The 144,179-nt window shown below is 42.8% G+C and overlaps 3 protein-coding genes across 3 annotated transcripts; all 3 read left to right on the top strand.

The window, feature by feature from the left end:
- The first annotated feature begins 59,540 nt into the window (after window positions 1–59,540).
- LOC148020409 (PQ-loop repeat family protein / transmembrane family protein) lies at window positions 59,541–109,438 on the top strand. Its single transcript, XM_087700711.1, has 8 exons — window positions 59,541–59,874; window positions 70,669–70,801; window positions 70,883–70,972; window positions 76,625–76,749; window positions 76,924–76,966; window positions 77,866–77,983; window positions 108,811–108,860; window positions 108,934–109,438. Exons 1-8 carry the CDS (start codon window positions 59,558–59,560, stop codon window positions 109,078–109,080), a joined length of 1,023 nt encoding a protein of 340 aa, XP_087556837.1. The 5' UTR covers window positions 59,541–59,557; the 3' UTR covers window positions 109,081–109,438.
- Window positions 59,883–70,656, top strand: LOC148020410 (uncharacterized). The gene has a single exon (XM_087700710.1). It carries the CDS (start codon window positions 67,754–67,756, stop codon window positions 69,104–69,106), a length of 1,353 nt encoding a protein of 450 aa, XP_087556836.1. The 5' UTR covers window positions 59,883–67,753; the 3' UTR covers window positions 69,107–70,656.
- Window positions 91,640–97,952, top strand: LOC148020411 (uncharacterized). Its single transcript, XM_087700709.1, has 2 exons — window positions 91,640–95,714; window positions 95,817–97,952. The coding sequence occupies exon 2, from the start codon at window positions 96,815–96,817 to the stop codon at window positions 97,511–97,513; it is 699 nt and encodes a 232-aa protein (XP_087556835.1). The 5' UTR covers window positions 91,640–95,714; window positions 95,817–96,814; the 3' UTR covers window positions 97,514–97,952.
- Window positions 109,439–144,179: the final 34,741 nt, after the last annotated feature.

Raw genomic sequence — 144,179 nt, forward strand, 5'->3', positions numbered from 1 at the left:
ATTGCTGTTGTTTTCGTTGTTTTCTCCTCTTTTTCTTGGTCAGCGCAGGTGCATCTAACGTCTCAGGACCCTAGGCTATATTGACCGTTGATGTGCTTGGTCAGGCCTCAGCATTTCCCTTCTCTAGAGGGTCCTCATGGGACCTAATCATGGCCTGCGAAATAGCCTTGCCAGGTTGCATGGATACAATTGTCTCCCTTTTGGGGGAGTCTAGCTCTTTAGCCGTTTCCCACGTGTTTAACTCTTCCAGTCCAGGCTTTAGGCTCTTTGGAAGTGCCGGAGTTATTAATGAAGTTGGTTGGGACACCTCCTTCACAGATAAACTACTAAGGACACGTTCCGCAAGGGGCATTGTCACGGCCAAGGGTTGTGACCGCTGTGTTCCCTGATTGGAAGTAGTGGTGGCTAGTTCAATGGACTGGCTATACCATTGGTGGGTTGCGGTGTCAAGTCCTTAGATAGATCAAAAGTGGTCGTGCCTTTTGTTGCCCTTTGCATATTCACTTGTGCAGATTGAGTAGCGGTTGAGCTAGCCACAGTGGATTGCACAGGCACATCCTTAAGTTGAGAGCTAAGGGTAGTGTCGTGTCCTGCCTCTTGGACATTTGAAAGCTCTGATGTAGGTAGAGATTGGGATTGAGTAGCCTCACTTGACGAGTGTTGTGCTTCATGTGTCCGTTTAGGGGAAGAGGGTGTAGGAGGCTTGGAACTCCTAAGTGGCTTTGACACTGGCTGGGAGATTTGCTCGTAGCTGTTAGATGATTTTGCTATTTGCTTTGTTGAGCATTCAGCCTTATCATGAGCAATGTTGTGCCTGTGGTGCTCATTATCCTTTTGAGAAATCAAAGGCTCCTTGAGCACTAGTGGTCCTTGTACATGCTCGACAGTTACCTCTTATATCTGCTTGCTAAGCATGCTAGGCTGAGGATCTAATTTTTGATAGGTCATGTTTGGTTTCTTGATTCCAATCGTGAGGGGCTCAATCACTCCAATATTTTTGGTTCGAGACTTGGATTTTCGTTTAGGTTTCCTCCTATGCCTCTTTTCTTTTGACATAATTTGGGCTACTATCAGAGGTGGTTTAGCAGGGGGTTTTGGTACCCAAATCCATCGGTTGCCTGCATAATACCCTTGAGCCTGAAGCAATGCCTTGCATATCCATCGTGGCGTCGTGTTGGCTCTCCATCGACGCCTCTGTCTATGAAGCTTGGACTTCTTTCGTGGTCTTCTACGATATCTATAAGTCTCAACTCCATCCTTGGCCTTGTCTCCTGACCTTTTTGTTTTAAGCATGGCCTCACTCACTGGTTCTTGTTGTTCGACCTGTGCTTGTATCAACTCTTCCAACAAGTCCTTGCCCTCATTTTTAGGCTTGACTGTTATGTCATCACCTTCCTTGCCTTTCCCTTGAGGTTCAATGAGGTCACCCTTGCTAAAGGTGGTGACTATCCTCACACCTGGTAGTGTCAAGTGTATCCTTTGTGGTACATAGTCAGCCTCACACTTGGTCGCCCTTTTGAAGGGTCTTTCTAGGAGGGTTTCTTTCCTGCAGCTAGCACTTTTTGGAGGAACATGAAATAGGATAGGCAAGCTTTCCGTTTCAATTGTTGCAAGGATTTTGCACTTCCCTATAAGTGCTTGTGGGTGTCCCCCATAAGGGCTAAGAGTTGCATTAGTCGGTGTGAGCTCTGGTTGGCCTAGCAGGGTCCATGATTCATAGGTCAAGATGTTAAAATCTGCTCCTTCATCAATTAGAGCATCGATAGTATGCTCTCTTTTCGCGGTGAGTTTGACCCTAAGATAGGCAGGTGGTACTATGTCTTCATCTTCCGGGTCTTGGCTTGTAAATTTAAGCCTTCTGACAGATGCCCTTGAGTCACCACTTGCATGACCAGACGTGGATTCTCCACCAATGTCTTGGGTTGTCTGTGCAGTGTTGCTCAAGGTACATCTCTCATCAAGAGTGTCATGTCTAGTCATCTTGCCATTTGTAGCTTGCTGATGTTGGATTTCACTCTAACTAGACATGGTATGAACACAATGTCTTTGTGTTCTCGTGGTGTGGCCTTTTTGCCCTTGATGGCTAGATTGGTCCATTGATGTTCTAAGGTCTCTATTTCTCTCTGTTCGGGTATGGACTTTTGGTTGCTCTATTGCAAGTGAGACTCCATGCTTGTGTAGAGCCATTGCTACACTAGGGTCCAATTTGGAGGACCTGTCACAGCGCGCGTTTTCTCTCCAACCTACTCAGGGGAGGTGTGGAGGGGGCAGAGCCCCCCCTGCAAGGGTCCGGGGGGGCAGTCCCCCCCGGTCCGTAGGGCCGTTACGGTAAAAGCCATGCACAATTTGAAGGACCGTTTATAGCCAAATTTTGAACTACGTGCTCTAAATTTTAGCTCGGTGATGGATCTATGATGTGTCTTTAGCTCTACGTAGCCTTTGGGGTCAATCTTGGGGTTTAGATGTGTCAAAATTTGTGTTCTAGATACTTGTCCGATTTTGACAGTTTTTTGTCCGATTCTCAGATGTCCGATTTTCAGGAGTCCGATTATCAGAATCGGACGTCTGATTCTGGGTGGTCCGATCGGCCCAGTGGTCCGATTTTGGTCACGTCCAATTTTGGGAGTCGGATCGAAAAAGTGGTCCGATTTTTGGAGTGGTCCGATTCTGGGAATCGGATCAGATAGAGTGGTCCGATTCTACTATTCCGATTCTGGACTGGCCCGATTCCGATTCGGATAGGGGTGGGTCCGATTTCCTCGATCGGACAAGGTGTCCGATCGGACAGGTTGGTCCGAGTCCGAGTGGTCCGAGTAGTTTGATTTCCAAAATCGGACGGGTTGGTCCGAGTGGTCCGATCAGACAGGATGGTCTGATTCTGGTGGTCCGATTTTGGGCTGGTCCAATTCTGGGCTGGTCCGATTCTGGTGGTCCAATCCTAGTGGTCCGAGTGGTCCGAGTCCGAGTGTCTGAGTGTGGACTGGTCCGATTCTGGGACTCGGATGGCCTAGTCCGACTACGCGGCTGACGGCCCGTGAGTTGCATGCGATGCCTCTAGACTGATGTCTACTACACCGAATCGTCCAGCGCCTTCCAGATAGGTGCAAGACACTACAAGGGAATGCCAGACATACCTGGAACCACTGTGGTGCTCGAATCAAACGGCACTCCAAGGATCTGTGCCCCTATTTCCTTGTTTTAGCCTGTTATACAGCAACAGAAAACCCTACTGTTTGTTTCTTTTTCTTTGTTTTTTCCTATCCTAAACTTATACAAATCAGAAAGCGATCACCTACACTACTCCAACATGCTTTTTCAAATCCAAAAAACCAAAAACCTACTTGCTAAGGAGATCAAATACCTCTTCAAACCCCCTCACTTCCTACCTATCTCAAGCACACCGGTTCGGGAAAAACCCTACTCCAATGCTCGATTCGAAGCGCGCAAGCGCTCAAGGCTTGAATCCGTTGGTCCCGACAACAGAACCAAAATGTGGGAGCTTTCACTCAACTGCCAAGACCCACGGACCGCTTATTGTTTCAAGTGTTCCAAGCTGAGCACTAATGGCTACCTCTCACATAACCGCCGTGCCATCCATATCTACGAGTGTAGTGAGCTTACCTCCATGCCGTTCGAGTTACCTCCTCTCCCACGCACTCCGGTAGCTCCACGATCCAAGTGCAAGCTTCAAGCAAGCTCCATCCTCAAGCTCCACGCTCCAAGCTCCATTGCCGCGAGCAAGACAAGAGAAGAGAAGAGAAGAGAAGAAGAGAGGAGAAGATGGAGAGCTTCTCCTCCTCGGTCCCTCACCCTCACACACTCACTCCCTCACACTCTCACGCTCCCTCCCTCAAGCACAAGCTCAAGCAAGCAAGAACAAGAAGAAGAAGAAGAAGAAGAGAGCTACTTTTGGCCACACACAAGAATGAGCTTCTCATTCACTTTTCAACTTTATATACAAAACCCTAAATCCCTTTTGGGTGGTCATCCCCTTTTTACATGGCCGGCCGTAGCCTAGGCCCCTTTTTCCCATTGCCCTTCTATCTTCCTAGCTTCCTTTCCACTGCCCGTCTACATTTACAAATTGCACGGGTGAGAGCCTGGCGCTCCTTGAATTAAACCATGATGCGCTTGCGCTCTTTTACAAAAGTTTTGACTTGCGCTTTTCCTTGTGTGCCTTCCTCCCTTATTTAGGACTCTTCTCCTTGTGCATCTTTGTCTTCCATTTCTCTTTGCCTTGGCCTTTGTCTTTGTCTTCTACTTTAGCTTTTCCAGATTTTCCACCTTCATTCATTTGAGGGTTAACAGCTTAATTAATGAAGCTGATTTTAAGTGTCACACATAAATGTGGTAGGACCTAATTAGAAAACTAAAGCTATTAAGGGAAGTGGGTGGGCGAAACCCCCGATAGGTCCGCCCTACAGCAGGGTGGTCCCAGAGAGCTGGGAGGCTTCTCATAAGTTTTTATCGTCATTCGACCTTTAGGTATTGTTAGGTTAGAACCCGATTCATGCCGTTTTAGGGGACCGGAATGGGACTATGCCCTATGGGCAGAGAGGTTGAGCAGCGCATCCCTCTCGTTTCCCATTCTCTTTGAACCAAGTGCGGCATGGGTCTACTTCGGATTGGGTATCTCTGCGTAAAGTAGGATGTCCAAAATCCAATGCTAGAATGCTAATAGGAGACCTTGACAACTAGGAACCCAAATTTTAGGTTGATCCTAGTGGGTTCGGTCGTAAACGTTCCGTTGCGAGGCGGATTCGAGAAACCCTAGGCGACAAAACTCGAAACATTCCCTGGGAGTGCCGGGCAGTGATGCTTAGATTTGTTTCTTGATAGACCGCTAAAAGAGTGCCTGGAACGCCGATGGGCGGGCACCTCACAAGAAGCAACCCCCAAACTCTCAAGAACTTCCCATGTGAGTGTGCCTACTATCCTTCCTCCTCTTCCTGACATAAACAACCTTCTCCAACTCATGCTTTAATCTATGATGCTTGAGGAAACACTTGGGAATACTCCGAGGGATTGAGGGCTTGCATTTGGGCACACATTGAGGTCAAATACCTTCAACCATTGATTATGATTCATGATAGACCTCATGTAATACCTTGTGGGCAGCATGTATTTGGATGCCTATGGTGCTTATGTGATATGATTTTGATGCAGGATGTAGGTTTGATACTTGGGAAACCTTCTTGGATTGATTAGAGCTCAAATACTACTACACTTGAAGGGTTCTTTACTATAGTAAGATTTTGACAATAACCATTCATAGTGAATGTCTATGTATTGAATGCCTACATGCTATTCTACTATGCTATATGGTTATGTTGATACTTGACATTGATGTTTATGCCTGGATACGCTTATGTTGAGCTCTAGATCTTGGATTTGAGTTGGGTTGGTTGCATTTGGGTAGTGGCTATTTGCTTTAGTGATTTTTACTTGCAAGAGTGAAGACTTATTGTATGTATATACTTCTAGATAAATACATGATGCATTTTCAACACTCGAATGTTATGAGCTTTATACATTGAGCTTTGTTTTTCTCTTGGATACCCTGAATTTTCTTCTAGTGGGAATACTTGATATTTTCTTCATAGAGCTTGATTCATTTGAGTGAGTGGGAGACTCTCTTATAGTTTCTTGGTTTATGCATATACTATCATTGTAGAGGTTTATGACTATGGGTTGATTTTCCTTTTATTTTGATACCTTGTACCTCTTATTTGTAAGTGGGTTGTCAATTATGGATACATGCTTGGCATGCATATTGGTATGCATCTATGCACTTGACACCTTGAATGTTTTGACAGTCTTTGGTACTCCATGGTTTATGCTCTTAACTTTATAATGCTAGTTGCATTGTACATATTGGGTACTAGTTGGATTCTCTTGACAATGGGAGCTTATTCTTTTGCATGTTTGCATGTAGTTACATGTTGACCTTCTATAGTTTTATGGATAGCCAAGCTAAAAATCAAGTTTGAGTAGTTTTTTTGAGAGGATACTTGTATTCAACACTCTAGTGCTTTGTGCTTGTGGATAGTGGTGTATTAGCTCTTCTTCTTGCTACATGCTTTTTAGTTTGGTTTTAGGACTGATTTACTATTATTACAACATCCTGTATTCTCTTTGTTTTGCTTCAAATGATAATGCTATCTTCAACATAGAGAAGTTGGATGGTACTAACGTCTAGTATTGGAAGACTCAAATTTAGTAGGTATTAGTGCAAAAGAAGCAAGTCAAGCCATTAAAACTACAGGGTGTAAAACCAAAACTTTATGATGTAGAGGATTGGGAAGAGCTTGATGAGCTATGTAAGTCTACCATTATTTTGTCATTGTCAACACAAGTATACTTTAATTTCATTGAGATAGAGGGTGCTATTTATGCATTATGATAAAAGATTCGTGATCTCATGCACTTACAATAAGAGGTAGACATGGTGGTAATGGGAATAATAACTATGGTAGAGACCCACATCCCAACAAGGGCAAGAATAAGTCTTGTGCACAATCACATAGTAAATCTAATGGTCCTAAGACCTCTCTTACTTTACATTATTGTGGGCAGTAGGGTCACATAAGGGCATAGTGCCATAAGATGCACAATGATAGGTGCAAAAGAGACAAAGGGAAAGTGCAAGATAATGCCGAATCTTTTGATGATCAAATTATTGTTACTAAGTCCAATGTTAAGCTAGGAGATATAAAGGCCTTGGAGTATAGCTCAAATGATTACATACTTATTGTTGTTACTCGGTTACTTGATATTTGATTTGCTTATTATAAGTGTTGGCTTCTTGATTTGGGGGCGTCTTTCCATGTCATCCCTCATTGTCATTGGTTTGATATATATCATGCTATTATAGGTTGAGTCTGACTTGGTGATGATCATGCATGTGACATTATTGGCTTAGGTGATGTGAGATTGCAGTTTGATACTGGTGCTTCATTTATGCTTCATGATGTACATCATGTCCTAGCTTTGACTAAAAGCCTTATCTCCACTAGACAGTTAAATGATGATATGTACCATGTCTCTTTTGGTGATTCTATATGGAAGATTACAAATGGCAACCTCATTTTTGCTAGAGGTATCAAGGTTGGCATCATGTATCCCTTGCTTGTATCTAGATTTATTGATCATGTTTTGATCATGACTGATCTTCCACATGTATCTCTTTGGCATTATCATCTTGGGGATATGTTCCTTAAAGGAATGAAAGTACTCACTCATTTGTAGTATTTGCCACATCTTGATTACTCATGTTTTGACTCATGTGATTATTCTTTATATAGCAGGCAGACTTGTAATTCGTATAAAAAGTGTAGTTCTATGCACATGGGTGAGCCCTTGGCTCTTGTGCACTCCGATGTTTGTGGTCACGTACCTTGTCAGTCACGAGGTGGTGCTAAGTATTTTATCATGTTTATTAATGATTATTTGCATAAATTTGGGACTATCCTATTAAGTAACAGTCAAGGGTGTTAGCTACATTTCAATGCTTTCTTGCTATGATTGAGAGCCAGTCTAGGTCTTAGGTAAATACCTAAGGTCTGACAATGGATGTGAATATGTGAGACTTTCTACCATATTCCCAAAGATAAACACAATACGTTAGATTCAAAGTCTCTAAAATGCATCTTTCTTAGATATGGTGATGCAGGTGAGATGGGCTATCACCTTTGGGATCCATAGGCTTAAAACATTATCCGCAACCATAGTGTTGTGTTTCATGAGGATAATATATATAAGCAACCGGAGCATGTGGTTGAGATACGCAGGGTGATATCCAGGAGGAGCCTCCTATTATAGTACATCCAATCCTAGTTAGACAACTTGCTGTAGTTGATGATGATATAGTGGCCTAGGATCCACCTATTGTGTAAGATCATTATGTTAGATAGAGAGTACAAGCTGTATAGGACTCACAACTAGTTTTGAGATGCTCTATTAGAACCTCACATCCTCCTAATCATTTTGAACTCTTTATGCATTATATCACGGTGACAGATTATAGTGAGCCCCTTATGAGGAGGCTATGCGTAGAGGTGATAGTCACCATTGGGAGAGGGCCATGCAGTCTAAGTATGATTCATTGTAGAGAAACCATACATATACATATGATTTGGTTCCTTTGGCTAATGGGAAATAAACATTGCCATGCTAGTGGGTGTACAAGTTGAAGAGTACCTCTAGTTTCCCTAAGCCAATATAAAAAGCCAATTTAGCTGCTAAGGGTTTTAAGCAAGAGAAGGGAGTTGATTTTGATGAGATATTCTCACATGCGATCAAGATGAGTACCATGCTTGGTACCGCCCTTAGTTGTGTAGATGGATTTGGGCTTGTACTAGATGGATGTGAAAACAAATTTTTTCATGGAGGCTTGCATGAATACATTTATATATAACATTCTAAGGTATTTGAGAAAAAGGGTAGGGAATACCTAGTGTGCAAGTTGAGGAAGAGTCTCTATGGACTTCGGCAGGCATATGAAGAAGGCCCGTGATGGTAGCCTTATTATTTTGGTGCTATATGTTGATGACATGTTGATTGTTGGGAGTGCTCATGATGAGCTGGATGCTTTGAAGACTTAGCTCAAGAAGAGCTTTGAGATGAAAGACATGGGATATGCCTCTTAGATGCTTGGTATGCGCATTATGCACAATCGCTCCAAGGACTCCTCTACTTATCACAAAAGGAGTACATCCATTAGTCCTTGAGCGATTCCATATGTAGGGTGGTAAGTCTATTGGTTGGCCATTACCTTCTCATGTGAAGGTGAGTCAAGCAAATTGTCCCCAATCAGTAGGTGATGAGAGGGATGAGATGGCCAAGATTCTATATACATTTGGGGTGGGCAACTCAATATATGACATGATAGCCACTAAACTTGACACATCATTTATAGTGGGAGTTGTGGCTCATTATATGGTGACACCTACTAGGTGACATTGGGATGCTATGAAGGGTATTATGAGATATCTTAAGAATATTGTAGATATGTGTATTTGTTATGGTGGCTAGGATACTTGAGTTGTGGGGTTGCACAAACTTTGATTATGCATGATATGTAGATAGTAGTAAGTCCACCTCTAGCTATGTCTTTACTTTTGTTGGAGGTGATAATCTTGGATATCTAGGGTGCAGAAATGCACGACCTTGTCTATTACTAAGGTTGAGTAGCCAATGTAGCCACTGAGACTTGCAAGGAGGTCCTATGGTTAGGGTGTTTGGTAGTAAACCTTGGTAAGACTGTGACTCCTATATTGCATTCGGACTCTATGAGTGCCATTTAGTTGGCATGTAATCCGGTCTTTCATGTGAAGACTAAGCACATTAAGGTCCATTATCACTTCATTAGAGAGATGGTTGAGAAAAGTAGATAGAGCTTGTTATGATCTTGATTGACGAGAATATTGCATATCTGCTCACTAAAAGTCTCCCAGTGGAAGATTATGTCTTCCTTAGGAAGATGATGGTTGGGGGTAGGATGGAATGACATCTATTCCTCATCTTGTTGTACTTATATGTATACATTATACTTTATTCCTTTTTTTTCTTTTTTTCTCCATACTCAAGTACATCCGCCTTTTTAAGTGGGAGTTTCTTGGGGATTAGAGGCCACCTCTGCCGGCTAGTTGTCGATGTTTAGTTGTTTTTATTACCCGCACATATGTAATGCAGGTGGCACTTGCCCATACCTCCATAGTTCTTGCTTCTCTTTTGCTTTTTCTCGTACTTCCACTCTTGCTCCACTTTTCAATAATGAGGGCTTGAGTGCTACTCATGTGTTCAGAGAGGAAAAAATAATATTGATCTTTGGGTAGATGGTTCCTTGTATCCTAAACGACCTTAGTACTAGGCTAAATCCATCTTTTAATTCGACCCCTTTTTGCTCACTTTTGTTGGGGATGGTGAATAAGGTCTACTAGATAATTGCAAATGTTTGGATGGTAATCTTCAATTACATTAATATCATAAATCAATGCTATATAATACTCACCAATCTTTGTTACAATCCCAAGGTTCTCTAAATGTGTTGCAAAAAGTCCTTCGAGATTAGAAAAAGAAAGTGTAGAAACTTGAAGAAAAATTGAAGCAAGTCAAAGACAAGGAATAAGAGATGGCAGAGAATATGCAACAAACTTTGACCTTGGAGGAGGAGAATGCTTCATTGAAATTGTGTTTGGAGCAAATGAAGAAGGATAAGAATATTGCAAAATCAAAGTTGCAATGGTACAAGTAAACTTCCATGGGTTATAAGGAAACAAAACGTTGACTACTACTACTATCAATGTTGTCACTATCTGTTAACAATGGAGCATGAAAAAGATGTGTACAAGCATTATTAAGGTTTATGATCTTCTATTAACTAAAATTCAATGTAGAAATAACTATATTCCTTAACAATGTGTGCCTTTTTTAAAGGAATTTTTTCGATGATATAGCGAAGGCCAACAATTGGAGCTTCTAAAGGTGTTGTTAAAATGTAAGCATCTAATTGCAATCTTGAGATATCCTCAACACATTGAGCCCTCCACCTTGCAACTTTGAATGAGGTTCTTAAGGATGTTCTTAATAGCTTATTAGTGGAAGAAGTTCAAATTGCATGTGATACACAAAGGTTAGCTAACAAGGTTACGAGGCCATATACAACATGATAGAGAATGCAGTAGCTCACAATAGGATTAAAAAACTATGGTCTTACCTCATCCATTTTGACTTAAATCCATGTGACAAAAATGAAATACATTGATTGGAGAGTCAATCAAACAATACTTTTGTATGTTAGATGAGGTCTATGTGAGTTGGATCGCAAAAAAGGTGACCTTTGTGGATCTAGCCTATAGATTAGATAGAGTAGTTATGTTGATGATAACTTGAGCCACAATGCATCGAGTTGCAGGGTGTGGGAGTCCTCAAGGACCCCTATTTTAGGATTTAGGGTCCACAGAAGCAGTTGTTGGGCTAGGGGGGTCTCAATAGGGCTAGTGGCCCCCCTGATGCAGATCTAAGGGCAACAACCCTACTCAACAGTAGAGGGAATATTCCCTAGTTGACTAAGAAAAGTTCATAATATGGTGGGATATGCCAACTAGACTATCTTCCTGAGCTATAAAATGAAGACCCCTCCAAATCCATCATCAATCTATCTTTTATCAAGTTAGAGTTCTTCCATCTATTCTTAAGCTCGTCACCTATCATCTGTTTAGATCGCCATCTAAGCTTCACAATGGAAGGGTACAGGTGGATAGAGCCATCTTTGTATGAGTCTATTTGTGATTAAAGCGGTCTCTATTCTTCTCATATTTGTCGTGTATTCTCTATTCCTTACTCAAATTCTATCCACTGTACCATGTAATTTTCACATGGTATCAGAGCATAGGGACTCTAAGGAGTAAAGAGTATGTGGGAGGAAATGGCTTCAACAACGAAGAGGAGAAGTGTCATCTGCTACATCAGGTAGCCATGCTATCACTGGGAGGTATTGATGTTGTTTCAATAATTTAAATACTAAGGATTCATCCGTGAACCCTCAATGAAGGTAAGTTGGATGATACAAACTGCACTTTGTGGAAGTTTAAAATTACAACTCTCCTTGATTCTTATGAGCTTTTGGAGATGGTGTTGGGGACTTACCCAAAACTACAACCCACCCCCAATCCATCAAATTTGAGCATTATGATTCCTCCAAATATAGATCTTTTGCAATCTTGGAAACTAAGAAATGTAAATGCATTATGTGCCTTAGTTACAAGCTATTTTGATAATGTTTTGACCTTCATTCTTAGCATAGAATCAAAGCATCAGAGAGTTGGAACATATTGAGGAATGAGTAAAAAAAAAAATTTCAAACAATGATTTAGAACTTGGATAATCAACTAGCAATAGTGAACTTTTCTAAAGGAGACACAACACAAATGAAAGCCCAAAGAAGCTGGTACAACTTGAAAATGTTCCACATAGAGTCACATCCAAACAGAATGTGGTGGTTCTCCATTTTCTACGAGTTGTCGTATTGGACCCACTTACAAATCAACCACTTGTTGAATCCCATGCATATTTTCAAGAATGTGGGTAGCTTATTATGGGACTACATCACAGGAAAGAGAGACATTGCAGGGGCATCAATGGATTTGAAGGAGGTAGGCAAGATGGAGGCGCTTTGGCCACAGTCGAGTATTGATAGTCAATTGCAACTACCTCACACTCATTGGGTTTTGTCCATTAAAGAAGAGCGCATTGTGAAGTATTTTATTAGGTGTATCTACACCCCGATGGGTATGGTGTGTTCCCTCAAATCCGCTTTTTCTAAAGACGACCAACTATTAGGGGCTAAAATCCCATGGTTGGCATAAGATATGTCAGGTTTGTACTGGCCTCGATTGTAAGTGGCCTGTGTATTTTGCTATTTAGTGTCTATTTCGTGCTTGTAATGCTTCTTCATTTGTGACAGTTTGTACTACCGATTGTGGTCGCAAGTTGCCTTATCTCAAATCGGGAATTTGCATGACCAAATGATTGGCACACGGGGATACAAAAGACTAGTAAGGAGCTAGCTCCGAGGTGTCTTTGGATTTGTCCACCAAAGTTTGATGGATTGGTAACTATCCCAAACACTTAGGTGAGATCCCAAGCTTTGATGTTTGAGGAATTTTGTGCACTACTAATGGAGGAGTTGCAGCTTAAAGCTCGAGAATGTAGCAATACTGTATTCTTTAACAATGCGAAAGGCAAAGGTGGTTCCTCTACCAATGGTGACAAGAAGAAGAAGGGTGGTAAGAAAAAGTTTCAAGGAGAGTACTACTCCAAGAATAAAGAACATGCAATTACATATTATCGTGTCAAGAAGGAAGATGAAAAGAATGGCACCATGAAGATTAAAGGAAAGGAGACAGCCAATACGATTGAAGGAGAGTTGGAGTTATTCATGGTGATCATTGAGGAAGTGTGTTCCTCGGTGCAAGAAATATCTACCATTGACTCATGGGTATTGGATAGTGGTGCCTCCCACTAACAAGAAAGATCTATATAGTTCTATGAAACCTCTTTAAGAATCCATCATTGTGACAGTTGATGCAAAATGTCCTACTCAAGGCACATGTACTATTTTTTTTATTGCTATAAATAGTGAACTCAAAAATTTGTCAAATGTGTTGTATATTCCAGAGATAAAGGGAAATCTACTATCAATTGTTCTATAACATATCTTGGCCATGAGATGAGGTTCACTACGATAAGTATAGAAACTATTGATAGTGCTGGCAAAGTTAGTGACAAAGAAGAAAGAAGGAATAAATTGTATGAGCATAGCCAGATCCTTGATCTTGGCTAGAATACCTAGAGGCAAAGCACGGTCTAGAGAGCATGGATAAGCAAATGAAAGTTCAAATGGCCTCTTCTGGAACTCCTGTTGACGTCATATGACCAATTCCTGAGGTCAATGAATAGGATGGGGATCCCCCCGTAGTGGCACTGGCTCTTCAGGGAATTGTCTTTGTAGTGATCATGCTCTGCTTTGGGCTTCCTCTGCTAGTTCTTGTCTTCTTCTTCTGTGGCTGCCACAATGTGCTCGGGCATATGGGCATCTTCGGGTTCTTCAGGCGAGAGGTCTGGTAGAGGTGGACTGGGAATTCTTTGTTGCTCTTCTTCAGCATCCTGCTCAAAGTCCGGACCCTCTTCGACATTCTGCTCGACAATTGATGGAACCGCTTGTGGTGGTGGTGGTGGTGGCTGCTCATGCTCTTCAAACCCAAGTTCCTTAAGCTCAATAGTGGAGAGGTCGGCACAGCATAGGTAGTGAAATTGCTGCTCTTTTGTGATTCATGTGCCTATTGGAAGCTCCCATTCTTGAAGGCCATACTTTAGTGCTTGTGTGGTCAGTTCTAGCTTCCTTCTTACCTTCTCCACTAAATCATTGCCCTCCACCTGGGTGACATGTAGTACTGTGTTGAGGAAGGCTTGCCTTTGTGTGTTGGCACATACATCAACAGCTTTTTCCCTGGACCCCGCAAGCACTCTCTCGCACCGCTAGTGTGGGCATGAGTAAACTTTGGCATGAAAGATTTAGTTACATTGGTTTTGCAATGTTAAAGGATATTCATAAGCAAGGTATGGTTACTTGCCTACCTGCAATAAACTGAAATGAAGAAACCATGTAAAGCTTGTATAATGGGTAAGCAATAGAGAAAGACATTTCCACAAGAAAGCAAGAATAGAGAGAAGGCTCCTCTAGAGTTGATACATGTTGACTTGTGTGGAAAATGCCTACACAAGCCTTGGAAGAATCTTCTTATTTTATGTTGATCTTTAATGACTATAGTAGGAAGATGTGGGTGTACTTCCTTTGTGATAAGGCTCAAGCTTTTGGTAAGTTTAAAGAATGGCTAGAACTTATTGAGAATGAAATAGGAAAATGTGTGAAGAAGTTTTGAATAGATGGTGGTGGTGAGTTCAACTCAAAGGAGTTTGAAGACTCTTGCAAGAGCAAAGGGATTAAGTGTCAATTGGCAAAGCCTCATACACCTTACCAGAATGGCATTGTTGAACACTAAAATCGTACTATTGTAGAAATGCCAAGATGCATGCTTAAGGGTAAGGGATTGCCTAACCAGTTTTAGGAAAAAGCTATTAATAATACATTCTACATTCTCAATTGGATTTATACAAAGGCTCTTAAGGGCAAAACTTCTCACGTGGCCTATTTTGGTAAGAAACCATCTATCTCAAATTTTAGAACTTTTGGATGTGAATGTTATGTATATATTTCAAAGGATAAGAGAAACAAGTTAAATCCAAAAAGCACAAAATGTATCTTCTTGGGTTATAGTGATAAGCAAAAGGCTTATAAAGTATATGATCAAGAGGCAAAGAAAATCATAGCGAGCCATGATGTGGTGTTCAAAGAGTAGCCACATACAATAGAGGAGGAGAATATTAGTTCTTCCACTTTATCATCGAATAAAGGAGGAGGAACCATTATCTTTGGATGATGAGAAAAATTTTCACCAACCTGCTATCACCCCACTAGAAAAGGCATTGCTTACCCAACTCTATGATCATAGTAATCCTATGTCTACCACAATTGAGAAAAAGGTAGATAGACTAAGGAGGTCTCTAAGAACAGAGGAGCAAAGAGAGGCTTCTACTCACATAGTCAATATAGCCTTGATGACTGAGATTATAAGAGAAGTAAAGAAGTGAGTAGACTTGAAAGAAGCATCAACATGGAGAGCAGCTATGCAAGCAAAGTATGATAGCATAATGAAGAATGATACTTAGGAGCTAGTGGATTGACCGGAAAAGAGGAAGATTATTGGCACCAAGTGGGTCTAAAAGGTAAAGTACAAGGTTGATGGAAGCTTAGAAAAAAGCAAAGCTAGATTAGTTCCATAAGGATTTTCATAGGTTGAAGGATTTGATTTTCAAGAATCGTTTTGTCCTACTACTAGAATGACCACTATTCACATAGTACTTGTAGTGACCGCTCATAAGAAGCGGTAGATTTACCAAATGGATGTTAAATCGACATTCTTGAATGAAGACTTGAAGGAGGAGGTATACATGGCTTATGCACTAGGGTTTGAGGTCCCCTAATTCTGAGAATGAAGTTTATAAGATGAAGAAAGCATTATATGGGCTGAAACAAACCCTTACAGCATGGTACTAGTGGATATATAATTTTTTTATGGATTGAATTTCAAACGATGTGTCTCAAACACTAACTTATATATTTATAAGGATGGTAAAAGGTTTGTAGTGATTGTCTTATATGTGGACAACTATCTTATTATAGGTGACTATGAAGATATGATATATCAAACTCAAAAGGCTTTGAGCTCTGAGTTTGAAATGACACACTTGGGCTTATTGCACTATTTTTGTGGATTGAAGTTTGCAAAATCTTAATCTCTCAGAAGAAGTATGCATGGAAGATCTAAAAAATATTTGGCATGACTAAGTGTAAGGAGATAGCAACACCTATGGAGGTTAATGAGAAGTTATCCATTGAGAATACATTAGCACTAGTAGCAAACATTGGGAGGTATAAGAGGTTGGTTCGCAGTGTCATCTACTTATGTAGCACTAGGCCAGATATCAATTTTACTATTGGTGTTTTGAGCAGATTCTCAAACAAACCATAACAAAGTCATTGGAAATCTAGGATATGGGTGCTCAGATACTTGAAGAAAACTCTTAACTATGGTATCACATACAATTTTGAGAGTGCTCTTATTATGGAGAACTATGACTCAAACTGAGCAAGTGACAATGATTCCAGGAAATCAATTTCCATATATTATTTCTCTTTAGGTTCAAGAATCTTCTCTTGGATCAATAAGAAGCAACCAACTATGGCATTGTCTTCTACACTAAAGCAAAGAACAAGGCAGCTTGCTTTGCTAGATGTGAAGCAGTATGGTTAAGGAGGATCCTATGGCATATGGGAGTACACGGTGAAGATCCAACAGTGCTAAGATGTGACAATCAAATTTGCATCACCATTGCTAAAAATCCAATTTTTCATGTATGCACCAAACACATTGAGATCTAGTATTACTATGTGCTTGACTTGATCGAGGATGGGATAGTAGAGTTGGTGTGGTCAAATGTCCAACGGTGGAGAATGGAGTATATATTTTCACCAAAGCTCTTACAAAAAATCTCCTTTGAATTCATCTTCAAAGATTTGGCATTGGGCCGAGGATATAGTTTACCTGTGGGTGGACATTTGGGGGGGGGGGGGGGGGGGGGGGGGGGGTGTTAGATATGCTCATTGCCCCACCCTCATAAGGTGCCAAAGCGAGAATCCTGTTAGAAGTGGTGCAGTAATGGAAGCGTAAATATAAGCTGTAATAAACTACTGAAACACAAGACAAAAGAGAAAGGTAAAGAAAGAACACAATATTGATGAGAACTCAGATGTATGCTTGAGAAATGGAATCCATCTATCAGACACGAGATTGTCGCATACAACAGTGAGTCACTGCTGATCAACTAAGGAGGAAGAGCCCAGAATAAATAGGCACAAATAATGCCATAAAATATGTCAAGTCAGTCAGCGTTTAATTCTAGTCAGCCAGTAATAAATGCCCAATATGACCATAAAATGATACAATAAAAAATGCCTATATAACCTAAATAATGTGCCCAAGCCTCTACAGCTCAGACTCACACATGAGCTGACATATCTACTAACACCCTCTCTCAGATCATGGGTGATATGATACAATACAATGGAGCAATGAGAATGAATCATAAACCATACAACATAAAACCACCAAGTAGAACCACATAGATACCCAAGCAATGGGTGATCAAGCCACCCTTAAGACGCCTTAGAGATAACCTGATGCTGATGTCGATCGTACCAACTTAAAAAAATAGAGAACATCATAGTAGCTCTCAATGTCTGTCAACAATGTCGTTGATGTAGCACACATGACCATCTTGTCACCAATGTCGCAGCACATAAATGACCATGGATCCCTCCTTTGGCCAAACTGCCAAAGTGTCCCCTCATGTGAGCTCCAGACAAAAGCCACATCTCTCTATCAAAGAACCAGTCCATCATGAACCTGGATGTCAAAGCATTCGCCACTCCATCAAACTCCCAAGGAAGCTTGTAGAGCATTGTACCAATAAGATGTGCCTCTGATATGGTAGACTGCATAGTGTGAAGTTGGTCTTGGAGTTGGGTAACTCAAAGTAGGAATGATTGGATTGTATATTTGGTTTCAAACTTCAATTGTTGCTGGAGCTGGCCATAGAGAGTAACAGCCCTCATGGTGGAAGGAGCCTCGTACATCAATTGCAACTTCAACCATATGTCTGAAGCTATCCTGCAGGAGGTGACCACCAGTAGGACTTCTTTGGAGATACACCAAAGTAAGGCCAAATAAGCACGAGCATCATCCGAATCCCATGTAAGCACTACTTCCTCATGGTTGTCTTCATCAAAATCAGCTGGAACACAAGAAGGATGTTGAGGGTGTGTAAGAGCTCCGCCAACCACGTACCATAACCGCTTTTGGATAAACCAAGCTTTCATCACCGCACTCCATGTGTAATAATCAGGTCCATGGAGCTTGGCATCAGTGGATGTGCATGGAGGAGCCATCTGTAGAGGATTTAGAAGAGAAGTAGAGAAGAGAAGGTATTTGGAGAGGGAACACAACCAAAACAAGAGCAAAAATTGCAAAAAAGAAGAGTTCACATACAACATAACCCAAAACCTGACCAAAAGAAGACAAAGGCTACTGCAAAAAATCAACAAATCACTAAAAAATTGCCAAAAATAGCAAAAAGGACCTGAAAGTACGATTGCCCAGCCAAGAAACAGTCAAGAACACCAAAAGCAAAAAACTATCGCAGCAACCTAAAAATTGAAAATACAAGCAGAGGGTCTGCAGATAGCAAGCGATGGTAAATCTACAGAAAACGCAGTTTAAACAGGTCGCCTGTATGGAGCAGCAATCACCTAATCAGCAAGGGTGAAAATAGTCCTGAAATCAACAAGAAAACACAGCGGGAGCACAAATCCTCAAATCTGATACCATGTTAGAAGTGGTGTGGCAATGGAATCGTAAGCATAAGCTTTAATAAGCTATTGAAACACACGACAAAAGAGAAAGGGAAAGAAAGAACACAATATAGATGAGAACTTAGATGTATGCTCGGGAAATGGAATCCATATATCAGACATGAGACTATCGCATACAATAGTAGGTCACTCGCTATGTGGGCACCGTCTCCTCTCTCCACAAGAACTCCAGGTGGTGAACTGACCAACTGAGGAGGAGGAGCCCAGAATAAATAGACACAAATAATGCCATAAAATATGTTAGGTTGGCCAGCATTTAATGTTGGTCAACGAGCAATAAATGCCCAATATGACCATAAAATGACACAACTAAAAATACCTAAATAACCTAATGTGCCCAAGTCTATGTAGCTCTCAGACTCACACATGAGCTAACATATCTGCTACAAATCCATGGTGCTCTAAGTTGTAAGGCCCCCGTTATGAGAAGAAGCCATGCATGAGCAAGACATTGGTTAGGTCCTTGACTTATATGTCAGATGAGATCTATGTGATCTAGACAGTAAAAAAGTTGCAGAGTATGGGAGTTATCAGGGGCTCCTATTTTGGGTTTTGAGGGCCACGGAAGTGGCCCCTTATTTGCGGGGGAGGGGGGGGTCTCAAGGGGGCCAACAACCCCCCTGATGGGGTCTGGGGGTGGAGTCCTTGGCTTGATGATAAAGGGAATATTTCCTTGAATATTCCTTGGTTGACTAGGAAAGGTTCATAATATGGTCGAATAAGCTGACTAGACTACCTTCCCATGCTATAAAATTAAGACCCCTCCAAAGACATCGTCAATCTATCTTTCACCAAGTCAAAGTTCTCTAGCTAGCCTTAAGCTCTTCACCTACTATCATCTTTGTGGATTGCCATCTAAGCTTCACATTGGAAGTGTATGGGTGGACAGAGCTATCTTTGTATCAATTCATTTGAAATCAAAGTATTTGCTCTTCTCATATTTGTAGTGTGTTCTCTACTCCGTGCTTAGATTCTATCTAATGTGCCGTGTAATTTCTATGTTCCTATCTTCCTATGTGGCTAAGGTTTCAATGAAGTAGATAATATTAGATAGGGTGGTAGGTGTTCTTGAGAAAGATACCTCTCACTCCTAGAAGTCCATTGTGTGCTTACTTGGGATTGAGATGGCTATCACCTAATTAGTCCTCATTAATTGGTAAGTCACTTTAATAATTAGGATCTATGTCACTTGTTTCCCTCCAATGTTTCTAATATTTGGCTTTGCCTTTCTATGTATTATCTTTCTCTCACTACATGGTATTTGTTGGGTTAGTTTTCTAGCTCTGAGGTTTCAATGTTTCCTTGCTTGGCCCCTCTCGATTGGGTCCAAATTCCAATTTTTATCTCTTCATGGGATAGTTAGCATGTTTGTGTTTCATATTTTCTTTTTCTTTTTTTTGCGATAAACAATATTCTCTACTTTTATGCAATGAATATGCATTATACACCCCTAGGCTTTTAGTTTTCCATAAATAATGTGATTGGATTCTATGCAATCGCTTTTGTGACAATGGTGCTCAAGCAAACCTTTTTACTTAAATTTTAGAACAATGCATGAAGAAACATTAAGCACAACACATTCCTTAAATACTTGACTTCAATTTTAGTTTTTAAAACAATTGATTTGGTTTCATGATTTATTTATTTTTGCTCTCTCTTGGATTTAGGTAGTTAGATTTGCATGTTGAGTAGTTTTTGCTTACTTCGTAGTGGATGCCTTCACAATTTCCAATGTTCTAATCTCCACCCAAATATTTCTTGAAATTGGGTCTAGTGATGCAAAAAAAGCCCTTTTGTTATTCCTTGATTCTCACAATGAGCCTCAACCTCCTAGAAGATCTTTCTTGTGATCTATTAGATATGCTCAATGCCCTGCGCTTGTAAGGTGCCACCAATCATCCATGGTGCTCTAAGTTAAAAGACCCCCGTTACAAGGAGAAGACATGTGTGAGCTCAGATGTCCTCACTTATATATCAAATGAGGTCATTGTGACTAGATGGAAAAAAGTGACATTTGTGGAACTAGCATTTTGGTTAGATAGAGTAGTAATACTAGTAGCAACTTCAGGCACAATGCATTGAGTTGTGGGGTATGAAAGTTATTAGAGATCCTTATTTTGAGGTCCGAGGGCTACAGAGGCAGCCCTTGGCTAGGGTTTCAAAGGGGCTAGAACTTGACGGGGGTCCGAGGGTAGCGTACCCCCACCCAATGGTAAAGGGAATATTTCCTAGAATGTTCCCTAACTAACTAGGCAAGGTTCATAATGTGATTAGATAAGGCAACTTGACTACCTTCTTGGGCTATAAAAGGAAGATCCCTCCAAAGACATCATCAATCTATCCTTCACCCAATCAAAGTTCTTCCAACTATCCTTAAGCTCTTCATCTATCATCTATCTAGATTGCCATCTAAGCTTCACAAGGTAAGCACATGGGTAGACAGAGACATCTTTGTATCAATTCATCTAAAATTAAAGCAATTTCAGCTCCTCTCATATTTATTGTGTATTCTCTACTCCTTGCTTAGATTTTTTTCATTGCACCATGTAATTTCTACATGGTATTTGAGCCTAGGGGGCTGTGAGAGTGAAGAGTACACAAGAGGCAAGGGCTTCAACAGCGAGGAGGAGAAATGTCATTTGTTGCATCAGGTAGTGGTGGTGGCACATGAGGTGTGGTGCTATACCAACAATTCAAACACTAGGGACTTGTCTACTAACCTTTAGTGAAGGCAAGTTGGATGGTACAAACTACACTTTGTGGAAGTTTAAAATTACAATTATCCTTGATTCTTATAAGCTTCTAGAGACAATGCTCTGACCCAGAACCACAATCAACTCCCAACCCATCAAATTTGAGTGTTATGATTCCTCCAAATGTAGATCTTCCACAAGATTGGAAATGAAGGAACATATATGCATTTTGTACCTTAGTTACAAGCTATTCTAATAGTATTTTGACCTTGATTTGTCATATAACCAAGGGATTAGAGTCTTGGACTGTACTGAGGAGTTAGTATGAAACATGAAATCAAACAAGGATTCAAAAACTTAGAGAATCAACTAGTAGTAGAGAAGTTTGCCAAAAGAAAGATAGCTCAAGCATTCATAACTTAGATTAAGAATTTGCATGACCTGATGGTTGGTATTGGGATACAAAAGACTAATGAGAAGCTAGCTCAGAGGTGTTTTCAGATTTATCCACCAAAGTCTGATGGACTAGTAACTTTGCTAACTACTCATGTGAGACCCCAAGCTTTGATGGTTGATACATTTTGTGCACTACTAATGGAGGAGGAGTTGTAGCTTAAAGCCCAATAAGGTAGTAGGAGTGGAGATGCTGCATTCTCTACCAATGTGAAAGGCAAAGATGGTTTCTCTACCAACATTGACAAAAAGAAGAGCGGTGGTAAGAAAAAATTTCAAGGAGAGTGCTTCTAGTGCAAGAAGAAAGGATATGCAAATATATATTGTCGTATCAATAAGGTAGATGAAATAAAGACTAAAGGGAAGGAGACAGCCGATATGACTGAAGCAGTGCTAGAATTATTGACGACCATGGAGGAAGTGTGTTCCTTGGTGCAAGAAATATCTATCACTGACTCATGGGTATTGGATAATGGTGCCTATATAGTTCTATGAAGCCTGTATAAGAATCCATCACTGTGACAGTTGGAAATGATACAAAATGCCATGGTAAGTGCACAAGTAGTATTTTCTTTGTTGTTGCAAATGGTAAACTAAAAAATCTTTCAAATGTGTTGTATATTCCAGAGATTAAGAGAAATTTACTATCAATTTCTTCTATAACTGATCTTGGCCTTGAGGTGAGGTTCACTAAGATAGGTGCAAAAATTATCAACATGGGCAAAGGAGAAAGAATGAACAACTTGTATGAGCTAAGTGCTCTTACAGACACCACTAGTGTTTGGCATGAAAGATTTAGTCACATTGGCTTTGTAGTGTTGAAGGAGATGCAATAGAAAAAGGCATTTCCACAAGAAATCAAGAATAGAGCGAAGGCTCCTTTAGAATTAGTGCATGTTGACTTGTGCGGTAAAAGGACTACACAAGCCTTGGGAGGATCTTCTTATTTTATGTTGATCATTGACGACTACAGTAGGAAGATATGGGTATACTTTCTTTGTAAAGAGGCTCAAGCTTTTGGTAGTTTTAAAGAATGGTGAAAACTTGTTGAGAATGAAACAAGATAAAGATGACAATGGTAAATCATAGGTGGGAATCCTACTTGACCAAAGGTGTTTAATAAAGCCTCAAGACTACTAGACAAAAAGGAGAAGAGACCAAGGAGGGAAGCAAAAAGGAAAAAAGTTACAAACAAGGCCACAGTAATAGGGTTTGGGGATGTACTGATGGCAAGCTTACAAGAAGCCATCAAAGGCTCATAAACAAGAGAGATTCGCATCCCAAAAACCTCCAAGTGTGTTAATACAAGAAGTGACCTCCACATATACTTTATATCAAAGCTAGAGCCCTCAGGATAACTAGGGGAAGAGAAGGTAAGGAGGTAGAAGCAAAGGAGACTGTAAGAAGAGTTGTAGCAACACTATAAAAGCTCAAGATATAACAATAACCTAGTAAGACATCAAGACAAAAATCCCTAGAAGACCAAGGAAGAGAAAGTGATTTAGCTAGGTACACATCACCAATCCTTCAATCTTAGGCACACTGAAGTGACCACCAAAATTGAGAAGCAAAAAGGTTCCACAATCCACAATGGGCAAGCCTAGAAACCAAGCAATGATAACAAGAAGCACAATCAAAATAACTAGAATTAGCCATCTCTGATAAGGAAGGAAGAAAAAAGCTTATCATTAAACTACCTACTAAAGGAGAAAATACTCCATCCAAACATGACAAGGATTTCAAAAGAATTGAGAAGGAATCAAGAAAGGAAGAAGAGGAACATAGGCAAAAATAGAATGAAGAGAAGGAGCAACTAAAGAAATGAGAAGAGGAGGACTTAGCCTAGCCATCAGACAATCAATCAAACAACCTTCAAGGGAAGAAGAATTAGCATTGATTGACCTCAACTTAGAAACTTTATCAAAAGTGGCCAATAGTGCGGCAGGACCTTCAACAAGGCTACCAATGATAGGCAAGAAAAGCTCCATTAGAAGCCCCTCTACCACCAATTACAACAACCGCACCTTCCATCTCAATGCATATAGTAGAAAATATTGTTAGGAGAAAGTTGGAGAACATGGTCTACAAATTATTGACACAAGTTGCACTCTCTCTGGAAAGATTCAAAGAGGCCATAGCCATATGTACAAAGATATCGGCAATTGTAGATGCTAAATTTGGGCAAAAAGCATAGAAAATACCCACAGTTGAAGAATCACACAATCTCTATCTTTGCTCACACTAAACCTAGTGCAAGGTTTTGAAGAGCTGTCAAAGGAGCTAAAATATGAAAGAGACTAGATGAAGAAAGAAAGGTAGAGTTAGCAATGCTAGAAAAAGAGAAAGAAGCTCATGCAACATATTGGCAGTAAAAGACCAGGGAAATCTTTATTTTGAAGAAGGGATTGGCAACATTAAAGGAGGACAATAGCAAAAGAAAGGGGTATGAGGAGCTGTGGAAGCAATGTGAAGTCAAGAGAGAGAATCAAGTACAACTTAATGTCAATATGCATAAGCCATTAAGGAGAAAACCAAGGTAGAAGGAGAGCTAGATGTGATAAAATAGTTGCAAGAGCAACTAGTGACACATTTGTAGGAGGCAATACAAACAAAGGAAGAGACACAAAATAGGAACAAAAAGCTCATGGAGCTAGAAAATGAAATAGAAAAGGCCTCACATAACAACACACAACTCTGGAATCAATTAGAATATGAAAGGAAAACCTAATGTTGAAACTTGGAGGGAGCATCAAACTACATTAGAAGCTCTCACAAAATGGCAAAACAAGGGGCTAGATCAAGCAAAGGTGAAGGTGAGCCGATGGGAGAAGAGAAATGCTGACACCATGTGTGACTTGGCTACTTGCCTAGCTCAAGCTAGATGTGAGAAGAATTTGGCGATTGAAGGGCCAAGGCAATCAAAGAGATGATGCCAACACAGCAATAAACTTTTCCCACATATTTCTTGAAGTGTCAAAGCCATGTGAGAACAACTATCTTGAAATCTTAAACAAAAATTGTAACTCACTAAAAGGGCACATAAGCACAGCTTGGAGTCAAAAATACTTTAGCATGATACAAGATGAGAAGCAAAGATCAAGTGTTCTGCTTGAGGATAGTTGGACTCTCAATAGAAGGTGTAAGAATAATTGTGGTTGTGACTAGTAAAGAACCTAGTCTAGCTGTGAGAGAGAGAAGAAAATTTCTTGTGTGTCTTACTCACCTCCCAACCAAATATACCCTCTTCCCACCTTCTAATCGGGTCTATAGGGCTTGTTTTCATGGTGTACCTGACCAGTGTTCCCAAATAGACAAGTCCTGCCCTATTTAGCAAGAAATCTAAGGGTATTCCCTAAGCTTCAGACCTTAGCACTTCTTGCCCTTATCTAGGACACACTAATTAATGGCTGTCTTGGGGTACTTGCCTGGCCAAAGGTTATTATGTCTGACATTCTCTCCCCCTTTCAAAAAATCATTGTCCTCAATGATTAGTGATGGGAAGTGTCATCGAATCGGAGCTTCTGATTCCCATGTAGCATCAGTAATAACTAGTAGACCCTTCCAAGCAACTACATACTCGTGGAGAGTACTATTACGCAACCATTTCTCTCTCCTATCTACTATCTTGTCTGGTCCATGGTCAACAATTGAATTCTGTTCTTGCAAAGGTACCATACTATCAATTATATTATCATCATGTGAGATATACTTTCTTAATTGGCTAACATGAAACACTTGATGAACACGGCATCCAAGAGGAAGTTCCAATCGGTAAGCTACATCACTTAACTTCTGAATAATTTTCCACTGTCCATAATAGCTTGGAGATAACTTTGGACATTTGCCAATCGATAAACTAGACGACTTGGCTAGTACTTGGAGAAAAACTTTTTCTCCCAATTCAAAGATCCTACTTGACCTTTTCTTATCTGCAAAATGCTTAGCCCTATCAACAGCTTGCTATAACTTGGCTTCAACAATTTTAATATTAGCCTATATATCAATAAGAAATTCTACCGCCGCAGCTGGGCATTTCTCATCTGGCCTTACTATACTAGGAAAACTTGGATTCATTCCATAATTTATTTCAAAAGGAGACAAACCTATTGCCTTATGAGGTCTGTTGTTATTCGCAAATTCTAACAAAGACAAATGCGTATCCCAATCTGTTTGTTTATCAGATACATATGCTCTCAACATGTCTTCTAGTGTTGATTGACTCTTTTTGTTTGACCATCAATTTCTGGGTGATCACCACTTGACATGTTTAAAGACACATTTAAACGACCAAAGACATGATGCCAAAAATGACCAGTAAACCTAACATCCCTATCAAACACAATGGACATAGGTAGACCATGCAACCTAAACACATGATCAATAAACAAATCTGCAACTTGTGGAGCTTCCACACTTTCGTGAGTGGCTATAAAATGATCCATTTTACTAAAGCGATCCACTATCATTAGGATAGTGTCTTTTTGTCTCGAGGTTCTAGGTAAGCCAACAATAAAATCCATGGAAATACTTTTCCAATTAGATTCTCGAATTTGTAATGGCATTAGCAAACCTAGTGGCTTCACCCTTTCTACTTTATTAACTTGACATTGAAAGCATTGTTGGATATATTGGCAAACATCCTTTGCCAACTTTGGCCACCAAAATGTCCTTCTAACAAGGTGTATGGTCTTATCAATACCAGGATGTCATGTACAAGGCAAATCATGGTTATCAAACAAAACTTTCTTTCGTAGTTCTTGTGCACTAGGAACACAGATCTTGCATTTTCATTTAAGAAACCCATTCTCAATTGAAGGTTCTTAAATGAACTTGCCTTATCACAAATAACAATAGGTAATGAAACAGAAGTATTCGATCCATCCCTAATCAAAGAGTCTCGTTCTATGGGGCCTGATAAATTTTTGCCATATAAGAGTCCTCCAACTATGCTTCCTTTATTTCTTGAAGCAATGAGCTTTCTAAAATTGTAAAGCTCATTTGATACATTATATGAGATAATGCATAAGCATCAACATTATCCTTACCCTTCTTGTATAGAATTTCCATATGAAATTCTTGCATCATTTTAGCCCATCGAGCTTAGCCCCCTCAAAGATCTGGTTGACTACAAAAATACTTAAGGGTATGGTGATCTGTATAAACTTTAAAATCTGCACCATATAAATAGTGCTACCAAACTTTAAGGCAATGAACAATAGCATTAACCTCTTGTTCATGAACTGGCCAATTATGTTGGCTTGGGGAAAGCTTCTTGCTTTCAAAAGCTATAGGCTTGCCTTCTTGGCTAAGGACTGCACCTACTACTTGCATCTGTTTCTAAAACAAATGGTTTCTCAAGATCAACTATCTTGAGAACAGGGGCAGTAAACACTGCTTGTTTCATAGCCTCAAAACTTTCTTGTTGCATTGATGTCCACACATAGGGCACCATAGCTTGCAACAAATCTATCATGGAGCAGCTATATACGAGTATGTGTATATAAATCTCCTATAGAATCCTGACAATCCCAAAAAGAAACGAAGAGTTGTTTCATTTTGGGGTGTCGGCTAGCTAAGTATCACAGCAATCTACTTGGGGTCCATCTTGATTCCATCGGCTAAGAGAATGTCAGACATAATAACCTTCGGCCAGGCAAGTAGCCCAAGATGGCCATTAATTAGTGTCCCGGACAAGGGCAAGAAGTGCCAAGGTCCGAAGCTCGGGGGATACCCTCAGATTAGAATGTCAGACATAACAACCTTCTTGGTGTCCATCTTGATCCCATTGGCAGATACAATATGACCTGAATACTCTATCTCTGCTAAACATAGAATCGTCTTGTTTGGGTTAGCACAGAGTTTTGCTTCCCACAAAGTTTCAAAGACTGTCACCAAATGTGACTCATGTTCATGGATACTCTTACTATACATAAGCACATCGTCAATAAAATCTACAACGAACTTGCCCATGTATGGTCTTAGTAAATCAGTCATTAACATCATAAAAGTAGTAGGAGCATTTGTTCAACCGAAAGGCATTAACATCATAAAAGTAACATGAGCATTTGTTCAACCGAAAGTCATTAACATCATAAAAGTAGCAGGAGCATTTGTTCAACCGAAAGGCATAATCAAATACTCATATTAACCAAATCTTGTTCTAAAAGCAGTTTTTAAAATATCTTCATCTCTTACTCTAATCTGGTGATAACCACTTTTTAAATCAATCTTACTAAAGATAGAAGCACCACCTAGAGCATCCAAGAGAGCATCAATATGAGGCATAAGATATCTATGCTTGATAGTTATTTTATTTATAGCCATGTAGTCTACACACATTCGAAAAGAACCATCTTTCTTTTTTACAAGTAAAACAAGGGCTGCAAAGGGTGAAAAGCTAGGTCTAATCAATCCTTTTCTTAAGTACTCATCCACCACCTTACGGACTTCATTCTCCTCTTGTAGACTCATCCTGAACAAGGGTCTAGCAACCGGATTAACTCTTGGGATGAGCTCAATCCTATGCTCCACGTTCCTATCAAGAGGTAAACCAAGAGGTAGTTCAAATTTAAATACATCAGAAAATTGGGCTCTTATTTTACTTGATAAGGTCGAAGGGATACTTGTGGAACTTCCACCTTTATCCATGTCATCCTTTGACACACATTTAGAAATATTTAAAATATAACAAAAGCAAAGAGACTTACAATCAATCTTGAGCACCTTGGTCATCGAGAGAATCTTCGCTTCTTGGAGATCTGGTTCCCTGCGAATCAACAATCGTCGGTCCTTGTGCTCAAATTGATAAATATGAGAAGAGAAGTCAATGATAGGTCTCTTCTTTGTGTGCCACTGCTTGCTCAACACTAGGTCGAATCTTGCAAGTCGTGTAATTTCAAAATCCAATTTGTCCTCATATGACTGGATCTATACAGGGAGGTCAACTCGCTAATCACATGTCTCTATACCCATCCCGTCAGCTAGCTCTACCGAATAGCTATATTCTAAAGGGGTAGTCTTGAGCTTCGGCTTCTTGACGAGATTAGAGCTAATAGCATTATGTGAAGAGCGTGTATCGAATAAAATATGCACAGGGCATCCTGCCACTATGCCTTTCATTACAATGAGCTCAATGTCAATAAACCGGTACCCCTTTTGTGCCTCAGGCAATAACACTATATTTGGCATAATTGGTACTTTATTTGTTACTATGATGGCTAGGATGCATTCATGATATCCATAGTCATGTGGAGGTGACTCATCTAGGTCATCTCTTGCCTTATCTACATCCTGCATTGGATTAAGCACCCTTTGAGCACTGACTCTTGCCTTCTTGGAACATGCCTTAAATTTATGCTGCCCCAAGTATCCGTACAGAGTCCTCTCATTGCTTTCTCCCTTTATTGTTGAGTTTGCATGGATTTATTGTAGCCTCTCTCAGTCATAGCAGATACCTTCCTCTTGGTACCTGACACAGTCTTGATGATATGCACCTCTCTACTGTCCTTCGCACGATGAGCACTGGATGCAACTGCAAGAGTAAAGACAAGGTGTGCACCTCTAGTCCAAGGAAATATCTGGGCCTTCCCATCTGTCAAGATTGTGGGAGAGAAGGAAGGAGTCTCGCTTGAAGCTTTCTTGCTTGCACAATGGGGGAAGACACACAAGGGTGGAGGTTGAAAACAGTTTTCCTCTTCTTAGTTGTGTAAGCCAAAAAGAACTCAAGTACAAAGAAATAGAAGAACCCTATATATGGGTCTCAAACCAAACTCAACTAACTAAGGTGGCATACTAACTGAACCACGAACTAGAGTAGATAAGGATAGCTATCATGTAGCTATTATTCATGGGCGGTGTACCAACCGCGTCTGCAAACTGACAAGTCGGTGACATAAATACACAACGGTCACCCTGGCGTATCACGAGTGGAGCTCGATATCTCAACACTCCCCCTCGAGCTCAATCCCAATTCCTGCACACCAAGCAGGTCTCTGAACTTGCGCAGCTTCTCTGTACCCAATGCCTTCGTGAATATGTCAGCTACCTGATCCTCTGTGCTGACATAAACTAGATCAATAAGACCTAGTAAATCCCTCTCTCTCACATAATGATAATGCACCTCAATGTGCTTTGTTCTAGCATGATAGACTGGGTTATTTGCCAAGTGTATACTACTCATGTTGTCACAATAAATGACAACTGGTCCATCTGTAGACTGATGCATATCATAAAGTAGCTTATGCAACCAAGCTACCTCACATGCAGCCATTGCTGCACCCCTGTACTCAGCCTCTGTGCTCGACAAGGCAACTGTAGGCTGTTTCTTGCTGCTCCAAGTGACTGCAGCACTCCCAAAAGAGAACACATATCCACTGGTAGATCGTCTATCAGAAATACTACCAGCCCAATCAGCATCAGTGTATCCATGCAACTGTATCTGAACCCCAGTCTCATAAAATAGTCCATACTGCAATGTGGACTTCACATACCTGAGTATGCGTCTAGCCGCATCCAAATGTGGTTTCCTTGGAGCCTGCATAAACTGACTTACCAATCCAACAGCATAGCTCAAATCTGGCCTGGTAATAGTCATATAAATCAAACTTTCTACTATGCGCCTGTACATAGTAGGGTCTTTTAGAAGCTCACCTGCATCTGTGCTTAGCTTCACATTCTGCTCCAAAGGAACTGAAATAGGCTTACAGCCTGTCATCCCATATTTGGATAGCATGTCCAATCCATACTGCCTCTGCAAGAGCTGCATCCCACTTGGTGATCTAATCACCTCAATGCCCAAGAAATAACGCAGCTCTCCCAAATCCTTCATCTCAAACTTCTGCTTCAATAGCATTTTCACATGAAGGATATCTTCATCACTGTCACCTGTCATAATCAAATCATCAACATAAATGACAAGTAGCATAATACCTTTCTCTGTTTTTCTCACATAAAGTGAGAAATCTGCCTTGGAAATCTGAAAGCCAATAGTGACAAGATACTGTCCTATCTTATCAGACCATGCTCTAGGTGCTTGCTTCAAGCCATACAAGGCTTTCTTCAACCTGCAAATAAACTCAGGATGAACAACATGCACATAACCTGGTGGCTGCTCCATATAGACCTCTTCTTGCAGATCACCATGCAAGAAGGCATTCTTTACATCCATCTGATGTAAAGACCATCCCTTTGATGCAGCCATAGCAATGACTGCTCTTACGGTTGCCATCCTTGCAACCGGACTGAATGTTTCTTCATACTCAATGCCATATGTTTGTGCATACCCCTTGACTACTAATCTTGTCTTGTATCTGTTCACAGAACCATCTGCATTGTGCTTCACCTTATAAACCCACTTACAGCCAATTGCATTCTTACCTTTAGGCAAAGGTACCAATTCCCATGTAGCATTTGCTTCCAAGGCATCCATTTCTTCATCCATGGCTTTCTCCCATTTTTCTTTTCCCATGGCTTGCTCAAAAGAAGTGGGTTATGGTTCCTATATCACTTTAACCATATATGCATAGTGAATGGCTATAAATCCATCATATTTCAGCCTATCCATAGGATACCTAGCTCTCGTAGACCTACTCAAAGTAGGTTCACTCCCAGGTGCTCTCAAAACATCCCTGGTCTTCCTTACTCCAGGTGTAACAATAGAAGGTATACCCAACTCATCATCAATGCTCTGTTCTGAGCCACTGGATTCACCATCCACATAAGAGTGACCTGCATTCACATCAAACATGGGCTGATCAACCTTCTCTTTTCCTTTTCGTGATACCCGCATACCACTATCTGCATTGCTTTGAGAAGATTCTCCTAATCTCAATCTGCCTGTCCATGGCGAAGAATGTGAAGCACTGCTAGAGGACGCTCCAGGTCCACTAATATTTTGTGACTGCTGCTGTGAATTCTGTGCAGCATTACCATTTTGTGCATCTACATCATCAATCACATTTACTGGTTTATACCAGCTACTCATCTCATCAAAAACAACATCTCTGCTCACTGTAAACTTACGAGTAGAAGGGTTATAGCATCTATACCCTTTTTGCTGCAGAGAGTAACCAATAAAGATGCACTTCTCAGCTTTTGGATCCAACTTGGATCTCAACTCATCTGGCACATGTACATAGGCAATGCAACCAAAAATTTTCAAATGAGAAATATCTGGTTTCCTACCAGTATACCTCTCCTCTGGAGTCATTCCATGTATTGCTGCAGTGGGAGTCCTGTTCATTATGTAGACTGCTGTAGCAACTGCTTCAGCCCAATAAAAATCTGGCAAGTCTTTTTCATTGAGCATGGCACGAGATACCTCTCCAATATGCCTGTTTTTCCTTTCTGCAATTCCATTTTGTTGTGGGGTATAACTGCATGAATATTGCTGCTTTATGCCATGCTCCTGCAAGAACTTTGCAAACTCATTTGAGAGGTACTCTCCCCCTCCATCTGACCTTAGGCATTTTATTTGCAGACCTATTTCTTTTTCAGCCATAGCTTTAAGGGTTTTGAAATGCCCAAAAACTTCACTTTTTTTTTTCATAAAATACACCCAAACTTTTCTGCTATAGTCATCAATAAAAGTGAAAAAATAATGACAGCCTCCAAGAGATGTAGCTTTAGTAGTCCACACATCAGAGTGGATTAATTCCAATGGCTTCTCACTCTCTTGAACATGTCTAGGAAATGGTTTCCTTGCCTGTTTTCCAAACTGACAGGCTTCACATACCTTATGCATTTCTGCAACCTTGAATTTTGGCAATCCTGCAACAATATTTTGGGCCTGCATTGATTTAAGTCGCTGTACATTAACATGACCAATGTGTTTATGCCAGATATCAATATCTGCAACTACACCGGTCCCATGTGCAAACATTGCTGCACTCAATTCAGACATGTCTGCATCCAACGTAAACATTCTGCCCTTCTTCTTTCCTTTTGCTATCAAGCGACCTTTATTTTTCATATCCTCTACAAAGCATCCATGAGGATTAAATCTAACCTGCAAGCCCTGCTCAACCATTTGACCGACAGAAACCAGATTCTTGGTGATATTCGGGACATGAAATACATCAGACAGGTATTTCTTTTTCCCATCCTGCATAGACAAGGGAATTTTTCCAATCTGCACAATAGGATGTGCAGTATCATCACCAGTCTCCACAAATCCTGGTTTTTTCATTTTCCTTGCATCCTCCATCCATTCTGCATGACATGTCATGTGGTTTGATGCACCTGAGTCAACATACCATACATCATTGCTTTCTTCTGCACTTGTCACAGAATTGTTCATGTGCTGCACCATGAACAAATGCTCATTTCTGTCATCACCCTGTCTGCTAGAAGATGCATAATTCCCTTGTTGCAGTTTTCCATTCATGATGTCATTCTGCTTTTTATAGCAGTCTTTAGCCATATGACCCATTTTACCACAGTAATAGCATTCAACATTACTGTTTGCATTTTGGCCTCTTTGCCATCCACCACGACCTCTTTGGCTCCCCCTGCCTCTAGAGTTACCACGTCCTCCTCCATAGGACTAGTTTTCTTGAGTTTGCTGCATATTCTGATTTCTACCACGGCCTCCAAATCGGCCTCCTCTACCTCTACCTCTACCTCTTCCAGCATTTGAGTAGAAGACAGTTTCTTTTGAAGTTCCTTCTGAAGAAGATGCACCACCATTTCTCTACTCCTCAGAAATTAGAAGAGCAATCAACTCCTCAAAATCAGAAAATCTTTCACGAACTGAAATGGATGTCCGAAACTGTGCATAATCCTTTCCTAGACCATTCAAGGTCACAGAAACTAAATCATCATCTTCCACCGGCGACCCAATGGAAGCAAGTGCATCTGCAATCTTCTTCACCTTCAAGTGGTAGTCATTGATGCTCATATTTTCTCTTTGCACATTGTGCAACTCTTGCTTGAGCTGCATTTTCTTGGCTTACGTATTTGTGCTATACATCTTTGACAGAGTATCCCATGCCTCCTTTGGCGTACTTGCATCCTGAATATGCACAATCATAGAGTCTGAAATGCTGATAGACAACCAGTACATAACTTTCCTGGCTCTCTCATGCCATGCTTTGAATGCCTGCATTTGCTGTTGATTGGGAACATCAGGAAGAACTGGTTCTTCTTCATTTCCTGCAACAAATTCCCAATATCCTTTTCCCATAAGGAAATTCGTCATTCTAAACTTCCATGCTTGGAAGTTGTTCTTGTCAAGCTTTTCAGTGACAATCTGTGAGAGAGAATCAGACGCCATTACAGAACACTGCGAAAAATTCTGTCACTGCAAAAACTCAGCTTCACCCTCACAAGGGCAAATCTGCAAAACTAGCGAAAGTGGTATTTGACCACACAGTCACTTCCTAGTGACGATTTTGCATCAACAGGCAACAGGGATGATTCTGTAACTCCCAATGTCTATGCGCACAAGCATACGATGCGATTTCTACAGTAACTTTTCACTGACCTGTAGAACAGTGGTTGCACAGCATAAAACATGGCTTTTTCCTAAGTGCGTGCAGAAAACTTCCGCCTCCAAAACAGGCCCCGAAATGGCCTCAAATCAAAAAAACAGGGTCGCCAAGAGCTAAAGCTCTTGCTCGCAGCATATACTGCCCTCTTGCTTCACCGCGAAGGGCATCTCAACCTGAGACAATGCACTCTTGCAATTTCCGGCTATGCTACCTGCAGAGATCTGCTCCCAAAACAGAAAATGAAAGCAACACTGCTCCTCTTACCAGAACACCGCGAGCTTGGCTTGCTTTCTTGAGCTCCTTACCACGAACAAGGCTCTGATACCATGTCAAGATTGTGGGAGAGAAGGAAGGAGTCTCGCTTGAAGCTTTCTTGCTTGCACAATGGGGGAAGACACACAAGGGTGGAGGCTGAAAACAGTTTTCCTCTTCTTAGTTGTGTAAGCCAAAAAGAACTCAAGTACAAAGAAATAGAAGAACCCTATATATGGGTCTCAAACCAAACTCAACTAACTAAGGTGGCATACTAACTGAACCACGAACTAGAGTAGATAAGGATAGCTATCATGTAGCTATTATTCATGGGCGGTGTACCAACCGCGTCTGCAACTGACAAGTCGGTGACATAAATACACAACGATCACCCTGGCGTATCACGAGTGGAGCTCGATATCTCAACACCATCTTCAAGAACCATGGAAAATTTATACACTTGCAGAAAGTCAAGAATATGTTCAGGGTGTCAAGAATCGCGTGGTGGGAGACTTTGCTTGAGCTGCTGCACCAAACACACACTATATACACAAGAGGAAGCTCACTCAAGAACACAAGAAGAGATATGGAGGCCAAAACATATTCTTCCTGATTTTTTCTTCTTCTTCTACTCACTATACAATGTACACAAAGTATAGATAAGATACAACATAAAGGAAAGTGGCCTTCTAAGTCAAACAGTGCATAACCGACTACACTAATCGGCTGGTACTATATCTTTGCTAGCTGTAGGTAGGTGTAACAACCTAAATATAATAAGTGATAAGTCAGTGGCCATGTGAGTGTCATAATGACCACCAACATGCTAAGTGTAGACGTGCAGACCCATCTAGCCAAGCAATCCATCATCAATGTCCGCACGTGTTGAGCTTGACATCTCAATACTCCCCCTCAAGCTCAACTCTATCTCTGCAACTCCAAGTAAGTTTCAGAACTTTCGAAGCTTCTTTGCACCCAATGCCTTTGTGAAAATGTCAGCTATATGATCCTGTGTGCTGACATATACCAAGTCAATCTCTCTTGTAAGTACCTTCTCTCTCACAAAGTGGTAGTGTACCTCAATGTGTTTTATCCTAGCATGGATCACTAGATTCCTAGCTAATTGTATGCTGCTCATGTTATCACAATGAATGATAGCCGGACCATCTCCCTGCATGTCCAAATCACCTAATAACTTTTGCAGCCATACCACCTCACATGCTGCCATAGCAGCACCTCTATACTCAGCCTCTATACTCGATAAAGCAACTATAGGTTGCTTTTTGCTGCTCCATGTAACTGCTACACTACCAAGGGAAAACATGAATCCACTTGTAAATCTTCTATCTGACATGCTACCAGCCCAATCTGCATCAGTGTATCCAAAGACATGTACGTCCTTACCTACCTCATAAAAAAGTCCATAATGTAAAGTGGACTTCACATACCTCAATATACATCTAACTGCATCCAAATGAGGCTTTCTAGGCATCTGCATAAACTAGCTGACAAGGCCAACAGTATAGCTCAAGTCTAGCCTTGTGATAGTCATGGAAATCAAACTCCCTACTATCCTCATGAACATAGTACGGTCTTCTATCTCATCCCCAACGTCAACACTCAACTTCACATTTTGCTCCAATGGTACTGAAAGAGGCTTACATGCTGTCATATCATACTTGGATAACATATCCAAGCCATATTGCCTTTGGGATAGCCATATACCATCGTCACATCTAATCACCTCAATACCAAGAAAGTATCTCAGCTCACCCAAATCTTTCATCTCAAACTTCTTCTTCAAGAAGTCCTTAACTTCAGCAATCCCATTGTCACTGTCACATGTAATAATCAAGTCATCCACATAGATGACTATGATGACCAAACCTACATCTCTCTTTCTCACATAAAGTGAGTGATCAGCATCAGAAATACAAAATCCAATATTGACAAGATACTCTCTAATCTTGTCAGACCATGCTTTAGGTGCTTGCTTCAGCCCATAGAGCGCCTTCTTTAACCTGCACACATATGTGGGATGCTCATTCTTAACATCCATTTGCTACAAACTCCAACCTTTGGCTACTGCCAAGGCAATCGCATATCTAACGGTTGCCATCCTAGCAACTGGACCGAATGTCTCTTCATAATCTATGCCATATGTTTGAGCATAGCCTTTTGCAACCAGCCTAGCTTTATACCTGTTAACTGAACCATCTACATTATGCTTGACTATGTAAACCCACTTACAGCCAATAGTTTTCTTACCCTTAGGTAAGGTACCAAATCCCAAGTCTTATTGGCTTCTAATGCAACCATCTTCTCATCCATTGTGGCATCCCAATGAGCATGACCAACAGCATCCTCAAAACAAGTGGGCTCAACATCCTCAACTAGTTTCACCATATAAGCATAATGGTGAGCTGCATAACCTTCAAAACCAAATCTTTTAACAAGGTATTTGACCTTGCTAGATCTGCGTACCACCGGATCAACCAATGGAGCCTTTACATTACTAAGAGCTCTCTGTACACCTAGTGTCCTGATTGAAGAAATACCAAGCTCATCATCCAAACTCTCTAAACCACTAGAATCTCCATCAAATCCCAAATGACTGGTAGATGCATCATTACCGTTCAGCACTTTCTTCTTTTCTTTGTCCTTCCCTATAACACTTATAGATCCACATGAAGATGTGGAGCTACTCCTTAGTCTCCCAGACCAAGGGCTCACTGTAGATATAGTACTAGATGATGTTTTTGGTCCACTAAGACTCTGTGATTCTTGTTTTTCTTTCTGCACATAGCTGTCTTGATCATTATCATCATTTAATACATCACCATCAGGTGCATACCAGCTGCCCATCTCATCAAAGATAGCATCCCTGCTCACTCTAAACTCACTTGTGACAGGGTTATAACAGCGATACCCTTTCTGCTCTAAAGAGTATCCAATAAAAATACATTTTTCTACATTTGGATCAAGCTTCTTCCATAGCTCATCTGGCACATCAACATATGCAACAAATCCAAATACCTTCAAGTGCAATACATCGGACTTCTTGCCAGTAAAGCATTCTTCAGGAGTCATTCTATGAATTGCAGATGTGGGGGTTCTGTTTATAAGTATAGACAGCCTCATACCAAAAATGTTTGGGCATATTTTTTTCAGCCATTAATGCCCGTGCGACTTCTACAATATGCCTATTTTTTCTTTCTGCAATCCCATTTTGTTGTGGGGTATACCTGCAAGTAAATTGCCTCTTTATCCCATGAGTCCTCAAGAAGCCACTAAACTCATTAGAGAGGTACTCTCCCCCTCCATCTGATCTCAAGCACTTCACTTTTAAGCCAGTTTCTGTTTCAATACCTGTCTTAAAAGATTTGAAGTGCTCAAACACATCGCTCTTTTCCTTCATGAAGTATACCCATAACTTCCTTGAACAGCCATTAATAAATGTGACAAAGTATTTGCTGCCACCAAGAGATACATTTTGTGTAGGCCCCCAAACATCTGTATGCACTACATCAAGTATTTTTCTACTCACTTCTCTGTCATGCGAGAAGGGTTGCCTTGCCTGCTTACCAAATTGGCATGCTTCACAGACTTTATGCAATTCTGCAACTCTAAATGAAGGCAACCCTGTAACCAATCCTCTGGACTGCATTAATTTTAGCCTTTGGACATTTGCATGTCCAATATGTTTATGCCATATTTCAATATTTGCAACTACTCCTTTTCTTTTAGCATACATAGCAGCATCCATTACAGGAATTCTACCATCTAAAGTGAACATGCGGCCAACTCTACTTCCTTTTGTGACCAACCTGCACTTATCATTAAAGTCTTCTACAAAACAACCTTTTGCATTGAATCGTACCTACAACCCTTGCTCTACCATTTGGCCAATAGACACTAGATTCTTGGTGATTGATGGCACATGTAATACATCTGTCAGACTCTTTGTCTGGCCATCATACAAGGACTAACTTATCACTTATTTTATAATTAGTTTGTTGCACCTACCTATAGGTGGTATAGTTCTAGTGCCAATCAATTAATATAGTTAGTTACGTATTGTTTGACTTAGTAGGCCACTTTTCTTTATGTTGTATCTTACCTATACTTTGTGTGCATTGTATTATGTATAGAAGAAGAATAAGAAATAACCTACAAGAAAAGATTTTGGCCTCCATCTCTCTTCATGTGTTCTTGAGTAAGCTTCCTCTGTGCATATCATGTGTGTTCACGCAACAAGTCAAGCAAGTCCCCCCACCATGCGATTCGTAACAATAATATTATTCTCTCCTAGGACGATGCAAGATTCTTCAAACTATAGAGACTAAGAGCTTGCCCATTGTTCTCTATGTGCTTCCAAACTGAGAAGATATGGACAAGGAAGTCCTACTTGGAAGACCTTTCAAGCGTGGAACCAAGTGCAATGTGGACTATGTGGCATACTGCATACAATTGAGCTTATCGAATGTCCAAATTGTCACTACTTTCAATAAAGGGAACCTTGTCTCTTCTTTAGAGAAGGCAAACAACCTATCTTAGAGTCAAACCACACACCTAGGGAAAAAGGCCAAAGAGTTCTAAAGGAACTCCTCAAGGCACAAGTGGACAAGAGAAAACCACTTAGTGTGAATTCTCTTGGCACCAAAGTAAATCCCAAGGTGGCTAGGACCATTGCAATAGCTTCTCAAGCTATTCAAAAGAGAAATTTATCTAGAAGGAATAGGAGATCTAGGGCATATAATTAGAAGCATTGTTGGAGAGCTAGCACAAAGCCACGATGGGTTCCCAAAGTGTTGCTACGTGCTCAGGGGTTTTATGTGGAAAAGTGTTAGATTTGGTTGCCAAAACCACCCATAAAGCCACCTCCATTTATCACTTACCAAGGTCCATCAAAATCCAAGAGAAATAGAAAGAGACCTAAGTGTAGCTCTAGGTCAAGGACCAAGATACTTGCAAAGATACAAATTGACAAGCTAGTGACCAAGCAACTAGTTCTTGAGATGCCCCTATCCACAATTCTGCAAGTGCAACAATCTGAGTCAGTTGCTAATCCATAAGAGAAACTAGCAATGAGTGAGCAATCACTCAATAAAAAGAGGACACAAAGTAGTCACTACCTAATGATGCTACTCATGTTGAAATAGAATGTCCAATTAAGGCGAATATAGATTCCTCTTGCATTGACAAGCACCAATCCATGGAAGTTACTAGTCCTTCAAAATAGCTAATGTCACCCACCAAGCAAGAACCTTTGTAATGCAAGCCAAAACATAACATCTAGCAACAATAGCCTAGTGTAGGTACTCACTTCACTAAAATAAATCCACAAGGGATAGCTAAGAAAACATTAAGATGGATGACCTCCCTTCAAGAATGTTGTTAAGAACAAATCTAGAAATTTGAAGACCAAGATTACCTCTCACAAGTTCGAGGATTCTAGTGTTTCGTCATCTTTGACTGACACAATTGACCAATCCATTGCCTCAAAACTTACTTCTTCCAATTCCGAGGAGGAACCCACATAGTCCCAATCATTGGCTACAACCAAACCTATCATTTTAGCTTAGGAACAAGCCTCTAGTACTTTAGTCTCACAACAAAATACTAACTCTAGCCCAAAGAGCACAATGAATTCAATGACTCAGAAGTGTTATTTTTCTCGACTAGAAGCCCTAGTGTATTTAAAACCAATTAAGAGACCTCTTGTGGAGGCTTAAGTAAATATGGGGTAACAAAAGGATCAATCCAAGTTTAGAGCTCTAGGGAACTAGATGAAATGCTATTGACTTCACTCACTCACACAATATTCATGCCGATATTGGAATTTAGAGTGTTGAGGATAAGACGCTCTTAGAAAGCCTCTAACATGGTTGCTATGACAAAATCCTTTCAAAGGAAGAGTTGCACATAGCTGATACAAAGATAGCTTTGTCCACTTATGCACTTCCAATGTGAGGCTTAGATGGCAATCTAGACAAAAGATAGGTGAAGAGCTTAAGGCTAGATGAAATAACTCTGATTGGGTAAAAGGATGGATCGTGAAAGCTGTGAAGGGGTCTACCTTTTATAGCCTATGAAGGGGGTCATGATGGATGACCTTCCATATGCACTTGTGTTTGTTGACCTTCCACATGCACATGTGTTCGTTGACCTTCCATGTGCACATGTGTTTGTTGACATTCCATATGCATATGTGTCTATTGACCTTCTACGTGCACATGTGTCTGTTGACCTTCCATGTGCACCTCCACTAGTTTGCCAGAGAATATTCAGTGGAATATTTTCTACCCCTAGCCAAGGGCTACTTCCGTAGTCCTTGGATTAAAATAGGGATCCTTGATAACTTCCTTACCCCAAAACTTGATGCAGTGTACCTCGATTGCTACCAAATTTAACTACTTTGTCTGATCCAAAGGCTAGAACTACAATGGTTACCTTTTGGCCATCTAGTCACATAGACCTCATTGACATACAAGTCAGAATTCACCAATGTCCAAGTTCACACATGGTTTCTCCTCATAATGGGGGCCTTACAACTTTGAGCACCATGGATCATTGCTGGTATCTTATGAGGGTAGGACATTGAGCATATCTAACACCCCCCCAATGTCCACCTGCAACAAGTGAACTAACTCCTTGGCCCAAGGCCAAGTCTCTAAAGATGAACTTGAAGGAGATTCTTTGAGAGTGCTTTGGTGAAGACGTCTGCTCCATTCTTTTTTGTTTGACAGTAGACCACATCCACTATCCCATCCTTGATCAAATCATGAACATAGTGATACTGGATCTCTATATGTTTTATGTATGCATGAAACATTGGATTCTTGGCAATGGTGATGCAACTGTTATTATAACACCTTAGCACAGTTGGGTCTTCATCTTGCACTCCCATATGCCATAAGATCCTCCTTAACCATGCAGCTTCATATGTAGCAAAATAGGCTACCTTGAACTCTACTTTGATAGAAGAAAATGCCATTGTTGGTTGCTTCTTACTGATCCAAGGGAAAATTCCTGAGTTGAAAGAAAAACAATAACCAAAAACTGACTTTTTGGAATCACTATCTCCTACCCAATTTGAGTCACAATATCCCACAAGAGAAGTATCACAATTGTATGTGATACCGTTGTCAAGAGTTCTCTTCAAGTATCTGAGCACTCGCATCCTAGCCTTCCAATGACTCTCACACGGTTTGTTTGAAAACCTACTCAAAACTCCAATAGTGAAACTAATATCTGGCCTAGTGTTACACAATTAGATCAAGCTACCGACCAACCTCTTGTACCTCCCAATGTCTACTAGTGTTGATGTATCCTCAACGGATAACTTTGTGCTGACCTCCATAGGTGTAGGTATCTCCTTGTACTCAGTCATACCAAATGGTTTCAAGATCTCCCATGCATAGTTCTTCTGAGAGATAAAGATATTTCCTAGCTCTTGCCAGACTTCAACCCCCAAACAATAGTGCAACAAGCCAAGTCTATCATTTCAAACTCGAAGCTCAAAGCCTTTCGAGTTTGGTTAATCATATATTCATAGTCACTTGTAATAAGAAGGTCATCCACATATAGGACAATAACTACAGACTTTTCACCATCCCTGTAGACATACAAGCTAGCATTTGAGGCATACCTTTTGAAGTTTAAGCTTAAAAAGAACTTATCTATTCACTAGTACCATGCTCTAGGGGCTTGTTTCAGTCACCCATACAATACCTTCTTCAGCTTACACACTTTGTTCTCAGAATGGGGGGCCTCAAACCTTGGTGGCTAAACTAATACACCTCCTTCTTGAGGTCACCATTCAAGAACGTTGATTTAACATCCATTTGATAAACTGGCCACTTATTGTGAGTGGCCATCGTAAGTACTGTGCGGATAGTGGTTATTCTAGCAATTGAGCAAATGGAACTTGAAAATTATGTTGGGGTAAAAGGCCTCTGGGCCTATCCGTGTACACTGTGACTGCCCATTCTTTATTCATATATAATATGATAGTGCAATAGGGATGTCACTTCACTTGGACAGCACCTACATTGTGTGTGCTCTTCTCTCCCGGATCTTCCTCTTCTCCTTCTCCACTGCCATTACATCCTCTTCAACTCGTATCAGAGTTTTGGATTAGAGCTTGATTGTGGAGCTTGGCTCGGCATTTCTTCAGCCTGGATTGAATACCTAGAGCTTGGAGCTTCAATGCTAGCCATGGCTTCTTCCCCCTGAGGTAAGATTTCATCTCCTGCCTCTCCCCGGCCCTCATAGGCTCTTTGCTGGTGTTTCTTGGCTTCATTGGGCACCTTGTATGCCCCCATTTGTCCCCTTATTCTTAGCATAACCAGCAGGCCCCACAGTAGTAGCTCACCTTTTTTTTTGCGCATGTTTTAAAATATGGCTTAAAAATCCCATTTTTTCTAATATCTCGAGCATCTGAAACCCATTTTAGGCAAGGTAAGAGTCTAACTTGGGGTTTTGGCACGTTCCGAACGCAATGGTGATATCAAATCTTCCAAATTCTGATCATAGAATTTTTTGTAATAGATTTGAGTTAATTTACAGGAAGAAAATGCCATGCTCTTAGCTTATATGATGCTTCCGAGGCTTGGTATTTGATGCCCAGATGCTTTGGGGATGTTTGCCCAATATTTTGAGATGCTTTGGGACTTGGTTTGTGCTTCCATAGCTCAATTTATGCAAGGATTTACAACTGTACATTGTTTAGGCAGTAAGGTTTTATCAAGGACAGCTTATGCCTAATGCTCTTTGTTGACATTCAGGTGTCCTGTTGGATGTATTGATGCTTGGTCATCATGTGTTTACCGCAGCACAGAGGAACAGAAAATGGAGCAAAAGTGCGGGAAATCTGGAAGAAGGAGACAATCAAGAAGGCAAAGGACAAAGGAAGGAAAAGGTGTCCTGGATGGACCTTGAAAATTTGAATGATTCAAATGACGATGTCGCCTCGAGGAAAGAAAAGAGTAAAAGCACGCCATTAAATATGAAGGCACTCCTGAATCCTTGTAAAAAGAGCACCGGGCTCACTCCTGTGCAAATTGTATGCATTAGTGGGAACGGGATAAGTTAGAACGGTGGGGAATAGGACAAAAGGTGTTGAGATATCGAGCTCCACTCGTGATATGCCAGGGTGACAGTTGTGCATTATGTCACTGACTTGTCAGTTGCAGATGCGGTTGGTACACCGCCCATGAATAATAGCTACATGACAACTATCCTTATCTACTCTAGTTCGTGGCTCAGTTAGTATGCCACCTTAGTTAGTTGAGTTTGGTTTGAGACCCATATATAGGGTTCTTCTATTTCTTTGTACTTGACTTCTTTTTGGCTTACACAACTAAGAAGAGAAAAATTGTTTTCAGCCTCCACCTTTGTGTGTATTCCCCCATTGTGCAAGCAAGAAAGCTACAAGTGAGACTCCTTCCTTCTCTCCCACAATCTTGACATGGTATCAGAGCCTTGTTCGTGGTAAGGAGCTCAAGAAAGCAAGCCAAGCTCGCGGTGTTCTGGTAAGAGGAGCACTGTTGCTTTCATTTTCTGTTTTGGGAGCAGATCTCTGCAAGTAGCACAGCCAGAAATTGCAAGAGTGCATTGTTTCAGATTGAGACGCCCTTCGCGGTGAAGCAAGAGGGCAGTATATGCTGCGGGAAATGGCTTTAGCCCTCGGAAACCCTGTTTTTTTTATTTGAGGCCATTTCGGGGCCTGTTTTGGAGGCGGAAGTTTTCTGCACGCACTCAGGAAAAGACCCAGTTTTATGCAGTGCGACCACTATTCTACAGGTTGGTGAAAAGTAACTGTAGAAATTGCATTTGTTGAGGCAAACACACCAATAGTCGGGACTTTGGATGGACTTCTATTCTTTCAAAAGCTGCAACTCACGTTGGCGACAATCTCTCACCTTGTCTCTCACGCTCCGCTCTAACTAACCAAGCATTCTCCTCTCCAACCCAAGGAAGCAAGAACACAAGACTAGCTCGAGTTGTAGTGAACTCACCTAACTTACCTTTCAAAGGCTCGAAGATAGTTCCACGACCACGATCAACACGATCCGATGCCGTCGCTCCTTCGCATCCACCACCAAGCACACCAACGAGTCGAAGAGCTAGTAGAGACGACGAGAAAAGCAAGAAGACGACGAAGAGCTTCACCTTCCCTCAATCCCTCACTCAACACACCTCTCACTCTCTCCCTCTCAGTCACTCTCAACACAATGGAAGCAAGATGATAGAATAGAAAGATTGAATGGTTGCACTAACAGAGCTTCCGCAGCATGAATGTGCCAAAGGGGGTGAATACAACTGAGACCTCCCACCCTTATATAGACATAGAATTGGGGTTAGGGTTTGCGCCCCTTTTGCGTTTAGGGTTAGGATTAGGGTTAGGGTTAGGGTTTGCATCCCTTTTGCGTTTAGGGTTAGGGTTTGCGCCCCTTTTGCGTTTAGGGTTTCCACAACTGTGAATTAGGGTTTGCACCCTCTTTGGGCATCCTACCCACATAGTGGGCTTTAGGCTGGTCAATCCTTGAAACATGCTTGAACCTTAGCCTAAATAGACCAAGCCTACACTATTCTAATCACAATTACATGTGCGCAACCCACGCAACACATGCGGGTGCAACAAATACAACTACGGGTGATAAATACAATGTGCACGGGAGTGAGCCTGCTCTCACAAAATAATACAACCATGATAGTCTGATGATGTCCATGAGTAAAAAGTAATACACAAGTGCCCAAAGTAATACAATGAATCTCCACAAAATAGAAATCCACCAAAAAATAGTATCCAGCACTTGTGCTTTCTGCAGCCTTCTCAAAATACTGTTAACATTATATCCCGTTAACATTATTTCCCCCTAAACGAGTGCCAGTCCCAGGGCACTCACGTCGTAGGTAGCATGATGTAGCTTGCACCGAAGACGCGGAATGCTGGGAATAGTCCTGATCAAGTAGTAGTTCTGATGGAGAAGAAATGGATGTGGCTGATGAAGAACGGTGGTTGTTGAAGATGAGGATGTTGCCTGCTGCGGGTGGTACAAATGATGTTGCTCAAATTGTGGTAGATGGTGAGACTGATGGTGTTGCTGGTGACAAATCCTGTAAAAGTTGGCTATACTGAAGATACACTTGACTGTTGATCCTTCTGATGAATAGAACTTGAATGGTCATTGGAAAATGGAATAGAGGTCGTAGAAGATGGGAGATGCAATGTTGATGTAGAAGTGATGCGCATGATTCTCCACAACTCGAATACCTGCAAAGTAAAACCTCACGTGCAGTCACTCCCTAGGGGAAAAGTGCTAGTCTTCTGATCGTGCACAGGACATATGATGATGTTGGTTTGGGAGATGGGTCGAACTCCAGGCAAGCCTGAAGTGTTGTCCCACACTTGAGGACCCAAAACCGTGAATAGGTTATGGTGCAATACTATAGTGAGTGCACGTGCATGTGAGTGCATATATATATATATATATATATACCTTTTTCTTTTTTCTTTTTTATATCTACCAAGTGACTTTGAATGAGCCAATAGAGGCTCAAGAGAGAATAAGGGATGCGGATGTAATCAAGCTCGACCTTGGTATGATGAATGATTCATAGCCAATCACATTAGGAACCATGCTCAGTTCGGAAGAAAGAAATGACTATGTGTCATTGATGCAAGAATTCTGTGATATTTTCACTTGGAGTTGACGAGCTGAAAGGCATTCCTCCTAGCCTAGTTGTTCATACCATTCCTCTAAAGGAAGGTAGCTATCCTGTGCGTTAGAAAGTAAGGTGTATGCCTTTCGAACTAAGGGACGGATTATTCGAGGAGTTATAGAAATTGTGAAAAGCTAGTTTAATCTTCCCTATTCAGCACACTGAATGGTGTTCACTTATTATTGTTATCAAGAAGAAGAAAATTAATCAAATTCTGGATTTTGGATCAGTTATTAGCAGGTAGGGAAATCTATTCGTTTATCGATTGCTTTGCTGGATATAACCATATGGCCATTGCGAAGGAAGACAAATTGAAAACGACATTTATTACTGTCTTTGGTACTTTTGTGTATCATGTGATGGCCTTTGGTCTATGCAATGCGCCTGGTCTTGGCAATGAACAATCGATAAGACCTTTGGTGATATTTCCCCAAAGGAGTTAAAAGTCTTTATTGATTATCTAGGGGAAGCCACCACAAGGGAGAAACAATTGATTATTCTTAGGAAGTGTTTTGAGCATTGTAGACAATTTTGCATTGCTCTTAATCTTAGAAAGTGCATATTTGGAGTGCCCTATGGGTTGCTACTCGGTCACGTGGTTAGTTCAGCCGGTATTTCCACTGACCCTAAAAAGATAAAGATCATAGCCCTATGAGCCCACCACGTACTCCAAAAGAGGTGCACATCTTTCTGTCATTATCAAAGATTTATCAATGCACTAGCAGAAAGAGCATTGCCACTGACGAACCTTCTATCTTTTAACTATCTGTTTGAGTGGAATGAAGCTTGTCAAGTATCCTTTGAGGATGTGAAGCAAGAATTAGCAAAAGCTCCAATCTTAAAAAGCACCCAGAAGAGATGAAGTTTTCTACATATTTTCAACAGCCACAATGCATAGTATCAGAGCTATTTAGCTCAAATTTGGGAGGAAAAATGATATCATCCAATTGCATTCGCTAGTAGGAAATCAGTGATATTTGAAGTTAACTACATGTACATGGAGAAATTGTGCCTTGAAATGGAAAAATTGTGCATTATATTCTCTATGAGAAGGTAGTATTTTTTACGAAGGCGGAAGGACTCTGATTTTTGCTCAATAAGTTGCAGCCGCCTGACGGTTTAGCAAAGTGGTCAATCACTTTGCAAGACTTTGATTATGAGATTAGGAGCAAGCCACCAAAACTATAGGGTATTGTAGAATGCCTTGTGGATTTCTAGGAGCCAAAAGAAATCCTAGCTAAGGAAAGTGATATTTAGGGTTTGTTTAGAATCAATACAGCTTCCATCCCTTCATGGCATGCATCGATAACACATTATCTGTCCACAGGAGGATTTGGGGCTGCGTTATCGAAGTCTGAAAAGAGAAAAATCAAGCAATAAGCATTACACTTTTCAATTATAGCAGGTGTCTTGTATCGGAGAGGAGTAGATGATATCTGTCATCATTGTGTAGTATCCGATGAGGTACCATTTATTCTTGAGGAGTGCCATGATTCAGCATGTGGGGGACATTTTGCTAGCCGGCTTACCCCCCAAAAAGCTCTCCATGTTGGATATTGGTGGTCATCAATTTTCCAAGATGCTTTCAGTTATGTTAAGCATTGTGATGTCTATCAAAAACACGATGTGAGAGAAAATCGTAAGCGACCTCTAAATCCCATTTTGATTACATTACCCTTTGAAAAATGGGGTATTGATTTTGTGGGACCAATACACCCTTCATCAACTACGCAAAAGCGGTATATTATTGTAGCAACGAACTACTTTACAAAGTGGTCTGAAGCTCGGCAATGGTGAAGCACAATGCTAAGGAGACGACCAGTTTCATTATGGAGCAAATTGTTTGCTGTTTCGGCCCACCGAAGGACATTGTATCTGATCAAGGGACACACTTCTTGAGCAAGGTTAAAGTGGCCCTAACTAAAGCTTTGAAGATTAAGCACAACAAGACTTCCTCATATAATCCTCAAATGAACGATCAGGTTGAGAGTACGAATAAACAACTAGTAGGAATATTATCTAAAATTGTATCAGAAAGCAAGTACGATTTGGGATAAGAAATTATATGTGGCAGTGTGGGCTTACAACACGACGTTCAAGAGAGCCACATGCCACACCCCATTCAAGCTAGTGTATGGGGAGGAGTGTGTTTTGCTATTAGAAATAGAGCTCCCCACAATGTGTTTTTCCCTCAATCATTCATTGGGAGAGGAAGAAGCATTACAGGAATGGTATACTTCCCTGGCACATCTTGATGAGATTCAATTGTAGGCTTTATTACATCAAGAAGTAGGAAAGAGGCAAATGAAAGCCCTTCATGATCTTTGGGCTAAGACGTACAAATTTGTGAAAGGTCAGTTAGTGTTGTATTATGATGCTCAAAGGGAGCTCTTTCCAAGAAAATTAGAACCCAAATGGGATGGACCATACAAGATTGTGCGTTTAGGAAAGAATGGCTCTATGGCCCTTCTAGCAAATTTGTAGGGGGTAGAGTTTAAGACTAAAGTTAACTTTAATAAGCGGAAGCCTTACTATGCGTAAGGGCTGACATTGGGCACGTCCTTCAGGATTCAACTTTCACGACAACATTACTGCTGGTTACATCCAACACTATATGGATGGCTCAGGACCAAACCAACGACTTTAGATGGCACATACTATACCTACTTACGCCCAAGGCTGCTATATGAAGAGACTCCTATTTACTTACAGAACTAAAAAATGATTCAATAGGTACCAACATGAGCGGATGGGATGCATCATTCCTTATTTGGAGCATCCGTACATTGAGCAACGTTACCACCAAGGTCGAGTGATCTGGTGGAGCAGCAAAGGGTATCAGGTTACCAAGTGGCAAGATGGATCCTTTATGTGGGAAATTAAGGTACAATTCTTATTGAGTTCACTGATCGAGGAAGGAAGAATTGTGCCTGTTATACACCCTCTCTCTCGGCTTGATTTTGATAAGTACAAGTGAGCTGATTATTATGGCGTGGCCTATCAATGAAGCCTGGGTTTATACTCTGTACTTTGATGGGGCTTCCAAAGAGCCCACTAAACATGCGAGTGTTGGTATGGTCATTAAAGATCCTTGACGTAGGGTTGTTATGAAGATGGGACTTTATTTGGGACCCTATTTTACTAATATATGGCAGAATACAAGGCCTTGATCATGGGGCTGAACATAGCTTGATGTGGTGGTATTTGCCAATTATTGGTTAAGGGAGACTCGATGTTAGTAATCAATAAGCTAAATGGGATCTATAGTGTGCGAGATCCCATCTTACAAATGTTCCATCGTGCAGCCTTGGATATGTTTCATACCTTTGAGATGGTGGCTTGTCAGTTAGTTTCTCGACAATGGAATCACATTGCGGATTCCTTGGCTAACTATGCTTTCGTGGAAGATGACTTTTTCAATTGTGGTCCAAGGAAACTTTTACAATTACATCCTAAGATAAGCCCTGAACTACTTTGGGGTCTTCTTGCTGACACCTCATATTTCGGACGCCGATGGTTAGGTTGGGTTATGAGTCAGGTAGCAAGTGAGAACCTTCCTACTCTGTCATGGAATCATAGGATTGTGTATTGTCATATTCGTCAGACACCCCTTGCTACTTATGCAGGGGGGTTAGCTAAGAACCTGATGCACTTAGTGTAGGGCCCACAAGGCCTTATCCTTGGTCGGTGGTTTTGTGCTTTAGTAGAGTAACGTTAGGACCAAGGGATTGCTTTAACAGTGCATTGTTGTTGGATGGTAGTAAAATTATATATTTCATAAGGCCAAGAGGGCCGGTTTTGTCGAGTTCTAATGTTTTATTTCTTTAGGCCAAGAGGGCCGGTTCTTTTGGTTGTGCAATGTTATATCTATTTAGGCCAAGAGGGCCATATGTCTATTTGGTGCAGGTACGTTTAATGGTTTTGTGTTTTAGTGATTACATCACACAAGTTGACGAAGTCATTAGAGGGAGCCTTTACTGTAGAGGAGCTTCTTGTGGGCATTCTAGGTGGTATCGTCCCCTTTTTGAGTTTTTTCCCTTAAGTAGATCATGTTCTATGTGTATGTAGGGGTTAATTTCTTCTCGTTTGTTGGAGATTGGCAATCAAGGCATGAAGTCCTAGGGTTGGGTTAGGTATATCTGGGGGAGATTTGAGTAGTTGTCTACCTCCTGTTAGGACATTGTCAAGCGATAAAGACCTGTGATAGAGGTAGTCCTTGTGGCCCTGTCCTTCCTACTTGCTAGGCAGCTGCCCTAGGAGTCCCTACTTGTGTGAAGGAGGCGGTTAGAGAAGCCTGCCAAAATATTAAAAAAGAGCAAGTTTTGAATCTATTTGGAAATAAAAATTATAGAGGTGTCTAAAAAGGGGTTCTAACCCCTCAATAAGCAAAGGCAAAGAAAAAACAAAGTTCCTATAAGCAGTTGATTATCGCCTTGCGAAGGATTGGTAGGTTCCTGGGGACGAGTACCCACAGGACCGATTCCTTGTCTTCCTTGGGGTAGAGCCAGCAGAAAAGAAAAGAAAGGAAGGTTGGAATGAAAATAAAACTGAGCGAAAGAAAAGGATTAAGTGTCACCATGCAAGTGCTTGGTAGGTTCTTGGGTACCAAAAGTCAGGACAACCTAAGACCGATGCCCTATTCTCCTTGGGTCACTCTATGCTCAGCTCCCTCATTTTTACATGCCCGAGGATGAAAACTTGAATGGAAAATGTGTTCCAAGACAATATGATGCCCAAGCTATAGGAGTCCTCGCCTAGTAGGAGGTCCTGGTCCATAGTTGTCCTAATTTAGGTAGGTAGTTCAGACCACCACTAGGATGACCTCTTTGATAGGGTTTTTAGCTAGTCTGTGTTAGAGCAGTTGGTTAGAGGCTCGCTCTGGATTTCTGTTAGATTGTGATGGGTCTATCCCTTTTGGATTTTCATGCCTTGATTTTGTCAAGGGGTAGAGTGAGAGATGTGGAGTGTTTGGTTGTGTATTTGTCGTTTCAGCTTGATACTCTGTATAGTTATGTTTATGTAGATCTGTTCGTGGGATTCGAGGGGCTGAGTCTCCCTATCCATGGTCGCCAATGAGAGTGGAATTTAAATCCCATTAAAGTGCAAGAAAGAAGCGGAGATGTGCAAATTCAAGGCGGGAAGTGAACCTCATTGGAAGCAGCAGCAACAGATTTGGCAATTTTTACAAGCTGCCACGAAAGACGGGATTTGAAAGCGGTTTCGAAGAGCAATTGTAGATTTTTCATAATTTTTCTAGACGCTGGATTGAGCTAGAGCAAGTGACTGGTAGTTCGGGACCTCAAGATGAAGTGACAAAAATTTTCGGCACTCGAAATGGAGGCGGAGGTCGAGCAAGATTCGTGAGTTGGGCAGTGTGAAAAGAAAAAGGGCCAAAGTTAAAAAACTTTGGGTATGACTTTTGGGGGGGGGCCCTTAGGTCCCCCTAAAAAATTTTTGATTTGTTGGGGCGTGTTTTTCAAAATGGTGTGACGTGTAGATGCCGCCCCCCAAATGCACAACGATTTTTTGAGGAAGGCCATTGTGGGCCTGAGAGCAACCCCCCAAATGAGCTCAGTAATGGATTTCTCCAATTCTTTACTCCGATCACCAGTCTTCACTCCCACAATAGTTGCTTGGATGAAGAGATCAGAATTCAGTATTTCTCTATCCTCCTCCTCTCTCCTCTAAGGGGCTCATCACACACAAAATCAAGAAGGAAGGTGGATGAAGGACACTTGTCCGGCGTGGACAGGATTGCTCCAAGATCGAAAGGAGGATGAGAGGCAATGCCCATCGTTGTTGGGGAATTAAGGATACATCCGTTGGCTACCCGAAACCATTTTTAAAAACCACGCAACACACAAATAAACGGTATGCTCATTTTTTACAAAGAAAATCTCATTATTTTTGAAGTATGTTTGAGGGCTGTACATAATAAAATGTAAAATTAGTAGTCGTACATAGTCGTAATTAATAATTTAAAATCTAAAATGTGTCTTAAATGAGAAAAAATGAGGGTTTTTTCGTTTCGGGTTGGGGAATGAAGTTCATATGGGATAAAAAATTGATAAAAACTAGTATTCAATCAATATGATCAGTTAAGACATATAAATAAAAAAATACTACATTTTTTTGGACAAATAAATATGAAAAATAAGGAAAAAATAGTTTTTACAACTAAAAGATTTAGAAAAATATATATTTTATGTTCGTGAACGTATAACAAGGTTGGAGTATGAGGCCTCAGTCAAGCCTTGTTTCTATGTTAGAGTATGTTTTTATCACTTTTTACATGAAAAACTACACAAAAATGAACGTTACACCTATCCAACGAATGCAAAACCTAAACGGTAGGAGGAAAGAGGGATTATGAAAGTGAGTGGTCACTGAAAATGTTTTAAATTCTAATTTATTTGATTATGCATAGCATATAGGCCGATCACCATTTAAATTTAAGAGAGACTAGTAGCACGAGGAAACTCAATGCTAGTCTCTAGCAATGCCACAATTACGAGTAGCTTGGAAATCATTAAAGGATTGGTTTTGCACGTCACACCATAAAATGTTTGAGCACGAGGTGTGCCATCCACAATTGCATTATGCATATCACATGGTAACTCCTGGATGCATAGCAATTGATTGCCAATTACATGACCTATGCTAAGTTGTGAGGAAACCCAAGCTGTAGGCTAGACGATCAAATCTTTGGGAAATTGTCAAGTGAGGACATTTATATCCTGGAATGCTTGAAATATATAAGAGTGGAGTGTGTTCGTATGTGTTGTATGTTAGAGCAGCGCATCTTGGGGCTAATACCTAAGGTGTAGGAGAGCTACAATGGGGCCATGGCATTGAGCCAGAGGGGTGCTCCTTTATGATTGTATTACATTGGTGTACTACTTCAAGATGTGTGGGATCTCCCTCTAAGGAGTAAGAAAGGGCAATCGTTGGAATACGTTCCACTACAAATGCAATATCTACAGTTGCAATCAGGGCACTATGTCCCTTGGACGCTCTTGTCCATGAGGTCATGTGGGGTTGTCTTTGTGAGTATTACAGGCCCGGCAAGTGCCTATAGCCAATGTCAGACCCATTTTAGGTCTCGACATTAGTTACTGTAGTCCAAAAAATGAGCCACCAATTTTGATACTATTGAAGTAATTAGCATGACCATATTTGTAACTTAATGCCACATACATGTCTATCTTCAACAACACATACATCAATCTCGCTATGGAAACCTATGCCATGTGTACGGCCTAACATTTCTATCTGGATTCCATTTGTTACCACTTGTCCTTCACAACTTGCTCAATGAGCTCCATAATGGAGGGTGTTGTGGCAATGAAAATTAATAGCCGATTATCTTTGAGCAAGCAATTAGTGAGATATATCACATTGACTAGACTTTGCCTTAGTGCGGGGTTCCATGATGGAATTCAATTCCCCAATATATGCATGACACTATCATTAGGGCAACAAATTACCAAGATGTTACATGTGCTATTTGTGCTTTCTTTATCAACCTCGACCATTTTATATTGGTTGACCTCCTTCAATGCATCTAGCAATCAAGAGAATGCCTCACTTGGTTGATTACTTCTTATAGCATTTCTTGTTTCAAATGGGTCATAGAGAGTGGTGCGCCATTCCACCTTTGCCATCATTGAACGATAGGGAACAAATGTCTTGTGAGGATGCTTCCACTTGAACACTAGTATAGCCCTTTGCAAATAGATCTAAATATTAGCTATATATTTTCCTTTATGTATATTGCTACATATAAAAACCATGAGTCATGTCTATGTACTTGTATGTGCAAGTACTACATCCTCTAGCATTGATGGTTCACATCTTGAATTATTTTCTCTTGCACACATGTCAAAACATTGCTATTGATTTTATCATAAAGAAATAGATTTAAAAGTTCACACATCATGTGCTTACAACACATTGATCCTTACTAACTGCGTGCTCTAGATTTTACATTTGAGTTGGATGTAATCTTGTGTCCTTAGCACTCCCCTCAGTACTACCCATTATTGTTGCACCTCTTGATACAATAGTATGGAAGGTAAGCCTCTCCAATGCAACATTTGGCAGAGCTTCCTCTATCATTCTTTCCTTACCAAGGATATGCACAATATTGCTTGTTGTTTCCACTTCCAATAAAAAACGATTTAAAACAAGTATTACTATGGAAGATCTAGAACTTTCAACTTTATAAGGAAGAGTGTGTGAAAGATGGAAAATTTTCATTGTATAGTTTCTATACATCTGCTACTCTCTTGCCATGTTTGTTGCACTAGTGGAATTATGATGTGGTCTTTAATGCTCTTAGTCATTCAATGATCCTTCTCACCCACTCCATCCAGTAGTTTTTTGACACATTTATATATTTAACTTTTGGATTTTGTAGGGCCTACAGAATTGCAGTCACAAGTTATGGTTGGCAGCATATTTCCATTGCAGTAGTGGATGAGAATCGATGGCTACCAACTGTAGTATACCAAATCTCTAGGTATTAGCAAAACCAAATTGATTGGCAACAAGGGTTGATCTCCACTCGGCGTCGCTTGGTCAATACTAGGCGAATGCTTGTTTTTTTATTTCCCTTTTGTAAAAATCTCACTAGTAATATTACTATTTTGTCAAGATGTCATAGTAGTGGCTACATCAAAGGATTGGATCACGCATCAAATGGATGTTAAAAATGCCTTATTGCATGGAGAGTTGCAAGAAGAATTTTATGTTGAGCAACCACTTGGTTACGTGGATGATAGTTATCTTGATTATATATGCATGTTTTGTAAGGTATTATAATGGAATGAAGCAAGCACCCTAGGTATGTCATGATACGATTGTAGAATATATTATTAGAATTGGATTCTGTAGAGTCCAATCTAATAACTCACTTTATGTATAGGAGGGTGATGTGGATATTATGGTCATCGCTTTATATGTAGATGATGTGATTATTATGAGTGACAATGAGATAGAGATTGACCTCTTGGAAAGTCTTCTCAAGGCTGAGTTTAAAATGAAGGATTTGGAAGAGTCACATTATTTTCTTGGTATAGAGATCATTAGGACTTCAAAAGGTATGTGATTGTCTGAAAGATAGTATGCTTTGGATATGTTGAAAAAGTATGGTATGGTTGATTGTAAGCCAAGCTCAATAACATTTGGATGTCAATGCTAAGCTTAGTGCACATGAGGGCGATGTGATTGAGGATGTCACTATGTATACAAAGATTCCAATGTTATTTATTTGATGATCACTAGGCAAGATCTAAACTAAGTTGGTTTAGAGAGTTAGTTCATGTAGCTTCCACAGAAGCCATACTTAGATGTAGTGTGACATACATTTGGAAACAATGTAGTGCACATTGTGCTATATCAAGTCTACACTTGATTATGCCTTGTTCTATGCAGCAAGTGTACGCTTGGACTTGCATGGTTATACAAATGCAGATTGGGCTGGTAGTGAATCAGATAGGAGATATACTTATGGATTGATATAGACTTTAGGCAAGTGGTGTTGTTACTTGGAATAATAAGACACAACCTATAGTTGCACTATCTAGTACTAAGGAAGAGTATAGGGGTGCTACGATTACAACATGAGGGAGCTTGGTTACATAAGCTACTTGGTGATTTGGGATTGTAGGTGGATAAGAAGGTTATGACTTGCAGTGATTTAGTTGGTTAAGAACCCAATGCATCATGCACATACCAAACACATAGAGATCCGTTACCATTTCATTCGATATTGAATGCTAGTAGGTGATATTGACTTGGTTTATATCAATACATATGATCACATTGCATATATTTTCACCAAAGCCTTGGAAGTTGAGAAGCTCTCCTATTTCAAGACTATGCTTGGAGTACATGAGCTCATGCTGAGCTTGAGGGAAAGTATTGAGATATCAAGCTCTACATAAGCTAGTATCGACTATATCCCTTGGTGATATGGCAAGGCATTGTTCACTGGCATGTTAGGTGGCTGACATGGAGGATATGCCAATGATTCTACAACTAGACTATACCCACGTAGTCCACTCTTAGTTATGGCACATTCATTATGCCATTTCATCTATCCTTAGCAAGTTCACACTTAGTGATCACATGTACATATGTTTTAGTACTTTCATATTAGTCCTTTACCATGTTGTAAATTAAGTTCTTTTGTATGCAAGAAGAAGAAAACATTTTAGTCCTACTTCTATGTGTGTCAAGTCTCCATTGTTCTATTTGCTCTTGGTTGCTTCATCTATCTCTTCTCTTGTCTTTTTATATCAAGTACATCACCTTTGATCTTTTCCCAATGATAGCTTTTCCAAATTGTATTGAGTGTCTTAGCATAGCCAGGATATCTTGAGAATGGAGAGTCATGTACTTCACAAAATATCTTCTTTGTTAGTTCATGGCTAGAAGGATTACATAATCTTTTCTTAAAGTTTACAAGCTCTTCCTCAATGGAGAAGTCTTGGTAGTTAAGTTGTAACTTAAGATCTTGATCCTTAAAATGAAAAGTGAAAGGACCAAGCAAGAATGAGAGCATAAGAAAAAGAAAAAAGTAAGAGCATAAGAATAAGAAAAAGCAAGAGCTATGGAGGTTGGAGCAAGAAGAGAAACCAAGATCGCATGTGGAAATTCCAATAGTCATAACGTGTGATATGCCTTCCCTTATTCTATTGTTATAGAAATAAAATAATAAAGTCACATTAATGGATGGTTGCCACTTATAGAGTACAAGGGTGTGGGCACTAAGTATAGAGTAAATATGGGCGACTACGCATATGTGGCCTTTAACCCCCAACAACCTCCCACTTAAAGGAAATGTGCTTGAGTGTGGAGAAGATAAGAAAAAAAGAAAAATATTAAGGAAAATATAAACTCAAAAAGGGTCTCGTAATAAGAAATTGATTAAGAATCCTTAATCTTGAATTAGTCTCTTTTCCATAGTCATCATTACATGCTTTTTTGTCCCTTGCCCCCCCCAACATTCCTAGGCTTCATCCTACTTTTTGTTGTAGGCTCCACCTAGAAAGAAGGAGATCATATTTTCTTTTGACCCTAGTAACTAGCCTTTTTAATCCTCCAAACCACTCTTTCAAAAGTGCCATATTAGCAACTTGGATTTATTTTTGCCCAAAAAACGACATTTTTAAAATTCTCATAGAAAATATTTTTTTCTCAAAAGGTGTCCAATCGTATTGCAAGTTGAAATACTCATTTTTAATATATCTTTATACATTTAATAGCCTCTAAATCAATTTATATTTTTTAATACCCTCATAAGTGGTTCTTGGGCCTTGCAAGAGGTAGTCACATATCCTCTTTATATCCCATTACTTCTCATAAGTGCCACATTAACATGGTGGATTAATGATGACCCAAAATAGTGACTTTTTTCTTCCCTTCTCAAAATTTAGTATTTTCCACCTCCAATGGTACATGATCATATTATATACACATCTAAGTATTTTTAATGCATTTTTTGACTCTATAATCCTTCTAAATCACTATTATTATGACAAAGTTACTCTACTCCATTTTCTCATCTATCTTGCATTTCCTAATGAAACCACTTAGGGACATAAGTAATTGTAAGAGGAAAGTGGATTTGCATGTTTGAGTGGATGAAGAGTATGCTCTTACAAAGACCCCTTATAATAAGTGTGGCCTAGATGTAACAATTGCTTTCCAATATCGTACAAAAAAATGATGAGACGACCAACAGCCCTCACATCCAATGTGTATTGTGGCAGAAACCACCTACAAGGCAAGTGTAAGGACCCGAGATCCCAAACTTGTGCCAATTGTGGTAGGCTCGGTCACGATGTCATGCACTGCAGACTACCGAGGAGACTCCCATACTCACAACCATATAGACAGCCTTACCTAGCAAATAGGTCGCAAAACTTTTTTGGGAGGGGAGCCCTATTGGCTCTCCCAGTACCTAATGACACCAAACCAACCATTCTTAGGATGGAGATAATTCCCACAGGCATACCTAGAGGATGCAGTATGGCATCAACGTAGAAAACCATGCTTATAATCAGCTATAGTTCTGCAGTATCCACAACCTCAAGGAGGTGGTAGCCAAGGAGGAGGCTGCAAAAGGAGAGTGGTGGAACAATGTAACCTCTCGAAGTACCTAGAGAAGTTTGCACAGGAGCCTTACCACACAAAGTGTGTGGAATTTTCGAGAACGTACAACCCCGATCATGTATTTTGGCAAGGGGGGCATGTTCCATAAGCTGTGAATGGATCATATCAATCTCATAAGAGCCTTCGCCATAATTAGGGGAGCCCCCAATTCAACTCTAATAATCTCATGCGAGATTAAAGCCTTACATTTGATCATCTTGGAGATCATAGATACTAATGGCCTCTCCATTGGCCTTCATCCATCATATGTGCTACTTGATCTACTATGGTAGGCAAGGCTAGGTCTCCATATTTGTACTTCATAGAGTTGTGTGGATGTGACTAAAGTATCAAATAGCCATAACTTAGTGCAAGACTCATGGAACTATATATGTAAGCACATTCTCCCCAACCCTACCAATGCTATTTACCCCTATGTCAATCTAGTCTCCACTACCTGTCTCATAGAGGAAGTGGACCCTATGAATAAGATACACAAATATGTATAAGAATCCCTATACTCCACTACTAACTCCTATAGATGAAGCTTAGTGCTCATCTCCTAACCCACAGTGGTGTGGTGTTAAACACCATGACTTTGGATTTCCCAAGGTTAATAGAGAGTTCACACTCTTGTAAACAAGAGTGTAGTCCATCCAAAGGTCTCCGTAACCCCTATGAGGAATTGGCTATTAACATAATATCATTTGTGTATAGCAAGAGAGGTATCCAAGTACCCGCTAGAGGGGCTCCTTTGTTGGATGTAGTTTGAGATCTTATCAACGTATAGTCTAAAAAATGTCGATGAGTGAGGATATCCTTTCTTCACTAAAATGCTCAAGTGAACATGGGGAGTTGCAATGAGTTGCTTATAGAATGCCAGAATACCCTAGGTGAGTTCTCTAGGTACTCCCATGCTATATAACCCGTGCATCCATGTGACCCTTGACACTAGTTCAAAAGCGTCGCGGAAAGGGCTTTGCCCTCGTTAGTGCTTGATAGTCGAGTGTGCACAAACTTTTTTTGATGGGCATGTGAATGGAGCCTTATGTAGTAGATGGTACACTGCACGTGGACGCAAAATGGAACGAAATGTGTATTTTTTTTGTCGGATAAATTTCTGTAGCAATAATAATGAAAAAAAGAAGACACAAGCATGGATGACGTAAATGCGATTCGTTCTCGAAGGCGAATACAAAGCTGTCAACTGGAAGGGAAATTCAATACGAACTTGTGCCGAAGCCTCCAATCCCTGCAACGGCACCATTAAGGCTTCGTTTGCATCGTCATCAGCATCATTCGAATTTCATACAGAGGGCAGTGATTTGTCGTCTGTTAGAGAGCAGATAAAATCGATGGAAGACGCAGAAGCAGGTTGGCATTCTCTGTATCTGCAGGTGCTGTACCAAGTCCTTGGCTGGTTTGCTTTTGCAGCCTGGTCTTGCAGCTTCTACCCTCAGGTCATCCTCAATTACCGCAGGAAAAGGTCTGAACTTGAATTTTTGCGTCCTTTAACCATCGTACATTTATTTGGATCAAAGGTTGGTTCCGGGAATCTGCAAATCTTCATGCAATTATTTTTCAGCCAATTCAGGGAGATGGTGTGTGCGTCCAAACTGTTAGACCAGTTTTATGCTTTTGCATATACCCTGATTAGAACACTGTTTTCTTGTGTCCTAATTAGTTCCCAGCTTCAATGGCCTCATAAACATAGACCGCATCTGTCAGTATTGCAGCGAGTGTTGGAAAGTCGATACTTTTCTCAGTCCTTAAGGTCTGTAGAAGTCTTGAAGAGTCGGTCAAGGGATCGATTTCTAAGAGTGCTGCATATATCGCTGCCCCTTGGACTCCATGATTACAGGATTCTCTTGTAATGAGGCGTTAAAGAAGCCTTTGGATGGAGCAAAAGTTTAAAGATGTAGTGGGACGTAGACTTGGTATAGCCATGGACATCAATTGACAAAGAGAGTGTGCAAAATAGAACTGATTTGGTGAAATGTGTATTAAGTTTGTGTGGTCTTCGGTCCAAGCCCTAGGGTTAGCTCAAGACTGTCTATCCATGTGAGGTAGTGCATGGTACCCTAATCATAAACATTAAATGGTGAGTCCATCTATCTATGTTGTGTCGACATCTGGTTGAAGTTCCTTTTTTTATGAACACCTACATTATAGTTTGGTGCATCAGACCAGCAAAATATTTTACACTTAAAGTTGAGCACCAATAGGAACGCTCTCTTATGCTTTTTGGTGGCCTAAGCTGTTGTTGAAGGCCTCTTAATAACCATTCCTACACTACTTGAAAATGGCACAACATTAGTGCACACTCATGTGGCGTACACACGTATGCACTCTTGTGTACAAGCAAGTGTGCACTTACCCCATCCCAACAAACCCCCATCCCCCTCTCCCGGCACACAAAAAAAGAAAAAAAAGGCCCCCCATCCAAACACACACACACACACACAAAAAGAAAAAAAAGAGATGTGTAGGGAGACTTTCTTACACAACAATAGATTGAAATGCACCAAATTTTCATCAAGAATGAGCTACAATTGTATCATTTCAGAGCAAAATATAGTTTGATTATTAGCATACAATATGATTTTTGCTGGATTGTATGAAATAGAGAACTATGCTACTAGTGTGCTTGAGTTTTAGGAGTTAATGAAGGTCTTTGGTGCGACACAACTTAAGGGATACCAACTTGAGGAGTGCTCCTTGGCTTTAGGTACTTTTGGCCTTTGCTTGACTTTGTTAGATTTAATCTAAAAGTTGTCACCATTGCAAAACTCATAGAACAACCTACTAGCAAAACAACCTACTAGTCAACGTCTGAAGTTTATGCAACATTTTGTCTCTAGAGAAAAATGAGGCGAAGCACAAAATTAGTCTTGTAAAAGAAAGTGCCAAAATCCTAGGAGTGGGAAAGGGACCCCATCAGGGTAAAATAAAGTCATGGTATAGATGCATGATCATAACAGGATATATGCATACTCTATGCATAGGTGCACTTAGGATGGATATGTCAGAAGTGGAGCAGCGGTGGAAGCATAAACATGTGCTGAAATAAACTGCTGAAACACAAGACAAAAAGAGAAAAGAAAGAACATGATACAGATGAGAACTCAGATGTATGCACGGGAAATGGAATCTATATATCTGAACACGAGACAGTCGCATACAACAGTGAGTCACTGGCTGCGTGGGCACTGGCACTGGCACTGGCTCCTCTCTCCACAGAGTCTGTAGATGGTGAAGTGAAGTGACTGACTGAGGAGGAGCCACTCAGTATAAATAGGCTGAAAAAGTGGGGAGCAATAATGCTGGTCGGACAGCATTAAAGCTGGCCGACTGGTGCATAAAATGCTCCACTGGCATAAAATGCCACACCAGAAAAATACCTAAAATACCTAATAAAAATGCCCAGCCCAGATCAAGCTCAGACTCACACATGAGCTGACAAATACTCTGCTAACACCCTCACTCAGATCATGAGTCATCTGATACAATACAATAGTACAATGAAAAGGGATCAGAAACTATACAACATAGAACCACCAAGTAGAACCATGGATACCCAAGCAGTGGGTGATTAAGCCACCACCAAGGTGCCTCGGAGAGAACCTGATGTCGATGTCGATTGTACCAAACACCTGAAAATGGAGAAGATCATAGCATGTCTCTGTGTCCATCATCAATGTCTCGCAGGAGCATACAAGACCATCCTGTCAAAAATGCCCCTGAACATAGGTGACCATGGATTCCCCGCCTTTGGCCAGACCGCCAAAGTGTCCCCTCATGTGAGCTCCAGACGAAAGCCTCCCGCTCTCTGTCAGATAACCAGCTCAGCATGAACCTGGATGTCAATCCCAGCTCCAGGATTTGATTCCGCCAGACTGAAGTCGATGCGTCAGGGACGTCCCTCTCTGGAACCTGTGCACCTGTATAAAAATATAGATGAGGCGCGGCTGCCCCATCTGAACACCCGCTCACACTCCCTCTCTGGCACAAGAGAGTCGTGAGGGATGACCTCATCACCACCACTAGAAAGCAGTCGAGGAAGGGGCCACCAAGCCCTTCCCGCGATCCAAAGAAGAGGATCCCTTCCGCGCCTTGGACTTCACCTTGGGCGAAGGATTGGAGTCGGAGTCTGATGAAGGAGAGGACTCATCGGTAGAGTCAGCATCCCGCTTCGTCTTCTGCTCCTTCTTCCTGGAAGCTGCTAACCTCTTGCAGTCCTTCCGCAAATGTCTCTTCTTGCCACAGTGGTAACACTGGGCCTTCAACTTCTTCTTCTCGTCACCCCTCTCTGAAGCTACATAAGTCTCACCTCCATAATGTGCCGGAAGCCGCCCCTGTAATCTCAAGGATGCCTCATGCTCAAGAAGCATCGAGGTCATATGTGTAAAACTGACAGGAGTCGATGATGTCTGCGCCCGCAAAGCATTGGCCACTCCATCAAACTCTGGGGGGAGCTTGTAGAGGACCGTCCCGACAAGATGCACCTCGGGAAGAGCAGATTGCATGTGCCGAAGCTGGTCCTGTACCTGCGTAACACGAAGAAGAAAAGACTGAATAGTATCTTTCGGCTCAAACTTCATCTGCTGGAGCTGGCCATAAAGTGTGACGGCCCGCATGGTGGAAGGTGCCTCGTACATCTGCTGCAACTTCTGCCATACTTCAGGAGATGTCCTACAGGAGGTAACCGCCGGTAAGACCGCTTTAGAAATACACCGAAGCAACGCCGAGTAAGCACGGGTATCGTCCGAGTCCCATGTGAGCACCGCTTCCTCATGGTTGTCCTCATCAAAGTCTTCAGGAAGAGGAAAAGGACGGAGAGGTCGAGCAATAGCTCCACAAACGATGTACCATAACCGCTTCTGCACAAACCAAGCTTTCATGATAGCACTCCATGTGAGATAATCAGGTCCATGTAACTTATCATCAGTGGAAGTGCACGTAGGAGCCATATGGAGAGGATAAGAAGAGAAGTAGAGAAGAGATGGAATTTAGAGAGGAAACACAGCCAAAACACAAGCACAGACTACAGAAAAAGAGAGTTCACATGCAATATAACCCAAAAGCTGATCAATAGAAGACAAAATCTGCTGCAGAAAGTCAAAAAATCAGTCAAAAACTGCCAAAAACAGAGAAAACGGCCTGAAGTAACAGTCACCCAGCCACGAGAGATGCTGAATCAGCAAAACGCAGGCTGTAAACTGGAGAAAAACAGGTAGAAAACTGTTTCCAGCAGCTGCAGATGAAAAACGCAGGCAGCAGAGGGTGCGGAGGCAGCAGGCGATGGCAAAACTGCAAAAAACGCAGGCTGAAAACAGCCCCAAAACAGGTCGCCTGGCTACGACAGCAATCGTCAGATCAGCAGGGGTACTAAACAGTCCTGAAATCAGCAAGAAAACACAGCAGAAACACAAATCCTGAAAACTGATACCATGTCAGAAGTGGAGCAGCGGTGGAAGCATAAACATGTGCTGAAATAAACTGCTGAAACACAAGACAAAAAGAGAAAAGAAAGAACACGATACAGATGAGAACTCAGATGTATGCACGGGAAATGGAATCCATATATCTGAACACGAGACAGTCGCATACAACAGTGAGTCACTGGCTGCGTGGGCACTGGCACTGGCTCCTCTCTCCATAGAGTCTGCAGATGGTGAAGTGAAGTGACTGACTGAGGAGGAGCCACTCAGTATAAATAGGCTGAAAAAGTGGGGAGCAATAATGCTGGTCGGACAACATTAAAGCTGGCCGACTGGTGCATAAAATGCTCCACTGGCATAAAATGCCACACCAGAAAAATACCTAAAATACCTAATAAAAATGCCCAGCCCAGATCAAGCTCAGACTCACACATGAGTTGACAAATACTCTGCTAACAGGATACACTCACAATGCATTTCAAGGGCATACATTTCAAATTTCATCCAACCCTTGGGTTAGTTAAAGTTGCCATGAGCCACCTATACATAGGTGCAGATAGAACTAAGCACTTTACACTCAGCCTTTGACCCACATTGTAGGAACTAAATTATGTTTAGCTATCATTCTTATGAGCTACACATCCTATTCATAGTTTAAGTGGACCAAATGCTAGTCACCTATTTGTAATCCGTGGGTAGCAAGTTGAAAGACCCGAAATTTGTGAAAATGAGATTGAGGGAGAGTGGTGGGCTGCATGCCTATTTATAGAAAGTTTGGGGCACCCAAATTAGGGTTTTGCATGTGGGACACAGTAACTCTGTAAGATTGCGTTTCTTTTTTAAATAAAAGGTTTTCTTCATTAATTAAGCATGTTTTGGGGTTGTTGAAGTCAAGCTAATGCACTTTTAGCTCAACACATCGATCTCACATTCAATTGCAGGTTGATGCCCTAATACAAATGAATGTCTCCCTAGGATCGAACTTACACATGAGACACGATGTAGCCATACTCTCAAAGAAAGGGATTGGACATTAGACTCACCTCCTCGCCAGAGAGCCAAATGGGCTTAGCCTCGAGCTAGGAGCTAGCAGCACTTCGGGCCATGACTACAACCCAAGGTTTGTCATCCCATACCACCAGCCCACACCATCCTAGTGTACGGATGTGTTGGTCAACGGGCCAAGAGTCCAAGAGTGGTGATCACACAATGATGTGCATAATAGGGCCTTGAGTTCTATACATAGGACTCGACTATCGTAACCTTGAAGTGCCCTTAGTGCATTTGCACTAAGTCACTTTATGACCACTATGACCAATGCTACTAGCACCCATCACGATGTCCAGGGCCGGAACAAGTTTCATCTTCACTTTCATCATACGTTAGCTCTTCCTCCTCTAGCTCGCTTTCCTTGCCGTCCACATCATGCTCTCGTACTAGGGAGACGAAGAGGTCATTAAGGTAATCAAACAAGACTTAGTGGAGGTTCGTCCATTGCCAATTGGCCCCATCGAGCAAGTCGTCGAAGATAGAGATGTTTGCTTCAGTTTTACCATGGAACATGGCCACCATTGACTCGATATTTTCTGTAGCTCAATCATGTTTGTTGGAATGGGATAGCCTTTGGTATAGTTTTGTGGCACTAAGTTAGGGGTCAAACAAAAAGAGACTTGTTCCACAATAGGCTAGTGTTTCATCCAAATTAGAACGAAGTGAACCCATGGATACGAGAGACTCAGAAATAAATAACTACATTGAATGCTTTATGATGGAATAAAGTGGGGCAGTAGTAATGGTTTGTCAATCCAAATGGATTCAAATAGATTTTGTCAAAGGTTCTCGGACATCCAATAATTTATATTGGTCTTGCATCCTTGTTTATGGCTTGCTGGGCTTCTCATTGGTTGGCATTTCCAAATATATTGGAAAGGATTTGGTTTCCTTGCTTTCATCCGAACAAATTGTTTTCATTCCACAAGCTATTGTGATATTCTTTTGTGATACCATGGGTCTTTTTCTCAGTTTTACTTGTGCTGTGCTGTGCTGTGTTATGGGATGCTGGTAGTGGATGTAATTCTTTCGACCAGTAAGGACTTTTGTTAGTTTTTCGATGGGATTTCCCTACATCCAACTTTTATTAAGCAGTATTCAACCAATTGAATTAAAAACTAGTGAAGGTCCTTACCTCTGTCTGATTGTGTACCCAAAAGTGAGTGGCTGGTAAAATATTCCCTCTTTCTTGGATTGTTGAGAATGCATACTTTGATGAAATGGAAGAAAAAACTGCTGAACCTTCCTATTTCATGGCTATCAATTGAAAGCATTTAGAAATTTTAACCAAAGGTTCGGATGTATACAAGTGTAAACACAGATCTGTATACCTGTACCGTCTTACCACTTTAGAACCAATGCCCTTTCCGTGAGATGCACATATATGTCTTCTATGTCTACCCAACCATATCACATCACCTATCTATCTATTATACATAGATAGATGTATGCTATAAGCGCTTTGATACTTGATTCAAACTCTCTTACAATTTAGTTATACAAATTTGCTCAGCTAGTTATAGATACACCGAATATGGTGAACACCTACTGGCATTAGGGGGGGCACACGGACTAGCCATCCTCGACGGTCTCGACAGATGGCCCGGGTCGGATGCCCTCACATGCTTCCCACACAAGCACGTGGCCAATTGCATCGGATGGGGGGCACATGGAGCACCCACACAGAAACTGGGAGCAAGCACAGTGGACTATATCCTCGGCCCTCTATCACTTATCCCCGACATCTAGTCCTTTAAAATATCACCTCGCCCACTCGCAGTGGCTGCCGACCATGCCTACTTGCAATTTGACATAACCTGCAGGTATGACCTAACCCCCCTAGCAAGCAACCCCCCAAGATTCCCCAGGTACCACTTTACCAGGCTAACTGTGAGCGCATGCTCCGACCATCTCTACTGGAGCTTGCAGGAAATGGACCCCCACGCACCCCTGGAGGAGGTCATAGCACAGGTGGCGGGCACAATACACACCTCGGCTGCCGAATACTTCCCCCACACATCCCCCCACTCCACCCCTCCGAACAAGAGTGTCCCACAGAATAGTTGGTACGACAAAGAGTGCAGGGAAACCCGGCTCCGTCTTCAACAGGACGAAGCACGGGGAGTACACACGCATAAACAGGCACGCTTGATCTTCCGTCGTCTAGTGTGACGGAAGAAACGAGCCTACCTCTCCAAAGTGAAACACGAATTCTACCAGCTATTCTTAGGACAGGACAGCAAAGAGGCATGGAAGGCGTTTCAGGAACCCCGAGCCCAGACGCCCATCACCTCCCCGGACACTTCGCACGCATATGCAACCTCACTATACCAAGTACCCAAGCAGCCCCAGCTACCCCGGCCCCTAGGGAGCAGACCCGGATCATCCACATTCTTCAGTACGGAGCGTGTTCGGGACGCCATTGATAGACTCCAAAATGGCCGTGCCCAAGACCACGAAGGCTTGGTAGCAGAGCATTTGACCCATGCCAGAGACATACTGGCACCTCTCCTAGCACACATGTTCAACAGAGCCCCATGCGAAGGCTTCCCTACCAGCTGGTTAGCCAACACCATAATACCTATCTTGAAGACCGGAGACCCCATGGTTCCCATGAACTACCGAACAGTCATGGTTGGCCATGTACTAGCCAAGCTCTATGGATCCATACTGGACCACGAGCTGAGCAAGTGGGCAGAGCAACACCAACATTGGGCGGCAGGACAAGCAGGGTTTAGGAGGGGGTTCAGCACCCTTGACCATATCCTCACACTGAGAGCCATCATAGAGGAGGGCAGAGCACATGGAAGACGGGTGTACTGCTGCTTCGTGGATTTCTGCAAGGCCTTTGACACAGTCCCATGAGCGAGGCTCATGCAGAGACTACAGGAACTGGAGGTCCCAACCGAAATGCGATGGGGGATACTGGCACTATACGAATCGGTAATGGGCCGAGTTCGGGCACCAGGAGGGCTGTCAAAGGAGATAACCAGCACCATCGGAGTCAAGCAGGGATGCCCACTCTCACCCACTCTATTTGGCCTCTACATTGATGAGATCTCAGAGTACATAGATAGATTGGGCGAGGAGGGATCGAGCCTGGGAGGGACACTGATACCCATCTTACTATATGCGGACGACATAGTCCTCATCTCCAGCACACCCGAAGGGCTACAACGCCAATTGGACGCACTACAGGCCTTTTGCCAAGACAAAGACCTAACTGTGAACCTGGGGAAAACCAAGGTCATGGTGTTCAACATGTCAACCCAATGGCTCCGACGGTCGGTATCCCCCTTCACATACGGCGGAGAGACCGTGGACGTGGTCCAAAGATACGTCTATGTGGGGATTACATTCTCTGGACCGAGATTTACCCCGAGAAAAGCAGCAGAAGATAGACTAACCCGAGGCTATGCAGCCCTCGGGTCAATGGAGAACCAATGTGCCCGCATACAGTTCCAGGAACCCCGGACAAAGCTCTGGCTTTTTGATGTCTTGGTCACACCAGCCCTCCTGTACGGGGCTCCCATATGGGGGTCCAGTCTCTACCACACGCGGAGGGCCCCACAGGATCAGCCACTGCCTAAGGAGGAGGCCACCTATGAGGGATGGGAGCAGATGGAGAGATGCTTAATACTTATGATCTCACGGATGATCCGAAGCAAGCCCTCCGTACCACACGAGATCATCCGCGCAGAGCTGGGGGTACCGCCCCTCGTGGCTGAGGCCCTCTTCCAGACCGTGACCTTCTTGCACCGAATATGGGACCTGCCCCGGCACCGGTACCCCAGACTCGCCCTAGAGTCATCCAAACAGCTAGCAACACAAGGGGACACTGAGTGCTGGTATGCCCGAACAGAGATCTGGCTACGGCTCCATGGCCTGCACATGGACCACCTCCCCCCACTACAATACAGCCTAGACTGCCCACACCTGGAGCTCAGCCGAGAGGAGGTGAATCGCATCATTAGAATGGATATCATCCAGACAGACATAGCCAGGACATGGGGGACCCCCACGTCGGAACTAGGAACCAAGAAGGCTTTCTACCGAGAGCACTTCCTGCACATCTCCCCGGATGGCTTCATCACCCGCCCAAGTTACATGGACACACACCTGTCTCACGGGGTCAGAAGTGCCATCGGACAGATCCGCACATCCTCACACCAACTACGGGTTGAAACGGGCAGATACGGGGCCAACCCCCTCCCCCTAGAAGACTGAATCTGTCAGCTCTGCCATGTCGAGCCAGAGACAGAGGAACACTATATTTGTAGATGCCCAGTGTACTACGAAATCCGGGGACGCTTCCACTGCCTATTCAGCGAAGGATTCGGACCACTCTCCAAGGTGATGGAATTCAAAGACCAGAGATGCCTGGGGCTCTTTCTACTGGAAATACGACGCCATAGAGACCACCTCCTACGAACCACGGAGCAAAGACAAGGAGCCACCAACCAACGCACACTCAACGAATTCTACCAAATACCAGCTACCCTCCCCACCACCAAGCCCCCACCAGCCCAAACGGCCTCCCGACCCCGGGGGACCACCTTAGAAATAGCCACAGTGAGAGGCAAAGCCCGGCGCCCACGCCCCGCTGTCCCCCGTCCCCGCAGAAGACACATGTCAAAGATACAAGGGATACTACGCCGCCATCGGAGGGCCCTACCCCGCCGCTTTAGTCTCTCCATGTTAGACCGACCCATGCGGGACATCCTAGGATGAACACTCCAGGAGCAGTTCCACACCGCATTGGGAGTACCTCTAGATTGTATCTAGTCTAGATATCATTTTGTACCTACTCAATTTAGTTCAACATAGCATAAATGTTAGCTTCACTGGGACTTTTGAAATCTCCCAGACATTTTGTATGCAACATTTTGGTCTCATAGGCCAACTTGGCCTGTTGTAGACGTTAATATAACTTTCTTTCTTTCTTTCTTTCTTTCTCAGCAAGTGAGCAAAATATAGAAATGTATTGTCAGAAACTGATTCATGGTTCTATAAAGTCCTGAATCATTCCTTGGGTCAAGCTTATGAGACTAGCAAGCAAATGAAATATTTGTAGAAAAGAGATTTATTCCACTGACAATTAGAATCATCTACCAATTATCATATATGGGTGCGATCTGCAGAGGCTCAGAAAAGCATAGTAATACAGAAATTGTATCTGCCTCATATATCAGAGTGCCAAATAAATTTGACAAGGTACACAATGGATAAATTGTGCTTATCATTTTGGTTTCATAGGCCATTTTGTCCTCTAGCAGGCATTAATATGATCAGCTTTCTTTATGCATGCCATGTAGTTTTCTAATAACTTGTATTGTGTAAAATGTGAATGGCACAGTTTCCTCTGTTGATTTGTTAATTTTGTGAACACACTGATAACCTACTGCATGGAACTTCCTGTTGAGGGTATTGGATACCTTTCTCTTACGATTGTTATATCAGTTCAAAGACTTGCATCTGCACTAGATGTATAGAAAAGCCATCATCTAAATAGAGATCTTGTTGTTTTGTAGTGTTGGGGCTGAATTTCCATTGTGTTTTGTAAACATTGTTCAACACATCAGAAGTATAGTGTTTGGCTTATATGATGGACATAGTTTGCCTTCTTTAATGGGCTCATTTTGTGAGCACTGATAGCCTACTGCATAGACGTCACTGTTCGGGCATTGGATATCGTTCTTCTTACTTTTGGTGTATCTTTCCAAAGGCTTGTATCTGGATTAAATTTATTGAGAAGACATCATCTAAATAGAGATCTTGTTGTTTTGCAGTGTTGTGGGGCTGAATTTCGATTTTGTTTTTCTGAATTTGACAAAACACACCTCGTACTTGATCTATAATGCATGCCTTTATTTCATTCCAGTTGTGCAACAACAGTATCGTGAAAAGTATGGTTCTTCAGAGGTGTGTTCTAGTTATACAGTCGTTGGCATTGTTTGTTCAAAGCTGGTATCTGTTTTTATTGATTTTCTTTGGGTTGAACAGCTAATACCTGTGGCAGCGAGTGACGTGGCATTCTCCAGCCATGCTGTTCTACTCACTGCATTTACAGCCTATCAGACTTTAACTTATGAGGTATAAATGCACACATTTTCATGTCAAAGTTTTGACATTGAATCATGCATTTGACACAACACTAAAGTCATCAGCTCTGCGTTTTTATGTTATCTGGATACTCATTAAAAGAGAAAAGCCTTCAGCAACAGACCATTTCAGAACTGTATTTGTTTGACTTTTTGGAAGTTTTTATGCTAGGAATAGAAGATAAAGGCTGATTCCCCTGGATCTTTTTTGCATCGAATGGGACTTCTAACATGTAGCTCTCTTGTAATGTTGTAATATGCATCAATTTTTAGAATTAATTAACTCTGAAAATTAATTAAACGGCTGGAAAATGAGATTAGAAGGCTGCCATTTGGAAAAAATGCCCATGCAATGGGGGACAAGGTTGTTTGGGGCTGGTGGAGGCTCATTTAGTTCATTTAGCTTGAGAGAGAGAGAGAGAGGGAGGAAGCTGTCGATCAGTTTTCAGACCTGAATCAGCCATTCGAAGTAGAGGACAGCAGCGTGGAGGCTAGAGGAAGCAGATGACAGCATTAATGAGGTCATCAGCAGCTGGCGACAGCATTTAGAGATAAGTGACAACATTTTTGGTTTCCTAGATAGGAGGCGACAAATTTTGGGCTGATTTGGGTAGGGCAACAACCATTTTTGGGGCCTCCACGAAGAAATTATGGAATCTCTCTCTACAGCTCTCTCACACCCTCTCTTAGCAAATCTCAACATTTCTTAGCTATTCAGAGAAGCACTCAGCCAAATTTGGTGGATAGCAAATGAATTTTTGCTGTAGACCCTAATTTACAGTAGCAATTAGGGTTTGGTAGCCACCTTGGGACTTGTGCCATCCATTAGAGGCATTGTACACTAAAATCACCTAAAATTCAAGTAACTGTCGGGGATTTCAGATGCTAGCTCATCCCTTGTAAATTGGGGCAGTATCTGGCCAGTTTGTGACCCATTTGTACAAGTCCTAAGTGAAAATCAAGGGGCAATTGGCCAGAATTGCTGGTTGATTGGTTGTACAACAAAGGGCTTTTGGATCAGTGTAGGTGATGCTACCTGGAGAAGGAGGAGCTTCTAGAATGCCCCCTCTGATACTGGTTGAAAGGTGAAGTAGGAGTGGAAGCACGAGCGGAAGCAAGAGAGAGCAAGAGCTATGGAGGCTGAAGCAAGAGAGAGTAAGAGCTATGGAGGCTCAAGCAAGAGAGAGCAAGACAGTGTATGGGAAGTCCAATAGTCAGAATATGTGACCTGCTTTTCCTTATTCTATTGTCGTGTAAAGAATAAAGAATAAAGTGATAGTGATAGGCGGCTGTCACTTGCAGTGTACATGTGTGTGGGTAATTAGTATAAGTGAATGTAGGTAGCTAGGCATAGGCAGCCTTTAATCCATGACACCTTGAAGAATTAGCTTTTTGGTCAACTAGCTCCTCACCCATTGCTCTCTTTGCATCCATTCCTAGGTCATTCTTTGCACCTCTATCTAGGACCACTTCTCCACCTCATCTGGCGTTTCATTTGACCTACTGGTGGTCGTATGTGATGGTAGCCATATCCTTAGTGTTTCCTTCTTTAATGTTCTGCTACATTCACTCATCCGGACACACTCATTGCACATTTTTCATTTATCCTTACTTTTTGTTTTATTTTACTTTGGAGCATATCAGTACTGATCTTTGTTTTGCAGATGCTAATCTCTTTTGCAGGATTTTGTATTTCAATGTAGGGCTAATATGTAGGTTTGCACCGGTCCTTCTTGGGTTGCAGACATGGGATGTGCACTATTCCTTTCATGGTTTTATCTTCCTAGGAGATTTGCTCTTCTATCAACATGGAGGCTTCCCCTCCTGAGGTGGATCATGCAACATCTCCCTTGATGCTATCATGGGGGTGACTTCTACCTTGCTCTTCTAGTTGGGGTGCTTTATCCTCATCTTCATCTATCACCATGATTCTCCACTACTTGAAGACTGACACCAGGCTTCTTTTCCTCCTTCGGCGTTGATATCCAAGGTTGAGAGGGGATTCCTACTATTCTTGGTATTCTATAGGATTGGGTAGTTGTATTCAACATCGGCCTCCCTTCCTTGTTGTACATCTCCTTTGCATTGCATGATTTCATCATTCTTGTAAAGGGCGCTTGGGAAAGTGAACAATTTTCCCATGAGAGACATTGTCCAAGTGGCACTTGTTGCATCCGTATTCTCATCATGTAGCATACTACTTTGCATCTCATTGTGCAGAGGATGCTTGGATGGATCCTGAGCTATCTCCATTGGCGGTTCTTTACCGCCACACCACCATCCTTCTTTATCGTGCATCCATGTATCTCAAATAGACAACAAAGACATTGGGGGATATGTGCAAAAGATGTTTTTGGTAGAAAGCCATATTTGTTCCTAGATCCTCACTAGGTGTCACTCATGTCCTAGCTCTATGTAGTTGAATAATTTCCATCCTAATGATGCGGTTCAACTCCTCTCACATGAGGGCAATCCAAGCTATACTGTACTGGTGGGAGGTGATCCATGTGTAATCCATGTAGCCATAACTATGCCTCTGTTATCCGAGCATACTAGCACTCAGTATCCCCTCTAATGCTAGGTATCTAGATGACTCTAGTGCGAGCCGGGAGTATCTCTATCTTCGCAAGTGTAAAGAAATACTATGACACAGAAACACAAATAACAATTGTACGACAAAGCACAAACTGATAAAAGAACCGAGTTAGGTTTAGGGTAACTCAGAGACAATGAACACAGAAAATAACTAAAGTGATATAATTGCTGAATATACAATGCTCATACAGCAAACACACTATGCTGTGAATGAATACTGAACCTCAAACTCTTGTATCTCAAGGATCAGTGTAGGGGTAATGAGCTGGAGAGTGTGTCGTACTCTGAACGGATCCCGAATTGCAGCAAGGCAACCTTTGGATGTCGAACACCAGCAACCGCACCAGAGAGAAAGACTAAAAACGCAGGCTGTGGGAGAGAGAGGGACTAAAAACGCAGGCAGGATAGTCTGCAGGAGAGAGAAAACTGCCAAACGCAGGCTGGATTGCCTGCTGGGCGACAGCTGGAGGAGAGAGAAAATTGCCAACAAAGGCTGGACTGCCTGCTGGGCGACAGCTGGAGGAGAGAGAAAACTACCAACATAGGCTGCAAATGACGTGGCAAGCAATACAGCCTCTTCCATTATGGTTTTGGACCTCTTCATCGAGTCATGGAGTATGAGGACCAAAGATACCTAGGTCTTTTCCTCCTGGAGCTCCAAAGGCGCTGCACAACACTATTGCAAGATAGGAGACCAGCTCACCTTGAGGGACCTACACAAAAAGTAGTGGCAGATTTTTTCATAGATTCGACCCTAATGACACTATTAGCCTTGTAGAGACAGAGATACCTTGCTAGAAACCTCCCATTCCATGCCGTGGAGTCACATTGGATAGAGCCATTTCACTTCGTTGAGCATGAAGACCCCATCTACCAAGACCGCGTCCGAGGAGGCCGCACCACAGTTGGATTAGAGCCATTATCACGAGACACCAAAGACTCACTACGAAGCATATTAGTGGAGCAATTAGGGATCACATCATAGGCGGGATCATGTGTAGACCTTGAGATTAGCTATAGTCTACAATCCCCACCACATATTTCTGTACATAGTAATGTCAGATTTGGGTTTCCTTTTCTTTCTACTGATGGGACAACACGAGACATGGTTTTACTCTAGCATTGTTCCAATGTAAAGTTATTTCTTAGCATTGTTTCGTGGGCTACTTATTTAATGTTATCTTCACCTTACTGATGAGATGACATTAGACATGGATGTACTTTGGATTTTGTCTCATAGGCCACATTGGCCTTACATAGATGTTAATGTCTTTCTTTCTCTCATCCAAGAACTGTTGTCTATGGATATAAAGATAATTCATATAAAGGAATGTTGTCTTCTTCTTCTTCTTCACCATCCGCGCCCACCCCCTATTTAGATTTTTATCAAGATTAGTACTATGCTCATGCTTAGTTTCCCTCTTATTTATTTATTTTAGCAAGATTAGCATATGACCTTACTCTAGGATTAAGTACTATACTATTTTCTTGGCATTAATGTGATAGTGGAGTGGATCATGGGTTTGATCAATCGTACAATGATGAAGCTCGAAGACCTTTTAGCAGTCCCAATCCTGAGGAGCTTTGGGTGCTCTGAAATGGTGTGTGATTTCAGAACTCCTAGAGCTCCTCGCGGATTGCAATTCTATCAACCTATAGAAGCCAAAATGAGTGTTTGTTGCAAATGCGGCACACACTTGGATAGTCAGCAGGAGGCACATGCGAACTTGAATTGACTGGAACAACCACAGGAAATGGCTTCAGCTTCACAGATGATTGCACCTCCAAATTGAGCTTGTTGGTAAACTTGGAAATATTTGTGTATCATTACCACGTTGATGAGACCTTGCATGCATTTGTAGTTGAATAGAGAGCACAAAAAATGCGGAGTTGAGTTTTGCATTTTGCATTTAGGGTTTATAGTAGTAGCTCTGCTCTAACAGATCAAGATCCTCCTTTGAAGAAACTGCAAGTTTGAGATCTCAGGATTAAGTCTGAAAGTGGAACTTTGTATGGCGGAGAATGGGACATTCATTGGAAGCAGTAGAACACACTATAACATGTTAATGTGAACACCTTCTATGCTTCCTTGAATTAAAATGGGTCAAATATGAGAAATGATTTCAAATCCATGTGTAACCACATCACATCATCGCTGCTTTAATTCTATGACTCATCCCAACTACTTGTAACTGTCACATTGCACATTGGAACTCATCTCAAGGTCCAAAGAATGGAGGACAGCCTCACCAATACTTAACACATCTCAAGGTCCAAAGAACGGAGGAAGGCCTTACCAATACTATGTTTTATGTGGCATGGTATGGAAGGTCCAAAGGAATATAAATTTTGGTGGAGCAGAATGGTGAATGAAGAAACCCCTCGGAGGAAAACTTAATTCATTCTTCTCAAGTAGATGGGGATGATAGGTAATTATTATTGCTTATTAAGTGGATGTGGAGGCTTGAAGTTTTCTGACCTCATCAATCCATTGGTCAAGGAGTAAGCATGCCGTTTGAAGTTTTCTGACCTCACCAATCCATTGCTCAAGAAATAACCAGGCTTTTCAGCCTTGTATAACGATGGATGTTGTCAAAACCTAATTCATTCTCCTCAACTAGATGGGAATGGTAGGTAATTATTGTTGCTTGTCAAGTGGATGTGGAGGCTTGAAGTTTTCTGACCTTATCAATCCATCCCTCAAGAAATAATCATGTTTTTCAGCCTGAAGTCTGAGTATGTGCAACTCTGTGAGTGTAGAATGTGTAGGAGACTGGAGTATAATTTCTGAGTATGTGACTAGTAGACCAGCTGATTCCATTTGGCAGATGATCAATTGTAACTGGTCTGCTGTATTTCACAACTTTCTGATAGTGGTCTTTTCAAGGTTTTGAGTAGAAGACTGTTCAAGGACTTTAAATCGATTAACTCAGCAGCATCTTTGTATCTGCACCCTTCAACAAACTGGAAAGTTCATTTTCACTACCCGATGGTTTTTGGTTTCCTCTTTGGAAAATTAAGCATTTGCCTCCATATGCGTCATTTGCAGAGGGGTCAACAAAAACTCTCAAAGGTCGCAATATGTATTTCAGCTGGAGCTTGGTTTGTTGCTGGTGTTTGTCTTATTATAGCATGGCCCCAAGGCAGATGGCTTTGGCTCGTCTCAGATTTCAAGTTAGTTTCTGACCATGTTTCATGACAGAGTTGCTTTATTTGTCTGTAATCTCTGGGTGAAGGCATTCAAGTTATAATTATTCTCATTGTTTTCTTCAAAAAGAGGCCCTACTTTGTTGGCTGGGTCAATTGTTTGGTGCACAAACTCTCCTCATGTTTCTTGTTTTGTAACAGTGTTATCCAAGTCGTCATGACAGTGATCAAGTATGTCCCACAGGTACACTTTTTAGTTCCTATAATTTCCAAGAGCTGGACTATATTGAGGTTATGCAAACTTCTGATAAAGCTATATACATACGGCTAGTGACAGCTTTGACATTTTGCTATTTGTATCGTTACTATGAGATTCTGATACGTGACCCAAGAGGTAGAAACCTTATCACCTTATGTTGAAGGAATCTAAGAGAGAGCTTTGACTATATCCACTTTCCAATGTCAACCTGTAGGACATTACAATGCCACAGTGGGCTTAGCTTATCAAGCATCTCATAACAATATGCACAACTATTTCTTTCATGAATGTTAGGCGTGACCCAAATGACTAGGGAGAGTAGGCTTTTTAGATGAGGGGAGAGTAGGTTTTAGATGAGGGGAGCATTTGAAACTCTGGTATTCAGCTCATAATTGAAAGATGCTGTATGCACATTGGACATTCGGGGCTCAAGATGCTAGCATTATGTAAGATTCCTACAAATGGTTTTAGATCCATCTTTGAGAGCTCGCAATCTTGTAGATTCTGGCCAGCATCTTTTATGACTTTCTATTCTAGGGAGCCAATGATTTAGTAAGATTCTTTCCATTTCATTTATCATCACATGACAATCATAAATTCATAAGGTCTTAACCAGAATTCACCTAATCCATAAATTCATAAGGTCATAACCAGAATTCCATTATGTAAGATTCCTACAAATGGTTTTAGATCCATCCTTGAGAGCTTGCAATCTTGTAGATTCTGGCCAGCATCTTTTATGACTTTCTATTCTAGGGAGCCAATGATTTGGTAAGATTCTTTCCATTTCATTTATCATCACATGACAATCACAAATTCATAAGGTCTTAACCAGAATTCACCTAAATCCTTATTAATGCTCACCATTTTATTTTTGCTTACAGGCTTGGATGAATTATAAAAGAAAGAGCACAGTTGGCTGGAGCATTGGAAACATTCTTCTTGATTTGTCTGGTGGTCTGGGTAATTTTCTTCAAATGGCTGTACAGTCTATTGATCAAGGTATGCATTGACTCTGATTGTCAAATATTTGTAGCAACAAGAAGAAAAGTGGTTATGGAATGTTTTTGTCTGTGAAGCTGTAAGTGAACAATAAAAAGGGGTTAGAAAGTGCCCTTTCTCTCTGTCAGAACCACTCTGCTTGTAGTGCACCTGGCATGTGGCAGCTTCGTCCTTCCACAGTAAACAGTTCAGGTGATAGATTGAGCTAAAACCTCGTAAAAATGTTCCTAGACCATTGGTTCATAGTTGGCTAAAAGTTCTGCACTGTAGATGATCCTTTTAATGGTTCAAAATTACAGTTTTCAATGATTTGGCCAAATTTGTAATTACTTTATGAGTTTGGCATGCTTTGTAATTTTTTTTCAAGAATCTAGGCTATTTAAAGACACTCTTGGTTCTCAGTTAGTCAGTCAGTCATTCACATCAGCAAGAATGCAGAGGTGGACATCGTGTATGTGCATGGAAGTACTGCAAACAGGATTGTTTGTGGTCCAATTGAAGATCTGACTGGGCAGCACACATACACAGAGCAAGGGGAATGTGCAAGATTGCATACGGGATGAAGTGCAACATGGATTCCATGTGGGCAGCCTTTATCCTTGTATACATTATTATTCCTGCTGTAATATCCGAGGTCCACTGGATTCTCTTACCTCTTCTGACTTGTGTATTGAGGAGGCTAGTGTCTTACTGTACTCTCTAGAATCTGAGTGACAGCAAACTGGGTGCTGGAAGCCTTCAAACTCAAACACCATTATTACTAGAATAAACATCTTCCACCAATGCTGGGATGACTGTGTACTCTAGCTGGTCCAACCTCAATTCCATATATTGTTTGGTAAACGACCTCCCTTCGAAGTTGGGAGATTATCACTAGAGAAGTGTTAGCAGATATGTCAGTTCATGGTTGAGTCTGTGCATGTGATCCTGTGGGCTAGGGCACAAGGATATTATCCTATGTATTTAGGCATTTTATTTGGCTTTTCTGATGTCTATTTTGGGCATGTTATGCCGGCTGTCATGAGGACATGGATTTTTGAAATGGTTTTTCTGATGTCTATTTTGGGCATGTTATGCCGGCTGTCATGAGGACATATAATTTTGAAACCTCACTTAACGTGTGGATTAATTTTTAATCACATGGTTAAGTAAATGTTGCACATGTAAGGTGTAACTGGGATTAGAGTAAATTTATGAGCCTGGGACCCGAGGAAATGACGGGATGTCAAAGGAAAAACTTGCTATAAGTTATGTTGCACAGGTTCTTGGTGGTATTTGGTGCCAATTGTTGGCCTAAGTCATTCATTTGGCCATAATGTCAGTTGGTGACACTAAAAAAGTGGCGTTTAATTGTATCTAACGCCAATATGATGGTCAAAGATGGCGCAAAGACACTCATGAATGGAACTTGCCTAGCCACTTTAGTTATTGGCTAGTTAGATTATTATTTTGGCATGGAAATAATTATTAGATTAATTTTCAGTATTTAAAGATTGAAAGTTAATATTTAATAGGCTGGATCATGCTGAAAATGGGATTAGAAGGTTGCCACTTGGCAAAACTTGCCCATGGAAGCAGGAAAATGTTTTTAGGGGACGGTGGAGTCTATTCCAGCCATTGTGAGAGAGGAGGCTGTTAGAGAGCATGGAGTGACAGTAGTTTGGAGCTCTCTAGGAGTAGGTGACAGCAGCCCAAGGTCCTGTTGCGGATGATCATACATAGGATGGGGTAGTAGTGTGTATGGTGGTCCTAAGCTGTAGATGACAACTTTCATGGTTGTTTGACAGGGTAGCAGCATTTAATGTCTGATTTTCTTCAGTTCTTCGTGAAGAAAGTTTGAATTTTCTCTCCTCTCAGTATTCTCTCTCATCTCCCAGTCTTTCTATAGACTTGCTCGGAAGATTACAACATTGAGATCACTAGAGGTTGAGAAATTTCAGATTTCTCTGCTGTAAACCCTAATTTGCAGTAGAATTAAGGGTTTACCAGGAGCCTTGGGAAGGGTGCAAAAAATTGGAAGCTCCAAGATTTGGATTCAATAGAACTGAAGCTATTTTCAGTTAAATTCAAGTGGAAGGACTATTAAATCAATGAATTTGGGGTATTTTCCATTTCCATCAAAGTGGTAAAGACCAATCAACTACCCGAATCAAGGGGAGAATGAGATTGAAGACTTGCTGGTCATTTTGGACAACAAGGGGAGTTGGAACAGTGAAAGGGATTGGGAAAATCCTGTTGTACATTAACTTCTTCAATTAGGTTAAAGAAATATTGAAAGGGGTGCCAGTTTTGGGGCCAACAAGGTGTCCATTGTCCAAGATTGTAAGTTAATTTGCATTCGTAAGATTTGTAATAAATGTGGCTGCTGTAACTAAGTTTTAGTCAAGGAATTACCACCCATCCACGGAAGGGAAGCTGGCTTCATGGTTCCATTGCTAGGATGCCATCAAATCCTTTGAATTGGTGGGCCCATGGCACTTGATTGCAGCTTGGGACTATTGCATTAGTGCTGAAATTGCTCTCAGCAGTGAATTACAGCAAGCATGTCTTCACATGGTGATATGGGATTGAGTGGAGAGGATGGATCACTCCTTGGTCAGTCATGTGGTGAAGGGAAAAATGCAATGCGTGTTGTTGGTTGTTGGACATGGTTCTCAACATAGACAAGAAGTTGAAAATGTGGAAAATGACCTAAATGTTGGTAGTTCAATGCATAAAGAGGTCGATGACCATCGAGGAGCTGAAGAATTCGGTGATAGCTTCACGGATCGAATCCATATAGCAGCAAATCTTTTTGCTGAATTGGCAAAGATCCCAAGTTTTCTCGATTCATAAATGCCCCAAGTATTGAGCTAAAAATGCATTAGCTCGACTTAAATAGCCCCAAAACATGCTTAATTAATGAAGAAAACCTTTTATTTTAAAAAGAAATGCGATCCTAGAGAGTTATTGTGTCCCATATGCAAACGCCTAATTTGGGTGTCCCAAACTTTCTATAAATAGGCACGTAGTCCACCACTCTCCCTTATTCTCGTTTTTTTACAGGTTTCAAGAGCCATAACTTTGTTGCCCACACCCCATTTGCGGAGGACATCCAGAGCTTCCACCAGCCACCTACTATCATCTGGTGCCTAATTCTTATCTTCTGCATGTGGTTGTTGCTGTCACCAGGCCTTTGGAGTTGTTGCACGCTGTTGGAGCTCTGTTGGAGCTGTCGCCCACTGTTGATGTCGCTAGGACTTTCTCTTTTCTTTGAATGTTTTGCCTTTGCAGTTTATGGCTGCCGCTTGACATTCTCTCGTCTCAGACATTTGCGTTTGCATCTAACAGCTATCGCCCAAATTTTCTCTCCTTAGGTACGTGCGTTTTTAGTTTTTCTCTCTCTTGCACTGCTGTCTGCATCAAATCCAGCCTTTCTTGATTGCTTTTGTTGGTGTTCGACATCCGGAGGTTGTCCTTCTGCGTTTCGGGATCTGTTTAGAGTACAACACACTCTCTAGCTCATTATCCTTGTCCTAATCCTCGAGATACAAGAGTTTGTGGTACAATATTCACTGTCTGCATAGCGTATTTATTGCATGAGCATTGTATATTCAGCAGTCGTTCATTTCATTATTATCTGTGTTCATTGTCTGTGAGTTACCCTAACCCTGTGTTCTCTGTTATCTGTTTGTGCTTTGTCGTACAATTGGTGTTGTGTTTTTGTGTTTAGAGCATCTTGTAACATGGTATCAAAGCCAAGTTCTGTTTTAGAAACCTTGGACTTGATTGGAGAGCTCATTCATAGAAGCAAGAATAACAGAAGGTTCAGATGACTTCAAACATTGATACACTGCTCCATACTCCATAGCCAATCATGTTAAGAAACGAGTATGAGTGGGCCTCCCAGCTTGCCCTTGCTAGATCTAGCATGGGTGGAGAAACTTCGGACTACCATGGAGTCCATTGACCGTACAAGATTTCAGCCGACTGGAGTACAATCTCATCCTTATGCATAGGGCTTAACAACAGATTGAACGTAAGCTTGAGTTTCCTCCTATAGATTTGGTGCACATAACTATTGACCATGCAGGTGTGACGGAATCTCTACTTCGGACTGGTCATTCTCAAGTAGAAACTAGCACAAATGACATACCACTTCCATCTTATTTCTTTTCTCTAGTGCTAGGCATGCACAATCTTGTTTTTGATTCTATGGTATTCGATTCTTTTATTCCTTATGGTTACCTGAGTTTCATTCTCAACTTCAGCATTTTGATTTAGCATTAGAGCTTTAGGCACACTTGATCGATCGCTATGCGGCTTGGGATATCTTGAGAGGTTTGTAAAGCACGTCAGCTAGGTAAACAACACCGTATCCCCTTTCCACAAAGGTTCACTCATTGAGCTAAGGTTCATTGAGATTGATTCACATTGATCTTTGTGGCCCAATGCCCAATGCTGCCTTAAATGGTGCACTTAATTCTTTTTAATAGTGGATGATTTCTCTCAATACATGTGGGTGTAATTTCTTTTTTTTTTTGTGCAAATAAAGTGTGGCTAATTATATTAATTTAGGAAAAAACCCTAAGTACAAGGAAGTGCTCATGCTCAACAGACTAGTTGGAGTTGATCAAAGTCACAGATATATCAAGTATACAAGCCTTTTAGGGCGGTCTAGGGGGGATGGGGACAAGAAGCCATGGAGGGGGGGTGTATCGCGATCTGGGGCTGCCTACTTGTATCATGAAAAATGGTCTTTGCCGCCCCAAGTGCACATGAAATGAGATCGGAGCTCCTATCATCGAAAGCTCTGCTAAAGTCGCATGTACTGAAAGTCTCTCTCTGCCAAAAACCTCCTGATACCACGCCTTCTAGATATGCTATCTAGTAAGACTCCCTATGACCTTCCATATCTTAGAGCGGTTTGTTGTGGGCTCTAGTACCTGGCGGATGGGTAGAGCCTTCAGACCGACCATTGCGCACGACCTTGCCTCAATAATGAATATTGTGTTCGGCATCCTAGCCTCATACAGAAGGTGATGGCCCTAGCTGACTGCCTACTAGCAGAAAGCTGTCAGAGTGCAGCGGTGCGGAAGCGTAGGACTGAGAGAGAGAGAACGCAGAGAGAGAAGGGAGAGAAAGAGACAGTGGACAATGAAGATCTGCTGTATAAAGAATGCTGAATACAAAGATATACACGGGCGCAGTGCGCTGGACTGCGTGTCTCCACCTCGACGATGCGACCTGCTGTCCACCTCGAAGTCTGCTGCAGTCTGCACTGTCTGCTGTCTGAAATCTGTGAACAGAGACAGAAATCTGCACGGCACCGGTCTGTAATCTGCGACAGAGAAGAATGGCCAGACTGCTGGAAATGTCGACTATAAATAGTCGAAAACTGCCACGAACTGGGGCGCCAGAAAATAGGGCGCAGCTTGGAATAAGTCGGCTGCAGGCAGTCGGACTGCCACGTGGCAGTCCGACTGTGCAGCTGCTGGTCCGACTGTGCAGGCTATGATCACTGATCTCTAACACCCCCTCTCAGAGCCTGGACAGGGCAGAAGCCTGAGGGATCTGGAATGTTGCCGAAGTAGAGCCTGAGGAAGCGCCTTCGTAAACAAATCCGCAAGATTGTCCTCCGTCTTGCAATACTCCACAGTGATGGTCTCATCCAGAAGCTTTTCTCGGATGAAGTGGTACTGAATCTCAATGTGCTTCGTCCGGGCATGAAAAACAGGGTTCCTTGCCAAGGCAATGCAACTCTCATTGTCACATCGCAGCAATGTAGGACGAGTCTGGGGGCACCCAAGCTCCTCCAACAATCTCCGAAGCCACACAACCTCGCATGTGGTGGAAGACGCGGCCCGATACTCCGCCTCAGTAGACGAAAGGGCTACCGTGGGCTGCTTCTTGCTACTCCATGAAATAACACCTGCACCCAAAGTAAAGCAGTAACCTGTTGTAGACCGCCTGTGGTCCACGTCACCGGCCCAATCCGAGTCGCTCCAACCTGCAAGTACAAGATCTGACCCATCTGTCCCTGCGGGGTAATGAATCCCCAAATCAGACGTCCCCCTCAGATACCGAAGTATCCTCTGAGCAGCCTGCCAATGCACCGTCTTAGGTTCACTCATGAACCCTGCCAAGAGCCCAACAGCAAAACATAGATCAACCCTGGTGTTGAGAAGCCAAATCAAGGACCCTATCAACTGTCGATAGCGGGACGCATCCGCCAAAGGAGAAGCTGAATGGGAAGTGGCCTTCCAGTTCGGATCCATAGGAGTAGAGAGGGCCGGACAATCTTCCATCTCAAAAGACACCAAGAGCTCCTGTACATATCTCTGTTGGGAGAGAAAGATCCCCCTCTGAGACTGATAAATCTCATGGCCTAAAAAAAAATGGAGTAGCCCCAAATCCGTCATCTCGAACGTCCGATGTAAAGCTGACTTTGTCTCCTGGACCTGCTGTGCATCATCACCTGTGACAATCAAATCATCAACATATAATACAAACAGCACACAACCATCCTCGGAAGTGTGAACATACAGCTGTGGATCGGCCTTGGACCGCCGATATCCCAATTGAGACTGGAGGAACGAATCAATCTTCTCGTTCCAAGCTCGCGGGGCCTGTTTGAGGCCATACAGGGCCTTCTTCAACCTGTAGACTTGCCCATCTGAAGAACCAAAGCCAGGAGGCTGCTCAACGTAGATCTCCTCCTTCAAATCACCATTCAGGAAGGCCGACTTCACATCCAACTGATAAACAGGCCATCTCCTATGGCCAGCCAAAGCAAGAATAGCTCTAATGGTTGCCATACGAGCTGTGGGGGCAAAGGTGTCATGACAGTCAATCCCTGGGCGCTGGGCAAAACCCTTAGCAACAAGGCGAGCCTTGTGCTTATCCAAAGTACCATCACTGAGATATTTGGTCTTGAAGACCCACTTGACCCCAATCACCTTCTTCTTCGGGGGGCGTGGCACAAGTGACCAAGTGCCATTCCTCTCAATAGCCTCCAACTCAGCTTTCATAGCTTTCTTCCATGGGGCGGACTGTAAAGCCTCCTTCACGGAGGTGGGCTCTCGATCCTGCATAACACGGGACATCAAACAATAATTGGAGCAAACAAGCTCCGAAGAATGCGCCTGGTGCCTCCGTGACCGCCGCGGACCATCCTGCGGTCCCCACTCCTCAGGAACCCCCTCGATCCCTGAATCATGGAGTGTGTCACGGGCCCAGCGAGGAGAAGGCCGAACCTCCCCTCGTCGTTCTCCATCAGCAGAAGACTCTGGTATATCCACCGGTGGTAACTCCTTAGAGGTGTCCGGTGGAACAGTAGACTCTGTGTCAGAAATAGAATCATAATCAAACGGCACAGGCTCCAGTGGAACTGTAGAAGGAGCCAAACTCTCCCCTGGATCTCCAAGAACGGGGTGCTCCTCACCCGTTGAAGAAGCCGGAACCTCCACAAACTGCACATCACGGCTAGTATATACATCCCGCTTGACGGGATCATATAGTCGGTAGCCTTGGGACTGGGAGCTGTAGCCAACAAATACCTGTTTTCGGGAAGCTGCTTCAAATTTATCACGGTGAGCCTTGGGAATGTGAACATAGGCATCACACCCAAAGACTCGAAAGTAAGAAACATCTGGCTTCGTCCCAAAATAAGCCTCAAATGGAGTCATCCCTTCCACGGCCGAAGTAGGGGATCGATTAAGAATGTGGACTGCAGTAGCCACAGCCTCGGCCCACAGAACCTGAGGGGTCTGTCGGTGCTCCATCATGGTGCGCGCCATCTCGATCACACTGCGGTTCTTCCGTTCTAGAATACCATTTTCTTGAGGAGTATTGGTATTGGCAAACTCCTGGTGAATTCCTCTATCTGCACAAAACCGAGCAAATTCATTAGACACAAATTCACCTCCCTTGTCGGATCGCAAGGTCTTCAACTTCCGGCCTGATCGGTTCTCCTAAAAGAGAAGCCAATCCTTGAAGTGCGAGAAAGCTTCTGACTTTAGTGCCAAAAAATAGGCCCATGTCATCCTGCTGTAGTCATCCATGATCAACATGAAGTACGAGCTCCCACGCAGGGACTCATTCCTCATAGGGTCACATAGATCCGTAGATACTAGCTCCATCGGTGAAGTAGACCGCCGCGAAGCGGTGTGGGGAATGGCATCTCTATGCTGCTTCCCCCGTATGCAGGAGACACATGGCTGCTGGCTCACCACTATATCCGGCAACCCTCCAACAAGCTGTCCACGTGACGCCCTCCGAAGATAGTCATAGTTCAGGTGACCAAACCGAGCATGCCATAACTCAGACTGTGACTGTGAGGTAAGAAGAAGAGTAGAGAGGGCAGTGGAAGACTTTAGTTTGTAAATGCCGTTCTCCTCATATCCGGATGAGAGAACCTTCCTCGATCCACGATCAAGGACTCGCATAGTAGAACTGTCAAACTCCACCAAAAGACCAAGGGAGCAAATCTTATGAACTGAAAGGAGATGGTACCCTAATCCTGGTACATGCAAAACCTCTGAGGTATGGGTGCCACCTCGTCCATCCGGAATAAGCTGCATCTTACCCCGACCTGCAACAGAAACTAAAGAGCTGTCGCCAATGAGAACCTGCCCACGTGAAGGTCGCAGCTGGGCAACACCATCTGATGAAGGAGTCATGTGCCGTGAGGCACCACTATCAACAATCCACTCTCGAGCTTGGGGAGCCGTCATCGCAGCATCAGAAGCATTCGGTGAAGCGTCCTCAATGACAACTAGATGTAGAAATGCAGCTGATGAGGGTGCAGCCACCGCTCCAGAATCCTTGGTATCCTTCTTCTTGGTGTCCTTCGTGTCTTTGTCAGGGCAATCCTTCTTCCAATGGCCAGTCTTTCCACAAATATGACATGTGGAGTCTTTGTCCTTGTCCTTCTCCTTGTCCTTCTTGGACTTGTTATCCCCCTTCTTCTTCTTTTGGTCCTTCCCCTTCTTCTGAGAGGCTTGACCTGTCAATGCCTCCGTCTTGGAAGCATTCTGTCCCTTTAACTGTTCCTCTTGGTCCAAGACCATAGGAACCAACTCTTCCCAGCGAAGAGTAGACGCTCGCCCTGAAGCAATAAGGGCAGAGTAAAATGTACCGAATCGTGGCGGCAACTGGGACAATAGTGTGATCGCCATGTCTTCGGAGGAAATCGGCTTCCCCGCATTCTGAACCTGCATCTGTAGCTGCCTTAGCTTGTTAATGTGTTCCCTTAGCGAAGAAGACTTATTTACGGACAAGGTCCGCATCTGTACCTCCAAAGAAACCCTCTTCATCAGGGTCATCCGATTGTACATTTGATCAAGCTCCAGCCATATCTCACGAGCCACCGTCAAGTGCTCAATGTGAGCGATCACGGCTGTAGTGCATGATAGAAAGAGAAAGGATCGAATCCTGGCATTCAGTTTGTCCCAATGAGACTGGGCCCTGGCCAACTCCGTACGAGCATCGGAAGAGAGTTTGGACTCATCTCTTACCGAAGGCCGGTCAATATTCTCCTGTACCAACTCCGCCAAATCATAGGACTCAAGGATGGCCAACATCATAACGCGCCAAATGCGGTAGTTGTCGCCGTCGAGCTTCTGATCTGTAGGAAGAGCCGGTAAGACAGGCACCTTCCGGTCCATAATCGCCTGGAACTCAAGATCCATCTCTGTAGACATCTTCACCTGCAATGCCTTCTCAAACGCAAAAGCAGCCCCCTCTGACTGGGTAAACTCAGCCTGCTAAGGCTCTTCCGCGTCCCAAAGCTTCTTCACCCGCCAGAGGCGATGAAAAAGCAAAACCTGCACTTTTAGGTTGAAAACTCAAACTTCCTCCGTGTCAAACAGCAGTAAACAGCAGCAAATCCACCACCTGTACTCCTTTCCTGTGCGCCCACACTCGTTTCAGCCTTGTTCCAAGGCGCAGCCCTCTTGTCTGCCCTTAAACGCAAAAAACGCAAATTTGTGTCGCGATGGAAACTCCACTTCAGGTTGATTCTGCGCTCAGTCAGCCCTCAAACACTGCTCTGATACCATGTCAGAGTGCAGCGGTGCGGAAGCGTAGGACTGAGAGAGAGAGAACGCAGAGAGAGAAGGGAGAGAAAGAGACAGTGGACAATGAAGATCTGCTGTATAAAGAATGCTGAATACAAAGATATACACGGGCGCAGTGCGCTGGACTGCGTGTCTCCACCTCGACGATGCGACCTGCTGTCCACCTCGAAGTCTGCTGCAGTCTGCACTGTCTGCTGTCTGAAATCTGTGAACAGAGACAGAAATCTGCACGGCACCGGTCTGTAATCTGCGACAGAGAAGAATGGCCAGACTGCTGGAAATGTCGACTATAAATAGTCGAAAACTGCCACGAACTGGGGCGCCAGAAAATAGGGCGCAGCCTGGAATAAGTCGGCTGCAGGCAGTCGGACTGCCACGTGGCAGTCCGACTGCACAGTCCGACTGTGCAGCTGCTGGTCCGACTGTGCAGGCTATGATCACTGATCTCTAACAAAAGCTCCCCATGAGATATATCCAAGGTTGGGTGCTATGCGGTGGAGGATGCGGCTTGCTCCTCTCCACACGAGCTGTGCCGCCTCACACAATCAAAGGCAGTGCTTTGGTGACTCTAGAGGCTGATGTATGTAGCATTTACAACCTTTATCCTTCTGCATCTGGGCTAACCAACTTCCCACTGCCATGCCTCCATATGCCACCAACCATAGGAAATACGATACTCTCCTTGGCCTCCAGCTATCCCATAGGCGGCGGCAAAAGGTCCGTCGAAAAGCCTCCGTGATGCTGTGCTCTGCCCAGTGCCTGCTGCGCGACGGCACGTAATCCATGTCCTCTTGCATCAATACATGTTTGCCAATTCCGGATGTGTACTCAAGGAACCTCGGTGGCTTCTTGGCGACCACAGCGGCCGGCCATAGCCACTCTCCCGGATCTCACTCTAGCTCATCAAGTGGCTTGCCCTCCCAAATCCAGAGGCGCCACTCCTTGAGCTCCTCCCAGAAGAAATAAGGGTCCACCTGCCATGTCTTCCCTTGAAGGCCAACCACCTGAATCCTCCTCCATGGAAGGACAACTATCCCCTCATCGTGCTACCCTCTGTCAAGGGCCAGGCGTCCCCCCCTTCCTGTACGATGAAGAAAGTCCCATGTGGGGCACCTCCTACTCTACCTGCCACCTCCTCGGGCTCTACCGGCTCTCGTCTCGGGGGGAGCAAGCCACTCCTAAGGTATTGCTACGTCTATCTCCCTTCTCCTCAACTCAACTCCTCTCTAGCAACCTGATGCTTGCTGCAACACCTCCTCGTCCATCATCCTGTATACCTCTTGCTTGCCATGTCCTGATGGTACGAACCGGGCCGGTGGCCTCCCACCCAGCCCACTAGATGTGGGGGTACTGGCCAATCTGTATCCCTTCTAATCTTTGACGTGGGGGGTTCCAGATCACCGGCTGGCGGTATATCTCCTCCTGGCAACTTGGGGAGACTCTAAATTAGGGCCTTATGGAGGCCTTGCCACACACGAAGCAAATTGCGTAGGAAGGGGGATTTGGGGGGGATGATTTGGGTGATCGATCTTAGGGACGGTCTCCAATCACCACCAAGCCTCGGTCTACATTCCTGGAGACCCTCTTGCAATAGGACCTTCCAGGTCTACCCTCCTGGTGTGAGGCCGCAAACTACTAGCTTGCCCAAGAGGGCCATATTCTGATACTCTGGATCTATGATCCCAAGCCCTTCCTCTGACCAATGCTGGATAATAGTCGCCCACGCCACCTTGGCCTGGGAATCCCTGGAGCCGTCTGACCTAGCCCAAAGGAAGTTCCGCACTAGGTGACGAAGTGTACTACACAAGACGAGGTGAAGCACCAACACGAGGCGATGTACCAAGCCGTCGCTAGGAGGACGTGGTTAACCACAAGGGCTCGGCCTACTAGGGAAAGGCGAGTGGTACTCCAGTAGGTCAGCTTCCTCCGAATAGAGTCAAGGACTGGAAGAAACTGATGGATCACTGTGTTGGGCCCACTCTGTCACCTCAAAGAAGGTGAAGACATTGTCAAGGATTTTCCTATCTTGGACAAAGCCTGCCTGTGTGTCATGAATGATGTCTGGAAGCACAGGGTGGAGTTGCCTACCGATCATCTTTGCCAGTGCCCTTTTAGGCCACTGACAACAAGGTGATTGGTCTCCATGGGGATAGCTCCAACTGGTCTCCCCCTTTGGGGAGGAGACTGAAAAGACCTGCTCAAAGACTCCTTGGCATCTGTCCAGAAGTGAAAATCTCCTGGAACGCCAGCAGTAAGGGTCCTTTACCACCTCCCAGTAGGTAGTCCTCTAGGCCGGCAATGACTGCTCATGCGCACACCTCCTGTGCATGGAGGATGGGATCCCTTGGTGCCTCCTGTACTAATCTCTGCATGGCTGCTAGGTCCCACTGTAATGCTCTCCTCCTCCTCCTAGCTCTGCTGCCTAGCTTGTAAGGCTGCCTCCTCGCAGATACTGCTCGACTTGGCTAGGACCTCTTAAACTTCCTCTGCAATCCGGTTCCTCCCGCCCCACTCCGTAGTCCAAATTTGCTCAATCTTTCTCATCACCTCCTTTCTCCTATAGATCGAGTCTATAGGATCGTGTGTCTAAGGCAGATGGCAGGGGATCAAGTGTCAAGAGAACCAAGTAGTGATCGGACAAAGTGATGCCCGCCATCTGCCCTACTTGTCCTCGCGAGAGCATCTCCACTCTCCCACATAGAACCTGTCCAGCTGCTCCAGCAGGACTCCGCCTAGCTGCATGTATCCCAAGAGAAGTCCAGCGACCTCTCCCTCGTGTGGAAAGCTGGGTCTCTCCAAGCATTGTGTGCTCCTACTCCTAGTAGGAAGACCTCGCATGCCTCCTGCTTCTCCCTAGCCATGCCCTGGTAGTTTCTGCCTCTGCCCTGCTGGTCCTCTAAGGCCTCCAGGTTGTTGAAGTCTCCTCTAACGATCCAGGAGTCCACCTCTGGGAGTCCTACTGTGATCTCCACGCAGAACCTGCTGCATGCCCTAACCTCAGTAGGGGCATAGACATTGAGGACTCCAAGGCACGAGTCCCCAATATCCAATCTGATCCATGGACCCCTCTCTACCACGATCGTCCCGTGGTCTTGTACACAGGCAGTGAGGCTCAGGCCATTGGAAAAATAACTCCATGTGACAAATAGTGAAAATAGAATCAACATGGAAATGAGGCTATTCGCCACATATGTGAAGAAAGGTCCTTTTGAAACCAATTTTTGAACCACAAAAATGAATTTTTAAAGACTAATCTCTTTTTCTTCTCTGAAACATCGACACAAGGCAACTTCATCACAGCTCAAAATTCTCCAGCATCGAGTGCAGAAGGTAAGATTTCATCACCCAATATACAAGGTGCTAAAGTCTTAGAATTGTAATTTTTTTTGAAAATTGAAAAATCTTAGCTAACTTAATAGCGATATCATTTTCCAAATTGTTAACGATTTTTTCTTTGAAATTTTCTCCAAATCTATCCAAAATTTCTCCAAAAAATTTTGACGTATGAAATGCAAAAAGGCATAGCTCTCCCTCATGCAGAGTTCCCAGTTTGTGTTTCATACGTCGGGGGAGGTTATACTTTTTGATAGAGATTCAAGCTGAAATGATAGGACAACTATCATCAATCATTAAAACTGGTTTCCCATTCAACTGTCTTGACTTTGTATACCCATTTGTTTGGAAGTGGCTTCCTTCCCTTGGGCAACGACACAAGATCCCAAGTATCATTTGCATATAGAGATTTAATCTCTTCCTGCATAGCTAGCTCCCACTTACTGCTGAACTCACATGACTTGGCCTCTTTGTATGTAAGAGGCTCACCCTCATCTGTAAGCATCACATAATGCAAGGAGGGGTCAAACCTATGTGGTTGCCTTCTTACGCGTGTAGACCTGCGTACCCAATGATCAACATTTTCAAGAATTGGGTCTACATTTGGAGGTATATAATTTTCAGCATTTATTAGCTACTGTAAACCATTTTCAGCATGTTGTTCATGCTATATAGCACCTTCATTTTCATTTCCAACACCTGCATTTTCATTTCCAACACTTGCATTTTCATAATCAGCAAGCCTATCGTGCTGTCCATGACCTCCTTGTGCTTCTATTTGCTGTCCATCATCATCTGGCTCAAAAATAACCAGTTGATCATCAGTTTCAGCCTGTGGTACAGCACCTTGAGGTTCATTTTCTGAAGTAACGGGTGGCTGCAAACTCTGAAATTTCACATTTTTCAGATCTTCATTAGGGGCTAAGGTTCTTTTCAGCAAATTTTCCTCATTGAACACAACATTATGGCTGCGAATAATTTTCTTGGATTGAGGTAACCACACTTTGTAGCCAAATTCATCCTTGTCACCATAGCCCATGAAGATGGCTTTGGTGGATTTTGGGTCAAGTTTGTTCCTCAGCTTATCCCTAACATGCACAAAAGCATCACAACCAAATATGCGTAAATGGTCATATGAGGCCAATTTGCCGGACCAAACCTCCTCAGGGATGCCATTATTTAAGGACCTGTTTGAAGAGCGGTTGCAAATGTGAACCGCGGTATTGAGTGCCTCCCCAAAATGCATGAGGGAGATTAGCAGTGGACAGCATGCACCGCACTCTTTCACATAAAGTCCTGTTATATCTTTCAGCCACCCCATTTGAAGAAGGGATGTAAGCTCCCTCTTAATACCATGCAAGTCACAAAAGGACTTGAATTCAGTCAATGTGAACTCACCCCCATTATCAATTCTCAAGCATTTTAGCTTTCTACCTGTCTGAGTGGTCACAAATGCATGAAAATACTTAAAAACAGCAAACACTTTACTTTTCTTTGTCAGCAAATACACCCAAATGTTCTTGGAACAATCATCAATAAAGGAGACAAAATATGTAGCACCACCCAACGATTTCAAAGGCATACTACATACCTCAGAATGCACTAAGTCCAAGACATTGGACTTACGTGAGACACTAGAGTAAAATGAATTTTTTATTTGCTTTCCAAAATGACACTCATTACAAAAGTCAAGTTTAGAGCCTTTTCCATCAACTCTTTTCAGAGAGGTAAGGACATTAAGTCCTTTTTGGCTCATATGGCCTAATCTCTTATGCAATAACTCCAAGTGGCTGCAAATTTCAGTAGAAGATGGAGAGCTTCTCCTCCTCGGTCCCTCACCCTCACACACTCACTCCCTCACACTCTCACACTCCCTCTTTCAAGCACAAGCTCAAGCAAGCAAGAACAAGAAGAAAAAGAAGAAGAGGAGAGCTACTTTTGGCCACACACAAGAATGAGCTTCTCATTCACTTTTCAACTTTATATACAAAACCCTAAATCCCTTTTGGGCGGTCATCCCCTTTTCCCCTTTTTTACATGGCCGGCCGTAGCCTAGAGGCCCTTTTTCCCATTGTCCTTCATAGAAACCCTCACCCCATCATATGAGAGATTGGGGTTATTGCTGAGTGAAACCACCAAGGTCTCCCAAGAGTCAGGTAGTGTCATGATCAAGAAGATCGCCCTCAACTTATCATCAAAGTCCAAATTTGCATCTTTGAGCTGATTTAGAATCCCTGTAAATGCACTCTAGTCCTCAGTTGCAGGCTTTGACTCATCCAGTTGCATATTCACCAACTTGCAGATTAAATGCACCTCATTAACAGGTGTGGTGATCTCATAAGTAGTTTTCAGCTTCTCCCATATTGCATAATCTGTAGGTAAACCCGTAATGTCTGTCAGAATGTCATCAGTGACACCCATTTTTATGCAATCCATAGTCCTTTTATTCACTCTAGCCCAATCTGCATCAGACATTAGTGCGGGTTTATCTTCCTACGAAGCATCCTCACAATCCTCAAAGTGCCCTGCATACGGTCTTTCCAAAGGTCAAAGCCATGACCATGAAACCGTTTGATCTCCATCATACTCTTGATGCCTGAATTGAAAGAAGTTGCAGCCATTTTATCACGAACACAGGAGTAAATGCACTAATCTGTGGAAGCACAAGCTGAACCAGCAAAATACATTGCTGTTCTTCCTCAATCAGAAATAAATCTCTGTTGTTTGTACATGAACCAACCACCAAACGGGCAAAAGATGCAGAAATTTACCAAATTCTGCGCAAATCCCCAAAATTTCAAGTCCAAAATTGCATAAATGTCAGTCAATATGACCCAGCTTCGCCAATACATGAGAAGCCCCAAGTTTCTGGGGTCCAATGTCGGGAAATTTCGCTCAAAGGGGCAAAATTTTGACTAATTTGGCAAAATCCTCTAATTAATTTGGGTCACCGCTCGCAATGTCTGCAATTTCTGACTCGATAGTCATTGATAGGCATGAATTATGTCAAATCTAGGAAAAGCCCCAAATTTTTGGCTCTAATTCTCACAGATTTGTGATTTGTGCTTCTGGTGAGTCAACTGCCGTAAAAAAAAAGAGAGTGTAATTGTAAAATTAAAAGAAACTTTTAATTTTGGGAGATTGATGGGAGGTCGTTGACCATTGACCGTCACGTGCCTGCCCGTCATGTTGAAGTCATTGTCCGCTTGTCGCCTGCGTGCCCGGCAGTCGTGCGCCGATTGCGTAGCCGCCGCCCGCCGCCTGTCGCATAGTCACTGCCTGTTTGCAGTTCGCCACGATGGTCCCTGGTCCCCTTCGTCACGACACGGGTGCTACTCGAGTCTTGCCCGCGCGCAATAGTAGGTGCCTGGTCCACACCCACTGCCTAGTCGCAAATAGTTGCTGCCTGGTCCATGTTCCCGTCGACTTGCAGTCGCCTAGCTGTTACGTCTTTTGCCTGCTGTCAGCTTCGTTAGCTGGTCCCGTTAGGTCAGACCAGACCTGCATGCATAACCTGTGCTTTGATACCAATTGTTGGACAAAGAGGGGCACAGTTGAGAGAGATGGAGATTGAGCAGGAGTGAGCATGAGAGTGTGACGGTTGAAGAGAGATCGGAGTAGAGTGAAAAGTACGAGACGATTAGAGTGTACCAACAATGTGTGTTGGTACACAAAGAATAAAATGTATTTATACTTAGGGCACGTAAAGGGTGCATTCACATGTACAATGTGCGTGTACTATACATGGAGGTTACCGGGCCTTTATATCCCTACAAATCCCATTGTACATTAACTTCTTCTAATTAAGTTAGAGAAATACCAAAAGGGGTGCTAGTTTTGAAGCTAACAGGTTGCCCATTGTCCAAGATCGTTGGTTAATTTGCATTTGTCAGTTTTGTAATAAACATGGCTGCTGTAATTAAGTTGTAATCAAGGAATTACCACCCATGCACGGAAGGAAGGCTGGTTCACTGGCTGACCGACATTTACCTATTGCTGTTTATGGCATTATTTCAGCGTATTTATTTAGGTTCCTCCTCCAGAGTCATCGTTCATCATCTAACAGGTCTTGTTGGAGAGAGGGAGACAACGCAAGTGCCTTCACAGCTAGTGACTCACATTGGTTTTGTATTGTCTCATATCTTGGTATATGGATTCAATTTCCCGAGCAGCTCTTTGGTTTTGATTTCTTTGTGCAGGGTTCTTTTCTTTTGCAGTGTTACTCTTTCCTATGTCTCTTTTGTTCAATAGTCTATTACAATAGTTTTCATTGCATCTACTTCTAACATGGTATCAGATTGCAGGATCATTGTTCCCGCTGCTGTTTTACATTGTTTCAGGTCCGATTTTTGACAGTTTGATGTTTCTACCTGTTCTTGCTGTTGCGATTGATTTATAGCCTGGATGACCGTTCTCTGATCATTTTTGGCCTCTTTCATCAGCATTTTGCATACTGCAAGTTTCGTTCTCAGTGGAGATGTAGTGCACAATGATGGTTGCCTAATGATGATGATGCAAGGGAAGGAGATTTTACAGATGATGGAGATGACAACGAATATGGGTATTATGGAAGATGGTGCTTATGATAGTTGTGATTGTGTGGTTCCTAAAGATGATTTGATTCTTGATTATTGGATGAGACGCGTTTCACTTGGCAATACAACTTGTGAGACAGAGTGTTGTTGCAATCAAGATTATGTGGAGCAATGGAGGGGGGAAAGAGGAGGGAAAACCCAACCTTATTCCCTCCCCTGAACAAAGCAAAAATGTGGTCTTTTTTATTTCTTTGAATAATAATATGATAAGTAAGCAAGGAACTTAAGTCCATCAATCCTTGTGTATATGCAAGATCTCTCTCTCTCTCTCTCTCTCTCTCTCTCTTATGGAGCGACAGTGTTATCAGGCACACTTCCAGGAGCCCCGCACCAAGGGGTGGCTCTTTGATACTCTAGTCACTCCAGCACTGATGTATGGAGCAGCTATATGGGGGCCAGGCCTTGCCGACTATGTATGGACATTGATGGAGAGACCTCAAGTGATCATGATATCTAGATTGATTCGCAGCAAGGCCTCAGTCCCACATGACATTGTGCGAGCAGAGCTTGCTACACCGCCCATGCTAGTCGAGGCATTATTTCAGACAGTCTACTTTCTACACAGATTTTAGGATATGGACAAAGATCGCATTGCATATAGAGCATATATGGCATCTCAGGAGATGGCTCGAGCGGGGGATACCACATCATGGTATGCATAGACTAGAGCTTGGTTTGACAGACATGGGCTGGACATTGATAGACTCCCACCTCTTCTATATGATACTCAGGCTCCCACTTATACCCTCTCTCTCTCTGAGAGGAACAGAGTCATCAGACAGGAGATATGGCATATTTATATACAGAGGACATGGGTCAGCCCTGCACAGCCACTGCCATCGAAGATGGCACATTATTATACACAGTTCTTGAGCATATCAGAGCAGGGATTCATAGAGATTCCGAGATATATGCAGATCTATATGCCACATCGATTGAGAGTTCTTATTGGACAACTCAGGGTATCATCACATCAGCTTATGATTGAGAGTGGCAGAGCCAGTGGCATCCCACGGGAGGAGAGGATATGCCCCCTTTGCAGATCAGAGGTGGAGAGTGAGGAGCATTTTGTTCTCAGATGCCCGGCATACTCAGAGTTGAGATCTAGATACACATTGAGCAGCTCACTTCAGGGATGTATGACTGATATGGATCAGAGATCATTTGGCCGTTTTCTGGGAGAGGCATGGCACATCAGAGAGCAGAGCACACAGCGGGTCCCAGTCAGGGAGGGGCCCACCCAGACGACTATTACACAGTTCTTTCAGACGGACAGAGTGAGAGCTACTATACCAGCCTCCAGCCAGACCTCCGGGCTCACACTACAGCAGGCTGAGGACCAGCGTACCCGACGCCGCACGAGGATCCGGGGGTTTCGAACCCCACAGCCACACCGACAGGAGATCCGGAGGATTCTTGATCTACATCGACAGCAGACTGAGATCCGACGACACTCGACACATTGGATCTCAGATCTCCAGTTTGCTCTTTCTCCACTGCCGATGTACCACATTCTGCATCCAGGAGGGATCACCTGCTATTAGCGACTTCGACGACTGCTACTACATCCCAGGATAGTATATCTCCCTGCATCTGTTACATATACACATCGCACCACTTTATCACAGCCGACAGTTGTTCCCCTATCACAGCCGACATTTGTTCCCCTTTTGTAGCCATTATCTGGAGTACCAGAGCTACATATGCACATACACATATACGACACTTATCACACTCACAGCACCGTATTTTCAGTTTCCAGTTTTTAGCTTTTCATTCAACACTTTTATTTTGGATAGCTGGACCTCATCAGTTGTATCACAGTTTGTCTCATAGGCCAGTTTTGGTCTTTAGAAGACGTTAATATAACTTTCTTTCTTTCTTTCTTTCTCTCTCTCGGGCTTGTTTCAAGGTTGGGGACTTGTTCTTGGCCCTTCCATAACAGTGTTTTGGTGTCTGCTGCCTGTGTTTTACTCATCAACATCAGCATTTTGTTTTTTTGCTTCTGTGCAGGGATGGACAATAGGTTATAGGCTGCTTTTTGGCTGTGTTTGGTCCATCTTTTCACCTTGTGATACATCATACACTGCTCAGCTCTAAAGAGGGTTCATGTGCATCCGGTTGTCGTGTTCTTATCACTAGCCTTTGGTTATTGTTGATCTTTTCTCTATGCAATTTCTTTACTATTTTGAACTTGTGCAATCCTCGCGAGTTTGTATTTTTGGCACACTTTTCTCCTTGAAGATTCCTTTTTTTTTCTTTATCTTCTCTGTATCTTTGTCATCATGGCTCCTTCGGCATCTCCTTCTAATGGTCAGCATGAAGACATTATTTACTCATCTACAAGTATTATGTTCAAGACTTGTTGTATTTTGCTTTAGGTTTTTGTGAGGATGCTATCTCTTGGTGCTTTAGATGTTCTAGTTTCAGAGAGGTATCATATGGAAGAAGAAGAAGACATCTTAGTGCTATTATTGTGGCAAGAAGAGACACCTCTGGAAGGACTATAGGACATTAGCAACTTTACGATGGGCAAGGGTGGACAGTGATGACTCTCTCGACAAGTCTTCCTCATCTCCAAGTCCAAGTTTCGGCTCCTATTTTGTGGCCCTGGCGATGGCTGCAAGGTTCTCCCTTTCAGATTGCTAGTATAAATGATGCAGTCATCCCTCACAACTCTCCAATGCTAGAGAGGGAGCGGGAGAGTGGTGAAATGGGATCGATGCACCTTATCTATGTAGGTATATAGGTATACAGGTTCTCAAGAGGGGTTTTACTGATGCATCGACCGAAGTCTAGCAGGTTCAAATCTTGGAGTTGGGATTGACATCCAGGTTCTCTTGTGTCTCAAGGAATGAGGCAAAGATAATACGTTGGAGAGTGTGTCGTACTTTGACAAATCCCAAAACACAGCAAGGCAGCCTCCAAGACGTCTGGCAATAGCAAACGCAGCAATGTAGGTACCGGATCTGTGTTAGATAGGTTAAGAAGAGAGAAAATCTGCAATGCAACAAGCTGGTAGAAGCAAAAGCACAAATGTGTGATGATGTGGCAGTCTATACAATAACTAGCAGGTCAAAACGCAGCCTAGAAGATGGTTGCCAGCAGTAGACGATGCAGTAGATGCAATCCCAAATAGGCCCCTCTTTTGGATGTATGCAACAGCTGGCAATAATAGTGGATGGTGAGGACAACGAAGAAAAGGTTGGAAATAGACGCCAGATGGGTGTAGATAGTTTTGGGTATCTTCGACTAAGATGTCCTCCGCAAACAGGGTGTGCGAAGCGAAACTCTAGCACTTGAAACTTGCAAAACAAGATTGGACTGAGTGGGAGGGTAGGCTATCTATTTATAGAAAGTTGGGACCTCTCGAATTAGGGTTTACATGTGGGACACTGATACTAAAACTCTCTCAAACCGCATCGGTTTAGAATAAATGGTTAAAATTCATTAATTAACCTGAGTTTTGGGGCTATTTAATTAAGGCCAATAATAATTAAGCTCAACAACCCTCACAGTCTCAAAACTAGAACTAGAAAGGGTCTGCAAACAAACCTAAGCCCTTTTTCTTTTCTTTTCCTCAAGGCGTCCCACCCCAAAGCAGCCAAGATATTGGGCAAAGGATGCATGTTGACTGCCCATGACCTACCAAGACTATAGAGGTGATGGTTATCTTACTAAGGGAGCTTGAGTTTTCACCCCAGAGAGGATAGAGAATTAGACAAAGGTGCTCATCGTCTGTCCAGTGACCTACTAAGTCCTACAAAGGCAAATGGAAACGTAATAGATCTTTTCTTTAAAGAGCTTTTGTTATGTTTTTCAAAAGATGTTAGCATTAAGGGTTTTCAAAAAGTTTTTGGTTGATTGAGTAACAGTGCCCCAAAGGGAGATAGGGATGGTCAGGCCAAGACCTTCACAAAACAGACAAGACTATCACTATCATTACTGGGGGTTGATGACAAAGGAAATAAGCTTAAGTGTGTGAAGCAAGTATAGTGGGTATGTGGAGAGGCAAAAAAGAAGGGTGGAAAGCAAGCCAAACAAGTTGAGTGAGCGAAGCAAGCAAGGGAGACTGCCATGTGCAATGCCATGAATATGGTGGATCTAGAGTTGACCACTCGAAAGATTGAAAAGGGATAAATATACACAAATGAATGTTTACAAGAACGGAATGTCGATGCATTGGAGTTATTTAAGAGGCAATATAGTATGATCATACTCACACAAAATGCAATGTAACATTCAGATTTGGAGAGTGCCCTCATAGGAGAATTGGCAACTTGCTTAAGCTCCCTTTTACAATCATAGTCATTCCAATGATGCGGATGAAGATACAAAGCACAATATACATAATGTTTAAAAAATCTGCAAATAACACCCTATCACCATCAAGAGAAGAAAGCTGCCCCCTATTAAACTTCTAGAGGGAAGCACCCTCTTCTTGTCTATCTAACAAAGTAGATGAGGGTGTACCCAAGCCGATCTAGGGTGGTAAATATTGAAGCACTAGCCGATTGACCACCTTGGTCAATATGTCTGCGAAGTAGTTTGATGAAGGCATACACTCTAGGCGAATAGTGGCTAGCTCAATTCGTTTCCTGGTGAATAAAAATGTACGCCAACATGCTATATTTGAGTTGTGACGATCGGGTTATCACGTGGTACAATTACACTCTTGTTATTGCAATAGATGATGGTGCAATGCATGGGAATTGAAGCGCCACTACTAAGCTTCTTAGGTAGATAGCCTCAATGGTGCTATCAAAGAGAGCCCTATACTTAGCATTGGCCATGGAAGCCGCCATCGTCTCCTGCTTACGGGTGGCCCAAGAAATAGAAGCCATGCCCAAGGTAAAGATGTAGCCGCCTAGGGAATGTTGGGTGTTAGGATTTCCTATCCTATCAAAATCAGTGTACCCCTGCAAATATAAACTAAAACCACAAGTCATTCCATAAGATTAGATACACTACAAATATCTCAAAACACGAAGATATGCAATCTAATGTGATATCTTAGGTGCTGTGAAATGCTGGCTAAGCAAACTAATTAAGTATGCTAAATTTGGCCTAATATGAGTTGACCAAAGGAGTTTCCCTATGACAGATCTATAGGTGTGGTCATCCAAGGGCTGATCTAGGATATCCTTAGATAAGTGAAGAATTGGATCGAGAGGTACGGTCAGTGGCCATGTTTGATTTGGCAATATCGATCCACCAACTAAAGAGCGTACTTCTGCTGTGACAAATAAATACATCCTCTAGATTAAACTATCTCCATCTTCAAAAAGTAAAACAACAAACTGAGGTCTATTATCTCAAATGTAGCTGAGATCTTGGCCTTAATTTCTACTATGGTAGTAGAATTTGAGCCAATGATGAGTAAATAATCGACGTATAATAGGATATAACTGATCCCTTGGAAGTAATATGGACATATAAGTTCGGATCATAAGGAGTAGAATGGTATCCGTGAGTTTAAAGGAATTCATCCATTCTTTGGAACCAAGACCGCAGCGCTTGCTTCAGCCCATAAAGAGGTTTCTATAAGCGAAAGACCTTATCTTTCTAGTCAATAGAAGAAAATTGAGGTGGCTGCTTCATATAGACTTCCTACTCTAGATAACTGTTTAGGAAGGCACTTTTGATATCCATTTGATAGATTGGCCAACTGTAGTGAGCGGCTAGTGTAACTAATAAACAGAAAGATGTCAACCGCGTGGAAGGAACAAAGGTCTCTTAATAGTCAATGCCTTGCTTTTGTCAAAACCCTTCCACAAAAAGGCGACTCTTGTACTTGTCTAAAGTCCATTAGCCTCTAGCTTGGTCCAAAATATCCACTTCATGCCCCATGACTTTCTTGTGACTTGGACAATCCACCAAGGCCCAAGTCTTAATTCGGTCAATACTCTCTTGGTTGTTCTCCATGGCAACTCACCATTGGGGCTGCTGCAAAGCCTTCTGTCAACTATCCGGCTTAGAATGTGCTATACAATCAATTGTAAAGAAGCCTGAGATGTAAGCTAGGAAGATCTTTGAGGGCCCTTCAGAGTATAATCTGGCGGAAGGATCCCCGAATCTTGTATGGCTCACAAGTACGAACGAGGTAATGAGTCTCATAGAGCAGGCCTTGGGGCTGAAAAATGTGTGGAAGCGCCAGGAGTGGGTAGTAGATCTAGCTTAGAGAGCACTATCTTCAATGGAATATGTTGAGCAATTGGCTCGGAGGCAGGTGTAGAAGACTACATTATATTCCTTTCATTGAAAACTACATCTCTCTTAACGATCCCGTTGTTTGTCCGAGGATTGAACAAACGATAGGCCTTCGCTTTCACAGAGTATTCTATAAAAATGAGGAGATCAACTTCGGGAGTGAGCTTTTCTATCTTATTATCAGGCGTGTGCGTATATGTATAACTCCTAAAGGCTTAAAATGGGAAAATATAGGCCAAGAGCCAAGGAATGCCTCATACAGAGTTGTTTGAGGGATGGATGTAGTTGGGCATTGGTTGAGGGTGTACGTTGGAGTGTTAACAATCTCAACCCAAAGGTACTTAGGGAGCTTTGCTGTGAACAATATAGAGCGTACCCAATCTCAACCCAAAGGTACTTAGGGAGCTTTGCTGTGAACAATATAGAGCGTACCATGTTCATGATGGACTGGTTCCTATGCTCTACAACTCCATTCAGAGAGGGAGAGTCGGTAGAGGTAAGTTGATGAGAGATGCCATGCTCTTGTAGAAACTCAGAAAACTCATAGACGGTAAACTCACTACCACTATCACTTCTCAAGCATCCTATACGATGACTAGTCTGGTTATGAAGTAGTAGCACCCAAGCCAAAAAATAGGTAAATTTATCAGACTTGTGCTTGAGAAAGGACACCCACATGTATCTAGAATGATCATCCACTATCAAAAAGAAGTATAGCGCACCGTTCAAGGCAACAGTGGATATCAACCCACAAAGATCATTACGATCCAATCTAAGAGGCATCTCAGCTCTATGTGTGGACTCCTGAGGGAATGGGGTACGGTGTGGCTTCCCGAGCCGACAACCTTTATAAATATCTGGAGATAGCTTTAGGTGTGGAAGGTGAAACTAGCCAGCCTTCTCGGATAGGGTGGTAAATAACTCGATTTAACACTAATTATAGCAAGTAATTTATTCACATAAATTGAAATGCACACTTAATGTCTTAATCTTAGACAATGGATAGCGTGGTCTCCATGTCCTCATGTAGGTGATGATACCATGTGAGAGTGCACAACGAAAGAGGAACACAAACACGAAGTGAAAAGGAGAAGAGAGAGACAATAGGAATTGAAGAGAAAGCTGCACTAAATCTGGAAAGAAAGCTGAATACAATGGACTGATCAGTCCATGCACGCAGCCCAAAGCACCGGCTCAAGCTGAAAAGAATGGCAGCACCGGAGATGGAGATAGAGTGTGCAACTTGCAAAATATAGAAAAGAGTGATTTGTCCCAACTAGTAGCCCAGCCAAATACCTCCAAATTTGGCTGACCAGCTGCAGGGAGTGCCATAAATGCAGTCGACCAGCTAAATCTGGCCAATCGGCTTAAGCTACAAGTGAAAATGCTAACATGGCACTCTTGGACAGATCACAATCATTAGGGGCTGCATAATCACTATCAAGGCAAGGAAAAGTGGCTGCTTGTGCAGTGTGAATGCACTTGACATTGATTGAGAAAGAAATGCACAAAACTGAGTAGAAAATATAGTAAGAGCTCTAATATTTCTGTCAGTCTTTGACGAAGCTCACAAATAGGAGATAATAAAATGGCAGGCTAACAATATGTGCATTGACTATTGTACTTTGAACAAAATCACGATAAAGGATCGGTTTTTGATTCCTAGGATTGATGAGGTTTTAGATAGATTAAAGGGGGCAGCACTATTTAGCCATATTGATCTAAAAAGTGGATATCATTAGATCCGCATTAGACGAGAGGATGTTCAAAGACGGCTTTCAAGACATCTTTTGGGTTGTATGGTTTTTTTGTCATACCTATTGAAAATACTAATGATGGATCCATGTTTAATTTGATGATGGATCGCATCTTTAGCCACATAATGCGTTTGTAGACACCTTCTTTGATGACATGATTATCTTCTCAAAGAATGAGGCAGAGGATAGGAAGCATTTGGACATTCTGTTCAATGAATTACATAAGCACCAGTTGATAATCAATGACAAGTAAAGTGAGATTTTCTTGTATGAGATCCACTTTTTGGGGCACATTGTGTTAGTTGATAGTATTCCCATGGATCCTGCATATGTTGAGGCAATATGCTCATGGCACATTGTATTAGCTAATGGCATTTGCATGGATTTTGCAAAAGGTGAGGCAATACACTCATGGCCACATTTTAGGAATGTGCACAAGATCTAGGGTTTCATGGGTCTATGTTCTTATTACAAGAAGTATGTGTATAACTTTTGCTGAAATTGCATCGGGTGTGTCATTCAAGTGGATAGTAGTGGAAATTTTAGCTTTTCACAAGTTGAAAGGAAAGATAACTGCAGATCTTGTGCTTGTGTTGTTGGATCTAAAAATGTCATTTGTTGTTCGGTGTGATGCATGTGGAAACAGCATAGGGGCTATTTTAATGTAGGACGGCTGAGTAGTGGCATATGAGAGTTGTGTTCTCCATGGTGCAAAGAGAAATTTGCAGGTTTATGAGAAAGAATTTCTTGTTGTAATTTATGCACTTTCGATATGGAAACACAATCTCTTAGGGGCTAATTTTATAGTGCAGATAGACAATAAGACATAGTGCTACTTTTTGACACAAACTAAGTTGTTTGAGAAGTTCTTCATTCATCCATGAGCAGATTGATGGTTAGTCCGAAGAGGCAAACTCCAGAGTGCTAGATCTCTTTAAATGCTATGTATCTAAGTATAAAACACAATGGAAGCAATACTTGCTTTTGATAGGATAATAAACTTTGAGATTGATGGCTATGTGGAAAATATGGATGCAGCCTATGTAAAGTTTAAGTATGCACTTCAGAGATCTCAAGAAAAGCAAAAGAGGGTACTGTTTTGAAAAGGCAAGGCTGAAAAGGATGAAAGGCAGAGAGAGATTATATCTGAAGTTGAGTGTGAGATATTATGGGCCCTTTCAAGTATTGTAGAGGACTAGTGATGTTGCTCATAGGCTGAAATTACCTCCACACTAGCAAATACATAATGCCTTTCATGTGAACTTGCTGAGGCCTTTTCATGGTGATGTGCTAGGGGATATATCTGCTCAAATTCAGCCAAAAGTTGAGGAGCTGGATGAGATATTGATATCCAAGCAAATTTTGGTACATAAAGAGAGAAAGATCGGGGGTAATATTTCCAAGAGCTACTTGGTGAAGTTTGAGAAATTTTCACCAACGGATGCTAAATGGATGGATACTGGGTGAAGTTGCAAGGGATACTTAGTGAAGTTGTAGACCACTCTTAGTTGTTGTAGCTTTACCTCGATGCTTTTCAGTTAGACCCGACTTCAGATTGGGGACTTAGTCATGTTCAACAGAGCAAGGGTCCAAAGCATTGCCTAATGCTAAAGGAAGAGGTAGCACTTCCACTCTTCTAGTGATGGACATCTTTAATATATCGTGGATCTTGGAAGTATTCAACATGCATTCAAGGTATTGTTGTGATAATATGTTTGCCATGCTCAGTTAATAAAATGCAGATATGGGCAGTACCAACAACGCAGAGCTAGGATTGTACAGGAACACACATACGGCATAGGCATCTGATACTATAGGGGGCAGCAATAGAAGCAAGAGACGCTATTGTAGTAGACTGCAATAATAGAAAGGAGGAGAAGAATACTACAAAGAACACAAGAACTCAAAAAATGAACAAGCAATGGAATCCATTCCACAATACAAGAGATGTACCCTAGAAACCACACAGATGAATGGCACATCTGGTGACGAGCCTCAGTTTGAGTGAGATAGGGACATTAGGAGCTCTTAAACATTTAGTATGTCGTGTTTTGACGGAAGAGGCAGCTCTTTCTAGAGCATGCATTTCTTTTTCAATCAGATTTAAGAGTGTTCACACAAGCTGGTTTTAGAGCTTAGGTCTTTTTCAACAAGTCTAGGATGCATTCACACTAGCCAGGATGGGGCGACCAGCATTCATGATGGCGATCAGCATTTTCTCGATTATTTTAGTCATGATGATCAGTCGACCAACATTTATAGCTCCTCCAGCCCTCACTTGGCTAGGTATTGGCAAATTCAACCTTGTAGATCTTGAACACACTCTTGACTTTAAAGACACTCCTTCGTCTTCATAGCTGTCTTCCATCATCAACCTGATTCGGTGCCCTCATTGACCCCTTGGGCTATGTGCAAGGGATTGATCAGTGCTCTTTGTATTCTACATTCTTTTTGAGTTCAATGCAGATTTAATGCACGAGACTAGCTACAAGGTAAATGTAGACTAAATCACAGAGTTTGTATTAAGAATGAAAGAAAATGAAGCTCATATTGATCTTGAAGCTCGTACAACTGTCAGTCTACACACATGCTCTCACATTGCACTCACATACTCAAAGAGAGCTGCACTGATGCCTGTTATATAGGCAAATACAAGTGGGGTACTTACATCATAGGTAACATCATTCATGTCATGCATAAGCAATGAGATCATATCCTTATCCTCAACTAAGGGTCTATTCCTATGAGCTTGTTTGAAGAGCCATATTTTAACATCCTCGGCTCAAAAATAGGCTAAAAAAGATAGAGATGGCTAGATTGACACACACTCCCAAATTAAACTAAAACAAAACATTTGAAATGGATGGACTTTCCTAGTTCTCTCCACCATTCAGGATTTCTAAAACAAAGCAAACATTTGGAGTATATAGATTTTCTTGGTTCTCTTCCAATATTGAGGATTACAGGCAAAAACAAGCATCTCGAGTGTTTGGAGTTTCTTGGTTCTCTCCAACATCCAGGATAACCAAAACTAAAACAAACATAAACAGAAAGACATCTGGAAGTTTATTTTAGGAATACAAAATGGAAGAGATGCCCAAATCATACACCTAACCATTACAAATGAGGATTTTAATCAATGGGGACTGGATTAGGAGATCCATGTGGGAAGTCTTCAAATGGTATTCTAGTGCCATATACGCTTGAGTTGCCAAGCTGGAAATTGGAGTAGCCACACTTGTCGGGATTCTCTTGCCTCCACTTTTGTCGGCTTCAAGAATCTTTTGCCTCTTCCACTTCTTAGTGAACTCAATGGTCCACTTGTTGATGGTAGTCTTTGCTTCTTTCTTTTTGAGATGTCTTTTGTTGGATGACTCCATTGAGCTGAGCATCTTGTAATGAAGAGAAATAAATGTTGAAGAAGCTCTCACTGAAGTTTTTGCAGAGTATTAGCACCAACAAAGTGGTTGAAAGAGGATTAAATGGAGAAAAATGAGGTTGGAGCAAAATTGGCGACTATGGCTGCCACAAGAGGTGCACTGCATGCAGAGTTTACTGTGACCAATAGAGAGAATTTTGGCAAGCCCTGTTGGCTGTGATTGAGGGACTATATGGGCTACAAAAGCCCTATGGTAGACTTGGGGATAAGATTCTGTGCTGAGAGCAAGGTCAGGTGGAGTTTGCAGTCCTGTCAGAATTGGGGAAAATGAGAATGCTTCCCTGTCAGCGAGTCAATCACACCTGTTGTGCTAGGCTGAAGCACCTTGACCTGTAGAAGAATCTACCAATTTAAAGCTTGACTATGACTCAGGTTGTTTGGGGGAGGCAGTAGTGAGTTTCCAAATTTGGACCATGAAAAGGGAGTAGTTAATGAGAGGTAGATGAAGCCAACTCACCAAAAGATGCTCTCTCCTAAATGTGGCTGAATGCATAATGCAAATGCATGAATCTGGGCTACAAGATAGGTATCTGCTCTAATACCATGTTGAATGAATGTGGGTGCATTCAACTAGTCACATCATACATGCCTGACTAAATCACTTAAGGTGGTTGGAACCCAAAAATAGCTATGACATAAATGCATGAGACTTGATGCAAGGTAAATGTAAACTAAATGACAAAGTTTGTATAAAGAATGAAAGAAAATGAAGCTCATATTGATCTTGAAGTTCATGCAACTGTCACTCTACACTTACATGCTCTCATACTCAAAGTGAGCCACACTGACGCCTCTTATATAGGCAGATACAAGTGGGATAATTATATCATAGGTGACATCATTCATATCCTGCATAAGCAATGAGATGATATCCTTATCCTCAATTAAGAGTCTTATCACTATGAGCCTGGTTGAAGACCCATATTTCAACATTGACCTCTATAAGATGGGGATCCACATAACAAATGGGATAAAGAAACACGTAATATTGAAGGGAGGTCACTTATCAAACATGGGCTAACAAACTTTTTCAAACTATGCTTCAAGAATAGTATGGTTTATCACTATGTTCTTGTTGCTTTGGTATTGAGCTATCGAGATATACAAATTATGGATTATAACTGCGATCTTGTTGCTTTACTAGTACAGGTGATCAAGATATCCAAAATGCAATTTTTAATACTGCTGATATGAAAGTTGCACATAATCACATAGCTGCTGAAACACACTCTATCCGGCATGATTTCTGAATGAAGTTGATACGCCTTTTGAATAGTGTGACTAAATATTTGCCATGTCTCAACTTAATGGTGGACGAGGACTGGAGAAAAAAAAAACTTATGTTTAAACCTTGACCTGTTAAGAGAGCTAAGCTTACATATTGATATATTGGCAGTTCTTTTGTATGACAATTGTGCTGTATGATTTTCTTCAGAATCAACTGCAAATTTTTCTGGCAACATTGGAAAGTTGCTTTTGTCCTTGGTAAGTGCTTATGGTACAATCAATCATGTGCAAGTCTTGTACTGGTTAACTTTTGACACATTCTTTTCTACAGCTGGTGATTGCATTCGATCTCTTGTTTATTGTGCAACATTATCTTCTTTACTGTGAGAACAAAGTTGAAGTCTTCTCATACTGTCCCTTACCCTCTGACGGTAGTGAAAATAAGGTTGAAAATGTTACAAAGGAGCTCAATGCATAAGGCTAAGCTCGAATTACCTTGGAAGGAGCTGAGATGTCCTCAAGTGATCTTATATGGATGTCCCCTGAAGTTTGTTTTTCAAACTGATTGCAACAAGATTACTGAGGCTTTAAAGCAACCATATCCATCTCCTCAAAAAAGATGCTGAGAGCAATGGATCAGTGCTACAATTCTTGTGCTCAAGTTCATCTAGTAGCGTTCTAGTGTGTGATTTTTCTGCAGTGTATTCCCATACACACATCTGCAATGGGAAATTCACACCTCGTGATGTATAGCTGCTCCACAAAATTACTAAGAATTTACATATTGATGTAACAAGTGTGTTATTATTTGGTGTAGTTTGAAGTTTTGCGAATTACATATCTTTGCACAAATGACCAACACGTTTGGTTTCTCTTTGTTGTCACCTGTCTTTTTTTTGTTAACAGTGTTAGCTCGATTTTAAATATGTTGGTTGGATTTAAATGGTCCCCCTAGATCTAAACATTAAGATCAATGAGAAGCATGGAGTCGATGGTTAATATACTGGCAATGACTCATCGAGTCTTCTCTTCTCTCGCTTTCTGAAGTACTCGCCTTAATTGTGATTTGCTTGAGATGGCAGATTCAAAAACTTCATTAGCAAAGGAACCTTTCCTGTTTAGAGGAGGGATGTTCTGATTATTAAGACTTGGATCCATCGTAGTCTAAGCCTTATTGTCCTTAGCTCAGAGGTTCATCAGAGGTTTGTCTTCTTTTACTATTTACGTGTAAGCCCGACATCATGTTTACTCCCTAGTGTTAAGTTAGGATTATTTTTTTTGCAAATAAAATGTGGCTGATTATATTACTCAAAGAAACTGATTACAACAGAGTGCTTATGCTCAACAGACTAGCTGGAGCTGATGCAGAAACACAAATACATCATGAACACAAGCCTCTCAGGGCGGTCTGGGGGGAATGGGGGCAAGAAGCCATGGAGGGGGGGTATATCGCCATCTGGGGCTGCCTGCGTGCATCACGAAAAACAGGTCCTGGCCGCCCCAGGTATGCATGAAGTGACCACGGAGCTCCTGACGAGCCCTGGACTCGCCCTGCACCTGATCCCAACGGCCGCGGAGGGAGTAGATGATGGAGGTCCAGAGCTTAGCTAGGGTTGCCTGTGCTGAAAGTCTCTCTCTGCTGAAAGTCTCCTGACACCGCGCCTTCCAGATATGCCATAGAGTAAGACTCCCTATGATCTCCCATACCTCAGAGTGGTCTGCTGTGGGCTCTAGTACCTGGCGGATGGGTGGAGCCTTCAAACCGACCACTGCGCATGACCCTGCCTCAATGATGAATATTGTGTCCTGCATCCCGGCCTCATACAGAAGGTGACGGCCCTGGCCGACTGCCTGCCAACAAAAAGCTCCCCATGAGATACATCCAAGGCTGGGTGCTGTACGGTGGAGGACGCGGCATGCTCCTCTCCATACGAGCTGCGCCTCCTCACATGACCAAAGGCAGTGCTTTGGGGTTTCCAGAGGCTGCTGTGTGCAACGCTTACAACCTCCCTCCTGCATCTGGGCAAGCCAACTTCCCACTGCCAAGCCTCCATGTGCCACCACCCATAAGAAATACGATACCCTTCTTGGCCTCCAGCTATCCCATAGGTGGCGCCAGAAGGTCCGTCGGAACGGCTTCGTGATGCTGTGCTCCGCCCAGTGCCTGCTACGTGACGGCGCCCAATCCATATCCTCCTACATCAGTACGTGTCTGCCAATCCTGGCAGTGTAATCTAGGAACATTGGTGGCTTCATGGCGATTGCAGTGGTTGGCCATAGCCACTCTCCTGGATCCCACTCCAGCTCATCAAGTGGTTTGCCCTCCCAGATCCAAAGGCACCACTCCCTGAGCTCCTTTCAGAAAACATAGGGGTCCAATCGCCATGTCTTCCCTTGAAGGCCCACCACCCGAATCCTCCCCCATGAAAGGGCAGCCATCCCCTTATCCTGTTGCCCTCTGTCAAGGGCCAGACGCTCCCCCTCGTGAACAGTGAAGAAAGTCCCTTGCGGGGCACGGCCCACTCTACCTGCTACTTGTAGGGGGATGCCTGCTGGTGAAAACCTGGCGGCCCATACCTCCCTAGGCTCTATCGGCACTCGTATTGGGGGAGCAAGCCACTACAGAGGTATTGCTGCGTCTATCTCTCTTCGCCTCAACTCCACTCCTCGCTGGCAGCCTGAAACTCTCTGCAGCACCTCCTCGTCCGCCATACTGTACACCTCCTGCCATGTCCTGATGGTACGAGCTGGGCCAGCCTCCCAACCAGCCCACTGGATGTGGGGGTGCTTGCCAATCTGTGCCCCTTCCCGATCTTTGACCTGGGGGTTCCAGATCATCGGCTGATAGCCTATCTCCTCCTAGCAATCTAGGGGGCTCTGGATTAGGGCCTTATGGAGGCCCTGCCACACGCGGAGTAAGCTGCGTAGGAAAGGTGATCTGGGGGGTTGATTTGGGCTGATGTGAAGATCCGTCTCAGGGACGGCCTCCACTCACCGCCAAGCCTCGGTTTACAATCCTGAAGACCCTCCTGCAATGGGACCTTCCAGGTTTGCTCTCCTGGTATGAGGCCGCGGACAACTAGCTTGCCCAAGAGGGCCATACTCTAAAACTTTGGGTCTATGATCCCAAGCCCTCCCTCTGACCGATGCCGTATGATGGTCGCCCACGCCACCTTGGCTCGAGAATCCCTGGAGACGTCTGACTCGGACCAAAGGAAGTTTCGCACTAGGCGGCGAAGCTGCACTACGCAGGATGAGGAGAAGCACCAACACGAGGCGATGTACCATGTTGTCGCTAGGAGAACCTGGTTAACCACCAGGGCTCGGCCAACTAGTGAGAGGCGAGCCGTGCTCGAGTAAGTCAGCTTCCTCCGAATAGAATCGAGGACTGAAAGAAACTGCTGGGCGGGAGTGATGTCGAGTCCCACCTGGAACCCTAGGTACCGGACGGTTTGTCACCCATCTAAATCTTAGGTGGACGCTCCACTTCGTGCTAGAGTCCGGGTCTGTGAGGAAATCAACCGACTTTCGCCAGTCGATTTTCGCTCCCGCTACGGAATAGAATACCTCAAGAGCCAGCCTCACTCTCTCCAACATCGACTCATCGTCCTCTATGTAGAGTGTTGTATCATCTGCATACTCTGAGTCTAGCAACTCAGTCTCCTCTCTCACAGGAAGTCGGAGGCCGCGTAATCCGCTCACACGGGACCTGAGGAAGTGAGACATCGCCTCTGCAAAGAGTAGGAACAGGTACGGGGCCAGGGGGCAGCCTTGTCGGACCGATCTCTCCAGCCGAAACTCCTCCCCTCGCCTACCACCTATGAGAACCCTGTTGGTGGCCGATTTGTAAAGTGCGACGGCCCTGTGAATCCAAGTCTGGGGGAAACCCAACCTCACCATGGTGCCCTCTTGGAAATCCTAGTCCACCTTATCATAAGCTTTCTCGAAATCCAAGAGTAGTACAGCCAGTCTCTGCCCACTGTGCTGAGCCCACTCTGTCGCCTCAAAGAAGGTGAATACATTGTCTAGGATACTCCTATCTTGGACAAAGCCTGTATGTGTGCTATGGATGATGTTTGGCAGCACGGGGCGTAGTCGCCTACCAATCATCTTTGCTAGTGCCTTATAGGCCACTGACAATAAGGTGATCGGTCTCCACTGGGAAAGCTCCGATCGGTCTCCCCCCTTGGGGAGAAGACTGATAAGGCTTGCCGAAAGGCTCCCTGGCATCTGTCTTGAAGTGAAGATCTCTTGGAAGGCCATCAGTAGGGGGTCCTTCACCACTTCCTAGTAGATAGTAAAGAAGGCCTTAGAGAGGCCATCCTCTCCTAGGCATTTTTGCCTGTCCTGTGTATGGAAAGCCTCCTCTAGTTCCTTCTCTGTGAAGGGAGCTAGGAGGAGGCGTCCCATCTCCTTTGTGACAAGGGACGGGATGTGATCCCAGACTTGTTGCCTACATCGTTGTCCTATAACTAATGCTGTCTCCTGTTGGAAAAGACGTTTGTAGTACTCAATGGCAATCTCCATCACCTCGTCTGGGCTTGAACGAGTCCTCCCATATTGATCTCGAAGGCTGCGTATTTGCACTCTTGAGATGCGAGGCTGGTGCACTTGGAAAAACTCCGTGCACATCGTGTTCCCCTTCTGTGCCCAAAAAGCTGATGAGGTGCGGAAAGAGAACTCAGAGCGCTTGTCCTCTAGGCCAGCAATGGCTGCACGCGCTTGCACCTCTTGTGCGTGGAGGGTGGGGTCCCCTGGTGCCTCATGTAGTAATCTCTATGTGGCTGTAAGGTCTTGCCGGAGCGCTCTCTCCTCCTCCCAGCTCTGCTGCTTGGCATGTATGGATGCCTCTTTGCAGATTCTGCTGGACTCCGCTAGGACCTCTGCAACTTGCTCTGTGATCTGGTCCCTCTTGCCCCACTCCCTAGTCTAGAGCTGCTTTATCTGCCTCGTCACCTCCTCCCTCCTATAGATCGAGTCAGGGATCCTACAAGATCGAGTGTCTAGGGCAGATGTTGGGGGATCTAGTGTCAGGAGAACCGGGCAGTGATCAGACAACGTGGTACCCGCCAATTGCCCAATCTGACCCCCGTTCGAGCAGGACTCCACCTAGCCGCCTATATCCCCAAGAGAAGTCCAGTGACCTCTCCCTCGTGTGGAAGGCAGGGTCTCTTCGGGCATCATGTGCACCTACTGCCAATAGAAATACCTCCCATGCCTCCTGCTCCTCCTCGGTCATGCCCTAATAGTTTTTGCCTTTGCCCTGTTGGTTCTCCAAAGCCTCCAAGTTGTTGAAGTCTCCTCCAACGATCCAAGAGTCCACCTATGGGAGTTCATTCACCATCTCCACCTAGAACCTGCTGCGTGCCCTAACCTCCGTAGGGGCATAGATGTTGAGGACTCCCAGGCACGAGTCCCCACCAATATCCAGTCTGATCCCCCATAGAACACTCCCTGCCACTATTGTCCTGTGGTCTCGTACATAGGTAGTGAGACTCGGGCCAATAGAGGTGCATACGCCTCCACTTCTGCCATGGGCACCTATGGCGTGCTCCCAGTAAGTGTGTGAGCTGCCTGGGAGTACCTTTCCTACCCGCTGGCCTGGGAGGGAGTGAGCTTGTGCCTGTAAAAGTAAAATGTCAATCCATCCGGCAAGGGCAGGTTGCTACTCCTGCCGAACAATCAACTTCCTGGATCCACGTGCCCCACTGTAGTGGAGACTATTCACATTCCAAGATGCAAGGTGTAAGCTCATGGGGAAACCTGCGACTGACTGAACAGACATCTGTTGGGCGTGGAAGCTGTTGATGAGGATGAGAAACTATGGGGCATGCAGGTATGCTTTGCCGCAGGTCTAGACAAGGAACTCCAGTCCCCCATGGTGGCCCTCGGCCGGACCATAGCGGTGATAGATGCTCCAAATGATACAATCAATGTATCTATTAGCCATGCTGAGAGTCGTAACTCTGTACACTCGTACAAACGGGCCGCCTGTGCCAGGGGCCACTCGATCACATCCCTCGGAGCCCTCCACTGTGGAGGGGCTCGAAAGATGATGCTCAAGTGTGGGACATCGGCATCAGTCCACCAATTAATGTCCATCATGCTACCAGGCCATTGTTGTGCAAACAGTGCTTGTTCTTCTCCCATCCACTAGGAGATGTGGTCCGCCACCTGACTCTTCAACTCCTCTATCTGTGTCGTCGTCCAATCCCTTGAGTGAGAGGACTGAAAGAAGAAAGAGTAGTTTGGTCCATTCGGTGGTGCTAGTAGATAGACCTTGCCTCTCCTTGACTTGCGAACCACGAAGATCCCTAACTCTAGAGGTAGTGGGAATACTCCGCGCTCCGCAACTCTTAGGTAGGACCATGGGCCACTGCGGAAAAACTCTTGTGGCAACAACTGTGCCTATCTTGGAAAGGTGTGACGGGCGGTAGGGGCAGATGAGCTGGTGACTGTGTGGGAGGGGGAAGATTGCTGGTGTGAGGAGGATGTAGGCGTGTGTGGCTCATCACCTCCTGTGGGATGAGTGGGAGTGGGTCTGGGGGGGATCACCTGCAACGGGTGCGGATTAGGGGGGGTGCTCGGCAGGGGAGATGGTGGGGGGGGAAGAGGGTTGAGGGATGGTGGGATGGTCGGAAGTATGTGGCGGGTGTGGGACGGGCTGGTGGCCCTGGAAGGGGGGGGCTATGGGCCAGGGTCAGTGGGGGGAGCCTAGGGGATGGTGGAGGGTGGGTGTGGGGGCTGTGGGATCTGAGGTGGGGTAGTCTTGGTGCGAGTAGTGGCTGTGGGGGACTACGGTCCTGCCGGGTGGGACGGGCAGGGGGGGCTGCGGAGTGCTCTGCCGAGGGGGCGTCGCTCTCCCTCCTGTGCCTTGTTGTCGAGGTTGCGACTGAGGCGTTGGCTGCGGCCCCCTTGCCGTGTCCCTCTCTGTCATCTCTGGACCTGTGTGAAGCCGTCCGTGTCCACCTATGGGCTCGTCGCCGGAGCCGCCTTGGCCTCGAAATGCGTACAGTTTGCTGCGTGATGTCCAAAGTCATGGCAGCGTAGGCATTGCCCTGGTTGCCCAGTCATAATGACTTGTTGCCTAAAGGAGTGACCTCTAGTCTCAATCTCCAGGAACTTTGGTATACTTTTTGTCTTTCATGACCTTTAGGACTCCTGCAGCTGTCACTGCATCTGCGAAGGAAGTAGGGAAGACTATGTCAAAAAGTCGTCCAAAGTCGTCCACTAACTAGCGATATTCTACCGCCAATCCAAGAAAAAGTAGGGTGACTGGGTGTTTGAGAAAACAGTTGTGGAGCGCAAATGACTCCATTGTGAAGCCGCTATACCAAGGAACCATGTAGATGACCCCCTTCGTGGAGGCATAGGGCGAGCTCTCCATCAACTCACGGGTTGCGTCCGCCGCAGAGGTGAGTCGAACCATGAAGATCCCTTGGCCGATTAGCACTGCCTCTAAGATCTGTGCTGTGCCAATGCGCAGCATGGAGTGGAGCCAGTCCCGCAGTTGGGCTCTCGATGGGGAATGTCCAACGACTTGACCAAAGATCGCTGTTTTAGTCAGCTCCAACTCTGTGGCCCGGACGGCCAAGAGCCAATGCGCAGCGTGGAGTGGAGCCAATCCCGCAGTTGGGCTCTCGATGGGGAATGTCCAACGACTTGACCAAAGATCGCTGTTTCGGTCAGCTCCAACTCTGTGGCCCGGACGACCAAGAGCTGTTCCTTAGAGAGGATGATGGTCAAGGTGTTTGACTGGGGGGCAGTCATAGAATGCGTCGGCGTCTGACTAGAGGTTTCCATTGCGCATCCCAACTGAGGACCTACCACTCATGCTGTTGTGTTGTCGGAGGAGGGGGGGGGGTTTATGTTGTTGCAGAGGAAGGGAGCATCTGGAGGGGAGGAGATTCGAGTGGCGAGGAGGGGGCGGGGGTGGGAAAAGCTTGTTTACACGGTGGGGGAGGTGTTGGACACTGCTATAATCCAACTCGTAGCGAGGCGGGGGGGGGCAGGTTTCGAGGTGGGGGCGGAAGTATCGTGTTTGTAGTAGGGGAGGCGAGGCGTGCAGGGGGGGGGGGAGGGGAAAATGGTGTGGTGTCTGGTGGGGATTGACGGGGGGGTCGTGCTGGGGGGGAGGAGTCACGCTAGGGGAAGACGGAGGGGGGTTGCGCTGGGGGGAGAGGGGGGACAAGTGGCACAGAAGGCCGGGGGGGATGGCGGGGAGTAGGCGGCGCACGCCACGGGTCAACGGGGGGCACATTGGAGATGTCGAGGGAGATGGAACAATGGCGTGATGGTAGGAGCTGACAACTACATTTGTCCTTAAGTTAGGATTATATCATGCCATATATATAGATATGCATTATAATGCACATATAGCTTGCTCACTTCTCTTATTACCAATCTGTCATGCATGTACCCTTAAGATACTGGGTTCAATTGAAATTGGTTAGATAGGCAAACTGGCACAAAACTAACTGCAATTACCAATTCTATAGGTTCTAGAGGAAAGTGTATTGATCTAACATACTTTGCCATCATCTCCTTAGTCAACTTCATTCATCAATTCGCTTGTAGTTGAGGTACTAGAAACTAACCAACAATCATGGATTTTTCATTAACATGAAATGTGTTTGTACCATCACCGTCTTAGCCAATTGAGAAATTTTGTGGCAAATTGGGGATATTTTGGTGTTATACTAGGTTACTTTTTGCTCCAACATTTGTTTTGAGGTGGAAGAATCGTTACTAGAACATTTTGTGCGATCTCTATATGTGCATGACAAATGGCCTATTGATGAATTTGGAACATGATTAGAAGTTTCAACCTAGTGGTGGGATTGCACTTGGTAATCAACATTGAACTTTCATTGAAATGGAAAAGGTATAAAGTGAAATGCATTGTGATCAACTAAGTACTTGTTAAGCATGATAAGGGTGAAATAGACAAGTCAAATGAGGAACGTAAACTTGTGATGTTTCATATAAATTGAGATAACTATAGAGAAACCTTGTAATTGCAAGTAACAAGAAATATCTAGAATTGTGTTCAATCAACAAACCTATCTTGATCGTAAACATAAATGGGTCGTACAAATTTGATCCAGTAAGAAGAAGATGAAATAGTCTCAATGGATCATCAATAGTTCACTAAAAGAGGTTTTAAGTAATTATTGGTGGATAGTTCTACTGGGCATTCTTCACAAATGTGTTCTAATTCTCAAGTAGAAAGAACGCTCATAGAAGTTCAACACATTAATGGGCGCCACATCACACATAATGAATGCAAAGCAATACATACATGAGTTGTTTTTGAGTCGTTCATGTCTTTATTAAGATAGATCCATCTTATGTCAATAGTGCAACATATTATAAGGTAAAAAGACACTCAATCGAGAACACATCCTTATTCATGGACCAAAGTCTTATACAAATGAATAATTCTTTTCAAATTTCTACTACAATGCTTCGATACAAGTGGGAGGTTTACCAATTTACAAGGAGGTTTTGTGGCCCTTGTTTGTATCAAAACCCCTTTAGAATTGGGGTCTCCTTAATTAACCCATATGCTTGATGGGCTAGAGATGGCTAATTAATGTACATAACATATCATTGAATTTGGATGTGAGCATTTTGATTTTTGTTGGGGTAGGAATTAAGTTATCCAATGAAAAGATGTTGCCAATCTCCATGGCCTCATTAGTTGTGGCCCTTGGCGATTAGTTGCACTTCAATGACGGCATGGAACCTTGATAGTTCTCGACTTGCTTTGGTGGCACAGTGAGGTAATAGACTCCTTTGATTTTTGCTACTCTAGCATCCTTGTTTCTACCACTGCAGCTTTGCTTTCTACCATGATGTGTTCACTCTTTGAATGGGCTAGTGAATAAACTAAGTCTTTAATTCTATCCTCATTCTTGGCTGCCCATTCTTCTGCCTTCTCTTTCATCTGCTCCAAACCTTGGTTTTGGTATTGGACTAGGGTGGCGATCACTTGCTCTTGCTCTTGTCATAATATATTTATTTGTTCTTTTTCTTGGTTTCAACGCTCTACTTGTTCCCTTAAGATTGCATGCTCATGGAGAGCTGCATGGAGTTGGTTATGCAATTCTGCCATCTTTCTCGTTGCTTCTTGTTCACTTGTGCCTTTGCTTCTTGGAGCTATTTTGATAGATCTCTTTTTTGCTTCAATCTGTCGACCTCTTTTTCAAGGCATTGTCTATCCTGAGATATGAGAGCGTATTGTGCCTCTAGAATAATGCGGCTCTTCCTTTCTTCATCATACAAGTCTTTTAGTCTTTCTTTGCCTTTCATTGTCTTTAAATCTTGTTTTAATGCCATCACCTCCCTAGTTACTACAGTCATTTGCCTTGTTTTTTCTAGGTGGTAGGTTGCGAAGGTATTCTTTCTTTCTCTAGCTCGGCGAGTGCGGCCTTTTTCTCTTCAATCATCTTGTCAAGTTGACTCTGTAGTTCTTTTACTAGCTCGTCGTACTCTTCTGTGTTGTGCATGGCTAAGGACACTGAAGTAGTTGATACTTCTAGGTGGGATACCTTTGGCCTTGGTACGATTCATCATTAGCTGTTGTGCTATCCTTTCAGTTCCTGCACAAGTGGGGCTTCTTTGCTTGATGCAGGTGCGAGTTCTTGCACTTTGCTCATGAGGTACTATACCTAAGCCATGACATTGCTTTCATTAATTGCTCGCTTGGTGGTTCCTTGTGTTGAAGTGGTTGTTAGGGCCATGATTGGTGGGATTGCATGTAAAGGAGCGTTTTCCTTGCCTTTCGCTTTAATGGTCTTTGTCTCACCTCTTCTACGGTAGCAACACATGTGTTTGGCACATCCTTCCTTGTGGGGCTCATCATAGCTAACTCCTGAGATAAAAAGGGTTTCTTCACTTATCTTCTAATGGCCAAAGCTATCTATTTCTCCTCCTCTTGTCTCAGTCTTTCTTCCTCTTCCTCTTGTCTCTTTTTGCGCTCTTCTTAAGTTTCTTGGATTCCTCTTCCATCCTCTACAATTCTCCGTTTTCTTCTATGGTGGATCTGGTTCTCTTGATAGGGATTTTTATCCTGATCCTTCTTCCTTCTCCTTGGCTTGGCAGTCAGCTTGAGATTTCTTGCTGTGGCGGTCAGCTTCTTTCTCCTTAGAAACTTGTTATGCCTTCTCCTGCTGATCTCTGTTGAATTCTTCCTCCCCCAAATTCCCTGATGAGAATGAGATGAGAGGGCTCGCTAGAGTGAGAGAGTGATCTCCTCTTGGATAATTGATTATTTAGGGGTTGCCTCTACTACTTCCTCTCTTTCCACCTCCCCCAAGGCTTCATAGATTATTGCCGTCAACACCCCTTCGAACCCTATGATAGATGCCTTTGATGCTTCTTTTTTTCTCTTTGACTCCATTGCTATAGTTGGAGACTCTCCTCCTACTACCCTTGTTGATGTTGATAGCATCTTTGCCCGTACATGGATTGTTTTTTAGACGTAGGCATTCAAGTTCACCTCATCTAGTGCATTTATTGTGAGGCTTTTGAGCAGCAAGGACACTCCTATTTTGTTCATGAGGGTGTTATATCTTTGGCATGAGAAGAGGGTGTGGACCATCTTTTCTTGCAATCTAATGGTGGGCTCGAGAATATAAGCCAAGTTGATTCTGTCATTCGTGTAGACTTTCTTCCTATCCATTCCTAGCATCTCGTAGACATCTCTCTTCGGTCTCTTCTTCGGCTTGTCCACTAGCCTCAAGGCCTTCTCCACAATTCCCAGGCTAAGTTCAACTTCAACCCTTTTAGTGGTGTCTCCTCTGGCCATCAAAGATATTCAAGAACTCGGTGCATTTGCCAAGATCTATGTCCTAGTCCACCTTCTCCATGTACTTGACTAGATTGCATTATTTTATTATCCGTATGACTCTCTTCTAATGTCACCAGCTCCCCCAGGTTGTGGATGTTGTGACATTTCAACTGCTTGAAGGCACATATCTCCATGGCTAAGCCGTATTTTCTGTGTTTCCCCTCCGAGAATGGAAGCTTGTTGGTTTTATCATGGTGCCTTGCCATTTGGGTTCTTGCCACCACACAACAGTCCAAAATAAGTTCTTAAAGGATATTTCTTACATACAAGGTAAAGTGACTAGAAAGAATACTATCTAATGATGAAATGTATAAATCATGAAATGATAATTTCCGCATCAAATCGATGCACACATTTCACGCAAGAACTTCATGGAGCACATTTACTAAAAGAAAAAGAAAATTTCATTTATCCTTTTCTTTTGAAGTTCAATTCCTATTTTGATTTTTTATTCACCTTTCACTTTACACCCCCCCTTTGGAAATGATGAAAATATTTTCTAGGATTGTGTAAATAAAGGTGTAAGGACCTTCAGTGTGCTCTTGGTGTGCTTTACTAGCTCAAGAGCCAGTCATAAAACTTTGGGTTATATTCTCATATTGGATGACAATCCACGTTTTGTGGTGGGTGAATGTCCACTTGTGTGATATAAGTCAATATGTTGGTCAAGAGATCACCCGAGTTGTTTCAGCTTGCAATGTGGAGTTCATTCTCCATTAAGATCCTATCCAAGTATGGATGTAGTATGATATTGTTGTCTAATGGCCAATTTATTATTGTGGCTAATACCCTAAATGAAGTTGGGACCACATATGTCTGGTCATATACTCGAAGGTCTTGATGACACGTCGTTGCTCTACATTGGTCATGATTTGATAACCCTCTTGAGCTCATGAAGAAATGCACAGAGTATACCACTTGCGTAAAAAATTGGACTTAGACTCAACTAATCGTTGGAACTCAACAAGTTCCTATCGTGGTATGGGAATTTTTCTTTTCTTGAAGGATGTAATTAATTATTGTCTTAAGACCTGTTCTCATGAGATTTCATTGGCAATCATCTCTTCTGCAATGGTGGAGGCCTTAATGAAGATGAATTTGTATCCTTTCCAAGAATATGGCAAGGAAGATACCTTATTTGCTATGTGTTCGTCAAGTAGGCCTAGGTCTAAGTGTTCATAACTTCTAGCAAACAATGTGAAAGTTGAGTCCAATCGTTGAATGCACATTAGTAGGTCATCCCCATGTCCAGGCTGGAGAAGTTAGGGCGTGGTATTTACACTTTGGGATTCTCATTGAGTTTGGTGAACATTGTTTGAAAAGTTTGAAGTTCAGTTAACATTTTATCATCGATTTTTGTAGTGGTGATCACATTAGAGTTATTAGGTGGGAGCTCATTCATGATTGGTTGGCCATCGATGCTTGATTGAGCTTTTGGTCAAAAAACAATTGGAGCACTCATGGATTGAACACCCTTCCTCTTGGTTTTTCTCCTACCTTGTTTTGATTTACGTTTTTGAGCCTTATTTTTTGGAGCATGAGATTGGGGATCATACATGCCAATTGTGAGTTTGGGCAGCCACACCACCAGAGTGTTACCTTCATAATAGCCTTGGGGCATGCAATAGGGCTTTTAGAACCCAACACGGCCTAGTCACCTGTGCACCATAAGAGCACAGACTCCTTCGTTTAGGGATACAATGTGGGGCATGAAAACTATGAGTTTCAAATGATGGACCTTTGTGAGGCTGTGGTCTATGCTTGGGGACCCACTTGAGTGTTTGGTCTATAGCCTTGGGTGTGGTTTCTAGACGGTGGTGGCCTTCACAATGGGTATACGTTGTGGTTGACTATCCCCCTCCTTAGGGTTGACACTAGGTTTAACTACCAATATCAATACAAGCTCTTGGATGGCTATGGTGCCCTTGTTGTTGAAAGCCGTTATTATTCTAACATTGCTTATGGCGAGGTGGATGCACTGCGAGTGGTAGTCAAAATTACAGTGAACTTGTTTTTTGAACATATGACCCAAGAATGATTCCTTACCAACACTTTGTTTGTTAGGTAGCACATAAAAGATGATGGGTAGGCTCTCAGTCTTGATAGAAACCATTAGTTTACATTTTCCCAAGAGTGGATAGGAATGTGCCCAAATGGATTGAGTTTTGCATTGGTTGGTTGCAATTGGGTTGACCAATGGCAATTCAGTGATCATACGATAAGATATTAGAGTCAGCTCTCTCATCAATTAGTACATCAAAGGTGTATGCCTTATGAGCGCTCGTTGTTATACACAGGTAAGCTAGTGCTACTACTTCCTCATCCTCATCCTCTTGTTTAGTGATGGTTGCGACTCTTACCTTCATTGGTGGTTCTATCATTGGAGGTTCATGGAGTGGATGTGACGAAGGGTAATATTTTTTAATGTGACTTCGGTTGAAAAAGCATGTGCCTTCCCCCTCCAAGGGTTTGAGTTCGACTTTTGTGCCTTTAAAGGTCCCAATGGCTTGAATTTCATCTTTTGCTTATGTCCCTTAATAGAGTACATCAAGACTATGTCTCCTTGCTTGAAGTCTTGTTGTTTGACATGTTTGTCAAACCAACTCTTGCATCGCGCCTTCTCACAGATTAGAGCATGGGTTGCAATGAGATGAGTCTCAGTTAAGCATTCTAGTTCTACCAACCAATTTGTCTATGTTTCCTTGCCCTCCCATCTATCCTCGACTGCTATTCTCAAGGTCAGAAAAAAGAATTCTACTAGTAGAATCGCTTTAGTTTGTAGGTCAATTTGAATGGGATTTGTTCTATGGCCGTTTTTGTAGGCCGTCCTCCTATATACCCACAAAGCTACCTCATGAGCTTGTTGTCCTAGTCACTGTGTGAAGCAGAGACTACCTATGTTAAGACATTCACCAAGTTCTTGTTTGTGGATTTAGCTTGACCCTTAGCTTTGAGGATAACATGGTGAGGACTTCCTATGGATTATCAAGAAGGTGGATAATAAGTGAGCAATCACTTCATTGATGAAGTGTATGCCTTGGTCACTAACCAACTCTATAGGACAACCAAACTGTGAGATTACCTGCTCCCAAAGGAACTTGGCCATGGTCCTAGCATCATTTTTGCGAGTTGCTTGAGTTTCCATCCACTTGGTGAGATAGTTTGTGGCAACAATGATGTACTTGGCTTGTGAGTATTATGCCGCAGGGACTAGTGAAGTAAGTTCTCCATTTCTCAAATGGTTGGCATGCAATCAATGGGGTCAACTCCATTTTGTCCTTACAAATAGGGACTTTGGTCTATTGATACTCATCAGAATGCTTTACAAACTTAGTTGCATTGCGAAAGAGTGTGGGCCACCACAGTTGAGACTAGAGTACCTTGTGTGTTGTGGTATCTCCATTGAAATGTCCTTTAGGAATCCCACCATGTGTTTTTGTGAGCACATAATGCATTTTGTATTTGCAGACACATCTCCTTAAGAGTCCATCTTGCCATAAATAATTGATATAATTGATCGGCAATCAACTAATAGGGTTGGATCTTCAAGATTAGTCTTTTTAATCGAGATTTTTCTATGGGTTGTTTAGGAAATCCATTCTCTAGGATGTTGATGATATCAATGGCCCAGTATGGCATGAGGTCTGCTCTAAACAAGTCTCATTCTCACTGGAGAATATAAAAATATGTGCATTCGATAGGTCATCAATGATGCCTTGTCCAACTACTTCACCTGTGGATATGCGGGACATGTGATCTGCCATATAGTGTTGTGTGCCCTTGCATACTATCACAGAGAAGTTGAAATCCAAAATTAGAAGTAACCATCGAGCAATGCGCCCTATTGTGTAAGGTTTGTTCACAAGATAGAGCAATGCTGCTTGATGATCGACAAAGAAGGTAAAGGGTGTCGCTGGAAGATAGTTTCTAAACTTCTTTATGGCAAACAACACAGCTAACCCTTCCCTCTTTGTTGGGGAATATTTCATTTTGGTATTAGTGAGCTATCTACTAGCAAAACTCATTGGGTAATCAAGGTTATACTCACCAGGTTGGCACAACACTGCCCCTAGGACAAACTTTGACGCATCAATGTGCATATGGAAGATAGTGGACCAATCTCAGCTCTTAAGATACGAGCTGAAATTAGAGCTTGTTTAAGCCTTTCATAGGCTTATTGACACTCTTTGGTCCCTTGAATACTATCAATATCTTGTAAACGGTGTAGCAATCAATGCATAATTCAACAAAAATCACTAGCAATACCCTATATAGCCTAAGAAACATTGAGCTCCCTTGAGGTTAGAGGGAAAAAGTCTACAATTACCCCGACTTTTGAGAAGTCTATGGTAACTATCCCATTTCTTGACACAACGTGCCCTAAAATACAATTGTGCTTCATCCAAAACTTGCAATTTAAGGGGTTTAGTGAGAGACCATATTGCCTACACAATTCAAAGACTATTCATAGCTTTTCTAAGTGCTCTCCCCGGTTGCTGTAGATGCACAAGTCATCGAAAAATACTTCCAATCATTTTCTAAGTATGTCCTTGAAAATGGCACACATGAGATGCTGGAAGGTAGCAGGGGTATTGGTTAGCCCAAATGGCATGACTATGTAGGCAAACACCTCCCATTCCATGGCGGATGCTCTCTTGTGCTTGTTTTCTGAATGGACTTACATTTGGTTATAGTGTGAGAAGCCATCCAAGAAACTGTAGGCTTCCTTTCCCGCCACTCTCTCTAGCATGTGCTCAATGTATGGTAATGGGTAGTTGTCTCTCTTTGTAGCTGCGTTGAACTTTTTATACTTCATGCATACTCGAATCTTCCCATTATTTTTCATGACTGTCATTATGGGTGATACCCAGTTTGTGTGCTTCTATCTCGTAAATGAATCCTGCATTTAGTAGCTTATCAATCTATTTTTTCACTGCATGCGCATGCTTAGGATTCATTGTGTATGGTTGTTGCTTAACTAGTACTGCATCAGGGGTCATGGGAATTAAAAAAAGTCACGATACTCGTATCTATTCCTTTCAGCTCGTTTAAGGATCATGCAAACACATTGGAGTATTCACTTAAGAGGCTTATGAGATATGTCTCTTCCTCCTTAGTTAGGCCTTCTGCTATGTACACGGGTCAAGGCTTGTCCCCTTCCCTTGGAAAGTTGACTTCCTTAACTTTGGCTAGTTCTTCGATGGGTTCACTCACCTACCCTTTCCGCTTGGCTTCTACTAACGCCACTATTGGACAACACTTCTTAAACCTCATGAAGCGCTTAGGGAGGTCTTAGGGTTTCTTCTGTCAATTAGCCTTTGAAGGCTTTGAATTATTCCTTTCCTCTTCCTTTAGCCTCTTGCACCTTAGGTGGACTAGGAGGTCCCCCTTGGTGCATTTTGTCCTAGTTGGTCAAGGCATCTCAGGGTCACTATTAGAGCTTATCTCTAACTTGGAGTTGTACTCACAATCCTCATTGGAAGAGGCTATCTCCCCTAGTGGTCGTATTTTTTAGGCTGATTCCATTCCAAATAATGATGTGGTGCCAGGCTAGGCTGATCTTGCTTGCTCATAATCTACTACCTCCGGGCATTCTAGCCAAGTTCAATTCCAATGTACCTTGGCAACTCCTTCCTTCACTTTAAAAGCATTGACCTCTCGGGGTTTGGAGTCTACTTTGATTTGCTCAATTACTCTCCTATCCATGTCATATTCTATGGTCCCCACTTCCTCTTTGCTTTCCTCACTGATGGAATATCAATCGTTGTATTGATCATCAAAATCCTCATGCTCACATTGTGTGTTGTTTTCAGGGTTCCTATTCTTAAGTTTGTTTTCACTTGTAATGAGAGTCCAATTGTGCAACATATTTAAGTCATGTGTCTTAGTCCATTGACACTCTTTAATCTCCATGAGATATTTGAGGGCTTTTAGGTTTGCAGCTAGCTTACTTGAAAGGTACTCGATGATTCTGTGGAGTTCCAATTTGTTAGTTGGACATGATAGGTGATTGGTTTTGGTCGGCTAATGGAACTCATGGCCATCATGCATAGGGGTACTCTTGGTAGGTTAGAAGTTGTGGCTAGGTTGGGTTTGCTAGCTAAGTCTATAGCTTGTCTATATTCATTCTCATCATCTCACAATGGGAGATCAATGGTTGCCAACATATGCATCTAGTCATGCTCATCCTCAAGACAGGGAATGTACTTGGATATAGGTCCATAATCGCTTTTGGCCTTTGAGTCACCCTTTAGCATGGTAGAGATGACATCTAGGTCCACTAGTGAAGTTTTCCAAGTACCCATCTCTACTCGGATTGCTTCTGATCTATTGCCTAAGAATATCAAGAAATTACCCAAATCCTCTATCACTTGAGCATTCATCATCGAAGGTTTATCTAGTAGGATATCATAATCCACTCCCTTCATGACTATGAAGTTCACAGAGAATTGAATTATTGCAATCTTTAAAGGCTAATCCTTTAGGACTTCGAAGGGTCAAATATTCATCCCTTTTGCTAGAATGACATTGAATTGTGCAGTTTTCACCAGTGGTTTCTCCATGTTTGTAGGACTACATGGCTAAGTATACTAACTCCTGCTCCTATGTCTACTATCCCCTTCTGTGTTGTATATCCTAATGTAATAGGTAAGACTGCATGCATCTCAGTGCCTTTCCAAAAGGCATTTGCTTGTGGGGACTTAGACATTGGATTCAGCGTTAGGCTTGGTATGTGCATCATATCATCATGATTGGGCAAGTCTTGCGATTCATGTCTATCAATTCGTTCTACCCCCATTGCTTCAACACTTGCCACAATGTAGGGTTTTACCTAAGCAATTCTCCCAATGGCAATGCTATAAGAGTTGATATAAGTATGGTGAGCAAATTGCCAACTCTCTTTTCCTCCTCTACTTCATGAATTTCATGCCAATGCTCTTGTGTAGGTTGTCTATTCATGGCATCCATGTTCTGCTTATGCGGCTGTGCATGTGATGATGTTGCCTCTCTTGCTCTCAAGTATGTTGGAGAGGCTAGTGGGCTCATGGTTGAGAGCTCGTTAATCTTGTCCTCAATAATGGGTTCAACATCTTGCAAGGGAGCTTATTCTTCTTTTATCCATTCTTTGACCTTATCCATAGCCTTTAGTTTGTTGGTTGGGGCCAAATTACTCTCTAACCTTAACAATTCCCTTCTCTCTCATCTTAGGAGCACATGTTTCTGCTTCTGCATTAGTAACCTAATTTCCCTTTGTTAATGTGGTCTCGCTCTCTGCCTTGAGTGCTACTTTTGCCTCAGTCCTCTTGCTTCTTCTCCACCGGCTCTTCTTCCCTATAGAGGCTGCATCTAGGATGCTAGGTCCATGTAGTGAAATATTGGCCTACTTTGTTTGGGCTCGTGCCATGATGTTTTTGGAATGGGTGGTGTGGCATTGCTGTCTAGTGACTTGACACAAAAGATTCCGAGTGGCATATATGGTACGATTACCGAGCTAGTGGAGGGTTTTTGCCTATGGCAATTGACGAATAAGTGTGTGACTCCACATTTAGGACACCTCAAGTGTCCTAAATGTTTGGGCTCGTGCCATGATGTTTTTGGAATGGGTAGTGTGGCATTGCTGTCTAGTGACTTGACACAAAAGATTCCGAGTGGCATATATGGTACGATTACCGAACTAGTGGAGGGTTTTTGCCTATGGCAATTGACGAATAAGTGTGTGACTCCACATTTAGGACACCTCAAGTTGGCCTTCTCTCTATTTTCTTGCTTCCTTTTAGGGAAGTGGAATGAGATATTCCCTAGATGGCCACACATCCATGCTATAGGATCATGGTTCTAACCTCCTCTTAGGCCTCTACCTCTCCCTTTGCCTGAAGCCATGACCAGGACATGCCTAAATTCCATCAATATGTGATTACCCTCCTTGTCATAAGAGACATTAGGGTTCACATATGAGTCTTCCTCCAATGATTTCTCTACAAAGTGCATTAGAGCATTGCTTGATGGATGGGTTACTACAGGTCCTAGTAGTCTAGGGATTCCTGTTGGGTTGATGTCAATCCTTGGAGCAGTTGGCTTTGAATAGTTAGGTGTGGGTAGAGCCAAAGGGGATCCCCTTCCAAAATATGGCTACCTAACTCCTTAATAGTGTGGCTAAGCATAGGGTTGCTAGTATGGCAACCATCTTAGCAATTGATAGTACATAGCATCATGCCTGAATCTTCCGCAATTGTTGTGGCACAAGGTGTGGATCTAGGATTGGGGCACTTGGATGACAAGTTGTTCCCTCCACAATCCACACACGACATGTGATGTCACACTAGCCTTTGCAATGACTCCTGTAGTCTGGTTGGTTTTGACTTTAGATCCAACTATTACTTGGGTTTGGTTGACACTCTTTTCTTTATCTTGCTCACTCTAGGTTGATTGTTTGCTAAGTGCTGCAGTTCCCTCGGCATTTCTAAATGCGTTGTTTACTTGCTGAATAGCCCTAGAACTTCTCTCTCTGAGCAAATCATCCACTTGTATAGCTTCTTTAAAGAATTTTGCTAGCACATCCCTCTGTAGGTTCGAGTTGCTTGCTAAGGCCTCATAGAGTTATTCGTTGTAGATCCCATTAATAAATACATGGAGATTGCTCTCTCATTGGTGGGTGGCTCAAGGTATCCTCTTGTAGAGACTCCTCACGCGAGTGACGTAGTCCTGTATGTGCTCTTTGTCTTTTTGCTCGACATTCATCAGCTTAACAATGAGGTTGTCAAAGTATCGTGCCTCCAAGAATCTCTTAATGAAGAGATCCTTTAGATCATTGAAATTATTGTGTTTGGCATTATCTAGACTAGTAAACCAAGTCCGTCCCTTGTCTCCTAAGTTAAGACCGAATGCTTGCACCCATTGAGCTGGGTCCATGAGGTTGTTAGCCTCACACACCTGCTCAAATTGCTCGACGAATCTGTAGGGGTCATTGCATGCTTGATATTTATTGAGTTTCTTGGCAACTGTATGTAACTTTATTTGGCTCCTGGCATTTGGGATGCGGCTAGCAATGATGCTACCAAGGCTGCCCGACTTTGCTCAGCGTTGGTTTTGTCAAGCAATCATTTTGTGAGTAGCTCGTTCATTGTAAGGTCTGCTTCCAAGGCTTTCTCCCTATCAACATTTCCTCTTATTCTATTTCTACTTGAGATGACTAGGATCCTGTGAATCTGGTTGAGCTCTCTCTCTTGGTGCAACACCTAAGCCCATTGCTCGCGGCTATCACTATGCACTATAGTGCTGTCCTTCTAGTCTCCTCTCCTCCTTAAGGATAGCTATGATATCTGACTGTAGGTCTTCTATGATGTGCTATCCTTGTCTATTGGTCATTGAGCGGTGGATTTTTACCCCAGAAAAGTGCTCAAAATTTGCCAAAAAATTTGTATTTCAAGGGAAAATTGAATCCCATTGAAGGCGGCAGAGGCAATTGGGTCGATTTTAAGCGGCAAGTAATAGACAGGTTTCAAAAGTTCTCTAAAGACCCACTAAGAAATGGTTGCAGAATTTTCATAATTTTTTCGAGTGTCAGATTAGACTCCTGGAAATGATCGCAATGGGGGACCTCGAGACAGTCAAATAGAACTTTTCGGCTCATTGATTGGACATCGGACAAGGAAGAGGCATTGCCCGAGGTGGAGGACAAAAAGAAAGCAATGTAAATGATCTTAATACGAGAGGGGTGTGACCCTTGGGGCCTCCCCCAAAATTGAAATGCGACCCGAGGGTGGGGGGAGGGGGAGGGACCTTTTTCTTTTAGCAAAAAAAAAGATGGGTGGATATGGAGGGTGCAGGTGACGTGTGGGGGAGAAGAGGCAGTGGGGGGGCTAAGAACAACCCTCGATCAGAGCACATCGATGAATTGTTGCAATTGCTCTCTCTCCAATGCCTAGCCTCATGTGCGACATGACTGCTCGATTGTTGAGAGCTAGATCTAGTCTTTCTCTCTCTCCTCTCTCTCTCTCTCTCTTCCAAATGGTAATTCATACGGATGAAATCAAGAAGAAGAGGGGCAGAAGGATGCTTGTCCAGTGGTGATCGGATCACTCCAAGATCAAGAGGAGGCTGAGGGAAGGTGCTCAGTGTAGTGAAAACCAGGAACTTGAAGATAAGAGGATAATGTGCACAATAAGAGATAGAGATAGAGATAATATAGAGAAAGGAGTGAACTTCAGTTAAACATTTCATTGCTAGTAGTTGTATATATACATGGTACATTAAATGAGGTAGGTGAGCTTTATCTCTAAATATCTGAGATATTTACAAAGTGGATATCTATAAGATCCTTTTGTCCACATACTGACTTGTCCTTATCTTATCCAAACTTTTATCCTTGTCCATAACTTTATCTTAACATCCCCCCTCAAAAGGATTCCATAGGTATTTGTAGAGAAATAGAATATTACATTCAATTCACCAATTCAGCTAGATGTTTTCCCCTCCCGATCAAATCGTGCAAAGGATTTGCATGGTAATTTTGTGCTTCAAGTGAGGAATTGACTTGGTGAGAAAATCAACAGCATTATCATATGATGGTACATATTGAAGGATAATATGGGAACTTTCAACTAATTCACGTACAAAATGATATCTCATATCAATATGGCGGAGTTTAATGCTTAATTTTGGGCCTTGATGAATGACAGAGATTGATGCTTTATTGTTGGTGAAGATTGGAATTTTTCAAGAGGCTGATACCCAAAACTGATGTCTTCCAAGAATTTCTTCAGATAAATTATTTCCTGGGTGGCCATGCTGCATGCCACATATTCGGCTTCAGTAGTAGAAAGTGCAACGAAGTGTTGCTATTTGGTACTCTAAGAGATAGGGCCTCCTGCTAGAGTAATGATAAAACCAGTGAGAGATCTTTGGGTAGCAAGATCACTACCCCAATCTGCATCGGAATAGGCTCGTAAGAGAAAATCATTTTTGTCTTTTGTAAAACTGTTAACCTCAATTCAAGATGGCGAAAAAATGAAGGAAAAAGCGAAAAAAGGATGGAAAAAGAGCAAAGACGTAGAGGTGGCCCCTAAAACTAAGTTGAGGTAAAAAGCACAATTTTAAATAAAAGGCGCCTTAAAAAACTCTAAAAACTCTTGTAAAAGAGCGCCAGGCTCCCTCCTGTGCCATTTGTAAAAGAATAGACAGGTATAGGCTTAGGGCATGAAGTAAGAAGAGGGAATTAGAAAAAGGGACCTTGCCACAATGGCCGGTCATGTAAAAAGGGATGGGTGCCCATAGGATTTTAGGGCTTGTATATAAAGTTCAAAAAGTAAATGGAAACTCATTCTTTGGTGTGTGGCTAACAAGAGTCCTCTCTTCTTCTCTTCTTCTCTTCTTCTCTTCTTCTCTTCACCTTGCTTGTGTGTGTGCTCTTGAGAGAGGGAGTGTGATAGTGTGAGGGAGTGAGTGAGTGTGTGGGAGTGAGGGATCAAGAGGGTGAAGCTCTTCACCATCTCCTCTTCTCTCTTCTTCTCTCTTCTCCTCTTCTCTTTTCTGGCGTGCGCGACTATAGTGGATGGAGCTTGGAGATGGAGGAGGCTTGAGGATGCTTGAGCTAGCATCTAGGATCGTGGAGCTACCAGTGTGTGCGAGAGAGGAGGCAACTCATTTCAGCATCAAGATAAGCTCACTACACCCTGAGAGGATCCACGACGCGTCGGCTAGGTGAGAGATAGCCATGAGAGCTGGCTTGAAACACTTGAAACAATAAGCGGTCCATGGGTCTTGGCAGTTGAGCGTGAGCTTCCACTACATTTTGGTTCCATTGCCGGGACCAATAGATTCAATCCTGAGCACTTGTGTGCCTCATATCGAGCATCAAAGTAAGGGATTCATCCTTGAAACATATCTTAAGTTAGGTAGGAAGTTTGGGTTTTTTGATCTTCGAAATAAGTAAGTATTTTGGGTTTTTTTTTGGTTTGATGATTGGAAAAGATGGAGAAATCATTTCAATTTTTGCCTTCGATCTTTTTTACATTTAGCATAGGTTAGGATTAGGAAATCGGATCAAAAAAGCGTGTTGTAAAACAGGGCAAAAAAGGGCACAAATCATGCAAAAATGGGAAAAAAGAGTGATTGGGATGTTTAATGTCAGCAAGTGAGTGATTGGGGACATCAAAACCTTACCCAGGAAGGGGTTTAAGAGCCAAGAGGTCAAGGAAGAGCTCATTTCATACCTTGACATTGAGAGAGAGAGAGAGAGAGAGAGAGAGAGAGAGAGAGAGAGAGAGAGAGAGAGAGAGAGAGAGAGAGAGAGAGAGAGAGAGAGAGAGAGAGAGAGAGAGAGAGAGAGAGAGAGAGAGAGAGAGAGAGAGAGAGAGAGTTATATTAACGTCTTCTAAAGACCAAAACTGGCCTATGAGACAAATTGTGATACAACTGATGAGGTCTAGCTATCCAAAATAAAAGTGCTGAATGAAAAGCTAAAAACTAGAAACTAAAAATACGGTGCTGTGAGTGTGATAAGTGTCGTGTATGTGTATGTGCGTATGTAGCTCTGGTACTCCAGATAATGGCTACAAAGGGGAACAAATGTCGGCTGTAATAGGGGAACAACTGTCGGCTGTGATAAAGTGGTGCGATGTGTATATGTAATAGATGCAGGGAGATATACTATCCTGAGAGAGAGAGAGAGAGAGAGAGAGAGAGAGAGAGATTCGATCTTGTCGCCAAGGGGTCTACCGCGCGTTCAAGGTATATCAAGCCCTTCCCCTTATGCCTTGGTACTGATATGGAAGCTCTTGTGTGATATGATTGCATGTGTCACAAGAATTGAGCAAAATAGTGCCTTTGCTCTGCCGTCGTCGCACATCGTTCAGCCCATCTAAGTGGTCGGTTCCTGGGCCGAGTCCCAGAATCGACCCTCGACTTACTTACTCTGGGCCGACTCGGCCCACTAGTCAATTCGGCCCGTCCGAGCATATCACGTGGCCTACTCGCAACTGGGCCCTTGGCCAATCTACCCAAGTTGGCCCTCGGCCCGTGTCCGAACAAACCAACTCGGCCAAAAGTTCACTCGGTAATATCAAAACTCGGCCCTCGGCCCGCGTGCCTCGGCCCATTCGAATAGACCCCTTCGGCTCTCTCATACATAAGAATGAAGCAAGAGCAAGAAGTAAAAAAGAGAGCAAGTTTGGCTACACACCAAGAATGAGCTTCTTCATTCACTTTTTGACTTTTATACATACCCTATCTCCTCCTTGGGCAGCCATCCTTTTTTTTGTTCCATTCCTCCACTCTTTTTTCTCCTCCTTCCTATTAGCATTGGCCTTAGCCCATGCCTCTTATTCTTTACAAATTGCACACTCTTTTATAAAATAAAGTATAATGTGTGTGGTGCTCTTCTTGCTAAAATATTAAGGTGCGCTTATTCTTGTGTGGTTTCTCTTCCATTTAGAGTTTTTTCTGCATTTCGTGTCTTCAAATTTTCTTTAGTGTGCTTGTGTCCTCTATCTTCCTCTTGCCTTAGGACTTCTGTCTTCCGCTTCCAATTTTTTGGATAATTCTATCTTGGTCTTTCAAGGGTTAACAGTAGGGAAGTGTAATTGGGAGATGAGTAAATTTTCAAGTAAACTTGGAACATTGTCCCACCACACTTGAGGACTTAGTTTGTGGGAGATTAATATGATTATTATCCTAATGTGACAAGTCTACCAAGCAAGGTTGGGATGTCCTACCCTAGATAGGCCCGAGGTTGTGATGTGGGGGAGTGGACTAGCGTGGCCCTTAAGTGCTATGAGTATGATACTATGCTTCTCACTTTTTTCTCTATTTTCTTCCCTTTTTTGAATAATTTCAATAGACATTTCCATTACTTAGGGATTGGCATGAGTGCATGCTAGAGGCATACTTTACTAAGCATATACTCATTTTAGTGGAGTTGCACAATTGTAGGCATGATTCTAGATAGAGTGTATATATAAACAAAGAAAACCTAATGTCTACCATATCTATCAAGACCTCACTATAATAGATAGGTAATAGTATGGCTCAAAGGCAAAGCCATATCATACTCGGTTGATTCCATTATTTACATCAAAGTGTCTTTCCTCATATAGGCAGAACTCTGATAAAGTGAATGTGTGCGCATAGCAAAATTATTGTTTGTTGAGATATCGAGCTCCACTCGTGATACGCCAGGGTGACCGTTGTATATTTATGTCACCGACTTGTCAGTTGCAGACGCGGTTGGTACACCGCCCATGAATAATAGCTACATGATAGCTATCCTTATCTATTCTAGTTCGTGGCTCAGTTAGTATGCCACCTTAGTTAGTTGAGTTTGGTTGAGACCCATATATAGGGTTCTTCTATTTCCTTGTACTTGAGTTCTTTTGGCTTACACAACTAAGAAGAGGAAAACTGTTTTCAGCCTCCACCCTTGTGTGTCTTCCCCCATTGTGCAAGCAAGAAAGCTTCAAGCGAGACTCCTTCCTTCTCTCCCACAATCTTGACATGGTATCAGAGCCTTGTTCGTGGTAAGGAGCTCAAGAAAGCAAGCCAAGCTCGCGGTGGTCTGGTAAGAGGAGCAGTGTTGCTTTCATTTCCTGTTTTGGGAGCAGATCTCTGCAGGTAGCACAGCCGGAAATTGCAGGAGTGCATTGTCTCAGGTTGAGACGCCCTTCGCGGTGAAGCAAGAGGGCAGTATATGCTGCGGGAGAAGGCTTTAGCCCTCGGCGACCTTGTTTTTTTTATTTGAGGCCATTTCGGGGCCTGTTTTGCAGACGGAAGTTTTCTGCACGCACTCAAGAAAAGGCTCAGTTTTATGCTGTGCGACCACTGTTCTACAGGTCGGTGAAAAGTTACTGTAGAAATTGCATCGTATGCTTGTGCGCAGAGACATTGGGAGTTTCAGAATCATCCTTGGTTCCTGTTTATGCAAAATCGTCACTAGGAAGTGACTGTGTGGTCAAATACCACTTTCGCCAGTTTTGCAGATTTGCCCTTGTGAGGGTGAAGCTGTGTTTTTTGCAGTGACAGAATTTCTTGCAGTATTCTGTAATGGCGTCTGATTCTCTTTCACAGATTGTCACTGAAAAGCTTGACAAGAACAACTTCCAGGCATGGAAGTTTAGAATGACGAATTTCCTTATGGGAAAAGGATATTGGGAATTTGTTGCAGGAAATGAAGAAGAACCAGTTCTTCCTGATGTTCCCAATCAACAACAAATGCAGGCATTCAAAGCATGGCATGAGAGAGCCAGGAAAGTTATGTACTGGCTGTCTATCAGCATTTCAGACTCTATGATTGTGCATATTCAGGATGCAAGTACGCCAAAGGAGGCATGGGATACTCTGTCAAAGATGTATAGCACAAATACGCAAGCCAGGAAAATGCAGCTCAAGCAAGAGTTGCACAATGTGCAAAGAGAAAATATGAGCATCAATGACTACCACATGAAGGTGAAGAAGATTGCAGATGCACTTGCTTCCATTGGGTCGCCAGTGGAAGATGATGATTTAGTTTCCGTGACCTTGAATGGTCTAGGAAAGGATTATGCACAGTTTCGAACATCCATTTCCGTTCGTGAAAGATTTCCTGACTTTGAGGAGTTAATTGCTCTTCTAATTTCTGAGGAGCAGAGAAATGGTGGTGCATCTTCTTCAGGAGGAACTTCAAAAGAAGCTGTCTTCTACTCAAATGCTGGAAGAGGTAGAGGCAGAGGTAGAGGAGGCCGATTTGGAGGCCGTGGCAGAAATCAGAATATGCAGCAAACTCAAGAAAACCAGTCCTATGGAGGAGGACGTGGTAACTCTAGAGGCAGGGGGAGCCAAAGAGGTCGTGGTGGATGGCAAAGAGGCCAAAATGCAAACAGTAATGTTGAATGCTACTACTGTGGTAAAATGGGTCATATGGCTAAAGACTGCTATAAAAAGCAGAATGACATCATGAATGGAAAACTGCAACAAGGAAATTATGCATCCTCTAGTAGACAGGGTGATGACAGAAATGAGCATTTGTTCATGCTGCAGCACATGAACAATTCTGTGACAAGTGCAGAAGAAAGCAATGATGTATGGTATGTTGACTCAGGTGCATCAAACCACATGACAGGTCATGCAGAATGGATGGAGGATGCAAGGAAAATGAAAAAACCAGGATTTGTGGAGACTGGTGATGATACTGCACATCCTATTGTGCAGATTGGAAAAATTCCATTGTCTATGCAGGATGGGAAAAAGAAATACATGTCCGATGTATTTCATGTCCCGAATATCACCAAGAATCTGGTTTCTGTTGGTCAAATGGTTGAACAGGGCTTGCAGGTCAGATTTAATCCTCATGGATGCTTTGTTGAGGATATGAAAAATAAAGGTCGCTTGATAGCAAAAGGAAAGAAGAAGGGCAGAATGTTTACATTGGATGCAGACATGTCTGAATTGAGTGCAGCAATGTTTGCACATGGGACCGGTGTAGTTGCAGATATTGATATCTGGCATAAACGCATTGGTCATGTTAATGTACAGCGACTTAAATCAATGCAGGCCCAAAATATTGTTGCAGGATTGCCCAAATTCAAGGTTGCAGAAATGCATAAGGTATGTGAAGCCTGTCAGTTTGGAAAACAGGTAAGGAAACCATTTCCTAGACATGTTCAAGAGAGTAAGAAGCCATTGGAATTAATCCACTTTGATGTGTGGACTACTAAAGCTGCATCTCTTGGAGGCTGTCATTATTTTGTCAGTTTTATTGATGACTATAGCAGAAAAGTTTGGGTGTATTTTATGAAAAAGAAAAGTGAAGTTTTTGGGCATTTCAAAACTCTTAAAGCTATGGTTGAAAAAGAAACAGGCTTGCAGATAAAATGCCTAAGGTCAGATGGAGGGGGAGAGTACCTCTCAAATGAGTTTGCAAAGTTCTTGCAGGAGCATGGCATAAAGCAGCAATATTCATGCAGTTATACCCCACAACAAAATGGAATTGCAGAAAGGAAAAACAGGCATATTGGAGAGGTATCTCGTGCCATGCTCAATGAAAAAGACTTGCCAGATTTTTATTGGGCTGAAGCAGTTGCTATAGCAGTCTACATAATGAACAGGACGCCCACTGCAGCAATACATGGAATGACTCCAGAGGAGAGGTATACTGGTAGGAAACCAGATATTTCTCATTTGAAATTTTTTGGTTGCATTGCCTATGTACATGTGCCAGATGAGCTGAGATCCAAGTTGGATCCAAAAGCTGAGAAGTGCATCTTTATTGGTTACTCTCTGCAGCAAAAAGGGTATAGATGCTATAACCCTTCTACTCGTAAGTTTACAGTGAGCAGAGATGTTGTTTTTGATGAGATGAGTAGCTGGTATAAACCAGTAAATGTGATTGATGATGAAGATGCACAAAATGGTAATGCTACACAGAATTCACAGCAGCAGTCACAAAATATTAGTGGACCTGGAGCGTCCTCTAGCAGTGGTTCACATTCTTCGCCATGGACAGGCAGATTGAGATCAGGAGAATCTTCTCAAAGCAATGCAGATAGTGGTATGCAGGTATCACAAAAAGGAAAAGAGAAGGTTGATCAGCCCATGTTTGATGTGAATGCAGGTCACTCTTATGTGGATGGTGAATCCAGTGGCTCAGAACAGAGCATTGATGATGAGTTGGGTATTCCTTCTATTGTTACACCTGGAGTAAGGAAGACCAGGGATGTTTTGAGAGCACCTGGGAGTGAACCTACTTTGCGTAGGTCTACAAGAGCTAGGTATCCTGTGGATAGGCTGAAATATGATGGATTTACAGCCATTCACTATGCATATATGGTCAAAGTGATACATGAACCAGAACCCACATCTTTTGAGCAAGCCATGGGAAAAGAAAAATGGGAGAAAGCCATGGATGAAGAAATGGATGCCTTGGAAGCAAATGCTACATGGGAGTTAGTACCTTTGCCTAAAGGTAAGAATGCAATTGGCTGTAAGTGGGTTTATAAGGTGAAGCACAATGCTGATGGTTCTGTGAACAGATACAAGGCAAGATTAGTAGTCAAGGGGTATGCACAAACATATGGCATTGACTATGAAGAAACATTTAGTCCGGTTGCAAGGATGGCAACCGTAAGAGCAGTCATTGCTATGGCTGCATCAAAGGGATGGTCTTTACATCAGATGGATGTAAAGAATGCCTTCTTGCATGGTGATTTGCAAGAAGAGGTCTATATGGAGCAGCCACCAGGTTATGTGCATGCTGTTCATCCTGAGTTTGTTTGCAGGTTGAAGAAAGCCTTGTATGGCTTGAAGCAAGCACCTAGAGCATGGTCTGACAAGATAGGACAGTATCTTGTGACTATTGGCTTTCAGATTTCCAAGGCAGATTTCTCACTTTATGTGAGAAAAACAGAGAAAGGTATTATGCTGCTTGTCATTTATGTTGATGATTTGATTATGACAGGTGACAGTGATGAAGATATCCTTCATGTGAAAATGCTATTGAAGCAGAAGTTTGAGATGAAGGATTTGGGAGAGCTGCGTTATTTCTTGGGCATTGAGGTGATTAGATCACCAAGTGGGATACAGCTCTTGCAGAGGCAGTATGGATTGGACATGCTGTCCAAATATGGGATGACAGGTTGTAAGCCTATTTCAGTTCCTTTGGAGCAAAATGTGAAGCTGAGCACAGATGCAGGTGAGCTTCTACAAGACCCTACTATGTATAGACGCATAGTAGGAAGTTTGATTTATATGACTATTACCAGGCCAGATTTGAGCTATGCTGTTGGATTGGTAAGTCAGTTTATGCAGGCTCCAAGGAAACCACATTTGGATGCGGCTAGACGCATACTTAGGTATGTGAAGTCCACATTGCAGTATGGACTATTTTATGAGACTGGGGTTCAGATACAGTTGCATGGATACACTGATGCTGATTGGGCTGGTAGTATTTCTGATAGACGATCTACCAGTGGATATGTATTCTCTTTTGGGAGTGCTGCAGTCACTTGGAGCAGCAAGAAACAGCCTACAGTTGCCTTGTCGAGCACAGAGGCTGAGTACAGGGGTGCAGCAATGGCTGCATGTGAGGTAGCTTGGTTGCATAAGCTACTTTATGATATGCATCAGTCTACAGATGGGCCAGTTGTCATTTATTGTGACAACATGAGTAGTATACACTTGGCAAATAACCCAGTCTATCATGCTAGAACAAAGCACATTGAGGTGCATTATCACTATGTGCGAGAGAGGGTTTTACTAGGTCTTATTGATCTAGTTTATGTCAGCACAGAGGATCAGGTAGCTGACATATTCACGAAGGCATTGGGCGCAGAGAAGCTGCGCAAGTTCAGAGACCTGCTTGGTGTGCAGGAATTGGGATTGAGCTCGAGGGGGAGTGTTGAGATATCGAGCTCCACTCGTGATACGCCAGGGTGACCGTTGTATATTTATGTCACCGACTTGTCAGTTGCAGACGCGGTTGGTACACCGCCCATGAATAATAGCTACATGATAGCTATCCTTATCTATTCTAGTTCGTGGCTCAGTTAGTATGCCACCTTAGTTAGTTGAGTTTGGTTGAGACCCATATATAGGGTTCTTCTATTTCCTTGTACTTGAGTTCTTTTGGCTTACACAACTAAGAAGAGGAAAACTGTTTTCAGCCTCCACCCTTGTGTGTCTTCCCCCATTGTGCAAGCAAGAAAGCTTCAAGCGAGACTCCTTCCTTCTCTCCCACAATCTTGACATTGTTTACCATATTTGTCAAGAGCTCAATACAATAGGTAGGTAGTAGTATTTCCCAAATGTAGAGCCATATCATAGCCACTCAATTGACTCCAGTATTTACATCAAAGAAGAGTAGTAGTAGCCTTTCCTTATAAGGTGTGATGGGTTGTTAGAGTAAGATGATGAGGAGACATAGATACATTCCAATAATATTAATGAATTTCTCCACAAAGCGCATGAAAGAGGAAACAAGGGCCTTTTATTTAGAATCTTTGGAAAGTTGTACCTCCCATACTCCTTTTTGTCATAATCATTGCCATAGTTGGGATTAGGACATAAAAGTGAATTTTCTCATTCAAGCTGATTCAAGTAGATAAATGCATTCCATGCTACTTTGTCATGCTCAAAGAGTGGGTATTTCCATTCTAGTCATCCTAGCTAGGCTTCCTGAGGATTCATAGTGAAATATGTGCTTATATCCCCTTTGATCTAACAGGATGCTTTGAAGGCATCATTTCCACTTGGTGAGCCCACTTCTCTACTATGTTTATGGCCACTTTGAGAAATAATCTGGTTGTTTATAGGGTTAAGTGTTAGACATAATAACCTTTGACCGGTCAAGTAGCCCAAGACGGCCATTAATTAGTGTGTCCCCGACAAGGGAAAGAAGTGCCAAGGTTCGAAGCTTAGAGGATACCCTCAGATTTCTTGCTAAATTGGGTAGGACTTGTCCATTTGGGAACACTGGTCGGGTGCACCATGAAAACATGCCCTAGAGACCCAATTAGAAGGTGGGAAGAGGGTATATTTGGTTGGGAGGTGAGTAACACACATAAGAAATCTTCTTCTCTTTCTCACATTTGGTATCAGAGTGCGCGGGTTTCCAAAAAATGAATTGGGGTTTCTTGTTACGACCACACACGTGAGATTGTGCGGCAGTCGTGAGAGCGCACAGGAGTGGGCAGCGTGAAGGCATCTCTACAACACACCAAAAAAGACATCGCAATGCCTCTTTCTAGCAATACCCACCACAAGGCCCAATGGCAGCCCAAAATCACGCCAATAGCACCACCAAGGCCAAGGCACACTCCATCACACAAGAGAGCTCTCTCTCTTTTACTTGAGAGAATGACTATCTCCCTTTCACCTTTTATCCTTAGTAAATTCCTTGTGGCACTTTGCATGTGGGATAGAATCCCGTTTTTACCAAGCTTGTGAGCCCTCCATCCCCTTGTTTAAAAAAAAGAAAAAAAGGGTGTTTTCTCCTCTTTTTGAGCACATTTTCTGAGATCTATAACTTCTTGATATGACATCCAAATTGCAAACTGATTTCATGAGCTTCAAGAATGATTTGAAGACAAGATTCTGAAGTATTATCTTTTCCAATTGAGCTTGGGAGCAGTTCCAAAATTTTGCGGCAAAGTGACCTCTTGAGGTGGGAAAAAATTGGGATTTTTGGACTCCAACGGACTACTCCAATTCAAGTGCTGACAGTTCTTGTGGTTTTCTTGCATTGATGAGTATCGAATTTCAGCATATTTGACTTTTGGTTTTGATTGGTGAGGACATTTCAAAATGGTTTCGTGGTGCCATATACGCTTTATCTCTACCTTTTGGGGCTTAAAATTCACTACTTTGAGTGCGTCTATGTATGCTTGAGAGTGTGGATTCTGTGTATTTGGATGTTTATGCATGGTTTCAAAGAGGATTTGTTGACCCATTCAGCTTTGCACTTTTTTTTTTGAAATGTACAAAGAGGCTTGCTTTTGACATGTATGCTTCTTGTGGATAGTACTTGTGCCGAAACATAGCAATTTTCTGAAAGTACATTGTGTTTACGCTTGCTTTGCTTTTGTTGGTTTGAATTATCAATCAAAAAAAAAAACAAAACATCAATTAATCAATCATGTCAGGCATTGAAGATATGCCTTTGAATGACATTGATGTAGAGGAAGAACCTCTTATGCATGATGACGAATTGCCCTCTTCATCTAATGTTGTGCGTAATCATCTTTCTAGTTTGGAAGGCACTATGCAAGTTTTGCTTGAACAAATGCAAATTCTAACTCAAAATGCTTTGGATAAAGGCAAGAGACCTTTAGATGAGAGTTTACTTGATGCATGTATGCATGACACACAAGTTATACATGATTCCTCCGTAGTCGTTCCTCCGTTTCCAGAAGCTAAGTGGCAGCTTAAAGACCTTAAGCCACCTAAGTTCAATGGCACGGTGGCACAAAGGACTGCAGATGCGGTGGAACAATGGCTCTCTAAATGGGAGCAGTGTTTTAAGTTATGCCATATTCATGAGGATACTTTAAAGATACAGCAAGCTACATATAATCTCACAGATGTCGCTCACCGTTGGTGGCGGAAAATTGAGCAGGCTCATGTAGAGCCGTCTACTTGGATTGCATTTAAGACATTGTTTTATAATAATTTTGTCCCTCCAGATGAGCGGACAAGGGCTCTAGATGCGTGATTCTTCATAGCTCAGAAAAGATACTCTGTCCAGGAATATGCAGACAACTATAGAGAGATTCGGTTAAAGGTCCCTGAACATATTCCTGAATTTTTGCAAGTGCATAAATTTGTCATGGGCTTAAAAGAAACCTTAAGGCCACTTGTCAGAAAGGAGAGATGTAAAACCTTGAATGAGGCACTGGATCTTGCATTAGTCCTTGAAGATGGGAAGGCCCAAAGATTTCCTTGGACTAGAGGTGCACACCCTCTCTTTACTCTTGTAGTTGCACCTAGTGCTCCTCGTGCGAAGGACACTAGAGAAGTGCATATGATCAAGATTATGATAGGTACCAAGAGGAAGGTATTTGCTATGGTTGAGAGAGCCTACAATAAATCCATGCTCACTTCACAGCAAAGGGAGAAAGCAATGAGAGAAGGACTCTGTTACGGATGCATGGAGCTGCATAAATTTAAGGCTTGTCCCAAGAAGGCAAGAGTTAGTGCTCAAATGGTGCTTAATCCAATGCAAGATGTAGATAAGGCGAGAGATAACCTAGATGAGTCACCTCCACATGACTCTGGTTATCATGAACGGATCCTATCGTCACAGTAACAAAGAAAGTACCAATTGTGCCAGATGCAATGTTATTGCCTGAGGCACAGAAGGGGTACCAGTTTGCTGACACTGAGCTCATTGTAATGAAAGGCATAGTGGCAGGATGCCCTGTGCGTATTTTATTTGATACGGGCTCTTCACATAATGTTATTAGCTCTAATCTCGTCAAGAAGTTGAAGCTCAACACTACCCCTTCAGAATATAGTTATTCGGTAGAGCTAGTTGACAGGATGGGTACAGAGACATGGGATCAGCAAGCTGTTGACCTCCCTGTATAGATCTAGTCCTATGAGGATAGATTGGATTTTGAAATTACATGGCTTGCAAGATTCAACCTAGTGTTGAGCAAGCAGTGGCACGCAAAAAAGAGACCTATCATTGACTTCTCTTCTCATATTTGTCAATTTGAGCATGAGGGTCAACGATTGTTGATTCGCGGAGAACTAGATTTTCAAGAAGCGAAGATTCTCTTGATGACCAAGGCACTCAAGATTGATTGTAAGTCTCTTTACTTTTGTTATATTTTAAATATTTCTACATGTCTGTCAAAAGAGGATGACACGGATAAAGGTGGAAGTTCCACAAGTATCCCTTCGGCCTTATCAAGTAAAATAAGAGCCCAATTTTTTGATGTATTTAAATTTGATCTACCTCTTGGTTTACCTCCTCATAGGAATGTGGAGCATTGGATTGAGGTCGTCTTGTTGAGATGGCAAGCTCAATACATGTGGACATTGATGATGGACCGCCTAGCTAGATGGGTCTCCACGTCTACACTTAGCATGTTGGTGGTCATTATGATACTCACATGGCCACTAACTTATCACTTATTATATTTAGTTTGTTACACCTACCTATAGCTAGCAAAGACATAGCGCCAGTCGATTAGTGTAGTCGATTATGCACTGTTTGACTTAGTAGGTCACTTTCCTTTATGTTGTATCTTATCTAT

Source organism: Lygodium microphyllum, chromosome 19, assembly GCF_053477565.2.
Source record: "Lygodium microphyllum isolate KBCC chromosome 19, Lygodium_microphyllum_v1.1.10, whole genome shotgun sequence".
Lineage (NCBI taxonomy): Eukaryota > Viridiplantae > Streptophyta > Polypodiopsida > Schizaeales > Lygodiaceae > Lygodium > Lygodium microphyllum.

Excerpts from the sequence above, each read along its gene's own strand:
- LOC148020409 (XM_087700711.1), top strand. The coding sequence starts at position 59,558 with ATGCGATTCGTTCTCGAAGGCGAATACAAAGCTGTCAACTGGAAGGGA. Across the intron at positions 76,750-76,923 it reads TGGCTCGTCTCAGATTTCAA|TGTTATCCAAGTCGTCATGA; the intron begins GTTAGTTTCTGA and ends GTTTTGTAACAG. Across the intron at positions 77,984-108,810 it reads TGTACAGTCTATTGATCAAG|AATCAACTGCAAATTTTTCT; the intron begins GTATGCATTGAC and ends GATTTTCTTCAG.
- LOC148020410 (XM_087700710.1), top strand. The coding sequence starts at position 67,754 with ATGCAGAGACTACAGGAACTGGAGGTCCCAACCGAAATGCGATGGGGG.
- LOC148020411 (XM_087700709.1), top strand. The coding sequence starts at position 96,815 with ATGGCACATTATTATACACAGTTCTTGAGCATATCAGAGCAGGGATTC.